Below are 124198 nucleotides of genomic sequence, written 5' to 3'. Positions count from 1 at the left end.
ACATTCTTTTCCCCTCCTCCTCTTCTTATTCTTTTTTTTTTTTTTTTTTAAGTACAGCATATGGGATGTGACTCTCATACTACCTTTTAATTTTTGGCTTCTATTGTAGTCAATCGATGTGTATGTATACTGGTTTCTGCTTACTAGACTATAGGCTCTAGGTGAGCTTAGTGCATGCCTCATTCATTTATGCATACAATATAAACAACTAAAAAAGTAAAAAAGACACTCAGACACTAAACCTTAATATCTCGGTCAGTTAAGGCTACTATAACACATTACCACAGACAGATTGGGTGACTGAAACAATAATTCAATTTCTCACAGTTCTGAAGCTTGGAAGGCTGAGATCAGGGTATCAGCATGGTTTAGGCTCTTGGTGAGGTCCTGGTTTATACACTGCTTTTTTCTAACAGAGACAGAAGGCTCATGTCTCATCATCATATAACGGCATTAATTCCATTATAGGGGCTCTGCTCACATGAACTCATCTAAAACTAATGACCTCCCCAAGACCCCATCTCCAAATACCATTATACTGGGGATAAAGACTTTAACATATGAATACTGGGCAGATACATTCAGCTCAAAGCACCTAATATCTTACATAACTAATTAAATTAAAAAGAGAGATGCCTATCTAGCATATGTTGTCTATGAGTAGAATTGGTTTTATAAAGAATTAGTGAAGAAAAATAAAACATAAGTAGAAAAAAAACAAAAGCAAAAATAAAATACTGTAAAAAATATTTTTTAACATTAAAAATCAGTGAAAATTTGGAAAAAAAAGGAGAAATTTCCATAAATTATTGACAACTTTCTAGATGGATGAAGACATTTTGGTGATAGCATCATTTCCTATCAGATCATTGTTAACATCCAAAAAGTATCTATTGAGATTTAAACCTGAATCCCTAGCCAGGTAGCTCAGTTTGTTAGAGCATTGCCCCAACACACCAAGGTTGTGGGTTCAATGGGCTGTCGGGGCACATACAAGAGGAAACCAACACATTCATAAATAAGTGGAATAATAAATTGATATTTCTCTCTCTTTCTCTCTCTCACACACACATACTTCCTTTCTTTAAAGAAAACAAACAGCCTGACCAGACAGTGGCGCAGTGGATAGAGCGTTGGACTGTGATGTGGAGGACCCAGGTTTGAGACCCTGAGGTCACCAGCTTAAGCGTGGGCTCATCTGGTTTGAGCAAAGCTCACCAGCTTGGACCCAAGGTCGCTGGCTTGAGCAAGGGGTTACTCGGTCTGCTGTAGCTCCATGGTCAAGGCACATATGAGAAAGCAATCAATGAACAACTAAAGTGCCACAATGAAAAACTGATGATTGATGCTTCTCATCTAACTCCATTCTTGTCTGTCTGTCCCTATCTATCCCTCTCTCTGACTCTCTCTCTGTCTCTAAAAAACAAACAAAAAAAAAAAAAACAAAACAAAAAGAAAACCCACCAATAAGTAAAAGAAAAATAATAAAAGATTTGAATCTGACTATAAAATTCAGTAAAGTTTATGATTGTCTAACCACTAGGCTGTATGCTGAAATTAAAACAAAGTAATATTGAATGTAAACTGTAACTGAACAATAAAATTTATAAGAAGGAAATCAACAATCACTTATCTCCAAACTCCATGACCACACATTTCACATTTCAAATATGTGCACGTCGTAGGACTCTGAGTCATGAGAGAATTAAAAATCATAATATTTAGCAAATTGAGCAAAATAAAAATGTTTATTAGAGATGTGGGAGTTGGCTAGATGAAGATATATAGATGTATAGAAAAAGAATAAATTACTAAGTAGATAAGACTATATTTGGTCTCGTAGGAAGCCATTGAGAAATGAGTATGTGGGAGTTGAGTTAGAACTTTTCACATGGTTTTACAATATGCATGAAAAGCATTTCTAAGTTTGTTCTATAAATGTCTTACTTCACTTTAAGTGTTAGTAATCTGTAAGAAAAACTTTGACCTTTTAATTATTCCCAAATTAAACATGCTGTGACAGCTATGTGATCAATTCATTCAAAATTATAGCCCCCAACTGGTAAAAGCAAGAAAAATGATATCCTTAGTATCAATTTTTGTTGTCTTATAAATTATAAATAGGTTTTATGTTCTGATAGATTACTTAGCACATTTAAAACATGAAGCTATTCAGAAGTAATCATTTTAGAGTAGTATGTTGAAAACATGAGTATAAGTAGCCCCAATTTCCATAGCAATTCAGTATCTACAGGGGAAATTATTATTGACTCATTCTTGCTGAAAAACTTATCAGGAAAGGTTATCTCTAGGTCATTAGTATGAAGGCTAATGCTAACAGAACAGGAAGAGTAACGGAAGGACTGCCTATATTCCTAATTGAAAGGCAGGAAATAGCCGGATGACTTTTCCTCTAGATTTTTATCCCAGTAATTACATGTTTACAACTTTTTACCTAAAGGAGAGAGGGTCTCTTATATCTGTACTAGAAAAGATGAAAATTAGTACTTAAAGTACTTTTTCCCCAAAATTTATCCCTGATTTATAAATTCTTGCTTAAAACATTTACTTTTTTCCATCTTGTTTTACTCTTACAAAGATTATGTGATGCATGAAGTTCAAGTTATATAAAATAATTTTCTGTTCGTAGTATTTTGTGAGGGGATGAGCATTCCCTTCTCATAGCAACAATGCATTACTTGATCCCAAGGACCTATTCACACACAAAAAACATTCATTGGTGTTTTATTTTGTCAATAAAAATTCACACAATTTCTTAAGAGATCCTATCCTAATATCTTAAGAGTCATTGAAGTATTCCTAAACTACCTTTAAAAACTGCAAACAAGGCCCTATCCAGGTGGTTCAGTGGAGAAAGCAGGTCAGGGAGTGTTGAAGAAGCAATCAATGAGTACATAACTAAATGGAACTTAGGGAAACAATGAGTTGATGCTTCTTTTTCTCTCTCTCTCTTTCTTCCCCACCCTCTCTTTCCCTACCCCCTGCCTATCCAGATCAATAGAAAAACAATTTTTTTAACTGCAAACTAGGCCTTGGTCAGGTAGCTCAGCTAGTTAGAACATCATCCTGACGTGCTGAGGTGGCAAGTGTTATCCCTGGTCAGAGCACAGAGAAAAACCAATCAATGGCGTCATAAATGAGTGTAACAACAAATCTGTCTCTTTCCCTTCTTCTCTCTACAAAAATCAATAAATTAAAAAAAATTTAAATAGCAAACTAAAATTAGGAAGACTTTCAGGTCTAACTGAAGCAAGCATTGTGTCATACCTACTGATCACCAAGAAGTTGTGGAAGAAAAGCTTTCTGGTTTTCACCATGAGAGACTGGATGGCTTGTAGATTAAAGATGGAATAGGAGGAAGGAGAAAGGGCAAGAGAGACAGAATGCAACAAAAACAAAACAGATGCAGGACCCAAAAAAAGAAATAGTACTTAGTAAATACAAAATATAATGAAAAATTCTTTTTATAGAGCATCATTGAGGTGAGTGCTTTTCCTATAAGCAGGACAGGCATCTTCACAAAGAGCACCTGTGCTAAGGCACCATCCTCCCTCACATTTGTGTTGTATATACTGGGAGATGGTATGTGGGGTGGGGAATACTGGAGCAACAATAGAAGCAGCTTACAAACTTGGGCTTAGGGTTCAAGATTCTGGCTTCTTTACTTTATGAAACTCAACAAGTTACTTAAATTCCTAAGTTTCAATTTTCTCAATAAATAATAATTTTATGAGTCAATCCTATTAAGTAAGATATAATATAAATATATCAAATATATTAAATAAAACTTAATGCACAAAGAGATTGCTACTTGGGCAGCACTGTAGTAAGGGATTTTTTTTCACCAACTCTTTATGCCATACAACACAAAGAGGTAAAAACCACATTACCTCCTTGACACATGAAAAAACTCTAACAACTTAGAGACAACATGTGTTAAGTTCTTGCCACAGTCTCTCAGACACAAGGAGAGTTCAATAAACAGAAATCATTGTTACTTAAAATATTGCCCATGTATTTTATATTGTGTGTTGGGGGCCAACCCAGTTTCTTAAATAATGAAATAATCTAATTACTAAAACTATCTAGTAAAAGAATGTTGTCAATGATAAATATATATGGATAAAAAGGAAATATCTTAACAAATAAGTAAAAACATTATATTTACCTGAGAACTCTTATTGAACTAAAAGTTGATACAAATTTGTTAAGTATTCCTTAAAAAAAATAAAATAAAGCAACTCCGTTATCAAAATGGAGTAATAATGAAAGGTAAAACTGCCTTCTTTTAAATTTAGAATGCTTTTTCCCTCTAAGGTTTAAGAATTTTATTTTTTAATTCTGATGTCAATAAAATTTAGAACCATTAATTATGAACATTATGGGAAATAAATATTTGTCTAGCTAATTCCCTGTCACACAACCAGGATGAAGCAAATATTTAATGATTTTTGGTTTTCTTTTTAGAAAAAAATATAAGAAAATTCTTAAAAATATAGATTTGAACAAGCACTTCTTTCTTCTCATCACCTCCCTTGCCTCTAGGAAACAGGAGCCATAGTTGAGAAAAATTAGTTTTTATAATTTTTAATAATTCTGTTTACTTTCCTTTTAGATTAAAATTATGTCTTGATAGTTATTCAGAAGATATTCTGTGGTCCTGGTCCCAATGCTGTTACAGCTGCAGAATGCTCTGTACACCCTAAATCTTCTTCTTATAGCTCTTCCTTCTGGGCTATATTGCAGGTGACTTGTCAAATAATTCTTTGACATCAGCTATCTCATGACAAAGTTGAGATGTAAGTCCTGTGACTATTTTGGACTAATGTTTCGCCCTTTGGCTCCATCTGAGAAACAGTTGTCCTTTACATGTTAAAAGCACCAGTCAAGTTTTCTTAGGAGTCAACCTGACTTAAAATTTGCAGTTCAAGGCAGCGGTCTGGAACCTGACTATCACTGGGGAAAGGGAAGAGATCACTCCCATTGTACAATGAAAACAAAAAGTGTTTATTTCCTCTTATGCTGATTAAATTTTAAAGGGAAAGGTTAGAATGGAGACACCATGAAAACAGAACTTTTGTCCCATATAGTCTCATTGCCTACGCCTGTAACTTTGAAAGCATTGAGAATTGGCAGCTCCTTAAGACCGCCAACAGCAGGAACTGAAACAACCTAAAATTAGATGTTAATGGGGAAAGTCTCTGGGGACATTAAAAATATGTTCTTTTGTTTGTTTGCTTTTGTGTCATTAAGTAAATGTTGTAAATCATAGGCCAAAGGTTCTGAGATGCTTCCAAATGTCAATTCCCTTTTACACTGAGCATAAACACCAAGAAAATTACAGTTAGCTAATAGGAATTCACTATGAAAGAAAGATTCATATTATAATGATAAACTAGTTATATTAAACAAACAAAAAGCACAATGACCAATTAAGATGAAGTTGAGTTCTCAAATTATGTAAGAGGTAGATAGCAGCAAACTACAGTTGAGAAATTAAAGAAAAAATTTTTATTTATGCCATGCCATGTTGAGAAAAAATAAGAATGACAGTGAGAAAAAGAAGCTAGAGAATGAGAGGAGACAAGAGAGAAAGAGGAGAGAACTAAAACTAGATCTGAGTCAGTCTTTACCTATGGAGCAAACCCCTAGCCTTCAATCACACATTCAGCACTGACTTGCCACCAATCTAGTGAAGCCTTTAAATTTACCAGCATCTTGTAAATGCTAGTGAATGGTCCTGCCACGGGGGGTTTTATTAGCTACAAGGCAAGATAGATTATAAATAAATAAACCTGTGAAGAAATGGCTTAAAAAATTCACTAATTTGACCAAGTTGGTTCAGCATTTGCGATAGAGATAGCAAAGAAGAGATACTTAAGAACACATGTGTGCCTGAGAGTGACCGGTGAAGAACGGCTGGAGAAGAGATGGTGACAGACACCATGCTGAGCGGTGAGCTGCTCCCAAGGGCCTGGGGTGCCAGGCCTAGGAGATCACACTTGATTTTCTAGCCAGAATCTCAATTAATAGATAGTCAGAAATGCATATTTTAACAAGCTCCAAGGATGATTCTAATGCTAACTTATTTAGTTTAATCAGATATATTAGCATGGCTGATTTATTATTTTTCCAACACAATAGAGCATTACTATATTTTGATGTTCTTAAAATTATACATTATTGATTTTATGTCCTTGATTTTTCAATTAAAATATAAAATTGTCATTTTTATAGGTAAAAAATATTCAAATATCAGTCTTTACATTTAATTCAAATTATCCATCAAAAATTCACTTTTTTTCTTCTTTTTTTTTTTAGTGAGAGGAGGGAGGCGGTGAGACTGACTCCACATGTGCCAGACCAGGATCCACCCAGCAAGCTCAATGCTCTGCAGTCTGGGGCCATTGCTCCACTGCTCAGCAATGGAGCCATTATTTTAGCACCTGAAGCAGAGGCCACAGAGCCAACCTCAGTGCCTGAGGCCAACTTTGCTTGAACCAATTGAGCCATAGAGGGGAAAAGAGAGAGAGAGAGAGAGAGAGAGAGAGAGAGAGAGAGAAGTGGGGTGGAGAAACAGATGGTGGCTTCTCCTACATGCCCTGACTGGGAATCAAACCCAGGACATCCACATGCTAGGCCAATGCTCTACCACTGAGCCAACTGGCCAGGGTCACAAATATTTTCTAAAATATCAAATATTTTAGGACTTTTATATATCTTGAATCTTTTGTTTGTTTGTTTTTACAGTGACAGAGAGAGAGTCAGAGAGAGGGATAGATAGATAGGGACAGACAGACAGGAATAGAAAGAGATGAGAAGCATCAATCATCAGTTTTTGTTGCAACACCTTAGTTGTTCATTGATTGCTTTCTCATATGTGCCTTGACTGGGGGCCTACAACAGAGCAAGTGACCCCTTGCTCAAGCCAGTGACCTTGGACTCAAGCCAGCGACCCTTGGGCTCAAACCAGCAACCATGGGGTCATGTCTGTGATCCCATGTTCAAGTGGATGACCCTGTGCTCAAGCCAGTGACCTTGGGGTTTTGAACCTGGGTCTCAGCATCCCAAGTTGATTCTCTATCCACTGTGCCACTGCCTGGTCACACTGGGCACTGTCTGTCTTGCCACTGAAAGCCAATTCTGTCTTGGATTGCTCTGAAGGTAAATCTACTTTGGTGGTTTTTATGGGAGTTACTTAAGGAGCTGAAGACAGTATTTGACTTCTCTGGCTTTATTTGATATCCAAAGAGTATAATAGATACAGCAGTAGTCACAGCTGCAGTTGGAAGATGCTAAATATTTAATAGCATAGTCCTGGTCCCTTTCTTTTTTTTTTCTTTTTCTTTTTTTTTTACAGAGACAGAGAGAGAGGGATAGATAGGGACAGACAGACAGGAACAGAGAGAGATGAGAAGCATCAATCATCAGTTTTTTGTTGCGAGACCTTAGTTGTTAATTGATTGCTTTCTCATATGTGTCTTGACCGTGGGCCTTCAGCAGACCAAGTGACCCCTTGCTCAAGCCAGTGACCTTGGGTCCGAGCTGGTGAGCTTTGTTCAAACCAGATGAGCCTGTGCTCAAGCTGGCAACCTCGGGGTCTTGAACCTGGGTCCTCCACATCCCAGTCTGACACTCTATTCACTGCACCACCGCCTGGTCAGGCTATCTTGAATCATATTATTTCTTTATTTTTAACATTTTTTTATTTATTCATTTTAGAGATGTGTGTGTGTGTGTGTGTGTGTGTGTGAGAGAGAGAGAGAGAGAGAGAGAGAGAGAGAGAGAGAAAGAGAAGGAAAGAGGAGCAGGAAGCATCAACTTCCATATGTCCCTTGACCAGACAAGCCCAGGGTTTCGAACCAGTGACCTGAGTGTTTCAGGTTGAGACTTTATCCACTGCGCCACCACAAGTCAGGTTTGAATCTTATTATTTATCATAGAAGCTTTGTCATAGACACGTCAAAAACTGAGTCTTAATGAATCGATGTATTCAGTGCACATGCATGTGTCATGCAAACACTTGTTGAGAGCCTGATGTGGGCAGGCATTGTTTTAAACTCTAGAGACACTAGAGTAAAGAGAGCAAAAATTTTTCTTCACAGAGAGCTTATATTAATAACTCAAACAAGCTTTTTTAAAGTCATCCTAGAACTAGGCTCAAAGGAGGAAAAACTGGATTCTTTGTCTTGGTCTTGAACTGACTGAATTACTTCAAATAGAATGTCCAGATCTCCAGTCCATGACACAAAAGTTATTATAGCATCTCTACACATCACCTAGTCATCAAACTTCAAGCTTCTGTTTATCTCCGGATATCATAAACTTTTATGTTTTTCTTTGATGTTAATGTCAATCATTCATTAATAACTTACTTATAATACACTTAGTTTGCATTTTGCTCAATCTCTTAAAAGTAGGAGTACTTGCCTGACCAGGCAGTGGCGCAGTGGATAGAGTGTCAGACTGGGATGCGGAGGACCCAGGTTTGAGATCCCGAGGTCGCCAGCTTGAGCGCGGGCTCATCTGGTTTGAGCAAAGCTCACCAGCTTGGACGACCCAAGGTCGCTGGCTTCAGCAAGGGTTACTCGGTCTGCTGTAGCCCCACAGTCAAGGCACATATGAGAAAGCAATCAATGAACAACTAAGGTGTCGCAACGAAAAACTAATGATTGATGCTTCTCATCTCTCTCCGTTCCTGTCTGTCCCTATCTATCCCTCTCTCTGACTCTCTCTGTCTCTGTAAAAAAAAAAAAAGTAGGAGTGCTATTTTGCTTATTGCTTCCTTTTTACTTTTGTTTTATTTGTACCTCTGACAGGTATATTTTACTCCTTTAATTTCTTATTTTTCATAGTCATAGAACTAGTATGAGACAGCAGGCAAAACAAAGCATTGCCCAATTATCCTCAAGGATAACAGATTCTGAATGTTACATCTTGAAAACCTTATAGAAAAAGATAACGTTCCACAAGAAAGCAGCCGGTATTCCCTCGGAGAAACACCTCCTTGACCTGAACAAACTGCTTTTTGGGGGCCCAATGTTTCCAAAATACAAAAAGAGGAAGCAAATAATAAAAAATAAAACAATGTTGACTTTAAACATTTATAAAGGCAAACAAGTTTTATATAATTATTTACTCTTAAATTTAAGGCATTTAACATAATAGTGGTAGGCTAAAAACTGAAATAATGTTAAGAATTTTTAAAAATTCCCCTGACCAGGCAGTGGCACAGTAGATAGAACACTGGACTAGAACAAGGAGGACCCTGGTTTGAAATCCCAAGGTTGCCAGCCTGAGCCCAAAGGGAGCTGGCTTGAAGCCCAAGGTTGGCCCAAGGTCAGTGGCTTGAACAAGGGTCACTTGCTCTGCTGTGGCCTTCCCCCCCACCCCCCATCAAGGCAAAAATGAGAAAGCAATCAATGAACAGCTAAGGTGCTGCAACAAAGAATTGATGCTTCTCATCTCTCTCCCCTCCTGTCTCTCTGTCCCTAAATGTTCCTCTCTCTGCTTCTCTCTCTCTCCGTCTCTGTCACAAAAATTAAAACATTTAAAAAAAAGAAAAAAGAATTTTTTTAAAAAATTTAAAATATAGTAAAAAATAAGATAATTCCATTGACTGCCCTTTTCAAATAACTTGAAAGAATAAGAAGGGGTAAGGTAGAAAAATATCTGTAATAATAACTGTGATTATTTATTTATTTATGCTTTCATTTACATGGACATTTAGTCAGTAAAGCAGTCAGAAATCAGTGTGTTTGTGTTTTCTATGCCTCAGGGACTATAGAGGAGACAAAATTAAAAATAGAAATAACACATGTTCCTCACTCAGAAGGATCTTTCAGCTAAGTTCCTAAGTTTCACAGGCCGTTCTGCAGGAAACGGAGAAGGAAGCAGCAGAGCTGTAGAGGCCCAGTGGGGAGGGAAAGGGGGTGTGGGGCGTGGGGGAGGGGTCCTAGTGAGGATTGGAGACTCCGGACCACAAAAATTCAAACCCCAACTTCTCCAAAACCCCCAATTTTACACATAAGTTTTCTAGGTGAGATATTAAACTAAAAGAAATCAAGATAACATTGTGCCAAGAAATGCTTTTCAAGGAGTAGAAAAAAACTGAATATGTCTTTTTATTTAGTCTTAACCTTGAATCCTTTTGGCTGCTTGTCAAGTTGAGTGAGTCAGTAGGCAGAAAGTCTTTGAGAAATCAGGCTATAGGCAAACTGCAGATGCAGTCAAGGAAAAAAATTATTTTAGAGACTCTTATCAGTCCAATGACACCTCAGTATCCTCCCCTACACTTAATTGCCCATAAGAGTGTAAAATGCAAGAAAGTTTATTTCACGGAATATTTAAAGGATATAAATGAACAACCTCGGATCTGTTTGCCCAACTTGCAAATCTACTTATATTACTATAAATAGCATAACATACAACTTGTGGGACATAAAAAATGAAATGCGAGTATGTCAGTTAGAAAAATAATTCCCCAGAGTAGTAACTGCTAATAACCAAATATTTCCAAGAAAATATAGTAATGAGAGGTTGGGATCTGATTAGAACTAATCTAAAAAAATAAAATGTGAAAAAATATAGTAATGTACAAACAATTCACAAACTGCCATTAAAGTCTTCTGCAAAAAAGTATTTCATATTTGCTAATTCATACATCTAAAAAGAAAACATGCTTTCATGTGTGTTTATCCTGGGATTTATTTTGATTGTTTGTTTTCTTGGGTTTGGGGGGGGGGATGAGAGGAGGGAAGAGAGTGAGACAGACTCCCAATGCATCACAAACGGGACCTACCTGGCAACCCCTGTCTGGTGCCTTTGCTAGACTCAGCTAAGCCATCAGCTCCCAGGCTGACACTTGGACTAACAGAGCCCCTGGCTGTGGGAGAAGAGGAAGAGAAGGGGGACAGGGAGGGAGAGAGAAGCAGATGGTCACTTCTCCTGTGTGCCTAACTGGGAATTGAACCCAGGATGTCCATATACCAGGCCAACGCTCTATCCACTGAGCCACCGGCCAGGGCCTATCCTGGAATGTTATTGGAAAATTTGTAAAATTTTAGAGAAAATGGTAAAATAATTCAAAATAGAGATTCAACACTTTTATATGAAAATTTAATAGTAATTAATGTCAGAGGGAGCAGTTTGGGCAAAATCCTTGGAGCTCAGAGAAGCAATGTGTTGTCTACAGGGCTAGGATGCTTAGTATGACCAGAGTGGGCTGTGGTGAGCTGACAAGAACAGTGACGGCAGAGTAAAGCAGGAGCTCAGTCATGAGGGGCCCCAGGCTCTAGAGCAGGGTAAACTGCTGCTTGTTCGAGTAAGCAGCCAAGTCTAGCAAGTTCTCTGGCTCTCTGACTGAATGAGAAAGTGAGGTTTGAGTGAGTTTGTGTGTGTGTTCTTCCCAGAAGCAGTATCTGTTGAGCATGTGCAGTTAATTTATTTCTCACTTGTGATTTTCTTGGAACAATTGCTACCCCAGGCAAAATCATGTGTGCATTGTTCTCAAAGAACTCTCAGACTGTTATAGGTAAAGGAAAAGAATGAGAAGACTAATAATGTTAATAAGGTCATTTATGTTCAGAAAAAAATGAGCTATAGGAAGGCCACTTCTCAGTAAACGGAAATGTGCTGTTCTCGTTTGTGCCTCAAGTTTATTTGTTCTATCCATTTTGTCCCATTTGGTGTCATCTTTTTCACACTCCTCTGATGCTACAATGTCCTCATGGTCTTCTACCCTAATTCCCAGCAAGATCTGGTTTAATGAAGTGATCCTCAGCTTATATACTGCAGAGAAGAAAAAAATAGTTACAACTTAAATAACTTTGGTTTATGATAATACAACATTCCTTTGAAAATCTCTCTAAAGTTATTTAAAAGTTTATATTTCTGGATGTTTCTTTTGTGGAGGAAGTACTGATCCTTTGAACAATCCAAGAATTTTCTGTTCTCAGAATCATTGCAAATCACAGGTATACTCATATGAGATCTAGAAAAATCACTGAATGTTAAAATTTCTCTATGTGAATCTATACTGTACTGATATATTTTAAATGTATTGAAGAAGAACCAGGAGAAAAACATGGCCCCAATTAGTATGCTATTACAATAAATCAGAGAAGAAATAAGTGAACAAAACAAGCAAATATGAATAAAAAAATGTTATAAGCTTGAGGAAAGTTTAGAGTTAAAAATAAAGACTCAACTTCAAATGTCTGGCTCACACCTAAGGACTTGAAAGTCACTACCACATCCTAACAACAGGTAAAAAACTGAACATATTGAAACTCCACGACTTGTTTTAGATCCCTAAGAAGGTCACAGGGGAAACACTGGTCCCAGTCGGAGTTCCATAAAGGCCAATACAGAATCACGGCTCATCAGAGCAGAAACCTCTGCAGGAGCCACAGCCAGGGTAGGAACACCTAAGCCACAATTGACAAAATTTCTGGGGACTCCATGTGGACACATCTGAGAGAGAAAAATTCCAGGGACAGCCAGTCATAGGAGGGCTCCCCTACTTTGATGAGTTTTACCTCTTAGAGCCTGGCTAGTTTCTCACAGTGGATATCAGAAAAATCCCCTCATCTCTCCAGCAAAATCATTCTGAAGCATGACAGAACACTGTTCTTTACCAGGTCTGTCCCCAGCAGAAAACATTTAACCAGAGCCTAACCTGTTGGGAGTTTATCAGAACCTAGCTAAATTAGGGGAGGGGAAAGGCAGAACTGCAGGACACTTCAGACATTCTGCCCCAGGGAGGAGAATGAGGAGAGTGAGGGAGGACTGAGAAGCACTTGTGAAGTTCACAGTTCACAGGCACAGACTCTCTAAACTGAGACCTAATCATGGAACAATAAAACACTTCTCCCCGCCCCACACCTTCCCACTCCATTACTAAAGGCCTAGTTCCAGCAGTTCACTTTAGCCAGTACAATTACAAATCTCACTAAAAGCAGAAAACATAGTTTGATGAGACAAAGCAAGCATCAGAACCCGACTCAGATATGGCAGGGATGCTAGAATGATGACAATAAGAATTCAAAACACCTATGATGAAGATGCTAAGGGAGCTAGCAAATAAAGTAGACTGCATACAGAAACAGATGGACGATGTAAGCGAGAGATAAGGTTTTAAAAAAAGAAACAAAAATAAATGATAGAGATTTTAAAAAGCATTAACAGAAATTTAAAAAAATATCTCTGATGAACATTACTAGACTGGACACAGCTTAAAAAAATCTGAGCTTGAGGATATCTTAATAGAAATCTCTAAAAACTGAAGAGGAAAAAAAAGCAGACTAGAATATGCAAGCAAGGTGAGGCAAGTGCACAGGGTATAACACACTGTTGTCCATGTGTATGTGTTTCTTTTCTTCTTCTTAATCCCTTCACCTTTCACCTAGTCCCCAACCCTCACTTCAGACAGTTCAGAGAACACCAGGCAGTAAAAATGCAAACCAAACAAATAAACAAAAAGTACAAATGCTATCTAGGCATATTATATGTAAATTATAGAAAACCAAAGACAAAGAATCAGTCCTGTAAAAAAGTCAAGGGTTGCGAGGAAACACTTTATTTACTAGAGGAGCGAAGAAAAGAATTTCATGTCTCCTCCTTAGAAACCATGTAAGCAAGAAGAGAATGGAGAGAAAAATTTAAAGTGTTGAGAGAAATAAAACACCAACCTAAAATTTTGAACTCTAATAAATTATCCTTTAAAATTGAAAGAGAAATAAGAATAAAGAGTGACATTACATAATGATAAAGGGGTAAATTCTCCAAGAAAGCTTAACAATCCTCGAGGTGTATGTGTCTATGAATAAAATGAGGCAAAAATTGATAGAAATTGAAATTGTAAGGACAAAGAGATTAATTTAGTATCATAGTCAGAGACTTTACACCCCTCTATCAGAAATGGATAGATCCAGTAGGCAAAAAGTCAACTAGGACATAGTTGACCTAACAATACCATCACTCAACTTGATATAACAGACATTAATAGACGACTTCGTCTAGCAGTAGCAGAATACACAACCTTCTTGTGCTTGCATGGAACATTCACCAAAACAGAGCACACCCTGAGCCCTCAAACACACCCTCACAAATTTAAAATGTAGAAATCACATAATTTCTGCTCTCAGATCATAATGGATATAACTAGAACTAAATAATGTAAAAGTAGTTGGAAATCTCTCCCAATACTTAGAGGTTAAACAGCATACTTTTAAATAATATGGATCAAAGAAGAAATTTCAAGTAAAATTTTAAAATATTTGAACAAAAGAAATGAAAACACAGTAACACAATTTGCAGGATCCAGCAAATGTAGTGCTTAAAGGATAATTTATAACATTGAATAAATATACAAAGATGGGCCAATGTAAGTTTACAGTTGTGAGCACATGAAACAGTTTATGTTTGTATTATTATTTATTAATTACTGTATTATTTATTTGTATTACAATTATAAACCTACTTTTGTCACCGTGTATTAGAAAAGAAATATCAAAAATCAATCATTTAAGTTTTCATCTTAGAAAACTAGAAAAAGATGAGCAAATTAATTTCAAAATAAGTAGAAAATAAATAATAAAGATTACAGCAGTAATCTGTATACCAGGACATCAATAGAGAAAATCAATGAAACCAAGGGCTGGTTCTCTGAATAGATCAATAAAATCAATAGTCTTCTTGATAGGTTAATTTAACAAAAAGAGAGAGTAGACACAAATTACTAATGTTAGAAATGAAAGAGAGGACATCATCCCAGAACCCTTGCACATTAAAATGAGAAGTTCTATGCCCACAAATTTGATAACTCAGATGAATTTGATAACTTATTTCTTACAAGAAGATATACAGATGACAACCATATGAAAGATGCTCTACATCATGTCTATGGAAATAAAAGTTAAAACAAAGATATATCCCGATACACCTATAAGACTGGTGAAAATTCAAAATACTGACACCACCAAATGCCAGCGAGGAGGTGGAGCAACAAGACCTCTCATCCATTGCTAGTGGGAATGCAAAATGATACCACCATTTTGCAAGACATTTATCATCTTCTTACAAAACCAAACATATTCTTACAATATAATTTAGAAATTACACTCACTGGTCTTACCAAAAGTTCAAAACTTACGTCCACAGAAATACCTGCACATAGATGTTTATAGCAGCTTTATTTGTAGTTGCCGAAATCAGAAAGCAACCAGAATAGCCTTCAGTGGGTGACTAAAATATAAACTATGGTGAATCTAGAAAATGGAGTATTTATTATTCAGTGATAGAAAGAAAGGAGCTCTCAAGCCATAACAATTCAAGAAGGAAATTTAAATACATGTTGCTAATTGAAAGAAGGCAATAAGAAAAGGTTACCTATGTTTTTCCAAATCCGTGGAACATACAATACCAAGAGGGAACCCTAATATAATCTATGAATGTTGAGCAATGATGTGTCAATACAGGTTCATCAACTGTAGCAAATGTACCATTCTTGTGAGGAGGCTATGCCTGTGTAGGGACAAGAGCATATGAAGAATTTTTATAACATTTTCTTATTTCACGGTAAACCTAAAACTAATCTAAAAAATAAAGTCTACTTAGAAAATAAATAGACTGAGTGTTTCTACAAAGGTGGGAATGAAGTGAGAGTGAATGATGAGGATGCCTTGGGTGATTGAGTCAAACCGCGCTGCTCAGCACAGAAGAATGGATGGGAGTTACAGGTTTGCTGGAGGGTGTGATCGTGGTGGTGCTGGTGGCACGCTGCTTTGACTGGGACATGTTATTTAGTGTGGTTCCCTGGGAAGCCAACTCTAAAACAGACTATTGGGAAGGAAGCTTATCAGAGAGTGCTCCTAGGACCAACACCTGTGGAAAAGTGAAAGTAGCAGAATTAGACAGAGGGAGAGGCTGGGCGCCAGAGCAGTAATGAAATCTCAGCCAGCACCTCAGGGAGCTCTGACTGGGATGGACCTTCAGATCTGTCCTGATTTGAAGCACCAGTCATTGCACACAGACTTGCCTCCTTGAGAGGTGTGACCTTGGGTGAGGTTGACATGTGCGGCTGAGGACACGTGTCTGGAGAGACCAGGCAGGACATTCTAGTATGTAGGCAGTAAGTCCTTCAGTTTCACAGGAGGTGTGGGTGGCTAGGCACAGCCTCTACAATAGGATATCTTTGGAAAATCCTTGTAAACATGTCCATTAGGCCACCCACAGGATAAGAATTGTGCTGGAGATGTAATTATCACTGGTAACTAGGTGAGTGCAATCAGAACATCTCTTTTTAGAACAGGATCAGGAAGTATATCTATCTTTTTTTTAGACTGCCACATGCAAGGCACTGTTGTAACATTCTCTCGTGTGTTAGTTCATTAATTTGTGACAGTAGGTAGATTTTAATATCTTCTTTTTGGAAGAAGAAATAAGTTCAGTGAGATGCGTGTGATTTTCCATTCCTCTATATTGTTCACTAAAAAGCTTTGATAGATTGCTCTTTAGAGGGTAGAACAGGTCTGAATTATGAGGCCCTGTTTAGTGGGAGGGTTTGGGGAAAGTGACCATTTGAAAATAGAAAAATCTGAGATGCCTCTGAGCTTTTAAGGAAGAATATTATCAAGAGATAAAAGAATAAACTCTCAAAAGGTGTAGGATGGTGAAAAATAATGATTTCACTCACTTTTCAGCATTATTCTCTTTAAATGGATTGGTGTCAGGCCACATAAAATTAAGCTGGTGATTATTCAGTAATGTTGCTGTCCTTTCTAGGCAAACACTATGGTGGATAGTAAAGTCTTTTCTACTTTCTGCCAATGGTTTGTTCCTGCTTATAATAAGAAATATTTGGGTCTGCATTATTTTCTAAAGCTAAAAAAGAGGAAGGACAACTTGAATCTTACTTATTTTGCAACTGACCCACATTGAATCAACACATAGCATAATATAAATCCTATACCCTGACTGCTAATCTGTGCTTATCTAAAAAAAATTTCCTAATTTACATAGTACATATTTTAAACTTTAAAATGAACATAACCCTGATTTCTTGGATGTGTATGGGATTCATTATGATGATTCATATAGAAATAACTTCAGGTCACAGAGAGAAAAAAAGGGTTTGTTTTGAGACCATTGAAGAATCCTGGAAGATTTTGCCTTGAACAGCACAGAACTGACGGAAGTGTGATAAGATTTGAGACTAAAGGGGTACATTGGAGCCATATAGCAAAGAGGTAAGCATTTCAAGACCCCAAATTCAGTGGCAGTGTCTGAACAGAGCTTAGGAAAATATATTTAGCCATATTTGGAGATTGAGAGAGAGTTGAGAGTGTCAGGCAAGGAAAACTATCACCACGATTAAGATTTCTTCATGATTTGAACACAGGGATGAAGTGATTATATTTATAAACCTCACAATTATGTATCATCCCAGGCCTGGAGTTATTCTCCAAAATTCTAAAGTATGTTCTATTTTCAAAATAAAAGAATGGTCTTTCTCTTGTGTCCCAATCATGAATTTTCAAATGCCTATTATATGTTGCCTCAAGAAGATCCTGCTCTTGTATCACATTAAACAAAACGTTAGTCTTATTATTTCTATTTCAAGTGGGTTTTTCTTCTTCCCAGCTCCTGTTATTTATAATATTATCCCTATTCAAAATAAAAAAATGATTTACTATTTCATCATATTATATTTACACAGTAAATTCCCTGGCATCACCTTTATTTTACAGACGAGATAACTGAGGTTCAGAAAGATTGGGTATATGATTCAACTCACAAAAAGAGTACAGGCAGGATTTGAGCCCAAGACTCTCTGACTCCAAAAATATGCTCCTTTTACTACTCCAAATATTCATTCCATTTCCTCTTTTCATTAAGAGTCTATTCCTAGGTATTATTGCTTGTATTTGTGTATCATTTTAAAATTTATTTCCCACAATTGTCACCCTAGTACTCATCTTTGCTTTCTGTTTTAAGGATGTGAAAGACTCCTGATTTGGTTTGCTATTTCTATTCCCTTTTCTTCTAAGCCAGTCAGCAAGTCCCTGTTGGTTTTTCTATTCTTAAAACACTGCTTCTACTTGGCTACTCCCTTACTCAGAAATATTTGTTGGTTCCCTTCCACCTTTACAATAAACTCCTTACCTTGGAATACAATGCCCTTCACAATCATTTCAATCTGTTTTTCTAACTGTACTCTCACTGCTCCCAAATACACACAGTCCTTAAGACAAATGTATCTATTCATGGTAAGTCACACACTGTCTCTTGAACTTACCAGTATACGTGGAAATTCCTGTGTCTGGTTCTCACACACGCAGTTTCCTTCATCTGGAAAAGTCATAAAAGCTCCCTGTGATGATTTCCCATGATCCTCTAGGCACTATGCTAGGAGTTTTACAGGCATGATTTCTAATCTTCAAACAAACTTTCTAAGTCTCTCATTTTACAGGGGAAAAATGTCTTTAAGTATTAAGAAATTTGTACAAGATGACACAACCACAAAGAGAATGGCGTGGCTGCCTGGTACGTCTGCCTACAAATGTCATGATCTTTTAGCTTTTTATTCTGTGTTCTGAATGCCTCTTTTTCTATTTGAGATTTTATCTATAACCTGAAGTCTAACTGAAACCCTAACTTCTTCATATATAATTTCTTATATATAAAAGAATATATTCTCCCCTTTGAATTTCTCAAATCTTGTTTGTGTTCAGATGTGTGTGTATAAAATTCATTTCACATCGGCCATAATCCTTCTGAGCCACAGTTCTCTTTTCTGTGCACTTGTATTATTGACTTAAATATATTCTGTATTCATCAAGAGTGTCATCTTCTTGTATGACCATTGTTCATAATTTTGGTAAATGTAAATAGAATTAAATAGGCACTTAAGGATTTGCTAGGGAAAAAATAACTTAATGGAGAAATGAAATTATTCTTTAGCAAACACCATAAAAAGAGAGAAAGATGCATAATTATGAAAACAGATTAATTTTTCTTCCTGCTATCATCAAGCAGGTTGTAATGTACCTGATCCATAGATGAACAGAAAATAAAAACTATGACAAAAAAAAAGTGAAAATACTGGAACACAAATTAGTGTCAGGAGAGTGATGGCTTTGTGATCACTTTTAGGCTTTGCTGTGTTTCAGATTGTGTGACGATTAAGGCAGAGGAGCAGGCAGCACGAGGCACAGAAAGGCCATAGTCGGTGCAGAGTGAGGTCCGGCCATGGTGGGCAGCCCTGACTCTTGCAGCAGCCTTCACAGCAAAGCTTTGCCTGTGATGAAATGGAGGAGTTTCCGGATGATGATCACCCAGGCAATCGATAGCATATCTAAAAGTCACTAGCTCCTTGTAGCTACTTACATTTAAATGCTAAATAATTACAATTAAATAAAATTGAAAATTTAGTTCCTTAGTTACAGTAGCCACCCTTCAAGTGTGAAGAAGCCACATGTAGCTAGTGGATACTGTATCGACCATGCAGGTGCAGAACATCATCATTGCAGAAGATTTTATTGTGTTCTGACTAAAGTACAAGTAACAGAAGCTATTTTCTTTTCCAGATTTCTCTGTCTCCAAAGCCTGCAGCTTGTCACTTAGTATGGTTAATAAACCAAATATATAAATAATTTAAATAAATTGCAGTAAGTTCACTTAGTATTATAGAAATGGTCCCAGTAAAATTTTATGTTTTTTTTCAGAGAATAGATAAATAGTCTTCAAGGTTTGGGAGGAATTGATAGTAGTAGATGCAGTGATACCTGAATTGTGCATTAATACATTTTTTGAGTTGAGAAAAGGCGTTGTGGCAACAAGCAGAGCACAAGGTTAATGAGGACAAAAATGTGTGGAAATGGCTGATGGCATGATGGCTGACAAAATGTGTGGAAAATAGTAAGTGATTCACTTTGGCTGGGATTTAGAATAAATACAGGAAAGAAATGCAAGATTCAGGAACAAGGTGGATTAAGATCAACTAGTGTGGTCTTAAAAGTTTGTTTTTAACTTTAATCAAGAACTTTTTATAAGGGACATTGCCATTTGTTCCTTGAGAAGATCAATCTCCTATCCCTATGATGTTAGATTGAATAAGAGTGTCACTGAAAGAAAAAGGAAGTGAAATTCTTTAGGAGACTGCCCGGTAATTAGGGACACAGAAAGAGAACGAGAGAACTGTGTGCTATGTAACCTATATTAATGCAGGAAGAAGGAAGAGTCAGAAATGACTGGGATTGCAAGTGTGAGAGAGGAAGATCACTACACTGCCACCCAGGGTCATAAAGTCCGTTTTAACATGTTAATTTCAAACGTTTAGCCACAAACTGAGGGGAGTCTCGCTGGAGGGAAACATTTGGGCTTCATCCTGTAAGAGTTGGACCCTAAAGAGGAAACGAGATGATGGAAACACATAAGATCCTGCTGTAGAAACAAGTAACGGGAAGAATTCAGTGAAGAAGTAAGACAAGGGGAAGGCAGAGAAGGATGGTAACAGGGCCTGAAAGTCCTGTGAGAGAGAGGCTTCAGGGGATGAGTGGTTAGCAGGCTCCACATTCGAAAGGAACTCAAAGGCAACCCCTAGGGGAAAGGATGTGGGCATTTGGAGAACATAAACGTCTGTTGAGACATCCTCAGTAGAGTTGGATAGACGGGGTTATATGACTGATGATAAAGGATTATTTGCGTAGGAGCTGGTAATGAAGTGGGTAACAATTTCGTTCTTTCCCTTTTCTTCTCATGTCTCCATCACACACTTTTACTCTTGCTTCCTATTTCAGTGAGAAAATAGAAGCAATCAGAAGACATTTAAACCATCACACTTAACGGCTATCTAAATCTATATCTATTTTTTTGTTTTGTTTTGTTACTGTAGATGAACTGTCTGGTCTTCTAATAGAAAACAACCATCCAACTTGCTCTGCGCCTCATTCCTACTCACCTACTCATCTTGATATCACTTCAACAATCAAGTTCCTTCTCCATTATGCATTATCAAATATATTTAAAAGCATTCTCTTTTGGTCAACTCTTCCTACCAGTTACCATACCAGTCCTCTTTTTTCTTTACAGGAAAGAAATTTGAAAGCAATGTTTGTTTCAGTCTGTTCTCTCTGCCCACCTCCTCCATATTTTTTCACTCAACACTGCCTTAAGATCACTATTATCAAGGTCAATATATCTAAGTTATGTGCCACTTCTAGATTCAGTCAAAAAGGGACCCTTCCCTGGTCCCCAAAACTTAGAACTTTCTGCTCTAGCTTTCACTGGCTGGCTCCTTCCGCGGAGGAAGGCATCGAGGTCAGGGAAACGCCCGCCTGGACCTCTGCTCGTAGTCTACCGCGGAGGAAGGCATCGAGGTCAGGGAAACGCTCGCCGGGACCTCTGCTCGTCGTCTAGACTCCATTCCAGGAACCTCATACTTTCCTGCTAAAATCACTTGAGTCCACTTCAGAATCTGCACTGGCCTGTTTCTGGGTCTGACAGCCTCACGAGTAGATTACACCACTGGTACACTGATCTCTGTTCCAGAAGGCTCACCAAAAAGCAGCTGTTTTTAAATAAAAGGGAAGAACTTTTTAAAAATAGTTTGTTAGCTTGATTTGTAACAAATGTCCAGATGTGTAGTATGTGCTACATATACCAAAAGTGTTAAACATAGGCCCGACTGAATTCAATGATTAAATCCTAGTATATTTTTACTTCTCCAAGCAGTAGCATTTGCTAGAGTGAATCACTTTCTTCTCTTAAAGCCCTTCTCCCCTGTGGCCTTACACATTACATCTTCTCACACTTATTTCTGTGACCTTGGACATGGTGCCTGAAACTCTTGTCTATCTTTACACATTTTCTAATTATGTCATCTGTGTTTGTAACTTTAAATGCCACCATCTCCAGATGACTCCCATAATATATTTTACTTAGAACTCTGACCTCTAGATTCCCATATGGGTGGCCTGCTTGAACACTTAATTTGGCTGTCTAATAATTATGTCAAAATAAAATATTCAAAATTGAGTTACTGATCTTTCTCCTCCAAATGCTCCTGTTCCCCGCCTTTCCTATCTCAGCACAGCATTGTCAAGATCAGGTGTACAGCTGTGCATAGGTAAACCCAATTTTAAAGAATAAACGGAGTTTATTCTTTTCTTGCTATTTATTAATTATTGTATTATTTCTCATATAAGCAGCTATAAACCTACTTTTGCCCCAACCTGGTATATATATCACTTTATTCTTACAATTACTCATGCTTCTCTCTTTCTCTTAAACCCTGTATCTCCCAGACTATGCGACTTCTACCTGTTTGATGTATCCAAAAATCTGACTTTTTGTTTCCATGGCAATAATCTAGCCTAAATTATGTTGCCTTTTACCTGGATTATTGCAAAAAAAATTTCTATTAAGTTTTTATTATAATATTCAGAATTCTCTTGATAGCATGTTAGTTATATCAATTCACTCCACTGCTCAAATCCTGCAATGTTTTACAGTCTCCCACAGAGTAAAGCCCAAGTTCTGAGCTAAACTAGGAGGCCCTCAGTGATTTGAACAACCCACTAACTCTGCTTTCTTCTTCTTCTATTGCTGTGCCTGCACTCACTCCAGCCCAGTCACCCTGGTTTCCTTACAGTCTTCAATCCAATTGGCAGGTACCTGCCTCGCTGCCTTTGCACAGAGCATTCCCTTTGCTCAGATTGGTCTTTCTCCAGTTGTCTGTGGTTTCCAATCCTCATCTCTTTGCCTCAATGTCACTGAAGTGAATATTCTGAGAGCTATCAATTCACTGAAGAAAGACAATGAAACATCAAGAATGATTAATTACCAGCTTAATGCAAAGTGTAAAAGCCAGAAGATCTCCTGTGCTGCATGAAAAGGGACTCTCCTCTCCTGCAGTGGAGACGAGATGGAAAGGTAACGATCACACACAGGACTTACTGATAAGGTTAGCTGAGTTCTGCAGAAGATAGAATTTTTAGCTTTGGTGAGACTGCTACATCAAAGTCAAGGTCCTCATTGAAAAGAAGTGGGACCCAGAGACAGAATAGTGTGATTCTGGGTTGATGCCTCAAAAACTCTTGAATCCTTAGATTCCACTTGGACCCTCTGGGCTGGCAAAAGTGGTCGTTTGCACTCCCTCTTGTGTGAAGACAATGCAAAGGCCTTTGTTTTATAAGATAGCATTCAACCTAGTGTGAATCCACACCCACTGTTCCTGGAGACCTGGTCAGTAACAATAATCTATTATTACATAATCTGCCCAGGAATTCCTGGACCTGTTGCCAAAAGAGCCCATATACTAAAAAAGCAACAGAAACTAACCAGCATGTACTTGCAGGAGTTGGAAGAGTGTGTATGTAGATAATGATTGGATTCCAATGATGCTAGATGAAAGAAAGGTGGAATATAAAGTTGAATAAAAGGAATCTTAGGAAAGCCCTTTCCTATGATTCGGCGTGCCAATATTCTGTGAGTTATTTCTAGGGTGGCTCTTGGAAGCTTGGCTCTAGAATTGTTCCATGGCAAATGGTAGATAAAGGCAAAAAAAGGCTTAGAGAAGTTGACTGAGAAATCGTGTCCTTTACAAAGTGACCACATAGTTTTCCATGTACTAACCCTTTGAATAGTGAGTTTTTCATGCTCACTGACCCCCGGAAGTAAGTTGTTTTTTTTTTTAATGAAATTAATTCCAGTTACAGTTTTATTACCTTAAAATCATGTTTGTTTGATAACCAGTTTATGGAAACAAGAAGAACATAAATTTGCCTGTTTTTAATGTTGCCTTACACATGTACGATTGTACTCTGGATGGTCAGGAGGCAAGAGGATGTACATGAATATTCATACTACTCAAAGGGTTAAAATAATAAGAAATGCAGTAGAGAAAGGAGATTTCAGCATTATTGAGACAGTTCTTTATAGGCAGGAGTTGGTGAAAGAAAATGCAATTATAGACCTAGCCTTCCTCAAAGCAATGGAAATAAGATCCCAAAATATTAGAGACCAGATGCCAGCATTTAGTTATGAGGAAAAAGTAGGTGTCATGTTGTAATGATAGAAACGATAAGAGCGGCAGCCAGGAGAGCATGATGTGCAGAGACCTATGGAAATAGTCAACAAACAGTGCTCCTATGCCAAAACAAATGAGCAGACAATATGAATACTGCTCAATTTAAACAACTGGGGAAGTTGAGGGTAATCATTAGGAGAATAGTGTCAAAAAATATCATGGACCCTGTCCTACTTCTAGACCTAAGCTATTCCTTGAGCCATTATGCAATTATTGAAATTTCTTCATGAAGAATAAATCTTTAGCACTAAGACAAATGTATAAAGTGCATATTTACTAAAAATATTGTATAAGATCTGAGTGGACCTTAATCCTTGGGGACCAGCAATAGCATCATGGCCCTCATATTAGAGTAGAGACATATGATTACCAGGTGATAAATGGTATCATGGACCATAACAAAGTTACAGTGTGCCTAGTGGATTCACAGACCCAGCCAGAAGTCATTTCCCAGGTCCCTGGGTTTATAATTAGAATGAGTATACAAGGCTGTTGGCAGAATCTCCGTAAGTGACTTTTGTGACTTGTACAGTGAGTTAGTCTAGTGAATCATATCAAATGGAAACTTCTGATCTTGCCCCATCAAGTCCCTAGCTGTTCTGATCCCTGAGGGGGATATACTGCTCCAGTTCTTCATTTCAGTGTATACGTGAAGAAATATCTCAGGTTTGGATCTCACAGGATTGGCTGAGTTCTCTGTTGCAACTGCATTGCAATCCAATTTCTCCTTCTAGCAGTATTGCTTCCTGTGCTCATTTATATGGACTGTTCCAAAGTACTTTTTGCATACATTTTTATTTTAATCTTAAACTCAGTTTCAGGGAACTTGGTTTAAAACAATGACTTCTTTAGTTTGGTCTTCCCTGGACATATTATATGAAATTCTAATCTCTCATCCTGTCTACCACCCCCATACTCTTTATGCCAATTCTGTTTTTTTTCCTTAACATATAAATTCTATGTACTTTAAACGTTGATCATGTTTATTGTCTGTGTGAACCCCCTACGTACATACATACACAACAGAATTTCAATCCTACGTGAGAAGGTATCTAACTACATTATTTACGGCTATATCTTCCATTGCCTGGTACATAACAATTTTAGAATATATTAATTGTTGAATTAATTAATTGACTGGCTGCAATTCTAGAGATAATATTTCACACTTGCAATCATTTGGGAAGCAAAATCATGAATTTCTAAGATGGAGCAAAGAGCTGTCAAACATCCTATATTTATTGATCAATCACTATTCACTACTTATTTTTTTTAAAAAACAGTATTTTCTTCTATGTACTCTGAATTTAGGGCCAGTATAAAGTAGAGAAAAACCAAAGAATATGGTTGCTGAAGTCATCCTGACTAGTTAATGAGGAAGGAGAAGGGCAGATTCACTGGGAGAAGATTCCTTTGGGGAGTCTGGAAAGTAAAGAATCACTGAACGGTGGTAGTAGATGTGAAGCACAATGGAGAATATATATATATATATATATATATATATATATATATATATATATATATGAGTCAATAAAACACTGTGTCAGACGAAGCAATGGGAAATATATCTGTATTGTGGAGTTTTACTAACTAGATCACTGAGCATGCGGCGGCAGCACTGAGATAGAGGGCAGTGAGGAATAAGGAGCTCTTTGTTTTTTTCAACAAGTATAATAATAAAACTTGGGTTTTAGAGAATTTAACCAGGCATATACAGGCTAGACTGGCATAGGGCAGAGACTAAAATCAAGAAACCTAAGTAGGAGGTGGTTGTAAAACTCAGAACTGAAATCACTGATAAAGAGATTATAGGAAAATGTACTGGAAATATTGTATTAAAGAGACATATAAAAAAGTCTTGAAAAAGACAGAGTTTGGGACAAGGAGAGGATAATGGAGAATAATTATGATTCATCTTTCTCAGGCTTATAACATCTTTTATTTCCAAAAATCACTATATATAATTATATCTAGTCCATAAAAAAAGAGTACGTGGCACAAGTAAGGTAGAAATCAACTCTGATGAGTAAAAAATACATATTTGTATTACCTCTTAAGACATAACAGCTCCTTAATGCTGGTATTATAAACTTATTACATTATCTGATTGTGCTAATTTGAAATGGCAAGATTTGTTTGCTCTCTTTCTTCAAGATCAAAAGACTTCTCTCAGAAGTCCCCAAAGACATGAACTATCTGGAGGAAATACCATGCACAGAGCTCCCAGAAGTGCACATTTGAGAACCATTAGCAAAGAAAGAGGGTTGGCCTAGAATTTCATGGGAATATGCAAGGATAAAGGTTATTGCTAAGGCAACCAGGACTTACACCACCCAGGGACCCAAAGCTTGAAGTCAACAACTCCCATAAGAAATGAAAACAAAATAAAAATAAATCAGATAGCCTGTATTGATCATTTCCAGAAGGAAATCGAGCCTTTGGAGCCACTTACTGTAATCAGCCACGTGTCACATGCTCAGGGCAAATCTGCTGACGACTGCAGAAGCCCAAGTAATACTGACAAAAGAGACATCTGCAAAAGCATAGGTCGAAATCTTACTATTAAAAGCAAGTGGGAAATAATCTCATGTTATTGTAATCTAGGCATTGAATTATGAATTTAAAATAGTGATTCCTCAAAGTTTTCAAAGGCTAATGTGTCCTTCTGAAGATTTCATAGAAACCCTGAGCCAAAATAGAAGAAAAATTACTCATGCCATGCAGGCTTGTGGTTTTTCCAGTGATCTTTAGAGCTGAGGGCTAATTCTCCGTATTTTACTTTAAGTCAATTTTTTCTTTCTTGCACAGTCTCATGCCAAAGGTGGATATTCCCAATAGTGTGATGCTGTGATACAAAACAAAACAAAACAAAAACTATCATGGTTTTTAGAAATCATTCTCAATAATTATTCTGAAATATCATGGTGCTCTGACACAATGTCTCCTGCTTTCTGTCATTGCATGGGTTGTGCATGCTTGTATGAGTGTGTGTGTGTGCGCATGTGTGTGCGCGTGCGTGTGTGTGCGTGCGCATGCATGTGTGCGTGTGTGTGTGCGCGCGCGTGTGTGTGTGTGTTGTGTGTGTGTGTGTGTGTGTTGTGTGCATAGGGCAATCTATCTCTGTTAGCTGGCCAATTTATGGAACTCCAACATTATAGTGTCTGGGATAATTGCTTGCCTTCAAGAACAAACATAATTGATGGCTACATTTTTCCCTGAATAAAAACCATCTAATTTTCCTCTTGTCATCTTCTGTCATTTTCCCTCATTATGGAACAAGATTAAAGAATAGAAAGGGAAAAGGCTGGTGTTATTTTTAAGGCTGATTAAAAATAAGTTTAACTGTTGAGCTAACAGTTCTGATTATATATATTGACATTATTTTAGACTAACATTGAATTTTTTCATTGAATTTTTGAATCACTCTAAATTTCTAGAGTATTGAGAGACACCATCTATGACTGAGAAGAAACCCTAACAATACTGGCACCTCAGCATAACACAACAAGAAAGACTCTAGACCTCTATCAGTTCCTTTCAAGAAATACATTTTTACCATTTACTATAGCTAGCACTGTGACAAATAATGTGGAGAACAGCCATGCTAATAAGATATTGTCACTACTTTAGTGAAACTTATTATTTTTTCATTAGTTTATAGTCCAAAGAGCTATAATTATATGGGAAACAACATGTACTAACAGCTCCAGTTTATTGGTGAAGCCGTGTTCCAGGCACCCACGGGAGAGAGTTGAGAAAGGGACCTTTCTCTCCTCCCTGGTTTACCCCAATCTCCTCCCCTAAATATAGATGCATCTTGGATTTTATGTCAAGAATTCTTAGTCACTGAAGAAAAAAAATCACATCATAATCTCATAAAATTGATGATTAAACATTCTGGGTTACACCAAAAAAGTAGAAGTTCATAATTTTATACAATGAAGAAAATGTATACTTCTACTCCTGAAAAAGTTGGTCAGTTTTAGTCAGTAACCCTCTTAGAAACTCTTAGTATATTGCATATCCTTTCAAAGTCAAGGAATACACCCACCAGAAAGCCATGGACTATATTTACTTGAATACCAATTGTAGAAAGTATCCAGTCAGTTCATAATTGCTGTGGAACATTCAGGAATCCTGTATATTCAGGGAACTATGTATATTCAATTTTGATATGAGAGCAATGGACAAAAAGATTTATTTTAATGTTTGTGTTCTCTTATGTTGCTATCAGAATGAACTCTTTTCATGGGTGAGCATAAATAAACTAGTCAGTGCAATTTTTTCCTTTGAGACATGCTCTCTGCATTGTGAAAGTACACTACACGATTTGCACAAACGCTTGCATACCTACGTTGCCACAGCTTTGTACTGTCACAACATGGCTTTTGGAGGGATCAAATCCAGAAAGTTTTGGCTATGCTTATGTATTTGAAGTTTAATATTATTTTTGTGAAAAAAATAAACAAAGCAGGAATATGTATTTAATTTGGCAGCTTATTTTCTTCTTGTATGAATATGCAAAAACCCACCTGTTCAAACTTTGCACGTGACCCCACAAGAAGAACTGCGCTGATATGTTGATGGGCTGACTATATGTATTCTAGCATCTTCTGGTCAAGCACATCACAGATTCCCAAAATGTACTTTGAAAGATTTGCCTGCTGTCACAAGGAGCCAACTCTTTCTAACAAAAATGTTGACTGACTACCTATCAAGAACTTTGTGTTTTATATAATCAACCAAACAAAAACTGTCCAACATAATAACCTCTGTCCCCAAGCTTGCAGAGCTCCCGAAGGACATATCTGTCGTGGTAGTTGAAAGGCATGGAACGTATTTGAATGTATTTACTGTTCTTACTTTTCAGGAAGAACCAAATTACCTACTGCTTCAAAGAACATTCCTTTTTATTCCCTTGGTACCAAATCAATAAAAGTCCTTCCAGAACAGCAGCTGTTGCTTAATGGCCCCAAAGAGTTAATGCTCTTCCTAAATTGAACACAGTTCAGTGTCTGTACCAAGTGGATCCTCAATTAAAGTTGATGGATTGACTTTTTCATGAACAGTAAAAGCTCAGTTTATAGAGATGCATCCTGTGGGGCTAACATCAATAATTTAAGAGCACTGTACATTGAATTCTATGTGACAATACAATATATAAAAGAATTACATCTGTTTCTATTTTTTTAAGTTGTTTTCTAGTTAACTGACAGATACTGAGATTCTCAATAATGTTGTCATAATCTAATCGCACTGAGACTATAAATTTGGATGATTCAATGTAAATGTTCTGATAGTAATCGTAATTATGAAGACTTTGAAGACTCAAATATTTAAAGATATGATACAAACTTGTTTAGTTAGTGGAACTTAGAATACATAGTAAAGATTGCCTATTAGTGTGAAACATTCAATACGAACTACCCATTGCATATTATCTTTAGTATATAGTTTCACAACTGTCTACATTATCATATGCCATTGTTTAAGGATGATGACCAGGTTTTTAAAGATGTACTAGAAATGGCCATTTAATTTGATCAGATGACACACCCTTTGATCAGGTGACAGCTTGGAAAGCATCTCCTTAGTCAAAGCAGAATCTCAGAGAATAATGGAATGGGCTGTTGGGTGCTTTAGCAGAGGATTGCTTTTGCATCCTACACTCAAACTAGAGCTGTGCTCCACACCTGAGAAAGTTTGAGCAAGTAAACTGACGTGATGGGAAGTGGAATTAGTTCAGAGAGTAAGGAGTCAGCCAAAAGATCAAAAGAACTGGAGAAAAAGCTTCAGGAAGATGCTGAACGAGATGCAAGAACTGTAAAGTTGCTGTTATTAGGTAATATTTTATTTTCTTTTGTTTCCCAACCCCTGACATTTTCTTCAATTGTGTCGTATTTATTTTCTCAAACTTTAAGTGTATTACTACATGGGATATTTAGTATGAAAATGTGTTTGTAAACAAATAGAATTTATGTAGGCTTTATAATATTTAATAATTTTTATTTAGTATTTTATTACATGTATTTTGTTAAGTAGAGAGACAAATTTATTAGATGACTCAATTTCTCTGTCAATAATACACTTTACTGTTATTAAGAGAAAACTCATGCACATTTATTATTTTATTGCATCCTAATCATTTCTTAATGTCAGCTTTTTAATATTGAAAACAATTCTTTAATTACAAGTTATAAAGATGCATGTTGTTTTGTTTGAACAGAAATATGTTGTTTGATATTCAAGTTAATGTTATTTAATTACTTGTGTTGTTAAAACCAATTAGTCTGAGTTATTGAAAGAGTAATAAAGTACTTTAAATTATATTAATAATATTATTCAGGCTCCTGAATACTACCTGTGATATTGTCTGTATGCTTGAAAAATATTTAAATCCTTTTAGGATATTTATATATTCATTCAGGTAAGGAATTATGTCTTTCTGTCTTTTCATTCTCTCAAAACTCAACACAATATTTTACCACAACTGTAAACTCAGTAAATTTTTTATGATTTGATAGAAAATAATCAAATGTCAAACATTTTTCTAAGCATAAAATAATTTTTACATGTTGCAGTCACTGGAAGAGAAATACTCTTTTGAAATAAAAATAAAGACCTGTGAAAAGAATACAAAGCAAGAGCCTTGATTTAAGCACAGTTGTATGTTCCTCCTGTTCCTAGTTACACACAAAAGGACTTCATTTCAGAATAGTGAAATTTCACGCAACTAAATGTCCTTTTTTCACTAAGTTTACTGGGGTACCACTGGTTAATAGGATCATACAGGTTTCACATTCATTTCTATGATACATAATCTGTACATTGCATGGTGTGCCCCCACCCAAAGTCAGACCATCTTCCATCCCAGTATATTTGCCCCTTTACCTTTTACTACCCCACCCTCCTCCCTCTGGTAACCACCACACTGTGTCGGCGTCTATGAGTTTCAGTTTTACATCCCACATACAGGGGCAGGCAAAAGTAGGTATACAGTTGTTTGTATAGAAAAATATATAATCCAAAAATAAATAATAATACAAGAATAAACTTTTTGCATACTCATGACGGTAAACCTACTTTTGCCCACCCTGTGCTGCTCACTTGCCCGCAGCATTTACAAGTAACCACTTAAGGTTGGTGACTTAAAAGATGTTGGGGTCAGTTCTTATGAAACCAGCAAATATGCTTTCCCTAACACTCCAAAGTATTCTGTGAGGCTTTGATCAAGAGTGAAAGCAATGTGGACATAGAAAAAGCAAATAAAAGGTGAGAGGGAAAGCCAACCATTCTTACAAATGCATTCTGTGACCTCTTGTACTGAGAATAGTGGTATAAAAATAGTGATAAAGTACATTGAGAATCCCTGTTTGAATAGACATATTTTCAATATACTAATTATTTTTTTATTAAAGTGGTGGGTTAGATCAGAATAAGGGAACTTTTGGTACCACATACACACTGCTCCCAAAAATTAGTGGATATTTTATTGCTTCATATTTATTTTGAAATATCCCCTAATTCTTATCACAAAAATTAGGGGATATTTTATCACTTCCTATTTGTTTTGAAATATCCCCTAATTTTTGTGAGCAGTATATAAAAGAATCATTAAAATCAAAAGAGAATTGCCATCACATCTCTTACTTTTCTAAGACAATCACAATTTTATGAATTCATATCCAGTGTATACCATACAATATGCTTAAATTTATTTGGTTCCAACAACATGTGCCCTGAACTTCTCAGTCACATTTTATTTATACAAAATGAATCAAATTCTCTTAAGCTTTTCCTGTTTCAATGATATTCTAAACACTTGACTAAGGTTTTCCTTCGGACTACATTTGAATTTTTTATGTGATTAAATTGTCAAAGCTCAAAATGAAAGAGTCATGTAACAACTCTGCTTTAATTCTCATATTTGTAATTAAACTCAAATTCTCTAATTTTATTGAATTCAAATATTCAATTTAATCTCATTAAGACATCATAAAAGTGTTTAGTGGAACTAAACTAAACCTTTCTATCCCCCTACACTCAAGTCTTCTCACCAGTGAAATCTATTTAATTTTTCCTGTCATTGAAACAATGATTTTCATTCATTAGTATGGCCTGAACAAGTTTTTAAGTTTATCAATCAGTGTGTCAGATGGTACTAAACAATTAAGTGTTTCTAGCAATTAGATCCTGAGACTGTCCAACTCTATAAAAAGTAGATATTTAAAAAAATCATTTTTGACATAATTTATTCTTTATATTGATTCTCTTATTAGCCAATGAATTTCTAGGTGCTTAAACACAGAGCACAACTTTCCAAATTTAACGTGTACTGTGAAGTAGATGTACACTTCGGTATTACTAGACACAAGATTTCCCTGAATCTGAAGAGCTATCAAAGTGCTACTTTATAAATTAAGAGTCACTTTGCAGATAGATTTTTTTTTTTATCAAACCCTTTGGACATTTAGTAAAATTAAAGAAGAGACTCCAGATCTGTTTCTTTAGCAAAAAGCATACTTCTTGAAAACACTAGAGATGATTCATATATGCCTCATTTGATAACTGCTATTAAGACAATAATGTCACGTGCTTTAAAAAGCCTGTAAAGATACCCCAGAAAGAGCACATTTTAATAAAAAAACAAATTCTAATGAATAAGATGTTCTCTTCTGTAGAAGTCTAAGTGAGGTTTTTTAAGTCTTAATTTACAAATGTTTGATTGAACTTTAGTTCTATTCACAAGAGACATCTGTCATTCAATAGTGGAGTCAGTGTGGCTCATGTTTCCATTTCTCCTGTCTCTCTCTTTTTATTTTTTATTTTAAATTTCAGTTAAAATTTATCTATTTTCCCACATTACTTTCTTCTGTATTTTTGCAAATTCCCATCACATGAGCTCATTATATTCAGAGCTTCATGGGAGACACAGGAAAAAAAAGAGATTTTTCCCTTCATACCCTTCATATTTGAAATACTGCCACATTACAGTTCTCAGTTATGATATACTAATTAGCCGTTAGTCAATGATTTCTAGCACTATCATAGACTGTTCATCATTGCTGTTTATTTCCTTCAGGCCTAAAACCTTTAATTCATTATTATTCTCTGTGCGATATTGTAAACATCACACTATAGTTTTTAACAGTGCAAGCTAAGTTTTATTGGTTTGAATAGTATTCCAATTACATATCTGGATTTTAGAAACAAACTTAGATGGAGTCTAAAGATTAAAAAATCTACTTTAAATGTGCTTATATTTACTGAGTTAATCAATTTTTCAAACTTTCTGAATGGTTTCACTTACTCAAAAATCTATATTTTGGAAAGTGTGCTAAATTTTAGTATGACAGAATTATAATGATTCTAACAATATCTAAGAGCTTGTCCTAAAATAATTGGTAACATAAAGTTTACACAGCAGAGTTAACTAAAAATAGGTTTATCTAGCTGGCAGAGTGGAGAAAATACAATTTAAAACTAGTATAGTAAAATGTGTTTTTAAGCAATTTGGGGTAAAAATGGACTTATTAATACTTTTGTCCAGTGTTATGCTTTTTCACTTTTTCTCTGAGTGAACTTGGCACTAGCCACATAAACTCAGCAAAATGATGAGTGTCAAAAGTATTTTGTAAACTGTAAAAACCCAGATGAATGTGGTTTATTTTTGTGTATTAGACTCCCAAAACTGAAATAAATTGAATGTTCATAAATAAATACAATTTTCCTACCTTGTGTCTTCCTTTTATGTATAACTTCAGAGGAAAAGGGATACAAGATGCAGCAGGTTAAGTCAAAGATTTTGTTTTTTACTCTGTTATAAAATAGGTATTTATCTTTATTTTTTAAAATGTTACCAGATATGGAGTGAGGAAGAAAGCAGAAAACAGTGGGTGTTTTGGGTCACTGGATAGAGTATACATTCATCACATGTAAGAGATTCTATTTTGGCTTGGCATTAGACCAATAAAGTCAATACCTGTCCAGGGGTGTGATCAGATAAATAAATCCCCTAGAAAAATGTCATTAACAAATCAAAGTTATTTCTGATCACCAGTGATAAGAGAAGAATCTTGTGAACATCACATAGAAAATATTTCTGAATAATGTTTAAAATTTTTTATCCAAACTAAAGCCATTTTTCTTTCCTTTAAAAATAATACATTTTTGTTTCAAATTATACATTTTTTATTTTATTTTATGTCACTAAAGATATCGATTTTGTGCATGCACAAATATTTTCAAAGCAAATGTTTAACATTGCTTTTTAGTAAAGTGGAGAGAAAACATGCAGAAAAGCTTGGAGAGTTTCAAATTATCTTCAAAGTACAATGGACTGTTTGTACCATAACAATTTGAAAGTTCCAGAGGCAAAATTGAATATTTACAAGTTTGCATTTATTTGTAAAGAATGACAGATGGCACCATCTAATAGCTTTCTATTATGTCCATTGTTCCCAAAGGGCAAAAAGCACTTAGACAAATGTTTTGCATATATTTGGTTGTTTGTTTTAGACTAATTTATCTCAAATAATCAGGATATCTTAAACATAGACTCACAATTCTTTCACATAAAAGATGCAAACCATTTATTAAAGTATTCCATATCATTTAGCCAAATGATAGTATTTGTTAATGAGATTAAATATTGTGTCTTGCTGAGAATGACTCTTGTTAACTATAATTTAACAGAACCTCTTTATCTAGTAATAGCACAAAACATTTTTATATTTACTTTTTCATTCAAACTAAGAATTATTAATTCAAGAACAATACTTTTAAAACACTTACATAAACAACATGAGGAGTTAATAAAATTTTTTTACCCTCCACACTGTGAGGACAGGAGAGGAGAGGAGTGAAATCTCTATTTAGAGACTCCACGTTCTACATAAAATAAAGTAAGCCTCTAGTTACAATTTTAGAATCAAATTCAGAATTCATCTTCTTACTTGTTTCCTCAAAATATTGATGTGTACATACATCAAATTGAATTTGAACCCAAAGAAGTAGGATTCAAGATGAAACAGTGTGAGACTCATCAAGATATGAAAATAATCATTCTATTGATTAGATCCCGATGCTAACAAAGCAGAAGTTATGGATTTAATTCCAGCCTCACTGTTTTATATTCAAATAGGATAAATTTGTTATTTAGAAGTATTCCTCTTTTAAGATATCTGGAAACGTCACTCTCTGACCATTATTTGTATTTATTATCTCTCATACTCTTCCACACTTTGTGAATTAGTTCCTTGATTATATTTCCCTTCAATCAGAGTCAGCCATGTTAGTTAGCTATGTTCTTCTGAAAAACCTGAAATACTCTGTCCTCTTAATCTTCTACCTTAATTGACATCATAACATCAACCCTGCATAATCCCTCAGGGCTCTTCATTGACCATTGTTCTAAGACACTACTCCCAGTGATTTCCTCCAAACAATGTTATTGAACATATTTCCAAGCCTTAGTGCTGATCTTATGCCTCTCCCATGTATACTCCTAATTCCCTTCATTTCCAGGTGTTGTATAATAAAATGCTAGATCATTTTCCGTTTCCTGGCTGACAGATTCCTCATTTTAACTGTAGCTGGGCCAATAATTATTTTACTGATTCCCAGTTTTTCATTAAAATACTCCAAAAGGCAGCTGGGTCTGCCCAGCTTCACTTCATCCAGAATGTCCTCTCTCCCTCCTCAGCCTAGATGACTAGCCATGTACAAGGGAGTCATCAGTTATATACTTCAACCATTTTTAAGTGGTGTATTCCATTTTCATGGAATTTCTGCCTTTGTGCTATAAATGTAGTCAACTTCCATATCTTATGAATTTCATTTTGTGAATTATTTTGTCTCTTTGCCATTTTCTTTTTTTTTATTATAATTTTATTTTTTTAATGAGGTGACATCAATAAATCAGGATACATATATTCAAAGATAACATGTCCAGGTTATCTTGTCGTTCAATTATGTTGCATACCCATCACCCAAAGTCAGATTGTCCTCTGTCACCTTCTATCTAGTTATCTTTGTGCCCCTCCCCCTCCCCCTTTCCCTCTCCCTCTCCCCCCTCCCCCTGTAACCACCACACTCTTATCAATGTCTCTTAGACTTACTTTTATGTCCCACCTACGTATGGAATAATGCAGTTCCTGGTTTTTTCTGATTTACTTATTTCACTCCGTGTAATGTTATCAAGATCCCACCATTTTGCTGTAAATGATCCGATGTCATCATTTCTTATGGCTGAGTAGTATTCCATAGTGTATATGTGCCACATCTTCTTTATCCAGTCATTTATTGATGGGCTTTTTGGTTGTTTCCATGTCCTGAATCTTTGCCATTTTCAAAATTCTTCTCTCCTGGATCTTTTCTCTTCGCACATGCGTCTCCATTAGCTAAAAAGCTTTCACTTCATAAAGCCCTAGATAGACTTCACCTTACATGGGTATCTTTTTAAATGGTTTTATATTGAAATACTTCTCACAGTAGTCAAGCTCACTTTTCTATTTTATTATCCTCTGCATTCTTCTCTTCAGTTAAATATGATTTAACTTTTATACTCTTCTCTTTACTAAAAAATTCTCTCACACAGCCCTGAAAACCCTCAATTCACAAAACTCAGACCTCAATAACTTTGAATTTCTTTTCTTTCTGAACTCCTGTTATACTGCAATACCTTCTTGTTTTCTATAGACTTCACTCCCCACTTCACTGAAGCTGCTTCTTTTCTTTATTGGTAAGTGTTTCACTCACCAAGGTTTGCCTTTGGACCTAGTAACTATCACTTCTAGAAGAATGGTTTTAACATGCTTTTTTTTGCCCAATTTCTGATCCATATTCATAAATTTCTGTTATTTATCAATGACCTGATTACACTTTGGGATACCTCAAAATAATTTTCTAAATGTATCTTGCTGCCAATTCATCCCTAAACTTTATGCTTTTATTAGTTTCACCATTATATTTTTTCCATTATATCAACTCAATATTTCAATCTTTTTTAGCTCCTTTCTTTGAGATCTTTTGCCACAAAATTTAGTTTTAGCCCTATTGCTGATAGAATGGATCTCATATTTCTATATTTTTCACTGCTTCTGGTATTGCTTTTAATCTAAAAGGAAATCCTATTAACTAGATATTATTATTATTATTTTGAGTTTTTAGAAGAGAATAAAATGAGAACTCAAGAAGGTAATTTAGTTTCTAAGATCACAAATTAGTTTACAGGAGAACAAAGCCTTCTATTTTTATCTGTGTCTGTTTTAAATTAGTACCTGAATTCTAAGTAATATGAAAACAAAGAACATGTCTGCTTTTGCTCTTCACTGAATTCTTACTTAGCACAGCATCCGTAGCCCAGGAAAGCATGCATGGTTTAGTAAAGAGGAGAGGATAAAAGAATGATAGAATTGGAATCTAAATATTTCTATATGTTGTTCATAGTGGTTGAAGCATATAAATGCATTTGGCATGTGGAAATAGAGCTAGAAAATAACCACATATGTCATCCCTTAAGCAGTTTGATTTTTAAGTCAATAGGAAGATGTTGATAGGTTCTAGGAATGTGAAAATAATGTCAGAGTTTTTTTGTTTTTGTTTTTGTCAAAGATCATCCTGGGTACACTGTAAAACAAAGATTTTATGAGGATGACTGAGGTAGGTAGGCTAATTAGAAAATTGTTAATACTATACAAATACTTGATGAAATTGTGAATTAAGGCAGAAATTACAAGTTTGGAAGATTTGAGAGACATTAGGAAACAAAATTACAGAACTGGTGGCTGACTGCATGTGGTTGTCAAGGGAGAGAAATGATTAAGGGCAGATTGGGTATAGGGATTATTTTATTTATCACTATGTGAAATAGAGGACAAAGTTTAGGTTGGGGAAGAAATGAAAGGAATAATAATAATATGGGATATTTAAATTTGTAATGTTTGCAGCACAATCAAGTAAAGGTATCTATTAAATAGATAAATCTATATGGGTCTGGAAGTCAAGAGGGATAACTCAAGTGAGAGTTATAAATCTGATATACTCAGTCCCCTGTGGTTCCTCTTCCAGGTATATTTCAGACATCCAGTGTGTATAGGCTAACCATGTAATTAGGCTTCTTTACAGTGGCATTAATTTTTACAAAAAAACTGTGTGTGTAACTGCTCCCATAATTAATGAACACTTTTACAAATACCTATCATATGTTTCTATCTAAAATAGATCTGTGTGGGGGAAAAATCACATAATTCCGTATTTTGGTTTCTTCCTTTTTTAGCTTAAAAGGTACATTAATAAGATAAGAAATATGACATATTTGTTAAAGTACTTTTTTTTTGTATTTTTCTGAAGTTGGAAACAAGGAGGCAGTCAGACAGACTCCTGCATGCGCCCGACCGGGATCCACTTGGCATACCCACCAGGGGGCGATGCTCTGCCCATCTGGGGCATTGCTCTGTTGCAACCAGAGCCATTCTAGTGCCTGAGGCAGAGGCTATGTAGCCATCCTCAGCTCCCGGGCCAACTTTGCTCCAGTGGAGCCTTGGCTGCAGGAGGGGAAGAGAGAGACAGAGAGGAAGGAAAGGGGGATGGGTGGAGAAGCAGATGGGCACTTCTCCTGTGTGCCGTGGCCGGGAATCAAACCCGGGACTCCTGCACACCAGGCCGATGCTCTACCACTGAGGCAACCGGCAGGGCTGTTAAAGTACTTTAACATCCAAGAAGAATCATATAATATTTTAAATGCAAACTGGAGCAAAAGTAGGTTTACAGTTGTATGTAAAACTGTAAACCTACTTTGCCCACCACTATATTATCAGATATTTTTAAAACAAGAAAGTGGAAGTATTCAAATAAAACTTCATTTGAAAGACAAAGAAAAAATAGTAAATAGCCACATATTCTTTCTCACAAATAACACATGCTTAGTTTGACTGATGAGGTATTTTATAAAATCATGATGCCTATTATTACTAGATCATTGAAATAGGTACAGACATCCTAATAGTATTAGAACTCTATCTGACACCACAACTTACTGATGTGATGCACTAAAAGAAACACAATATTACTCATGTGATATTTATGCTAAAATATTTACATTGACTTTACTCATCAGACAGATACAGAATATTGGGCATTATCTGAGAATTTATTTGAGCCCAAACTGATGACAATTGCCAGGAAGCAAGATCTCCAATGCTCCTGAGAATAACAGTTTTGCTGTTTATTTTATGCATTTGAGATAAAGAAGGGAGCATACTGGAGTTTACATGAAGGTGAGAAAAAGCAAGGTGGGGTTTGGATTATAGGACAGTTAACAAGATTAAGTGCTTTCTTGAGGATGGTTACTTATTTCAAAGGTGTATTAACATAAAACAATATACAAAATCACCCTGTGAGATTACTTTGCATAAACACTTTTTTCTTCCTTAATAAAATACTTTTTAAATTGCAGTGGGGGAAGTTATCTCAAGAATGCCTGGTTGAAATATTATTAGAACATTCATTAATACTATTCACCACATTATCAAATTAAAGAAGAAAAATCAACATGACTATATCAGGAGAGGTACACACACATACACAAAAACACCACATGCAATAGTTAAACTTCTTTCATCCATTCCTGATAAAAAACTCTTATCCAACTATATATAGAAGGCAATTTCCAAAACCAGATAAACGGGGATTTACAAAAACCTTCATTAACTATCATATTTAATGGGAAACATTCAGCATTATTGACTACAGATAGTGAAAAGGGACTTATGATGATTAATGAATACTACAGTTTTCTGCCTGTGACTTTCTCCTCTTGAATGCTTTTTCCAGGAATTTGGGTGAAAGTGGACAAGGCAGCATTTCACATTAGAGTAAGATTCAGAATTTGGAAGGACATAGTAACAGACAAACTCAAATTTTCAAGTGATCTCAACCTGCAGAAATATTTGCTCCAAATGAGCAAAGTGGAATTTAGCAGATATCTTTAACTGGAGTTCTAACTTAATTACACACATGTACTCTGTGGGAGAATTTGTTTGCTAAGAGGTGATATAAAAAAGAAATTAGAAAGCTTTAACTGCTACAAACTCATTAGAAGAGTTTAGTAAACAACGTGATAAATATACAAAGAAAAAAATAAAGAAGGCAAATTAATCATGATCCCTATTAAGAAAAAAGTATTCTATTTAAATATAAGTACCATGCCCCAGCTGGGTAACTCAGTTGGTTAGAGCATTGTCCTGATACACCGAAGTTGCAGGTTTGATCCCCAGTCAGGGCACATACAAGAAACAACCAATGAGTGTACAACTAAATAAAACAGTAAAGAATGTTTTTCTCTCTCTCCCCTCTTCTCTCCATCTCTCTAAAATCAATCAATAAATTAATAAAAACTTTAAATAATTACAAGGACCATAAACAAGGCAGGCCTATGTTCTATCCTTATTCTACTATATCAGAATATCAGTGCTCTTGATTGATCTGATATCTACACCAAAATTTCTGTACCAGTGTTTCAGAAGGACATTGGCTTTTGCGTGAAGTACGGTTCAGAGAGTAAGAAGTATAAAAATCATGTTTGCCCTGGCCAGTTGGCTCAGTGGCAGAGCGTTGGCCTGGCATGTAGAAGTCCCGGGTTTGATTCCTAATAGGGCACACAGGAGAAGCTCCCATCTGCTTCTCCACCTCCCCCTTCTCTCTCTCTCTCTCTCTCTCTCTCTCTCTCTCTTCTCCTCCTGCAGCTATGGCTTGAATGGTTCAAGCAAGTTGGCCCTGGCACTGAGGATGGCTCCATGACCTTGCCTCAGGCACTAAAATAGCTCAGTTGCTGAGCTACGAAGCAATGCCCTAAATGGGCAGAGCATCGCCCCATAGAGAGCTTGCCAGGTGGATCCGGTACAGGCACATGTGGAGTCTGTCTCTCTGCCTCCCTACTTCCCACTTTATAAAAAAAGTTATGTTCTACAAAAAAGGGTTAAAAGAATGGAACATTTTGTACTTGAAAAATCTCTTAGAAAAGGGAACTTGTTTCAAATATAGGAAAATGTTGAGAGCTCACTATATGTTAGAGTACATTCTAGGTATTGTATATCTGTGATTTAACCTTTCCAAACTCTAAGAAGCAGATATTAATAATCTAATTTTATAAAAAAAATACTGACCCTCAGATTAAATATGATGAAGACACCTAGTCAATACCAGAAATGAGTGCAAGTTCATAATTTAATTAAAAACATTAATATTTTCCTACTCATTTTTCTACCCTCAAGACTTTTTGAAAGGTTGTCATGTGACAGAGGCAGATAATTTTGTCATGCTCTGTGAGAAAGAGAAATAGTAAATAGAAAAAATTAAGTTGGTTAAAAAAAAGACTACCTTAAGAATCTTAAGTGCTAAAAGTCTATGATCAGATGACAAAAAGACAGTGCCTACCAATGTCTGTGAAAGTACACTGCTTTCAGATTAATTTAAAATAAGTATATTTAAAATCATTTATGTGTTGAAATCATTTTGATTTGACAGTTGGAACGCATACTTAAAAAGAAAGCAACATTACCGCAGAAATATAGGAGTCAGGTGAAATAGTTTCTTTGTCTTAAAATAGATGTGGGATTTGAGGTGAGTATGATCATCTCTGCTGGATTCATTTACTTAGGCTAGAATGAAGAGATGTGCACAGATGACAGATTTATAAGCTTTCTTTCTTCCACTGTCCCATTCTGTGATTTTTAAGACTGCCTATGAAATACTTTATGCATGATAATAAAAAGTCAATGTGTTTATTCTTGTTTTTCCTGTTTAACAAGTTGTAGCAAATGAGAACTCCAGCCTTGAGCGTGTTCAGTTAAAGGTCAGTCACAGGTATAGATACAATGAAGCTTTAAAGTTGGTTTTGATATTTATAAATAAAAATGTGGAATAAAATCCCTTATTCTTATTAAGAACAAAATAATGTATGAGTATTAAAGAATGAATCAAATATAAATTTAAATATTAATAATTGAAACATTATCTACTTCAAAGATATACATGCATATTTTGTTAAAAGTCCTTGCATACCCCTTGACCCAGAAAATATTTTTTGTGATGACTGCAGTTTAGAAAGAAGAAATTATCTCAGGATGCCTTCAGCCACTGCGAACATGTTGTTTTGATATCTATATCTGGCACTGGAACATGATCTAATCTTACAAAAATGGAATGGTTATTGTGAACTAAGACCTTGAATCATTGTGAGAATGGGACTCAATAATTTATTTCTAAAATAGCTTTGCAATAGTGTTCTGAGTAATAAATGAGATTTTGGAGAAATTGGCTTTTCTTCAGGAATTCTGCTGATAGTGCTCTAGTTAACTATATATAGTGAACTTTCATAGAGAAGACAGAAGTCACTGCAAAAGAAAAACAGCGAGGAATAATTCAGATGATTTTTGTAGAGGTTTCCAAAGGAAATATTAATGTTTGATATATACTTTCACAAAAAACACTACAAGAAATTTTAGAAATGCTTAATTATTCTGCTACCTCAGACACACCATGAATGACCAGCTAAATTATAAAGAAGCCTTCTATAATAACATATCACCTAGCCTCAGAAATACTTTTGGAAACTTGCCAGGTGTTGTCAGTATGTTTACCAATTGTCCATATTTATGAAGTTTAGAAGACCATCTGAATGTCAAAAAGTCACTTTTTCTTCCAAGTTATGATAAATTTTTTGACTAGTCAGTCATATAGAATGAATAAAATTTGTTGTGATTACTTAGAATTTTTTCATGTGTTCATAGTTTCTTTTTTAAAGATTTTATTTACTGATTTGAGAGAGAGGCAAAAAAGGTGGCAGGGAGGTGCGGGGAAGTGTGGGACGCATCAACTCAGTTTCTTCTCAGACGTGCCTTGACCAGGCAGGCCCGGGATTCTGGCCAGGGACCTCAGTGTTCCAGGTCAATGAGCCACCGTAGGTCAGACCATAGAGTTTATTAACTGATACTGTATTTGTCCATGACACACGTGCTAGCACCATTCTGGAAATTAACTTTACAAACCTTTTATTCTTATTCTCAAGGTAGATAATTAATTTGAGTAAAGATGATCTAAATTACTTTCATTTTACTCAGAAATCATTGGTATTGGAGAAAATGTATTTGATAGGCATAAATGAGACATTCTTTCTTTGTCTCAAGTTTCAACAAAGATTTTTTTCCCACTATTTCAAATCTGATTAAACAAATTACAATACTAACTACAAATGTGGGATAAGTACTGGAGTTTTTACTGGGCCTATTAGCTTTCCTCCCACATGCCTATAACTGCAATTTTCAAACAGCAAAATTCTAAAAAATATTTCTAGATTTTTTTTCTTTTCCTGGATTGTGTAAATCCTTAATATATAGATTTTTATGACAAAGAGAAATACTTTTTGACAGTTAACCACCTTTCCAATATCAAATAAACATTTAAAATAGTCTTAAGATATTTTAATTAGATTTTTTCATCTACATATAAAGCTGCTTTTTTTTTAATTCAGTGAGAGGAAGGGAGTCAGACAGACTCCCACATGCACCCCAACTAGGATCCACCTGGGAAGCCCACTAGGGGATGATGCTCTGCCCATCTGGGGCACTGCTCTGTTGCTCAGCAACTGAGCTCTTCCTAGCACCTCAGGCGGAGGCCATGGAGCCATCCTCAGTGCTCCAGGCCATCTTGCTTCAATTGAGCCATGAGCCACGGTTGTGGAAGGGGAAGAGAGAGAAGTGAGAGGGGGATAAGCAGATGGGTGCTTCTGTGTGCCCTGACTGGGAATCGAACCCGGGACATCCACATGCTGGACCGATACTCATGTAGAGCTTTCTAATCCTTATCTTTTTCAAGTTCTGGAAAACTGCTTTCTGTACTTATTCATGCTATGTAGCCTTCCATAGTATGTGATCATTTGTTTGGTCTCACTAGTGTAACTTTTAGAGATTATTTCACTTAAACATTTATAGTCTCTTTACATTTCATAGTCAGTGATACCATGTGAAAATATTAGAATTGTAAGTTGTGATTTTATTGACTTCTTGCCTACTTATCTTAGGCTTCGTAAGTTTTAATATGTTTAAGTATAAGATCCAAATAAACTAAATACTATGGTGTCTAAGCTAAAAAGAATAAAAAAATAAAATAAAATAAAAATTAAAAAAATATATAAAATAAAAGCTCCCTCATGCCACTACCCTGCTCAAGCTTGGGCAGCCTAAGCCTAGACCGTGGGCAGGAGGCGAGGGTCAGCCTGGGCGGGCAGTGGAAAGAGCTGTACCTAGTGCCTGATAGCCTACACTGGTTACCAGCCGCTAGCACCGTTGGTGGGGGAACAGTACAGCTTCTGGGTTATTCTAATGGATTAGCCTGTAGCACCATCTTGGCATCTGGGAAGAGGAGACACCAGAGCTGGAGATTGATGTGGACGAACTCCTGGACCTGGAGAGTGATGATACCTGGGCTGCCCGGGTCAAGGAGCTGCTGGGTGACTGTTACAAACCCACTGAGGCCTCCATCTCTGGCCTGCTGGACAAGATCCGGGGCATGCAGAAGCTGAGCACACCCCAGAATTAGATATTCTCCAAATATGTCACCTGTATAGGGTGATGTAACAGTTTCTAATGTCCACATCTGTTGTTAGAGAGTTTAAAATGAAAACTATCAAGAAAAGTTTTATAATCTTATTTGATAACTATTCTTTTAAAATGATGCATAGCCTGGAGCAAAACAGTGAATTATTTAAAGCCAACAAACCAATATATTGCTTGTGCAAAGCTCATTGACTTGTTCTTATTACTCTTACAAACAAGTAATGCTCAGCCATGCAAAATAATCTAGCTAGTTGTCTTATGAAAATGGGTGAGGTATTATTTTAACATGATTTTTATTTTTTCCCTAATGTTTCAGTCTTGGACATAGTGCCTCTATTAAATGAGATGGTTATGCCTAATCTGTCAGTTTGTGTTTGACCATGTTAACAAAATGTGATTAAATTAACAAATTGCTTGGTTGATTTTGTATTTGTCAACTTTGTTGTCAAACTATAAACTGTGTGGTATAGGCCACACTAGCATAAAGCCATAAAGACAAGTATGCTGTAGGTTTACTCACGAGAAAGGATCGATGTATCATCACCAGGCAATGAAATATTATTTCCCATAGCTTCACCACTCTGATTTCCTCAATATTATATAAAGTGGCAAGCTGTTTTAGGTAACTGCACAAACTAGGTGCACTTAGATATGCCCAAGACAAAACAAATTTGCTGTGAAATAGAAGAAGTTAAGTGTAGAATAAGATTCATCACAGCTTAAAAAAAAGCATTGAAAATTAAGAAGAAATCTTTCAGTGTAAAATAATGGTACATAATACCGAAGAAAAAATGCTATTTTTGAAATATTAGTTTAAAAACTTCATCTCTTTTCATTGAGATTCTACTATTAGATACACTTTTAGGCCCTTTGTAGACATCAGTGAAAAAACGACAGACTTGTGGAATTTACATGCAGTTATGAAAGACACGCAAGAAAAATTAAAAACAATATGTGAAAAATGGGTAAGTCTGTAGAATAAGAGAAGTTCAAGGAGAAAATAGAGTAGAAAAACTAGAGTGGGGAGAGAGGCCGGACTGGGCACAGCGGGCGGAGGGCTTCCTCTGCGCGGCACACACAGTGCAGCGCATAGACGATGCATCGCACAGGCAGACCCTTGAAGCCTATAGAATTTTATTAACCAATGTCACCCAAATAAATGTAATAAAAATAAAGCTTTTAAACTTAAATAGGATGCTCAGGGTCCTCTGATTTAATATATATTATGATATAATTTGAATAAAATTCTGAAATCCAGGGATATCAAAAATTGTATTAGTTTTTGCTTACATAAAATCATACTAGATTCAGTAAAACAAGGCAGTTTAATGCAGGATGGCAAGAGATATTTCTATGTTGATTAATTTTCCTGAATTTGGGTTTTTCCTGTGATAGTTTTATATTGACTTAGTTGTGTTGTTTTGAAATCTGTCCAAAATTAACAAACTGAAACTTTAAAAATGACTTGTGACCCAATTTCTGGAACTGCTAGTAATATTTAGGCTTTTGCTTCTCTAAATGCTACAGAAATTAGTATGAGAAGATTAAAAATGTACTCAGTGGTATTTTAGACCAAGACCTTAATCAATATATTTCAATATGATGTTTTTATTGATAAATGTTAGTTGTAACCTGAGGACACATTCTAAAACATATGATTTCAAATCAATTATAAGGTACTGAGTTTTACTCAATATTTTAGAGATTAGTGATTCTATCTAAAAATTTTGTAAAACAATTTGTATTATCAGACTTATCAACTCTTGTTGACTCCCTGCTTTTCTCCTCTCTATAAAACCAGAACTTTCAAACTTCAGGTTGGCTTAATTTGCTCCTCCTTACCTCATCCCTCACATGTCTAAGACTCATAGATAAGTAAAAATTAAAAATTTTTTTATACTCTATTTATACCCATATACCCTACATATTATAATAAATTTATTAATTTCTCTCATTATTTTCACTTTCAAGAGTAATATTCAGTTTTAGTCTCTTGTCATATGTCAGCCATCCTTATACTATTAATAATTTTTGTTTGTTTTTTGTTTTTCTTTTTTTGTTTTGTTAATAATTTTAAACATCCTTATGAGTCCTCTTGAGGGCCATTGCATTTATCCTACTATTTAAAATATAACTTCTCTGTCAGCTATTTAGGTTTGCCTACTGTTATTAGCAACTTTCTTTTGTTTAAACAGAAGAAAAAATGCCTATATAGCATTAAATAAGATGATGAAAACAAGAGCCCCTCCTTTAATCAGAATAAGCTTTGAATGATTCTGGAAGACAAAAGTTATTGCCTAGTTTTTTGTGTGTGTTTTGTTGTTGTTGTTGTTGTTTAATCCAATAGACTATATATAGACCCATTCTGTGAGAATGATAGTGATCTGAAGACTATAAAGTTTGGACCATTTCCTTGAGACACAAACCCAAGAGATATAATCTTTCTGAAATATGTTCAGATATAATAATAGGATGTTTTCCTGATGGCATGTTAATCCTTGCTTTAGAATATACAGTCCACCTTGAGGCCAACCTATATTTGGATCTATTGTCAATTTAGATAGATATTATTTTCTTCTGATGTCTTTTAAAGTAGACACCTAATACATTTCAAGATTGACAGAAAAATTATTCTCCTTCTTTGCATCGGAAAGCTGTCAAAGATTTACCCAGGAGATAGTAATGTCACAGGTTTTAATATCTATATAAATCTGTATTCATCAGTTGATAACACTTCCATCTTTCCTTTGCAGGAGCAGGAGAATCTGGAAAAAGTACTATTGTTAAACAAATGAAGTAAGTATATACTATTTTAAATGTCTAATATTTGATATCTGTCCATCTACTTGACCATTCTTAAATACCTCTTGGAAATGTGATTGATAATCTAAATCTGTGATTTTCAACCAGTGTACCATAAGAAATTTAAAAATATGTAATATATGACTATTTAGTCGAGGCACTGACCTCTTTTGACCCTTAGAACATCAAATAAAAAAATAACAATAGCCAAAACAATAATAGTGTCCAGTGTGAATGCCTTGTCTTGAACCATAAATATAAAGGTCATATTAGTGACTGGCATCTTATTGGTCACATTGCATAATAAGTTTACATCTGATTGGTTAATTTTTGTTAGCAGAAATTCTTTTATACAAGTATAGGCACCTGACTTTTTTGAAATTCACCTTGGAGCAAAAGGGTAGATAATTACTATTATTACTTTTTGTAAATCAATCAAAATTATACTTATTTTTTTGTCAGATAGACCAAAAATAGAATACTATATTTTTTGGTGTGCCACAGAATTTTAGTACTAGTTTATGTGTACCATGAGATGAAAAAATTTGAAAGTTGTTGATCTAAATCATATATAGTAGCAGAGCTGTCACAATTTCCAATTTCTGTACTAATAGTCCTTCTATCCTTTAGGAGAAAGCATAAAAAATGGGTGATATTATAATTTCCACTTTTCTTTTAAATTTTACCTCTTCACAAAATGGATACTAAAAGTAGTTATGTCATAATTTATTAATCTGAATATAGAGTTTTAATACTGTGGTTATATTATATGTACATAACATAGCATTATAGAGAGCAGAAAAGCAAATCCTGCATTTTTTAATAAAGGGATAATGAACACAAAAGTACTATATTCCAGAACTCAATGCCTAAATGAATAAAATGGCAGTTGATAAGTGGAAATAAATACGTGAAACCTTGTATCTCTGTCACTGCAGGAAAATTTTGAACAATTGTTGCTATAGAAGATGATAATCATATTTGAGCTCATTTTTAATTACACATTCAAGGATCTTGTTCTTTGGCCTGTATCATATGAGGGAATAATTCCAGTTGATGATGAAATTGTTTATAATCTAAATCACTGCTTTTTTCTTCTTTATAAGTAATATCATATGAGTTCTATCTATATATATCAACCAATATTTAAACCACACTTATGAATTTTCTTACTTATATCTGTAATTTTTTTACCTTTTTCCTGTCTTTTGAGGAACAGAATGACTTTATCCAGATCACTGGTCATATTGCTTTTGGGTTCTTAGCTCCATCTTTGTTTCTAAGACATCTCGTATTTCCTTATAACACTACCACTGCGTTCACCTATTCTTTTCCTGCAGCTCATAATCATGCTTGAATCCCTCTTATCTTTCTCCCTTCTCCATGCTCTATGAGGTTAAATGCACTAAGAAAAGAAATGACCATTTATTTGGCTATATAAAAATAAAAACTTTCAAATATATTAAACTATAAAGAAAATTAAACAAAATATAGAAAACTTGAAAAAATATATAAAAATATGATGGATAAATATGTAGAGATCTACGGATTGTTACAATAAGCTGCCCAGTATATAAATATAAAGAGACTATGATCAGACAGTTCACAAAAGACAAAATTCAAATATCTATTAAATATATATATTTTAGTGAACTGTTTCTCTTCTTAATAGGTTAGCAAAAAATAATAACCAATAAAGGGTGATGTTTTGAGAAATAAATATTTCTCATTACTACTTGTAAAATTATAGTATAGTAAACTTATAGAAATAATTTTGGCAATTATGCACAGTAAACTGGTAAAATAATTATTAATCTTTTAAATACATTTTTGAAAATTTATAATAAAATAATTTAAATATGAAAGGGTATGAAGATAAAGTAATATAAATACAAAAATGTATGCACAGAGAGACATATCCATTTTATATAAAATACTGAAGTACAAGATAGAATAAGATACCCTAATTTAATAAAACATAAGCAAATAGATTGTGAAATTATTGGATATTTCATACTGAACTTTCAATATGTTTGTGAGAAACAAAATACATATATGAGAAAATTTTATTGGAAGAAAACACTAACGTTAGCTGAAAAATCAAGACACAAAATTAAATAAACATCTTTATCTCAACTACGACAAAATAGGTAATGTTTCAGAAGTGGAAAAACATTTGCCAATATTTAAATTTACTCTCAATAGTGGAATTAAAAGTTACATTGCACCTTCATTTTGAATATTTCTGGGCTTTTTACTACTAAAAAAAATTAGTCTGCTGGTTCTGCTCCATTTCCCCTTCCTTTTCTCATAATCTTTTAGGAATAGTCAACACTAGCTTCATTTTCCATTTAGTCTCCCCCCCCCCCCCCCCTTTTTTTTAGCAAGTGTGAGAGAAAGACAGAAAGAAAGAGAGATGAGAAGCATCAACTCATAGTTGTGGCACTTCAGTTGTTTGTGGATTGCTCCTCATATGTGCCTTGACTGGGGGCACCAGCTAAGCCAGTGACCCCAGGGACCCCTTGCTCAAGCCAGTGACCTTGGGCTTAAGCCAGTGACCATGGGGTCATGTCTATGATCCCATGCTCAAGTCAGCAACCTTGCGTTCAAGCCAGATGAGCCCACACTTGACTTTGGGGTTTTGAACCTGGGTCCTCTGTGTCCAAGTCCGATGCTCTATCCACTGCTCCACCATCTGGTCAGGCTTCCATTTACTCTTTAACCACTTCCATCACTCTTGCCTCTGGCATGTCACAGATATTTCCTTTTCAACATCAGTTATGATCTCCTAATTGCCATTTTTTATGATGTGTTCTTAAAGTCCTTATTTTAATTCAATTGGGCTTTTTTCTCCTAATGCTTTAGTCTGGCTTCTCAGATAATCCTCTTTCCCAGTTTGCCTCCTAACTCTACTTTACTACCTAATCTTTTGGCTATGTCTTAACTGTTGGTGTTTCTAATGTACTAGGTCTTCGTCTCTGTTTACTCTATACCCTTATCAAATGAAAGCTGCTCGAGTCCAGTGGTTTTTACTACCAATGAAAGAGGTGCCCCCTTCCGGAAGTGCAGGGGGGGAGGATAAATGACCTCAGGGGGCTGTGCTAGGAATGCGGGCTGTAGTTTGGGGACACCTGCTTAGTCTATATGTTTTGGGGGAAGAGGAACTTGTATAATTTATTCATTCTCTTCAGTGCATAATGCAATATGTAACAGAAAATGCCCAGTAAAAGCTGATTAATTTGAACAGAGATAGTTATCAACTTGCATGTAGAGAGCTCTGTCTCACAGAAATATATTTATGCAACTGCTAGAGAAACAAGTTACTTAACGTCCCACTACAACTGGAGTTTTTCGGGTCTGCTTTTGTCACTTGCTTTGTGATAGATGTTTCCTTATCCAATGGTAAGAGAGTAGGGATCAAAACTTGCTCCAGGAAGAAAATCTAAATGACTCCAAGTCTATTTTTAATTGACATTTTGATTTAATAATTAAAATAATTTTCCAATTTTAGTTTTTGACAGAAAACTAGAATTTCCTGAAAGTTATTTCTGATTTATCCATAAAGACATTTTCCTGCATTTTTATAGACTTTAATTGGCTGTTTAATATATGTTATCTGATTGTTTAATGTAGCAAGATAAATATAAACATATCTACAGTATAAATACAGCAATTACTGGCAATAAAATATTAAAAATAAAGAATAGATAAAGGTACTGCCTTTACTTCTTTCATTGCAGAATCCTTGTATTTGAAGGTTTTAATATCCTGGGAAATACTGTGTTCTTTTTCAACCTAGACTAAAATCTCATTGTGTATAAATCCAACACAAATCTTTAGCAATATGACATCCAAAATGATGCCTAATGAATGCAAAGCATTTTAAAAAAATAAGAAAAAAAATGAAAAGATAAGAGTACATTATGCAATAAAGATGACAAAGTAATTAGCATATGCAAATTTTAGCTTTTAATAAGTAAATCTATTTTAATCTATTATTCTAAAACTATTAGTTAAACTTTTGGTTTTGATTGAATGAGTGGAAGGAAAAGAAGAGTTCAGCCAAATAAAATGTTTGGGCATTTCAACAGTGAGTACTCATTGTCACGTACAAAGTTCGAAAGTTATAAGGAATTTGAAGTGGTAATTACCTACATTAAAAAAAATGCCTTTGTTACTGCTATAAATAGAAAGCAGGCACTCCTATTCTCTAGTGTGTCTTAAGTGAGAGGAAAAGAGATGAATTTTATACTAAATTACTTCTCTTCCTCTAGACATCATGTTGTAAACACTACACAAAGTTTTAGAACTACATATGAAATTTTCTCCTGGAATCTGAAATGTTTTTCCTGAAAAGAATGAGCTTTCTAAGAAAAATGTTCATAAGGTACCTGCTTTAAATAGTCGTTATCTAGAGCAAATTTTAGGTCCTCTTTATATTTAGCATGCGGAGCTCAGAAAGAAAATATTGTATTAATTCTCAATGATAATAAAGATCCAAAACCATAAAATTGTTCAGATTTAGCATATGTGTATGGACAAAATTCTTCCTTTTTCAACAAATATATATTATAATTTTTTTCAAGCAAATTATTATTGATGTGTTTTAATATTATAAAATAATTATTCAACTCACAAAAGCTTTTCATGTTTAAATTATAGGATCATCCATAAGAATGGTTACAGTGAGCAAGAATGCATGGAGTTCAAAGCAGTAATTTACAGTAATACACTGCAATCCATCCTAGCTATTGTGAAAGCTATGACTACCCTTGGGATTGATTATGTAAATCCTAGAAGTACAGTAAGTATGCAAATCACCACACTTTTCAGTGCTACAATGAAGTTTGACTCGTAAAAGAACAGGGCTTAATAAATTTGTAGTTCTAATCTATACCATAAATTTAAGAATATGAAATTTGAATTTTGGAAATGTTAACTCACTTCAGTATAAGATTTCCTATTTTCCTTTAAATGAAACTTTTCTTTTTGACTGTGCTATAATCTTATTCAATGTTAACTGTTCCTAGAAGTCAAACTTAATATAAAATAATATACTATATTAGAGAAAAATATTGCTTATGTTTGCTAAATACAGAGTGTATTTCATTAATTCAAACCACAGTATGCATACATTTATTTTCTTAGTTTGTGAGTCATTTCATAGAGTCTTTCTTTTTAATAAAAACACTGCAATTATTATTGTTCAATAATGATTATAAAGACAATGTGGCACAGGAAAATGATTATTTCATGATGTTATTAAAAAAAGAATTCAAAATTATGTGATTAAATAAAATGTTTCTGTAATAAATATGCTCAAATAGTCACAGTTTTGTTAATAAAGTAACAATTAAGTAATTTCATTTTTCTTCTATTTTATATTTAGTAATATAATTGTTTTATGTTAAAATATCTTTAAAACCTACTTACCTTAAAACAGTTTATGTGCAAGCATATAAAACCATTTCTGTTGACCAATGAAACCTACAGTATTATCCAAAGAACAATAGCCACACCCCAAACAGGAGTGATTGTGTACGATTCATAGGAAGAACTCACCCACTTCCCTGGTTCCCCAGGAGCATCTGCTTGCACCCAGATGTCGATTGAACTGTGCAAAGTAATTCTTAGATATCTGTTATAAAACAATAAAAATAGAGAGGAACAATATATAAGTATAGAGAAAAAGTGACATCTGTGCTTCTCTTTCCCCCACTTTACCAGTAGTTTAGAGCAGTGGTCCCCAACCTTTTTTGGGCCACGGACTGGTTTAATGTCAGAAAATATTTTCACGGACCAGCCTTTAGGGTGGGATGGATAAAGGTATAATGTGACCGAGACAGTCATCAAGAGTGAGTCTTAGACGGATGTAACAGAGGGAATCTGGTCATTTTTTAAAAATAAAACATTGTTCAGACTTAAATATAAATAAAATGGAAATAATGTAAGTTATTTATTCTTTCTCTCTGACCAGAGAGACTGGCCCATGGACCGGTACCAGTCCACAGCCTGGAGGGTTGGGGACCACTGGTTTAGACCATCTAAATGACCATTGAATGCCATTAGGATGAAAAGAAAAGTATCACATACTGCTAAATTTTTTTCTTTTAAAGCAGTGGTTCTCAACCTTTCTAATGCCGTGACCCTGCAATACAGTTCCTCATGTTGTGGTGACCCCAAACCAAAAGATAATTTTGGTGGCTACTTCATAACTGTAATTTTGCTACAGTTATGATTCAGAATGTAAATACCTGATATGCATTATGTATTTTCCGATGGCTTTAGGCGACCCCACCGGGGTCACGACCCACAGGTTGACAACCGCTGTTAAAGCATAGTTTGTAGACAATATTGGTTATTCAACATTTATATACTTTATGAAGTGATTGTTACCGTTTAGTAACCATCTGTCACCATACAAAGTTAATTTGATACTCTAGATTATATCCCCTAGCTGTACATTACATCTCATGATTTATTTTGTAACTGGAAGCTTGTACCTTTTGTTTCCCTTCACCTTTTGCATCATCCCCATATATTATATAAGTGAAATCAAAACCTATTTGTCTTTCTTTGTCTAACTTCTTTTACGTAGTATAATATCCTCTATGTGCATTCATATTGTTGCAAATGGTAAGATTTCATTCTTTTCTATGGCCGAGTAGTATTTCATTGTACATGCATGTGTGTGCATGTACATGTGTATGTACATGTGTGTATTGGATAAAAACAAGTTTTTCATCATTCTTCTATCTATGGCACTTAGGTTGTTTCCATATCTTGGCTATTACAAATGTTGCTACAGTGAACATAGGATGCATTTAACTTTTTGAATTAGTGTTTTCGTTTTCTTCTGATAGCTACCCAGAAGTAGAATTGCTGGATCATCAGTAGTTTTATTTTTAGCTTTCTGAGGAACCTCATGCCGCTAATTTAGTTCTGCTACTTTCTGACAAAGAGCATGGAAGTGCCCTCGGGGTAAACGGTTTATAAAGCAGAGTCGGGAGTTCTGCTAGGCTCTCCTCCTGTGTTTAGCTTACCCCACAACTTGGTTCTAGTGAGTCACTTACTTCTCTAGCTTAGGGCTTTTCTCTCACATGTAGAAGGGGAACTTGAAAGGACTGAACTCCAATGTCCTTTCATTATTTATCATTCTATGAGTTAGTGATAATTTATTCAAGGGTACTTCAGTTATCACTCTGACCCTGGCTTTTCCTAGGAACCTGGGATTTTAAACTGGCTCCAAGACAATTGACTAAAACCCTCTAATTTAAAGATGTAAAAACTAAGGGCCACAGAGGATTAACAACTTGGCCTCCCTTAAACTGCTGGAGTTTAGAGCAAAACCCACTTTTTTACCTTTTATTAGAGTACTTCTTCCTATGCAAGTTATTTTATGAAAATACTTATAATTGTTTTCTTTCTTCTAAGAGGTAATAATTCTGGAGACAGATGTTGTTTCTTCACTGATTTAATGTTTTAATTAGGATGTGTAATATTCCATATATTTGCAATCACTGAAGTTGGGAATCACAACCTTGCCTATTGCTACTTATTTAAATAAGTTATGTGCTTCAGGTAGCCCAGTATTTGCCAATAAGTAATGCCAGAAATCACTAAAAATCTGAAATCTATTGGTTGAGACTCTTAATGATCTGGCAGTCAGGTGGAGTGAAGATAATAGACTCTGTACATTGCTGCCATTACACTGACTAAAAACTTAAAACAGATGTAATGTATTCAAACTGTACTTTGAATGGAATAAACAGATTATTTAAGGCAGCACTACACAATTGACACAACTTCTCAGGAGCACCTATATTCTCAAATATCAAATATCACATAGATCGTATTTCTATTTAAACTAATATAAATAATAGCAGTTTCAGTCTTTAGTATTTGATTTTAAGATTAATATATTTTCTATATCTGGCTTAATCTACATATTCAACAGATTAATTGCTAACCACTTTAAGTGTGTGTAGCATTCAGAGTTCTGATTTCCTATGTCTATTTATCTTTTGATTTGTTAACTTATACCAGGTTATATATTTTTATGTAACCATTTATATATTATAACAGATTGCCATTCAAAGAAAGAAAGAGAGTCTTGACTAAAAATTAATACGAGCTTTTTAGTAACTGGTTCTGTAAGTTTAGATAAGTTACTTAATGTCTCCAATTTCAGTTTTTTTATCCACAAAATGTTAGTGCTTTCCTCACTGAATAATAATGATTATTATAGAATAAAGGTAAAATACAAGAAATCTATTTAAATACAAAATATTACAGAATGGAAGCTCTCAGTCAATATTAGATATTACTTTTCAGTAATCACTTTGAACATAGGCAAGTTAAAATTTATGTATTGAAGTCTGCACATCTTTTGAAAAGAATATTCTTCATTGAACAATTATTGATATGGCAGACATAAGTCTGGACACTGCATAAATACTGAGAAGTCAGCAGTAAACCAGGTAGAATGAGCATTTGCCCTCAAAAGAGGAAAGACTGATACTGAAAAAGTGATGACCAAGTGTCAGCTCTCTCAGAGGGCAGCACAGCTGGCTGTGGCGCTGGTTCCTCCACATTGCTTGAAAGAATTACTGAGAAAGGGAAAATTATCCCTAGTGGGGGTGAATCAATTTGTTTTGTTTTGAAAATGCTGAGTTTGTGTAAATTCTTTGAGATCTCTACATGTGTAAGCAGTTGAAAATGCACACTTGAGGCCCTGACCGGTTGGCTCAGTGGTAGAGCGTTGGCCTGGTGTGCGGTAGTCCCGGGTTCGATTCCCGGCCAGGGCACACAGGAGAAGCGCCCATCTGCTTCTCCACCCCTCCCCCTCTCCTTCCTCTCTGTCTCTCTCTTCCCCTCCAGCAGCCAAGGCTCCATTGGAGCAAAGTTTGCCCGGGCGCTGAGGATGGTTCTGTGGCCTCTGCCTCAGGCGCTAGAGTGGCTCTGGGTGCAACAGAGCAACGCCCCAGATGGGCAGAGCATCGCCCCCTGGTGGGCGTGTCGGGTGGATCCCGGTCGGGCGCATGCGGGAGTCTGTCTGACTGCATCCCCGTTTCCAACTTCAGAAAAAGACAAAAAAAAAAGAAAAGAAAAGAAAATGCACACTTGAAGTTCAAAAGAGATAATTTGGGTAAACATCTAGATCTTGGTGTTATTGGTATACCTTTACATGGGGGTGTGTAATTTACGCAAGAAAGAGGCAGGATGGCAGAGGACAAGTGCTTAGATTGGGAAGAGCATTAAGGAAAATAGAGATGTAGGAAAAGTACTGGGAAACTCCAATATATTCTGGTCATTTTGGAGGAACAAGAAGCCTTGGAGGAGAGGATAGAAGAGTAAGAGGAAAACTAGGAGCGTGTGAAACCTCAAAGTTTAAGACAAATTTTCCAAAGAGAGGTTACAGATATTGAAAGGTCAAGAATGAAGTATACATGGCCCTGACCAGTTAGCTCAGATGGTTAAGAGCGCCCTCCAGAAACAACGAGTTTGCGGGTTCAATCCCCAGTCAGGGCACATATGGGAAACTACTAAAAAATGTACAACTGAGTGAAACAACAAATCTTTCCCTTCTCTCTCCCTTTCTCTCTCTTCTTCCTCTGTCTATCTCTCTAAAAATCAATAAAAATTAAGTCCTGGCTGATAGCTTGGTTGGTTGGAGAGTCATTCCGGAAGTTGGTGGTTCAATTCCCTGGTCAGGGCACATACAGGAGCAGCTCGATGTTCCCATCTCTCTCTGTACCTCTCTCAAAAAGCATGAAATATATGTAAAATAATCTATTGGTTTTAATAATATGTAGTTCATTGGGTACGTAATGAGAAGTTTCAGAAGAATTTTGGAAGCAGGATGCATTGAAGTGTGTTGAGAAATGAGAGGAGGATATGGAACAGTTTAAAGGCAATTTCTGGAGCTATAGCTAAAAAGTAGTGGAGAGATAGGACCTATGGTTGAAAGAGAACTTGTTCTTACTTTTTTGGTTTAATATTTAATAGACTAATTTCCTAAATATAGAGTTTGTAAGGAGTAAAGCTGAAAAAACAAGAGGAGATATAATAAAGGCATTTAGTATATTTCTATTTACCCTTTGTGAATATAAGATTGTATTTTAGAACATCTAAAATACCCATTACATTAACATAAAAGAATGCTTAAAAGTATTTAAAACACAATCTGGGTGTTTTGTGACCATCTTTGACATAGCACCCTACAAAGTGAACCCTACAATCTGAACCAAAGAACAGTGATTTTTGAGTATGCTCTATGACAAAAGAAAAAACAAAAATTCTGTGATCAAATAAGTCTGGAATACATACATACTATTACAACTTCTTGGAAATTTGCAAACAACATTAATGGTCAAAGATTAAAAATCTGTAGCAAGAAACCTGGCATTTTTAAATTGTCATTTCCCCAGATTACTAGGTCATGATACCTTATTCTTCCTTTGATAGATATTTTCTGAAGTCTTTGGAAATATGAATCTAGGGTTCAGAGTGAGTTTCATGAAATTCTAGGTCCACCTGAGGTCTCTAATATTGATGATGTAGTTCTGGGCAATCTGTGAAGAAAATATATATATTTTGCTTTTTTTTTTTTTTTTCCTGTATTTTTCTGAAGCCGGAAACGGGGAGAGACAGTCAGACAGACTCCCACATGTGCCCGACTGGGATCCACCCGGCATGCCCGCCAGGGGGCGACGCTCTGCCCACCAGGGGGCGATGCTTTGCCTCTCCGGGGCATCGCTCTGTTGCGACCAGAGCCACTCTAGCGCCTGGGGCAGAGGCCGAGGAGCCATCCCCAGCGCCCGGGCCATCCTTGCTGCAATGGAGCCTCGGCTGCGGGAGGGGAAGAGAGAGACAGAGAGGAAGGAGAGGGGGAGGGGTGGAGAAGCAGATGGGCGCTTCTCCTGTGTGCCCTGGCCGGGAATCGAACCCGGGAATTCTGTACGCCAGGCCGACGCTCCACCACTGAGCCAACCGGCCAGGGCCTATATTTTGCTTTCTAAGCAACAGTTCCAGAACAATGCAACCTTGAAAGAACCGTTGTAGAACCTCTACCATTCCCATACTTCTCTAAATAAATCATAAGGAAATATAATTTTTTCTGGATGCCACTCACGCCCCTCCCACTTGGAGTTATAGGAAAAATGTGGGAAATTACTGGAGATCTCTTAAGGTTTCTCTAGAATATGTGGTCTGAGCTAACTAGTATATTTATTTTACTGATTCATTTTTCAGCAATACTTCAGGAACCTGTACTATGTATTAAGGTTCTGTATCAATTTTAAGGATATAAAAATAAACAAAATAATAAAATCTCTGCCTTCAAGTACTTACACTCTAATATAAAAGATACAAAATAAAGAAATATACACTACATGAGTACGTACTACAAAAAAATCAAGGAGGGCAAGAGAATAAGGAAAGAGTGGAAGACAGGGTGGCATCAACGGCGTCCTTGAGGGCGTGGTGTTGGGAGGAGACCTGGACGCAGTAGAAGGCAGCAACGGGGGGACATGAAGGAGCTCTGAAATGGGGACTTGGTGAGTTCAAGAACAGTAAGGAGTCCATTGGTTCTTGAGAAATGGGGAAATGGGGAAAGGAAAAGAGGGGGGAGAGAGAGGGAGAGAGAGAAGGAGAGAAATAAGAGTGAAAAGAAAGACATGGGTCAAAACATGTAGAGCCTTGTGAGCAACAATAAGGGATTTGGGTTTTATTTTAAATTTTATGGGACGGTACAGGGATTTTCATAATATAGGAATAAGATAAGCAATTGGAGTTCAGTTTTCAATCAATTTGGCTATTATGTAGAAGACAACTTCTCATAATACCTGCTAATTTTGTTGTTATATAGTTTAAAAATTCAAATTTGTTTGGAGGGCTCTATCCCTTAAACATATGAATTTTGATTCTTTATATTACCATGTGAGTCCTCTAACTGAAGAAGAATTTTAAGAATAGAAATGCGGTATGGGCCCTGGCTGGTTGGCTCAGTGGTAGAGTGCTGGCCCAGTGTGTAGAAGTCCCAGGTTCGATTCCTGGTCAAAGCATATGGGAGAAATGATCATCTGCTTCAACACCCCTTTACCCCCTCTACCTCTCTCTCCTCCACCTGCAGCCATGGCTTGAATGTTTTGAGCAAAGTTGGCCCCGGCACTAGGATGGCTTCATGGGCCTTGATTCAGGTGCTGAAATAGCTCAGTTGCCAAGCAACAGAGCAGTGGCCCAGCTGGGCAGAGCATCACCCAGTAGGGGGCTTGCTGGGTGGATCCCAGTCAGGGCACATGTGAGAATCTATCTCTGCCTCCCCGCCTCTCACTTAGAAAAAAGAAAAGAAATGCAGGATATCCAATAACATATTATTTATGGTTTTAAAAATATACTGTATATTGCCAGAGATTCCCAACTTAGGCCACAAATTTGAGTCACTTGGGAGATTTTTTTATAGCACCTTTGCAGAAACTGACAGGGATTCTGACTCATTTTGTTTGGGTTGAGGTCTTATGGTATCAGTATTTTAAAGACATGCCCCATGGGCTTATAATATGAAGCCTGATTTGAAAATCACCACCTTCAACTTTAGCTATGAATGCAATAAAATAAAAAATAAAAATCTCAAAAGACAAAAGCCAAACTGATAGGACTGCTTGCTTCCAGAGGAGGTACTAGGATTGATGTGGTGGTCAGAGAGACTTGGTGATATATTTATTTTTATTTTTATTTTTTGTATTTTTCTGCAGTTGGAAATGTGGAGGCAGTCAGACAGACTCCCGCATGTGCCCGACTGGGATCCACCCGGCACGCCCACCAGGGGGCGATGCTCTGCTCATCTGGGGCATCACTCTGTTGCAACCAGAGCCATTCTAGCGCCTGAGGCAGAGGCCATGGAGCCATCCTCAGCGCCAGGCCAACTTTGTTCCAATGGAGCCTTGGCTGCGGGAGGGGAAGAGAGAGACAGAGAGGAAGGAGAGGGGGAGGGGTGGAGAAGCAGATGGGCGCTTCTCTTGTGTGCCCTGGTCGGGAATCAAACCCTGGACTCCTGCACGCCAGGCCGACGCTCTACCACTGAACCAACCGGCCAGGGCTGAGACTTGGTGATATTTAAATGTTCAAGGTGAGATTATGTGCATGGACTTTGGACACTGACAACCAGACTCTGAGCCCAGACTTCGTCGTGTGCCTGGTTTGTAGTAGTCAGTAATTATACTGAAACTCAAATTCTTACTCTCAAATAAATATTTTGTCACAAAACAGATTTGATAATTAGTTTATATAAGCTGTGGACTATATTATTTTTTCAGTGTACTTTTATTTCTTCCTGCTCTTATCAGATCCACAGATTCTATCAGGACTAATACAATACTTTCTCTTCTCTTTTTCTCATTAAGTCTGACCTCTGCCCTATTAATTTGTGCCACAGGCATGCAATTAACAATACTACATGGGTATTCAAAACTTTGACTGTATCAAAATGTTTACCATTATTTATTTACATGATTACAAAGAGGTAGATGATGGCAAATAATATTGTATATCAATTTTAAGTACAGTTTTAGAGTATTAAGTTTTATTTTCTATTTTTGCACTACTTATTAGTATATCTTAAAGCTCAATGGACTTATATCAAAGTATTGTTATCCCTTTTTTATCATATTTAAAAGTTAGTAATATGTACTGAAATACTCTAATTCTTTAATTATAATATTTAAACACTTTAGGTTTTGCAATGAAGAACTCTTCTGGGTATGAGCCAGTGGTTATAAGGAACTTTAGTTTTCTTAACTTTAAAATACATTGAATAGATGTTCAATGGAATTATTACCTAAAAGAAAATATAAAATCATCCAAGTGAGATATATTTTTATATTAAAAAAAAGAACAGATGATTTCAAACAACAATACATTTTAATCTTTTCATACAAACATTGCCATAGGAAGACCAACAACAACTTTGTGCGATGGCAAATTCCCTGGAAGATGGAGGGATGTCGCCTGCACTGGCCGAGGTGATTAAACGCCTGTGGAGAGATCCAGGAATTCAGGCCTGCTTTGAAAGGTCATCTGAGTATCAGCTCAACGACTCAGCAGCTTAGTAAGTGAATATTTTTTGAAGGAATTGTAGTTGAAACACTTAAAATTAAAAATTATAACTATATACTCAACATTGATATTTCACCAATGAGAAAAGTCAATGGCTTTACATTTTATTATACTAAAATGAGAAATAACTCAAGAAAAATAAAAAAGATCAAAATGATATAAATGAAATATTAAAGCATATGACCATTGAGCATTTTAAATAACTAAATTTGAAACTATTTTCCTGAGAGGATCTATATGCTTTAAATATGTTCTCTGAATGAAAAAGAATCATTTTGCATTCTCAATGTGAGCACAGAATCATTTTGCATTCTCAATGTGAGCACAGACTGGTGACATGCACGCTATGTTTGGGGTTATTCATTTCACCTCTGCTCAGGTTACTGAAGTCATGTTCTAAAGTAGTCTTATTAATGACACATGCTCTGGGGTTCCTTTGATGCGAGGAGCATGATACAGAAATCTAGAAGAAAATAATATATTGATATTTACCGTTGTACATTGTAGAATTCTTTTTGAATCTTAAGAAAGATTTTATAAGCTTCATAGCTATCATCCAATTAGCAATTACCAAACAAAAGGAAATATAAAACTGATTTTAAGTTTCCGTCTTAGTAAGTAGTTCTTATGGTCATATGCCTACAAGTGTGTGTGTACTTGTATGTAATTAGAGCATCCTCCCAACATGCTGAGGTTGTGAGTTCCATCCCCAGTTAGGGCACATTCAAGGATCAACCGATGATGGCATGAATAGGAGGAACAATAAATTAATGCTTCCCTCTCTGTCTCTGTCTCTCTCCCTTCCTCCCTCTCTAAAAATCAATCAATAAATAAACATTTTTAATGAAAAACAAACTAGTAAATATATTATCAGATCAGCACCATATCCTTGTGTATTTCATGTGCATTATATAAAGCAATGGTCTCTATTTCTTTTCCTTCCTCTCTCTTCCTCTCTTCTCTTCTCTTCTCTTCTCTTTCCTTTTCTCCTTTTTTCTTCCTTCTTACCTCCCTTTTTTCCTCCCTCCCTTTCCTTTCTTCCACTTCCTTTCTGTCACTTTTTGGTGAAAGTGGGATATTTGTTATTGTCTCAAACACAGAGACCCTTCAAGCTGAAGCTAACAGAGATGAGTCCTAAGCAGTTTAAGAAAAAGGAATGCTGTCTGTTGGCACACAGCACCTCCCGCACCATCACTACTAGCAAACTGAAGGAAAGTGTCATGACCGTAGCAAACGGGAACATTTTAATTAATACTTATTGCTCTACTCATTGAGGCTGTCTAGTGTGCTGTTGAAATTCCATATGCTTTAAGATTTAACACAGACTTTACCAGAAAAAATAGTATTTTTACATAATTAGAAAAATATTTGAATCTCTTTTAAGTAACTTGAGTTACATATATTTAGAGCCTCTGGTTTGATGTAAGTTTTGGCCACAGGCTTGAGTACCCAAATCCTATATTTGTTTATAAAAACAAATATTTTAAATGCAAATCCGAATCTGTGTCACTCTAATGCTTCTGCTTTGTTTGTAATGATTTATATATACAAATGAAACTACATTAAAATATGTGTTTACCAAAGCTTTCATTTAGCTATTATTAAATGAAATATAATATCTATCATAGCAGGCGTGGCTTTGCTTTTTCTTTTGCTCTTGCATGAACCAATTGGCCAATAATGTACCTACCACCTATGAAGACTTTATCCAAAGGGAATTCACAAAGGAACTTGATTCACAAAATAGATAAGGTAGAAAAATATTCCAATACTTTCTTCTGATATACATCTTTATTTTTCTCTTTTTTAAGAAAAATTAAACTTTATTAAAATAAAAAATACTGACATATTTTCACACTATATATATGTTTATTTCTGAAGAGTGAATGTCTATTTGTCCTTGGCCAATATCTCTTTGGGGTATTTGCCTATTCTAAGTTTATTTCAGCTTCAAAGGAGAAAGATACTTCTTTTTTTTTTTTTTTTTTAATTTTATTTTTTTAATGGGGTGACATCAATAAATCAGGATACATATATTCAAAGATAACAAGTCCAGGTTATCTTGTCGTTCAATTATGATGCATACCCATCACCCAAAGTCAGATTGTCCTCTGTCACCTTCTATCTTGTTTTCTTTGTGCCCCACCCCCTTTCCCTCTCCCATTCTCCCCTCCCCCCCATAACCACCACACTCTTATCAATGTCTCTTAGACTCACTTTTATGTCCCACCTACGTATGGAATAATGCAGTTCCTGTTTTTTTCTGATTTACTTATTTCGCTTCGTATCATGTTATCAAGATCCCACCATTTTGCTGTAAATGTTCCGATGTCATCATTTCTTATGGCTGAGTAGTATTCCATAGTGTATATGTGCCACATCTTCTTTATCCAGTCATCTATTGACGGGCTTTTTGGTTGTTTCCATGTCCTGGCCACTGTGAACAATGCTGCAATAAACATGGGGCTGCATGTGTCTTTACGTATCAATGTTTCTGAGTTTTTGGGGTATATACCCAGTAGAGGGATTGCTGGGTCATAAGGTAGTTCTATTTTCAGTTTTTTGAGGAACCACCATACTTTCTTCCATAATGGTTGTACTACTTTACATTCCCACCAACAGTGTATGAGGGTTCCTTTTTCTCCACAGCCTCTCCAACATTTGCTATTACCTGTCTTGCTAATAATAGCTAATCGAACAGGTGTGAGGTGGTATCTCATTGCCGTTTTGATTTGCATTTCTCTAATAGCTAAAGAAGATGAGCATCTTTTCATATATCTGTTGGCCATTTGTATTTCTTCCTGGGAGAAGTGTCTGTTCATATCCTCTTCCCATTTTTTTATTGGATTGTTTGTTTGTTTGTTGTTGAGTTTTATGAGTTCTTTGTATCTTTTGGATATTAGGCCCTTATCTGAGCTGTTGTTTGAAAATATCATTTCCCATTTAGTTGGCTTTCTGTTTATTTTGCTATCAGTTTCTCTTGCTGAGCAAAAACTTCTTAGTCTGATGTAGTCCCATTCATTAATTTTTGCCTTCACTTCTCTTGCCTGTGGAGTCAAATTCATAAAATGCTCTTTAAAACCCAGGTCCATGAGTTGAGTACCTATGTCTTCTTCTATGTACTTAATTGTTTCAGGTCTTATGTTTAGATCTTTGATCCATTTTGAGTTAATTTTTGTACAGGGGGAGAGACTGTAGTCCAGTTTCATTCTTTTGCATGTGGCTTTCCAGTTTTCCCAGCACCATTTATTGAAGAGGCTTTCTTTTCTCCATTGTGTGTTGTTGGCCCCTTTATCAAAAATTATTTGACTATATAAATGTGGTTTTATTTCTGGACTTTCTATTCTGTTCCATTGGTCTGAGTGTCTATTTTTCTGCCAATACCATGCTGTTTTGATTGTCGTGGCCCTATAATATAGTTTGAAGTCAGGTATTGTAATGCCCCCAGCTTCATTCTTTTTCTTTAGGATTGCTTTGGCTATTCGGGGTTTTTGATAGTTCCATATAAATCTGATGATTTTTTGCTCTATTTCTTTAAAAAACGTCATTGGAAGTTTGATGGGAATTGCATTAAATTTGTATATTGCTTTGGGTAATATAGCCATCTTGATTATATTTATTCTTCCTAGCCAAGAACAAGGTATATTCTTCCATCTCATTATATCAGAAAGATACTTCAAGAATAAATTATCTATATTGCTACTGAATTAATTAATTAATTAATTTTTAATTTTACTTTTTTTTTGGTGACAGGGACAGAGAGACAGAGAGTAAAACAGATAGGGACAGACAGACAGGAAGGGAGAGAGATAAGAAGCATCAGTTCTTTGTTGTGGAACCTTAGTTGTTTACTGATTGCTTTTTCATATGTGCTTTGACCAGGGGCGGGGGGACTACAGCAGACAGAGTGACTCCTTGCTCAAGCCAGCAACCTTGGGCTCAAGCTGGCAACCTCAGGGTTTCAACCCTCGGTCCTCTGCATCCCAGTCCGATGCTCTAGTCCCTGTGCCACCACCTAATCAGGCTGAATTTATTTTTAACAAATGATAAAATAGCTTTGCTTTTTCAAGGCACTGTGCTAAGTGTTTAAGGCATAAACAACTCTTTAACTTAGTCCTGAAAAAAGTCAACTTTTGAAAAACTAATATTCAGTTGGATTCTACCTCTCGAATTCTGTCTAGATGGATGTAAGCTCATTTTGATCTCTCTATTTAAGCTATATGTATATAGTTGGTTCAATAATATGTCTAATTTTGTCATAAGCACCTTACCAGTCTATTACTATCTCTATTTAACATTTTCCCAAAATAGTCATATTGCTAAGATACTAAAGCTTTTGTATCAAATATCTAGAAGAGTTGTTTTAAAGCAATAAAACACTTTGTTTTAGTCTAAAGACATTAGTTTCAAGGATGAAGCTAAAAGCAGTTTCTTTAATCTAACAGACTCTTCTTACAGAGCACACAGTCAGACTTATTCCTACAACTCATCACTCCTAGATCCTGTAGGCAGAGAGGACAGCACTCAGCCTGGTAACAGCAGTGTTTTTAAACATGGCCTCTGCGGATGAGTGGGGCATGGGGATGCCCTGATGGAGCAGGAGAGGAGGGAGAAGTGGATACAACGTGTAGGTACAGCTTTCTGTCCCCAGGAGTGCAGGCTCAGTGGTGGGTCAACAATGTCATGAATTAGTGCCAGTGTGAACCAGCAAGAACGTCAAAAATTTCTACTTTCATTGAACTAACTGGATGTAATCATGGCACTTAATGAAATTTGTTCAGAATCTTAAGCTAGACAATCCATGGAGAACAATACAACTTTCCAATTATGACATCAAAACCAATTACCCTTGAAATTCAAAGGGCCCAAATAAATATAAACTAAAACATTTTGAGACTAGTCTAGGAATCATTAGACTAGTAATCACTAATACATGGTAGCAGTTTTTGAATGATGTCTTATTACATCATTTCCTCTCAAATGTCTATCTACATACCAGCAAATCAATCACGTACGCCCCACAAAATACAAGCTAAGGAAGCATTGATCTGTCTACTGCTAAAAGAGGCTCCCATCCCCACGGTCAGCTGTGGACCACACTCAGTGCTCTGCAACATCCCTGCCACCAAGCTCTTGAAACTGTGATGAGCAGAGTTTGAAAATTTTCAGTCTGGGGCTTAATAATTTTGATGGACCTTGAACAACAACAACAACAAAATTTTTTCTACTGAATCCTGGTATCTTCAAATGAAAAGTTAAAAATATATATGCGCCTGACCTGTGGTGGCGCAGTGGATAAAGCGTTGACCTGGAATGCTGAGGTTGTTGGTTCAAAACCCTGGGCTTGCCCTGTCAAGGCACATATGGGAGTTGAAGCTTCCTGCTCCTCCCTCCTTCTCTCTCTCTCTCTCCTCTAAAATGAATAAATAAAAATAATTTAAAAAAAAAATAATAAAAATATATATGCTATTCACTTTGTTTTTTGCTAGCTACCTTAATGATTTGGACAGGATAACTGCTTCTGGATATGTCCCAAATGAGCAAGATGTTCTACATTCTCGAGTGAAAACAACAGGAATTATTGAAACTCAGTTCTCCTTTAAAGATCTTCATTTCAGGTATACGCAATGTCTTGTTGAACTATCAACACAAAAATGTCTCCTGCTCACTGTTTCTGCATAGAGAAAAGCACCACCTCATGTTCAGCTGCAGGGAGTCTGTGGGCTGCTCACGAGTCCCAGCTGCCTCTCAGGACCTCTGTCCTCTCACGCCCTCCTGCAGTCTCACACACGAACCCCCATCCTGAGCCCCAGCCTTCCCTCCAAGAGCAGCTGGGAGCGAGATTTTATTTTTCTCATACTTAAAACTGATACCTTACTTTAAAAAAGGAAATATATTTTAATAACGTTTAAACAACAGGTGCTTGAGATCCTATTTCCTTTGCCTTCCAACCCTCCCATTTGTTTGAAATATTATTATTAATTTGTTTCCTTAATTTAAAAATGCAAATAGTTGAGGAGAGAATTATTTGAATATAATGCTATTTTTACTGGAATGGTAAGGCCTATTTTATAAGTATGATTTGGCTATGGAAATGAACCCATTATTTTCTTCTTCTTTCTTTCTTTTCTTTCTTTTTTTTTTTTAGTGAGAGGAGGGGAGGTGTAGACAGACTCCCACATGCACCCCAATGGGGATCCACCAGGAAAGCCCACTAGGTGGCCAGGCTCTGCCCATTTGAGGCGTTATGTTGCCGGAGCTATTTATTTTTTTAGTACCTGAGGCAGAGGCCATGGATGGAGCCATCCTCAGTGCCAGGGGCCAACTCGCTCCAATTGACCCTGGCTGCAGGAGGGTAGAAGGAAAAGAGAGAGAGAGAGAAAAGTGAGAAGGAGAGGGGTGGAGAAGAAGATGGGCATTTCTCCTGTGTGCTCTGACAGGGAATCGAACCCAGGACTTCTGCATGCGGCCTAGTCAACCAGCCAGGGCGAACCCATTACTTTTGTTGCCCTTGTATTATCAAGACCCTCCTAGAAATTTTGCAAAATTATCGATTCATTATACCAAGAAATAGAAATCCATGCTGTACTGTTAGAAAGTATACCTTAGCCTGGCCTGTGGTGGCACAGTGGATCAAGCGTTGACCTGGAATGCTGAGGTCCCCGGTTCAAATCCCTGGGCTTGCCTGGTCAAGGCACATATGGGAGTTGATGCTTCCTGCTCCTCCCCCCTTCTCTCTCTCTCTCTCTCTCTTTTTCTCTCTCTCTCTCCCTCTCTGTCTCTCTTCTCTAAAATGAATAAATAAATAAAAAATAATAATAATTAAAAAAAAAAAAAGAAAGTATACCTTAACACCTAACCACCTCTCCCTATCAGATAAGATGGAATATTAAATATTAAAACCAGGTTCTGCCTGACCAGGTGGTGGCACAGTGGATAGAGTGTTGGACTGGAATGCGGAGAACCCAGGATCGAGACCCCGAGGTCACCAACTTGAGCGCGGGCTCATCTGGTTTGAGCAAAAGCTCACCAGCTTGGACCCAAGGTTGCTGGCTCTATCAAGGGGTTACTCGGTCTGCTGAAGGCCCACGGTCAAGGCACATATGAGAAAACAATCAATGAACAACTAAGGTGTTGCAATGTGCAACGAAAAACTAATGACTGATGCTTCTCATCTCTCTGTTCCTGTCTGTCTGTCCCTGTCTATCCCTCTCTCTGATTCTCTCTGTGTCTCTGTAAAAAAAAAAAAAAAAAGAAAGAAAGAAAAAGAAAAACGAAAAAACTAGGTTCTATGTGCTCTTCAGTAGTGAAAAAAGTCAGTCATGTATAATTATTAAAGTCATTTACAATGCAATAAAAATATTTTTACAAAGTAGAAAACCTAGAAAAACAGTGATATCATTTTTAGCAATTTGTGAGGAAAAATTTATTTTAGTGTAATGTTTTAAGGTTTCTTTAGGAATTAAAGTTGGTAACACACAAGACATAATTAGAATAGTCATTACATAGAGGGCCAGAATATTTTACAAGTTAATATGGAAGAAAACTCTTTAAAATGTATACCTAAATTTCAGGCCCACAAATAGTCAATTTTCTAAAAGATGCATGAAAAATCAATCCAGGATAAACAGACCGCAGAGACTGGGATCAACATCCCCCGTTGGCAATGGAAGCCAAGTTCGTCCTCAGTCTTGTCATCACTGGGCTTCATTTCATCTTTGGCAACTTCTTCGGTTTTCTGATCTTTGATCCAGTTTCTGGGGTTTTACTTTGGGAGCCCAAATATAGTTGCTCCTCTCCTCTGCCTCTACTAAGCCTATCAACGCATTTTTGGCTCACTTGCCTTTTCTTTCTTATTCTTCTTTCTCCTATCTTCCTTTCTTACCAAAACACAGACCAGAAGCTACAAGTACAGGCCCCCAGGCTAGTCCCCCCAAGTTTCCAGCCCCAGCTTCACCATTAACTAGCAGCAGTTATTGAAGCATGAAGGTACTTTTTCCTTACTTGTCTAATGAGTTTGTTGAAACAAAAAGTTACAACTTAGAATTAGCATATCTTACATAAACTGATAAAGTTTTCTAGATCTCAGAGTGTCTGCTTCATAAGCAAGTTTTCAAAATTAGTGTCACATATAATAACACCTAGCTCACAATGCTGGTCATTCTCTACAACACCGACCAATTTAGTTTCTTCTCAGAAATAGGCACTATCATAAATTATCTTTTGTTATATAACTGTTCCTTGAACTTTCAAGCCACAGAGCCTTTGCACTTGCTGTTCTCTTTGCCTAAAATGCTCTGACCTTGGATCTCTGCAAAGACTGGTTCCTTCTTATCATTAAGTCCTCAAATCATCCTACCTATTAATCATCCTTGCATGTCCCTGTCACTACTACACCCAACAGGGTGCTAACTAACGTAGAAGAACAAGCTCCCAGGAACAGGAGGACAGGGAAGGCTATTTTGTGGCCCTTGATTATTTCCTTGGAATAATTACCCTGACAATGGTCAATTCCAACCTACCAACATGATGTCACTAAGATAGAACTGGGAAAAATTACAAAGAAACAGCTCTTACTAGCTGTGCCAATGTGAGACTGGTGTTATTATATCATTAATATACTATATTATTTTTTTCTCTTTTTAAAAACTTACCAATTCATGAAATTGCTCTGTTTGTTCATCAGTTTTCTCTTTTGTTTCTGTTTTTATCTCATCTGCTCTGAAGACATGGCCCCTAGGAAGGAAGGGGCCGTGTCTGTTTACAGCTTTACTGTGATTATCACATGGCTGGCATAGAGTAGGCATACAGTCAGTTCTTGCCAGATGAATAAATAGACTATTTCAAGCACTCTATACACTGTAACATAATGAACTAGGCATTGCTATCCTTACGAATAATAAAGAATCAAAAATGGAGGCTAAAACTAGGTGAAAGATTTGCCTAAGATCACACAGAGAAGTGATAGATATGTGATTAGCATGAACACATTTTTAACTTCCGAGACCACTCTTCTTACATTGCATATTATTGATAGGCTCTGAGTAAATTGGGGTGGAAACTATTCTTTTTCTACAAAGTAGTGCTTTTTCCAGTGTTGTCAGTCATTCACAATCCCCGCCAGAGAGCAGCCGGAAGGGGAGACAAGGTGCAAGGACAGCCTGCTGAGAGAGGTCCGGCCGGCAGCCTCTGTGGGCTCCACATGTCTGTGCCTCTACAGCCAGGCTGCAGGGTGACTGCCAGGAGCAAGACATTTCAGAAATCAGGTTCATTTTCTGGAACTTCAGTTTCACTCAGTTACTAAATATAAATATTCATAAATTTATAAAACAAATATTCTGAGAATACATTTGCATTAACTTTTTAAAAAAACATATTTTAAAAATACATTTTCCTCACAATAGGCCTCTTCAAATTAGACCTCTGGATCTCCATTGGTGCAGGGTCATTTTTTGTACTTTTGTAGTTCTGTGGTTAATTTTGTAATCATAATTTTAAGTCATATAGGTGCAAGTTCTCTTGCTCTGGAGACTGGTCCTTATGAAGGAATGAGAAAGGTTTTGCTAATTTTCTTTTTTAGTGCACAAGAAAGAGGGACAGGAAGGGATAGAGATAAGAAGCATCAACTTGCAGTTGCGTGCACAACGCTTTAGTTGTTCATCGATTGTTTTCTTATATGTGCCTTGATTGGGGGGCTCCAGCTGAGCCAGTGAGTTCTTCCTCAAGCCAGAAACCCTGGGCTCAATCCAGCGACCTTTGGGCTCAAGCCAGTGACCATGGGAGCATGTCTATGAACCCACGCTCAAGCCAGTGAGCCCACACTCAAGCTGATGACCTTGGGGTTTTGATCCTGGGTCCTCAGCATCCCAGAACAATACTCTATCTACTGCACCACCACCTGGTCAGGCTGCTAACTCTTTATTACAGTATCATTGCCAAAATAAAAGGAGCTTGTGAATTGGATTATGAAGCCCAGTCAGTGCTTATTTTGACATAACATTTTCTGCACTGTGCAACTACAGCCTCTTTTGCCATCCACTAAAACCAGTTTTAAACTCTTTTTTTTAACAGGTTTTGCTTTCTCTCTAACTCAAGAGAGTAAGTTACTAAAGGCATCTTCTATGAAGAAGAGAATTCAGGGAATTTCTATACAAAATATTTAAAACAAAAAAAAATTATAAAGTATTTAAATGCACAATTATACACTTTCTTAGGGAGTTTTTTTAAAATCATTTAAATTTGTTCTTAAGTTGACTCACAGCAATTGAGATATATTGATTCCTTAATAAATTCTCACAGTCAAATCACCTTTTTTGGGGGAAATGCTGAATGAGTTTATCCAAAAGCATACAGGCTTTTGTAGTGTAAAATTCTGTAGTATTTCAAAAGAGGAAATATAAAAATAATGTATGCTCCAAATTAATTTCAGAAAGTGCCCAGGTATTAAAATATAGTTCATTAGCATTGATTTGTATTCATATAGCATAAATCATCCTATCACTATTTAAAACTAAATACTTAATTTACATATTAAATTAGAGAAATGTAGAATTTTAAATAGGAACTTCAAAATAAAAAAGTTCTCTCTGTTAATGTACTGTATCATCTTCATGTCTCACCTAATTTAGTGGAAATTTCCTTAGGCTTCTTGTCAAACCAGAACACCAACTGTCAAACTGATACATTATCTTTACAGATGCTAAAGTACTATGTAAATGGAAAATGCAATGCAAATGTGAGGCTTTTTTTGTTATAAAATAATTCCTCAGAACAAAAATTTACAGATATACCAGAATTTAATAAACAATTATGGAGACATTACTTTCTTTCTAATTGCTCAATGACTTAAAAAAAACACAACAAAATTGGAAGAACATAAAACCCTATGGAAGCCCACAAAAAGAGGTCAGCAAATGCTATAACATTGAGCTTCAGATTTTGTAACTTAACATATTTATTTTTAACAATGTTTGAATAGGTCTGATATAAAATAAATTATAATTTTCCTGAGTTTGAAGTTGAACCATGTGCACTGTGTTCGTTTCTGTGGGTGAAGAGTCAGTAGCTAAGGGCTGAGTCTGGTGTCTCCCTCACAGCTGGATCTCAGCTTAGTGTTGTTATTCCCGACAGTAGGTCTCGTGGAGCAATGACTCATGTATACTATTTGTTTCAGGTATGTTTATGGTTCATATTATCAAAATAATAAGCTATATAACATAATGTATAATCTATTCTAGTGATAGAATTTATTTTAATGGGTTTATAAATTCTATTATTCAATAATTAGGGAATTATATAGTTCTAAACCTACACACAGACATAGCAAAAAAGTATATAATGGTATTAACAATGATGAGATTATGGAGACCTGGCTCCCTCCCGCTTGTAAATCCCTTTGATTCTATTTTATAACCACAGACAACCGAGAGAGGTAGAATGACCTGTGTGCATACACTTTATGCTGGCAAGTATTCGCCCTGAGTTTTAGAACTGTCCACGAGAGGAAGACTTGACTGGGCCCCTTTGCTCTGTGCACTGATGGGTTAGACCCCCCGTTGGCCCTGTCATCTGTGTAGTCACCTGAAATTATATCAGTGGTGATATAACCAAATATCTTGAATAAATCTCATTTAACAGAATAGTTGAAAGTAAATTTCTACACAGATTCGGTCTTATTTTTCTGTGATCAAACATATCGATATCAATAATTACAATTTTTTCCAAGAAACTCACATGCTTGTAGGATGACCATAAACATCTAACAATTAAAGTAACTGCAGTAGCATTGATTTTTAGCTATCTTATGTTATGTAATAATTTTGCAAGCACTATAAAGGGCAGATTAATAATAATCTATTCTGATAAGAAGTATGAGTAATCTTATGTGGTAAATATTTAGCCAATTGTTTATCATAAACCCATAACACTCAAAGGCTTCCCAACTATTTAAAATAGACTATAAACTCAACTGTTTAGTCAATTGTTTAATAGAAAGCCATAAAACCCTGATGCGTTGACCTATATTCATGCTATGGGCAATTTAACAGATTACTGATGTTCAGCTGTCACTTAAAAGCCTGGCAAATTTGTAGCTGCATTGTACATTTCAAGCAATTAAAAACTATTTTTAAAAAATTAAGAATCCTAACTTAGGTACCTTACATAATAATATGTGTCACCAAAAACAAAAACAAAAATCTTTACCCAAAATGAGAACATTCAATGTTATTATAGCACTCGGTTACCTTAACTTTTTAGAGAGTTAGGGTATTCAAGCTATATCACATGTCTATTCACCTTGTTAATTGTCCATACACATTTGCCCAAACCAAATGTTTCTCAGCAAGTCTATGTGCTCTTTTCTGCTTTCTATTTGTTTTTCACAGAATGATCATGATGGAATATACACATATACACACACCCATATATAAAATTACTTTTTCAGTGAAATATATAAAAAGTGCTCTATTTTGGGAATTTCCAAATCGTTTCAATAGGATGTTATGCTGTACACCTCTCAAATAAGCCTCAAATTAAAATTTAGAGGAAACACTAAAGTCAAAAGTGATGTATGAAAAAAGAATTACTGCAACAGCAGAAAAGCATTGTGTAACTTTTCTTAGAGCTAACATAATAACCAGAAGAATCAATATACAAGCAAAACTCTAGTTATTGGTCTGATTTGCTAATGAGCATTTCACTCAATAATGTTTCCATTACTACGGGCTATAACATTTTTTAAAAAATTAAAAAACTTTCAAAATGAGAGAAATAAAATTATCCTCTCTGACGTGAGATATTTGGTTCCCATGCAGGAAATCTGAGCAGTTATCCAAAGTCAATTTAAGACTATTCTCAGATTTGCATGATTTGAATATATCTGATTAAAAATAAGAATGGTGATTAAAAAAAGAAATAATAAAGATAGGTTAGTTGTCCATAAAAGCAGAGAAAAAGAGGCTCAAAACAAATGCTAATAAGGCTATAAACAAGCGATGTTCAGTGGGGAAAATTTAATCAAGATGTCCTGGAATTTGGCTCCTTCAGCACTGTCACTCCTACTGTGAACTTTGAACACTGGGCATCAGTACAGATATCCCATTCGTCTAGGGATTTTCTCTAGGTTCCCCGGTTAGTTCTCCATTATAGGGTACCTACAGGGGAAGCATACCCTGTGGAAAAGATTAGAACAAAAGAGGCAGCAAGAATTACGGCGTTTCTTACATGTTAAACTCCAGTAGGTGTGGTTTGAATTTGGAAAAGCCCATCATAAGTTTAAACCTAGTAATGTACCTCCATCCTCAACTCACCAAGTTAATATATAAGTTAATGCAGTTTTGCTCAATCACAGTATCACTTTTCTTTTCTAAATATGAGCCATCATTTTCTTTTTTGAGACAGAGACAGAGAGAGGGACAGATAGGTACAGACAGACAGAAGCTAGAGAAATGAGAAGTATCAACTCTTTGTTGCAGCACTTTACTTGTTCATTGATTGCTTTCTCATATGTGCCTTGACCAGGGGGTTACAGCAGAGTGAGTGACCCCTTGCTCAAGCCAGCGACCTTGGGCTCAAGTTGGTGAGCTTTGCTCAAACCAGATGAGCCCACACACAAGCTGGTGACCTTGAGGTTTCAAACCTGGGTCCTCTGCATCCCAGTCCAATGCTCTACCCACTACACCACCGCCTGGTCAGGCTGAACCATCATTTTATATATATGTATATTAATTATATTTTTATATGAGTAATGAAGAATATATGCAATATCTAGAATTTAGACTGTCTATACTATCTCCATTAGAAAACTGAAACATCTAAATAAGGTGAGAATTTGCTGAGTGACTTGTTTGACAACACATAGAACTACTGTCTGACCTGGGGAAGAAAGGTAGACTCAGTAGGAAAGATAATAGCAATTTACTTGATGAAGGTCTGAGAGCTAACTATAGACAGTATGTTCTACTTGGGGACCTCTGGTCTAAGTAAATTGATTCAAACTTAATGAGATTCACAACAAAGCTTAACAACTTTCCCAACATAAGTACCATTCCCACAATACCTATCATGGGGCCCATACACAGCAGCTTCAACAATAGTTGAATAAATAAGCCTTGGGCTAGTTGATTAAAGAGCTCATATGATAAATAGGCATAATAATTGTACCTACCTTACATGTTTATGGTAAAGTTTAAGTGAGTTAATTGTAGAATGCTTACACCTGTCAAATAGTAAACTCTTATTTGTTGTGTTCTATTAAGATGAAAACATTACAATTGGTGATGTGGGGATTTATGGAGGAAATAAAAGTTATAATCTAAACTAATTTTATTTCTCCCACATTTTGTAATGTATTTCAATACTAATTTCAATAAAACAATTGGTAAAAACTCTATTTTCCAAAATTTGAAAAAAGACAGACTACCTTTATGAGTTAACAAAACATTTGACTAAAAATGTAAGGGTCTAAGCCTGACTGGTGGTGGCACAGTGGATAGAGCATTGACCTGGGATGCTGAGGACACAGGTTCAAACCCCCGGGATCACTGACTTGAGTGTGAGCTCATCAGGATTGAGCACAGGCTCTCCAGCTTGAATGTGGTGTAATCAACATCATGATCTCATGGTTGCAGGCTTGAACCCAAGGCTGCTGACTTGAAGCCTCAGGTCTAGGCATGTATATATAAGAACCAATCAATGAACAACTAAAAATGATGCAACTAGGAGTTCATGCCTCTCATCTCTCTCCCTTCCTGTTTGTTTCTTTCTTGCTTAACTAAATAATAAATAAAAATTTAAAGGTCAGGCCTGACCAGGCAGTGACACAGTGGATAGAGCATCAGACTGGAACATGGAGGACCCAAGTTCGAAATCCCGAGGTCGCCAGCTTGAGTGCGGGCTCACCTGGTTTAAGCAAGGCTCACCAGCTTGAGCCTAAGGTTGCTGGCTTGAACAAGGGGTCACTTGGTCTGCTGTAGCTCCCTGTCAAGGCACATATGAGAAAGCAATCAATGAATAACTAAAGTGCCACAGCAAAGAATTGATGCTTCTCATCTCTCTCCCTTCCTGTCTGTCTGTCCTTATCTGTCCTTCTCTCTGTCTCTCTCTGTCTCTAATACACACACACAGACACACACACAAACACACACACACAAATTTAATGGTCAGAGTGTATATTTATTATCCTTCATTCTATAATAATTATTGGTTAATGCTCCACATAATAGAAGCTTGAAGTTAAAACTCTGTTCTCTTCCTCCACATACTGTAAGTCTAAAACTGCAGAGGGTTTGGTAATTAGCAGTGCATTTAATAGTCTATATTCTTTATTGACACAATTTTAATTTCTAAGCCACATTACCACTAAACTCAGATGTTATCTTGAATATCATGAGCATCTTCTCTTTCAATCTACTATTGAATGGAGGGATTTTACATTGGTGCATATCTCTCTGTCTATAAGCCTATCTATCTATCCATGTATATATACACTCCTAATTTGAAGAATTATATAGTTCTATATATCTGTTCTCTACTTGGTTCCTATGCAAAACATGAAATAAGAGTACAATGTATAATACTTTCAATTATCTTCAATAAGTTAGCTAATTAATTGATTATCCCAAGTATAGTTACTATATTTAAAATTTCTGTACAGCTTGTATGTTTTCTGGTAATATCTTGTTAAACTCTTACAAAAGCCCCATAATATATTTATTTGCCTCTAGTTTCTTCCTCAAGGCTATATCTTCCAGCCTCAGATCAAAGTGACCTAACATATTAACCAAAATAATAATAATGATAATAATAATAATAATAATAATAAAAGTTAATTCCCTATGCAAAAATTTCTCATAGTCCCCATTGGCTGCAATACAAAATCTAATCTTCTCACATAATATAAAACAATCAGTAAATATATTTCTGGTCTAACATCTCAAGCTTATTTCTGCCTGCTTCAATCCTTTGCTCTTGCCTTTTCCTCTACCTAGAACATCCTTCCCCAGATACCCACTTGGCTCAATCCTTCAAACCTAATTTTCTTAGATTTTATTACACCCAAATCATCTTCTGCATTTTTAATCACTCCACTTCAAATTACAACCCACCTCCTATACTCCCTATTGTATATTGATACCCTAAATCTGTTCATATACACACAACCACTGCCGCCACCACCAGATTAGAAGCTTCTTGAGATTGAATCTCTAATGCCTGGTATGATCAATAAATACTAGTTGAATAAATGAATAATTATCATGTCAAGATACCTCAATCGTTTTACCTTAATCTTCATGTTCCCAAAATATAAATTACTTGTTTATCCCAAATACAACATGTTCTCTCATTTCTTGGTGACTTGCACATGCACTTTACAGAAAAATGCCCCCTTCATCCCATTAGTATGGACTATACTCATTTATTTAGCAAATATTTTGTTGCATGTCTGTTATGTATAAGGCACAGTGCTGGCACTGGGAATATAGCCATCACTAATATAGGCACTATATAGGTATCCCCACCTTTATGAAGCCACTGTTCTATTAGGGAGGTAATAGATATCAAACATATTTATTTTTATATCTATATAAAAAATAAATAACCAAACCAAACCATTTAACAACTGATGGTGACAATTACTGTAAAGAAAATAAAAAGAATGATGTGATAGAAAGTAAATGAAGAATGGAGAGAGCCTTCTTTGTGGAGGAGAGCATAACAATGAGACCTGTTGAGAGAAAGTGTTATAGGAGGAAAAAGAGAATCATGTCACGTGGAAAAGAGAATGACTATGAAAGCTCTGAAATAGCAAAAGTTAGGTTCGTGTTAAAGGAACTGTAAGAATGGCCTTGTGATTAAACTGTATTAAAAAGAGGAAAGTGGTATGAACTGAGCTTGGATAGGTAAGCAAGAGCCAAAATAGCTAGAGCCTCAGTGATCATTAAACCAGTTTATATTTGATTCTAAGAGGGAAAAGAAGCCACAGAAAAGCAGAACTCCTGCAGAGGACCTGGTCAAAAATGTTAATGGCTTATACAAGAGGAAAGGTGTTGGAAAAAAATGATTGCATTAGAAACTACAGTTTGGATGTGTTCTATATGGATGTTAAGGGATGAAGAGGTATTAAAAATTGAGCTGCTAGTTCCTGTATTGAATTGCTATGTCAACATGGTGTCTTACCAAAATATAAAAACAGAAGGAAAGCCAAATTTTCAAACACCTCCTTCTGAGTAAGTTTCATGACCCCTCAGTCTGACTTACATCTTTTTCTAGGCTCACATTCAAACTTATATATTACAATGTTTATTAAATAATATCATACTAACATATTTTTCTCTCTACTACACAGAGAGCGCTTTGAAGATAATGGCAATATCTTTTCGTCTTTGTGTCAGCTGGCCTAACACAATGTCTAGACTTGCAGGGGTACCCAAACGTTTTACACAGGGGGCCAATTCACTGTCCCTCAGACTGTTGGAGGGCCGCCACATACAGTGCTCCTCTCACTGACCACCAATGAAAGAGGTGCCCCTTCTGGAAGTGCAGCAGGGGCCAGATAAATGGCCTCAGGGGGCCGCATGCTGTCCGCGGAACAAAGTTTGGGGACACCTGGCTAGAGCATGGATTTATTTCTAGGCTCTCTATTCTGTTACACTGTGTCTATGTGTTTGTTTTTATGATGATACCATACTGTTTTAATTAATATAGATTTGTAATATAATTTAAAATCAGGGAGAATAATTTCAGCTTTGTTCTTCTTCTTTGGCTATTCAGGTCTTTTGTGGTTCCATACAAATCTTATAATTATTTGTTCTATTTCTTTGAAAAATACCATTGGATTTTTTGAAAGGATTGCATGGAATCTGTACTATGGCCATTTTAACAATATGAATTTTTTTAGTTCATGATCAAGGCCAATAACTATTTGAATAAATGAGTGAATGAATGAATGAATGTAGGAAGAGCTAAGAAAAGAGCCAAGAATCATAGTATCAGAACTATGACAGATTTCGAACTTCTTGTGGTTTATATTAATTTAAGATCACATATAGATTTTGATTAAAATCCTCTAAGATTAACCAATGTTTTACTAAAACTTGAAACTACTTTAAATTTCTCACGTGCTCAAAGTCAGTGCGTAAATTATTTTACTATAGTTTGTGTGAATTAAAAAAACAATAAAATTTCCTTTTTGGTTGTTAAACAGAAAATTGGCCAAATAAGACATTTTATAATCAATAAAAATAAAAAGAATATATTTTAGAGATAGAAAAGTATCCATTTATAACTCTAAATGTTAATGAGAATTTTGCAGGGTATATGTGAGATGTTATTCTTTTTATTTTAAAGAATGTTCGATGTAGGTGGGCAGAGGTCTGAGAGAAAAAAATGGATTCACTGCTTTGAAGGAGTTACATGCATTATATTCTGTGCTGCACTCAGTGCCTATGACATGGTCCTAGTGGAGGATGAAGAAGCGGTAAGTCTAAAAGGAAAATAAGGCCAGGGTAGAAAATAAGCATTTTTGATTTCTGATATTACAACCACATGTTCCATCTCAATGAAGTCCTTCCAAAGATGTTAATTCTATATCCTTGTTTATAATGCTGAACATTAACATTTTGCAAATAATAATTCTACACATTCTCATCTTTTAAACCAAACAGAACAGAATGCACGAAAGCCTTCACCTGTTCAACAGTATCTGTAATCACAAGTACTTTGCAACCACCTCCATTGTCCTCTTTCTCAATAAAAAGGATCTCTTTCAAGAAAAAATAACCAAAGTTCATCTTAGTATCTGCTTTCCAGAGTACACAGGTATGATTGTTTCCGTTTAATTACAGAGTAGTAAATTCTTGTATAGATATATACTTTCCTATCAAGATCTTAACATATAATATTTATGAGGTTGAGGCTTGTGATACTTTTTGAGTCATGTGTATGATCCAAACTAGAAAGAACCTTAAAAAGAGGAAACCTTTCTACACAGTCTGCATTAAAGCAAAGTCCTCATGAATAAATGGGAGGTGGTTAGATAGACAGATGGGGGTTGCTATTACAAATAATGCATCAAAAATTGTTGCAAACTATTATCTTAAGCATTATAATAGGATTGTAAATTTTATTTTAAATTGGAATTTTTAATATATTTCTTAATGAAAGCTTGTAATGCTATATTGGATCTCAGGGGCTCCTCAAAGTCTGAATTAAGTTTCCTGAAGAATAGCATGAATGAATTTGAGTTGTACCTTCTCTTTTTCCAATTTCCCTAGGTCCTAGAGTTTTAGTGCTGATCATATTAATCAATGACTATAAATGTCAGGTTCTAGAGAGGGTTATTTTACCTTTAGAGACTTTCTCTAGTTATATGTTCTGTTTTCAATAAAATTTGGTAAGATGGAAATATTTATGATTTAAACACAAACACAAGCCTGATTACACCACTTGATACATAGGTACCCCAGATGTTACTAGGAGTATTGCATTCTGTCAAAATAGTTGTATGTGCTAGTCCATAATTAGTGCTTATATCTTTCTTCTGTATTTATAAATATTAATTATATATTCACACATTTATTATATGATTAAATATCATGATTCTCTGTTGAATATTACAAATTAAACATAGACTCATAATAATTCTTTCTTTGAACTACTAGAGTTTACTCCTTAGAACAGTTTTTAGTTTAGAACAGAAAATACAGAGTTTCCATATACTCCTCCTGTCTGTTTAGCTCCCACAGGTTGTTACAATCAATAAACAGATATCAGTACATTATTAACTAAAGTCAGTAGTTTGCATTAGCATTAAGTCTTTGTTTTGGACAGGTCTGTTGGTTTTCCCATAGATCCACCATTACAGCGTTTTACAGAATATTTTTATGGTCCTACATATACTTGCACTTTTCCTGTCCCTACAACCCCTGGCAAAGACTGATGTTTCTACTGTTTCTTTAGTTTTGCATTTTCCAGAATGTCACATAGCTGGAATTATTCAGTATGTGGCATTTTCTAACTTCTTTCACTTTTCAATGTTCAATGCAATATGCCTTTATGTCCTCCTTATCTTTTCTTGGTTTGCTAGCTCATTTGTTTTTATTGTGGAATAATATTTCATCCCATAAACAAACCAATTTCTTTATCCATTCACCTATTAAAGGACATCTTGAGGCCCTGGTCAGTTGGCTCAGTAGTTAAGCATCAGCTGGGCATGCGGATGTCTTGGGTTCAATTCCTGATCAGGGCACACAGGAGATGCACCCATCTGCTTCTCCACTCTTCCCTCTCTCGCTTCTCTCTTTCTCTTCCCCTCCTGCAGCCATGGCTTGATTGGAGCAAGTTGGCTCCAGGCATGGAGGATGGCTCCATGGCCGTCACCTCAGATGCTAAGAAGAACTTGGTTGCTGAGCAATGGAGTAATACCCTGTATGGGCAGAGCATCACACCCTGGCCTAGTGGGTTTGTGGGGTGGATCTCGGTCAAGGTGCATGTAGGAGTCTGTCTCTGCCTCCCCTCCTCTCAAATAAGAAAAAAAAAGAGGAAATTTTGGTTGCTTCAAGGTTAGGATAATTATGGATAAAGCTGCTACAAACATCCACATGCAGGTTTTTGTGTGCACATAAGTTTTTGTGTAAATGCCTAGAAGTACAATTTCTGGATTGTATGATAAGACTATGTTTAACTTTGTCAGAAATCGTCAAACTGCCTTCCAAACTGGCTGCACCATTTTGCATTCTCACCAGCGATAAGTAAGAGTTCCTCTGCTCCACATCTTTGCCAGCATTTGGGATTATCAGTGTTTTAGGATTTAGTTATGTTACATTTTTTTAAAGATTGTCCCTAGTGGAATTTTTCTCCTGTTAACAGTAAAATGGGGAACAAAACCTTACCTCTTTGGAAAATCTTTACGCTACTGCTCTGTCCTGTGTTAGGTCCCCACTAAGCACCTTCTGTTTGTAAGCCATCAGCAGGTCTGTTTTAGGTGCTCTGTATTTGTTAACCTTTTATTTAATTTCTGCCTTTACCCAATTGACCCATTGTGTGTCCAGCTACTAGTATAAACTTTCTCAAGCACAGCCTTTATTGGCTCTTTATTTAACTACTAAAACATCAGTTAAGAATAGTTAGGTCCCAATAGGTTTCTCATTATAGCTACTTTGCTTAGTTAGAAACATAGTTCACAATCTGGCTGTTCATACTATCTATTCTACTTCTTACAATCCCTCTACAAAAATCTTTCCTTTTCATCCAACCAGATTCTCCAAAATGCACATTAACTTCTCAGCCCTACATGCAAGTCCACTGTAACAGGCTATTCTCACTCTCACTTTCGGTTTTTACTCATACAGTTTTTGTTACCTTCTAGCCATTTCTCAAGGTGTAGTTAAAATACAGCCTCACTCTGTAGTTCGCTCTAAAATTTCTATTCTTTTTTTCATTTAGTTCATATTAAGATACAGATACACACACAGATACACTCACAGCCTTTGACATACACACATATATATATGCTTTATTACTCGCTTGGTTGTGTAAATATATTAGTACTAAATCTCATACATTGACCTACTATTCTGTATTGTGAGCTTTTTGATAGAGAAGTTAAATTTTAGCCACTTGAAGACCGCTATAGGTAGTATAGTTCCCAGCAAAAAATAGGTATTTCATAAATCCCAGATAATTGACTATTGCTTTTTAAAATGTATTTATTGATTTTAGACAGAGAAGAAGAGAGAGAGATGGAGAGACAGAAACATCGATCGGTTTCTGTAGCTGCCCTGGCCTGACCAAACCCGCAACCTTTTTGTATCAGAATGACTTCTCTAGACAAGCCAGCTATCTGGCTAGGGCACCAATATTGATTTGTTAATACTGAGTACATCAAATAGAAGCACACATAGTAAAATCTAAAACTTACTGAATTTATAATTCTATTTTGTAATGCAATTAATGTTTAATTTCTTTTTATCAAGGGCCAAATACATTTGAAGATGCAGGGAACTACATCAAGAACCAGTTTCTAGACCTGAATTTAAGGAAGGAAGATAAGGAAATTTATTCCCACATGACCTGTGCTACTGATACCCAAAATGTCAAGTTCGTGTTTGATGCAGTTACAGACATAATAATCAAAGAGAATCTGAAAGACTGTGGACTTTTCTAATCAATCCCTTTTCCCCCTCTATTCTTGCTCATGTATGTTTTTCAAGATATAAAAGAAAAGGTGCTGTGTGATGTGTTTAGTTTTAATAATTATTAACTTATCTAGAAATAGGATTAGCATTATAAAGCAAAAAGTTTTCACAAAATGTTATCACACAAAGTTTTAATTTATTGTCCCCTGTATCTGAATCAGTTTTTATTTCTCTGGGACATTGAGGTTGGGGGTGTCTTTGATGTCCTCAGGTCTGATACATTTTGGAAAGTCTATATCATTATATATTACTAACATCGAATTTGCTTGAAAATTATTTTCTGCATTGTGGTCTATTTTTAATCCTAGAACAATAAAAAATGCAAGGTAATCCATATTATTTCCATTGACCAGATTTTGAAAGGCATTCATTTTTTGTTGAAAATATAACTGTATCTGTAAAGATTACTCACAGGTGATACATGTGGTATTTTATTGATCCATTATTCCTATTCAGCCAGCTGCAAATGAAATGTTTACTTGTGGATAGGAACTTATATATGCAAAAAAAATGCATGCAATTTTATCTGTTACTTATTTTCCTTAGAAAATATAATTAATGCTTGATTTACCCCTAGAAGTGAGAATTTTACTAATCAATTTCTTTACCGCAAGCTGGTTGAAAGTGGGACCATGTGTGGTCAAGTACACAGTGTACAGGTGTTCTGGTAAACAAGAGTTCTCAATGGAGCACTTGTTTCCCACACCTTATTCCAGAATAGCAAGGAACATTATTACAATCGATGGTTTGGGATAAATTCTAGATTGCAAGAGATAAAAATAATTCAATGTCTTAGCACTAGTATGTTTTGGTATTGTGAATAAGAAGTAGAAAGAGTTAATAATTAGGAAACTTTTTAAAAAGAGAAATATTGAGCTTCTCTGTTAGTACCGTATGGTTCATTCTAAATGTTACATGGTATGCTAATGGTCAAAGCCTCCTTTTTAAAAGCTAATTTGGTGCCTTACAATCCAAATCATATTATTTATAAACACAAAATATGACTTTTCTCTTTTATAGTGCGTACCATTTACAACATATACTCTTCAAGCCTGCTTCAATATTATACAATATTTCCTCTCAACATTTCTAGAAAAAGATGATACAGGTCAGAATATAGGTCAATGTGTGAGATTTAGTACTACTCTGAAAACAGAGCTAATTAGGGTTTTACATTCTAGAGAGATGAAGGAAACCTAAATCAAGCAATTTGCCCACCTGTAGCTCAGGGCTCAGGTTGATTTCGTGGCTCTGATTCATTGTCAAGAACACATTTCCTTCCTAAAAACATAAAGATGATTACTATTCAGTAAGTTACCTTGAGGAGAGTGTCTCTGGCTTTGTCCTCAAAAACACTAAAGGAGTCGGGAATGAATTTGTCAAGTAAAAAAAATGTTATAATAAGAAAAACTATTTTGAAATTACTTTGCCAAATATATATTTCTAAGATACCAAGAATCCCGCCCCCCCAAAAAAGCATAAAAAATGTTAAGTTCAGGTACTCAATAAAATCTTCTGCCTAAAACACAGTATCTATATGATAACAACACTCATTTTGTTGCAAGATATTTAATGCTTTGTGATTTTAAATTAAGATTACAAATGCTATCATTTCATTCATTGTGCTTTGTCTTTTTTTCTCTTCAGCTCTACTTTAACTTGTTTTTTCCCTTTAGTGTGAGAATTTTCCAGAAAGAAACAAGACGTTTTTTGAAATATTACTATTATTGTCATTTAGATTTTAACTCTGACTTACCATTAGACTTCCTCTCTTAGGTGACATGGGTAGAAAGGGTGGGGTACAAAATAGTTTGATTTGTCTTTTAAAAATACACAACTCATTTTAGTCTGCAAAAAAATGACAATGACAGGCGTCAATATTTATTTATGAAATATTGTTATCTGAGAATTTAAAAAATATGTTACATGATCAAACAAAAGTTAGAGCTATCTATATTATTAAACAAAATATTTTAATTTTTCTAAACCTGTGATTAAAATTTTAACACTTCTCTTTAAAATCAAAAACTTACTCTGCTAACAATAAATTTTAATTAAGTAGAGAAATGTTTAATAGAAAAAATATAAAATAGATGTTTGCATTATTTCTTTAATAATTAAAATCCTTAAATTTCAGTTTATTTTTAATTTCACTTTTAAAGTTTTTAATTAAAAAAGTTGGCATATATGTATAACATTTTGGGTTAATTTTTAAAAAGTAACAAAATTGAAAATATGGGAAGCTGTGCTTTAGCGGGAAGAAACACTCAGACCAGGAATGTCAAGTTACTTAGAACAGAAACACCTGTTTCAATGTTTTAACTGTACAGTTAGGGTTTTTGCTTTTAAAGTCTTAAAGAAGTCTTAGTCGTTATCATTTAAAGTTCAAGTGTGATTATACTAATATTTTCCTTTTCTGTGAGTTGAGGTTTTTCTTCTCGACTAAGAATGTTCTGAATCCTGCTTACCTTATATTTTTAGCCCTCCCAACTCATTTATTTCTAAGATTTGTCCAATTTTGGACACACTGCACTAACTCAGGTGCAGGCTTATATTACAATTACTCTTTCTTCTCTTTTAATTTAATGAGAATGAGAGAGAAAGAGGGACAAACAGAAAGAGTGATGAGAAGCATCAACTTGTTGTGGAACTTGAGTTGTTCATTGATTGCTTTCTCATACATGCCTTGATGGAGGAGGTAGGGACTCCAGCTGAGCCAGTGACTTCTTGCTCAAGCCAGCGACCTTGAGGTCATGTGTATGATCCCATGCTCAAGCCAGTGAACCTGTGCTGGTGAGCTCACACTCAAGCTGGATGAACCTGTGCTCAAGCTGGTGACCTCAAAGTTTTAAACCTGGGTCTTCAGTGTCTTAGGCTCACGTTCTAACCACTGCACCATTGCCTGGTCAGGGAACAACTACTCTTTGCAGAGATTTTCCACATGTGTGAATAGGTCAATAGATAAGTCTTTGCATCATGGGGCTAGTGACTAGAGAGTTAAATGAAGAAGAGTATATATATGGCCTTTTGGCTAAGATCATCTTTGAAAAAACTATTAACTAAATAATATCTTTGTATCAAAATAAAATCATTGGCAACTCTACAAAATGACAAAACGTTCTATGGAAAATGGCTTTAAAATTCTGTGAAATCTTCAATATACATTATAGATATACAATATCTTGTTAATTGACAACATTTCTTAAAAGTATCAGTTTTCATATATATATATCACACAAGTGTGCAAACTACTTTTCAGGCCATGGACCTGCCCTACTACAAAGTCTTTACTTGATTCATTACCTTATTTAATCACAAAATGTATTATAAAATACATAGAGACTCACTCAGGCTTGACTTTTAATCTAGCAATATGTGTATCAGGAAAAAGTGTTTTGTGTTGATTTATGTCTTTTACTCTTACACCACTTCAGAACCAGAGGTGGACATGTTGATTAACATATTTGGATACTAAAAATAAAATACTTGTAAGAACTATTGAGAAACTGTGACTCTCCTAACTTTGAATAACTTTAAAAATAGCAGAGTCACCCCCTGCCTGCGATGGTGTAAGTACTCAGTAGTCAACAGAACCAGTTAAAAGCTCTTTCAATTTAGGTCTTTTCTGACATTCTTACAAACTAGTCTGTAGCCACATGGGGGCGCACTTACATCCTGTGTTTCTCTACTCAAACATGCAAATGTAATAAATTCCGATTACCAATAACTTTAATAGAACATATAATTAAAATCCTATTAAGAACCATAGTTCATTTTGCGCTGCTAGCTCAGTAGCAAATGATAATCTTCTGATAATCATAATATGTACTATTTTAGTCAAATTTATGAATAACAGCTATTGAAACATCTTCATATTTGTTTGGTGTCATGAAGACACCAAATATGAGCTCTTCTCATATTTCAAATTTTTTTTTGCTATTTTGAAATTGTTGCTTTAAATATTTTACCATTAGTTGTGTAAAGTGTGTTTTTATTCATTAAACCTGTTATGTGCCTAAAATTTCGATTAGCTTCAGTGACAAGTAGAAGAAAATTTGATGCCTACTATGTTTTGTGAATAGTAATCAATTGGCTACTTATTAATATGTATCTTTTCAGTAAATCAAAGTAAAATTTTACTCTGCTGTAACATTAACCGTTCCATTATTCTGTTTATTACAACTTCTTTCTCAGTCACCACTCCAGCAAATCAAGAGGAAAGGCGTGCTCTGGAGCATTTGGCTATGACCACACAGTAGCTAGCTGCCCACACATTTTCATCTGTAATAGCAAAAATTTTATTTTAAATCACATTTATCACACTAAGAAATAAATAGTCACATGAAATAAAAAGATCCTAATTTACTTCATAGGGACAGTAATGGCCCTCTTATTATTACACCCTTCAGATAAAAAATAATATATGAGACATGCCAGCAAAGAGACTATTTTATTTGAAAGACCTTCAGATTTTCTACATTGGTCAGATTGAAACAATACCTAGCACACAAATGTGATTGAAAATATATTTTTTAATGTGCATGGCTGTGAGTTTTCTTTTCTAGAAATGAGAAATGAAATGGTCAAATATTAAATGCCATTAAACAACCAATGGTGCTTATTTCCATTTTAACATATAAAAACCTTACATTGAAGAAAATGATTTTACTTCAAGTTAGCATAAGAAAGTTTAGAATAAAAAGCACTTCATGAAGAATGCCAAAAACCGAAAAGATTATTTATACTGTAATTATCCAATCTAATGATAATTTGAATATTTTATAACACAAAAATATTGATCTCCAAGCATACATTTATAATAGCACCGCTATATAATATAATTTACCAGCAAAAGAAACACTTCCCTTGGAGTTAGAGTCAAGTTATTAATCATAATGAGTCCAAATGCTTAGTCAGTCTCTATTCAAGAAACAATCATTTGGCCCTGGCCGGTTGGCTCAGTGGTAGAGTGTCAGCCTGGCGTGCGGAAGTCCCGGGTTCGATTCCCTGCCAGGGCACACAGGAGAAGCGCCCATCTGCTTCTCCACCCCTCCCCCTCTCCTTCCTCTCTGTCTCTCTCTTCTCCTCCCGCAGCCGAGGCTCCATTGGAGCAAAAGATGGCCCAGGCGCTGGGGATGGCTCCTTGGCCTCTGCCCCAGGTGCTAGAGTGGCTCTGGTCGCGACAGAGCGACGCCCCAGAGGGGCAGAGCATCGCCCCCTGGTGGGCAGAGCATCACCCCCTGGTGGGCGTGCCGGGTGGATCCCGGTCGGGTGCATGCGGGAGTCTGTCTGACTGCCTCCCCATTTCCAGCTTCAGAAAAATACACACAAAAAAAAAAAAAAAAAAAAAAAAGAAACAATTATTTCACATTTTTATTCACGTATATGGTGGGCTTCACAATAGTCGTAGCAGGGCAGCACAATCATCTCCAGTTTCTCAAACAAGAGGTAGAGAATTTTATTATAAAAATATATAAACCATACATATTACATAAAAAAACTAGACACACTTATTCCTTTTTTCTTAATCCTGTTCTTTTGTAAATATCAGAAGAAGTAGTGCTCAGCAACATTCATGCTGTTATGCTATAACACTGTGGTGGAAACACTGGGCAGTTGTATTCCGGTCCACCCTGCTAAGAAGGCTTCAAAAACTCAGATTCCAGCAGCGTATTTACTCACCAGGTAATTCGCGGTGAGCCTGTGGAAAATGTTTCCCGGAACTACATCCCCCCCCCCCCCCCCCCCCCCCCCCCCCCCCGCCCAGTTTCAGTCTCATCAACAGGCTCACCCTGGGACATTCATTGAATGATTCTTCATTTTTCCCAAGTGACTATTTTTCTCACATATGGATTAACAAAGTAGATTAAAGTATCACCACAGACCAATAGAGGATGAGCTTCTGAGTGATTAATTTCTTTTGAAAACTGATACCAGAGTAAGCGTGTCCAAATCATGTTATTAAAAGAAAACTAACACAGGAAGAGAGATAACATGGAAAGGATTCTTAATTAAAATATTAAAATGTGACATTGTCTAAAAATTGTGATTTCCTTTTTTTTCAGTATTAAATTCAGGGTTGCCAAGTGTCATTTGTTCCTAGGAAGAAGAATCAAGCACCTATCACTGTCCCCACTGAAAGCTCCACAGGGCAACAAGTCATCCTTTACCATCCAAAGAAGGGCAAAGTCATTGATTAACATATAAAACATTTATTAAAGAAAAAAGTGTGATAACTTGATAAAGATATCAAGCATTTATTTATATACTTAAAATAAATGTATAAATTATCTCTTAAATCATCCTAATGATAAAGATTTTTTTAAAAAAGAATAATTTATCAGCCTGACCAGGCAGTTGCACAGTGGATAGAGCATCAGATTGGGATGCAGTTTGATACACTGAGGTCACCAGTTTGAGCTCGGGTTCACCAGCTTGAGCACAGGGTCATCGGCTTGAGTTTGGGATCATAGACGTGACCCTCTGGTCACTGGCTTGAGCCCAAAGGTTGCTGACTTGAAGCCCAAGGTTGCTGGCTTGAAGTCCAAGGTCACTGGTTTGAACAAGGGGTCACTCGCTCTGCTGTAGCCCCCTGGGTCAAGGCACGTATGAGAAAGCAGTCAATGAACAACTAAGGAACTGCTATGAAGAACTGATGCTTCTCAATTGTCTTCCTTCCTGTCTGTCTGTCTCTATCTGTCCCTCTCTCTGTCTCTGTCACACACAAAAAAAGAATTTGGCACTCATTTTTCCCCATAGTATCATATGTAAAATAATTAATAAATATGTAATATATATATATTAATAAACAATGCATATTTTCCACAGTTACTTCTCAGCCTGAAACAACTGTTCCAAACTCTAAGATCTCAGTCTACCTAGCACCTCCCTGCATGGTTGGTGGCCTCAAAGTAATAATTTAGTTTCACTTTTAATAAACCCTTAGAAGCTGAGATCATTCTCATGCTAAAATGAAATTTCAGGATAATTCCTAGTGTTCAGGGCATGTGGCCCTGTCCCTCACACAGTGAGTGCTTTGTGCTTCCTGGTTTCTTTTTTTGTATTTTTCCAAAGTTAGAAGTGGGGAGGCAGTCAGGCAGATTTTGGCATGTGCCCCCTGGGATCCACACAGCATGCTCACCAGGGGGTGATGCTCTGCCCATCTGGGGTATTGCTGCCTTGCAGCTGGAGTCATTCTAGCTCCTGAGGTGGAGGCCATGGAGCCATCCCCAGTGCCCGGGCCAACTTTGCTCCAATGGAGCCTTGGCTGTGGGAGAGGAAGAAAGAGATAGAGAAGAAAGAGAGGGGGAAGGGTGGAGAAGCAGATGGGTGCTTTTCCTGTGTGCCCTGGTCGGGAATTGAACCTGGGACTTCCACATGCTGGGCTGATGCTCTACTGCTGAGCCAACCGGCCAGGGCCTGTCACCTTCAAATTTTAAGTCAGAGCTCACCTCTTGAGACAGTGGTTCCCAGTCCTCACAAAAGCTAACCTGCTTCATACTGTTCTGTTTTGTTATAACAATTTTACTCTTTCTGACCTATTAAAATGTACAGTGAAATGTTTATGTGTGTGATTTTTTTATTTATATTTGTTTTCTCACATTACTGCAAGTTCCCTGAGCATAGAGCCCATATATGGGTTTTCCACAGTTATGCTTGATGCAAAGTAGGCAACTAATGAACCTTTGTGATTTAGTTAACAAAGGAACCAATGATTGTTTACCAATTCCTTCTAGATAGCTTTTTCTTGGCTTGTTTTTCTGACTGCTTTATTTCCCTGATTTTTCTTCTTTATCTCCAGCTCCTTCTCAACAAACTCCTTTAATCATCTTGTGAACATTAGTATTACTGAGATAAAAACAAAAACAAAAACCTTGTCTACGTCTCTTCTCTTATCCCTCTACGTATTCCCTACTGGAAATCGTAAGAACCTGCATGGCTTCCTTTTGTTTTTTGTTTTTTGGGGTTTTTTTGTAAGCAAGATCAGTCTTCTAAAGTCTACATATTTATCTTAATATATACTGCTCACAAATATTAGGGAATATTTTATAACTTCATATTCATTTTGAAATATCCCCTAATTTTTGTGAGCAGTATATATTTTTTTATATATCTTAACTTCCTCTTGAAACATATACAGACAAAAAAACATTTTCAAAACTAAACTTGTGATTGAATGAGTTTAATTAAATTTAAACTACTGCCTAACCAGGTGGTGGCGCAGTGGATAGAGCGTCGAACTGGGATGCGGAGGACCCAGGTTCAAGACCCCGAGGTTGCAACCTTGAGTGCGGGCTCATCTAGTTTGAGCAAGACTCACCAGCTTGGACCTGAGGTCGCTGGCTCGAGCAAGGGGTTACTCAGTCTGCTGAAGGCCCGCGGTCAAGGCACACATGAGAAAGCAATCAATGAACAGCTAAGGTGTCACAACGAAAAACTGATGATTGATGCTTCTCATCTCTCTCCATTCCTATCTGTCTGTCCCTATCTATCCCTCTCTCTGACTCTTGCTCTGTCTCTGTAAAAAATAAATAAATAAAAAAAAATAATAAAATTAAATTAAATAAAATTAAACTACCAAATCCTATGCCGTCTATCACGATCTCCCTCAGTTTTCAATGCAGTCCTTAGGCTTTGCCCTTTTTTTATCATCTGTTGCCCATCTCAAATTTCTAAACAAGTTTTATTGATTCTACATTGCTAAGTTTTGTCTTCTTGCTGTATAGAGTCAAAGGGCTAAATACAATCTCCTACATTATCTCATCCTTCATGAAGACCTAAAATACCTTTGCTAAATATAGTTTTAAGAGTGGGTTTTTTGTTTGTTTTAACTAATGAAACCTTGAACTCACAAATTTAAATCCAACCATTTGGGATTTGTACTTTTAAAAAATATATAATTCATGAGACCTCTTTAAAGAAAAATGGAATAAAAACTTGTAAGAGACAGTCTACTGTTCATAGACCCAGTCAGTGCTATCTTTCAGTTTTGTTTCAATTCCAAAATTATAACTACCATCAGTTTTAATTTTTAAAGAGATTGCAAAAGAAAAAAAATTTTTCTTCATCCATAATAATGACCAGACCAAATTACAACCAGCTTTCAGTCTATTAAATTCACACAGTGTGAATGGTGAATGTACACCGTTTGAGTTTCTGGTGATCATATAGTAGTCTACAAAGTTTGTCATAATATTTACCTACTGAAAACAGTATTTTCACTTTGAAAGCCTGCTTTCTTTTTTAAGCTAAATGAAGTCTTATTCCACGAAAGGCCTATCTTCACACTTCATCCCAGCAGAGGCCTCACAGGTGTCTGTTCGGGTTATCTTTAGAGCTATGACAACATTTGAGCCCAGGGTAGTTTCTTAGTGCTCTTATCCCAGGAGGCTAGCATATCAGACATCCACACACTAATTGTGACATCCATTTCAAACCATAGACTGAGTAAGAACGTTAGAGTTGTAGAGGAGACATGCTGCAGTTTTATATCACTTCACCAAGTTATTTATGTGGTGCCATATTTTATTACTGTTCCAACAAGGAGTGGCAAGAAGCAAGAATAGCATAGCTGACACCTAAGTTACATAAGCTGAATGTGATTAAAATGACATCTCAAAGGGCATTAGTTATTTTTGATCATCTGTCTAGATGGGTTATTTCTTACTAAAGAGAGTATTTTCAAACTAGTAGATGATTTTCTCCTTTTAAGCTCTGGTATTTTAAAACATAATAAATACTCCAACTGTATTATAGACTATTTTATCTATCAGAGGTTGAATATATTCAACAAATTTTATCCTTTCCTAATGTTCCATAATTATATGATGAACAATAATTATTATATTGTAATGCAATAATACTCATGATACTCTGGGTTTTAATTTAGGCATGTAGATTATTTTATTTTATTCATTGTCATAGGGATTCATATGTGTGACAAGCTACTATAAGTTATTATGAGGAAAAGCTCTTGCCTTTAAAGGCAAACAAACAAAATAAGCCTCCTCTCTAATGTGGAGAAAAATATAAATAGGAGAAAACAATGTCAGGTAAGGCTTGTTCAATTAGACTTCTGAGCTGGCATCTCAGCTCTCTCACTGATTAGCTGCATGGCTTTGAGCAAGGTCCTTAACTCCTCAGTATTCGCACACATAAATGAGAAAAATAATAACAGCTACAGGTTAGAGCTCAAGAATCAATTAAATTATGTGTATGGACTGCTTAGATGAGTACCTGATACAGATTAGAGATTATTGGGTATTAATAGAGGGGGCAAAAAATTAATAGGCAATTGTAATGTTGTAAAATGCAAAGAGGGTTCATAAAATAACAGAAGACATGATTGGGTAGGAGGAAGGCATTTCAGCAGGGGTCCCCAAACTACTGCATGCGGCCCCCTGAGGCCATTTATCCGCCCCCGCCACACTTCCAGAAGGAGCACTTCTTTCATTGGTGGTCAGTGAGAGGAGCATAGTTCCCATTGAAATACTGGTCAGTTTGTTGATTTAAATTTACTTGTTCTTTATTTTAAATATTGTATTTGTTCCTGTTTTGTTTTTTTACTTTAAAATAAGATATGTGCAGTGTGCATAGGGATTTGTTCATAGTTTTTTTTATAGTCCGGCCCTCCAACAGTCTGAGGGACAGTGAACTGGCCCCCTGTGTAAAAAGTTTGGGGACCCCTGCATTTCAAGAAGGTGAAGGTAAGAGAGGAAAAGATTTGGAAGAGGTATCCTCTAAAAAATGTTAATACATTGATTAAAAAGATATTAGAAGGTGTTCTATTACATATTGCAAACACTGGTAGCATCTGACTTTAACAACCCTTATTTCATCTTTACTATACTGTGTTTAATAATCATATTCATTGTATTGTTATGAAGTACCCAAACCACAATTCTGCGGGTTTTTGTAGAAATGCGTAGTCCAAATAAGTCTTTGAAAAGTTTTATTAAAAGACAAATTTATTAAATATGCCAGCCACATAAAGCTTACACGGGGTCAGTCCCAAATTGTGTGTCTTCTTAATATTCCAGGGGTTGGTTATATATTCTTAATTATGCATGGGCGGGGGAAAGACCTGACATAATGGTGTAAACCTATACCTTCTGTTTTCTCCTATACGGGTGTGGGGAAAGGATGAAGGGAGGGGATGAAACACATTCTTTTTATGAATCCTATGACAGATGTTATACGCTTGCTAATCATTAGCAAGCGTATAACATCTGTCATAGGATTCATAAAAAGACGCTTTTATATTAAAATTTACAAGGCAACATAATGGTAAAAATGTCATTTTACGTACTAAAAGGTATTCCTATAATTTCTAGTGTTCATTTGCTATTCCTTAGTCCAGAGATGCATCCATTAACTACATGTTTTCAGGAGGGGAGAGGTAGTTTCAATGGGGACAAATGCCTGTAAATGGCCCATTCATATAAAAAAGGTATAATTTAATTTTTCTCTCCCTATACCTGGCTAGCTATTTACCCATTTCCTAATAGGTATGGGAGAAGGTCAGAGAATGCAAGTCTCCTTCCCCTTTGCATTTACAACACAATGCCATTGCCCATCTTGATTTTATGCTAATTACACAAGTACAGAGATCATCTACAAAATCTCTCTGCACCATGTCTAGCCCAAATTAATAAAATGTTCTTTAAGCTTCTTAAAATATTAATATTAATTTTGTAGCCTTTGGTATTTTATAACAGTATTGGGCTTAAAGATTATTTTTAATAATTTATTTAATTGTTAATCCTTCCAACTATCTGTTCATCAATCCACTAGCCCACTCATTTATCACTCAGTTTTTCAGCAAAGAACTAGTACTGTAAATAGACACTTTGAAAGTACTATGGAATCATTACAGTTTAATATAAGGGCTCTGTCACCAAGATACTTTGAGATTAATAGAATTGTTTCCCACCTTAGGCTAATTCAGCAAAAATAAGAGTTGAGTGATTAGTTTTATTACATTTTTGACATGGAAGCTAAAAGCTAAATGTTTCTTTAATGCTGTGTATCTTTAAGGAGGATAGACAGTATAAGAACTTTTGGGAACCCTTATTTTTATAGCTAGAGATTTAGGAAATATGGTTTGGGAAATGGTACATAATAAGCGTTGACTTTGTGATAGTTTTTTGTTGTTTTTTTTTTTGTTTTTGGCAAATGCTTTTTCTACTTCCTAGTTTCCAGATCAGTATAAGGTGATGTGGCCACAAACAGAAATTCAATAAAATAAGAGATTATTTTTATTCTTTAGACCATATACATGGACATCACACTTTAGCACATTCGTGGGCTGCTTTGATGATTGACAAAATCCTGGTCTCAGGATAGGAAGCATTGCCCTGGGCCTGGTGAAGCTATTTTGTAGATAATGATTTTGTGCCAGGAGTTAGCACTGCTTTTGTTGTTCTTGTTTTAATGGAGTTTAGATACTGTTTTGTACAGCAATATTCTTTAAAAGGAAGGAAGGAAGGAAGGAAGGAAGGAAGGAAGGAAGGAAGGAAGGAAGGAAGGAAGGAAGGAAGGAAGGAAGGAAGGAAGGAAGGAAGGGAGGGAGAGAGGGAGGAAGGGAGGGAGGAAGAAAAGGAGGGAGGGAGGGAAGGAGGGAGAGAGAGAGAGAGGGAGGGACGAAGGAAGGAAAGAAGGAAGGAAGGAAGGAAGGAAGGGAGAGAGGGAGGAAGAAAAGGAGGGAGGAAGGAAGGGAGGGAGGAAGAAAAGGAGGGAGGAAGGAAGGGAGGGAGGGAGAGAGAGAGAGAGAGGAAGGAAGGGAGGGAGGGAGGGAGGGAGGGAGGGAGAGAGGGAGGAAGGAAGGAAGGAAGGAAGGAAGGAAGGAAGGAAGGAAGGAAGGAAGGAAGGAAGGAAGAACAAACTTGACCAGGCGGTGTTGCAGTGGATAGAACATTGGACTGGGACATGGAGGACCCAGGTTTGAAACCCTGAGGTCCCCAGCTTGAGCGCAGGCTCATCTGGCTTGAGTGTGGGGTCACTGGATTGAGCATGGAATCATAGACATGGCCCCCTGGTCTCTAGCTTGAGCCCAAAGGTTGCTGGCTTAAAGTCCAAGGTTGCTGGCTAGATCCCAAGGTCGCTGGTTTGAGCAAGGGGTCACTTGCTCTGCTGTAGTTCCCTGATCAAGGCACATATGTGAAAGCAATCAATGAACAATTAAGATGCTGCAACAAAGAATTGATGCTTCTCATCTCTTTCCCTTCCTGTCTGTCTGTACCTGTCTGTCCCTCTCACTGTCTCTCTCTCTGTCTCTGTCAAAAAATTAAAAAAAAAAAACACTAAAGGAAAGAAAAGAAAGAAGAAAGAAAAGAAAAACCCCTGGATGTAGAGAGGCCTTTGGAATTCTCCAGGGACTTGACTTTCATCCTGACTCTGAAGTAAATTGAGCAGCCATCGCTAAGTTATTAAATTGTAATACTTGCACCCAAATTCTACCCTAATCTTAATGGTTTAAAATAGAAACCATTAGAATGTCACTAATCTGAATTATTATCATTTTAAAATGTTGAACCAAAGGCAAGATCTTCTCTCTTTGCCTAGGAAACCACTTGCTCCTTTGTGTAAAACCCTTATGGGGTCATTCATCTGAGTACAATCTTCCTTGACATTCTAATTTTTCAATAAGTACTGTTGTAATAATCTCAACAAGGCTTTCTCAGCCAAGCTATTTTCCAGACAATTTAACCTACACAATTGAACATAGAAAAATGTTAGCATTTAGGTTGAGATTTCCCAAAAGAATATTCAGTAAATTGTATGAACATAATTGTGCCATTGTGGATTAGGATATACAACACATTATTAGGTGCAACTACATTATTAGTATCCAATCTTGACCTGTGTACCTCTGACTTCAAAATATAAGTAACTTCTTTATTATGCAGGAGGATAAACATATTTCTGCCCTTAGCAAAAAATTGGTCAGATAAAATTCAAAGCCTACTTTGTGAATCAGGAAAAAGAAAGCAAGATTCATAAGTCTATTGCAACTAATCTTGATTTGACTTGAACTAGATCAATATAGACATACAGATGGAAGAAGGAAAATAGAAAGAATAGGAAGATGAATAGAATATATTTTCCCTTAAGACATGTGTGAATGATGTCATTGGTTTTTCCTTCACTGTCTATTATAAATATAAATATATTAACTATATTACATTGATGTTTCTCAAATTTGCCTTGCTAACATCAAAGATGATTATTTAAAAATGTGGATTAATGGGTTCCTACACTGATTCTTTTGCTTTGAAGAACACCAAAGAATTTGTGATTCTTAAGATAGGCAGTAGTGAAAACATTGTTTAAAACATCAAAAACAAAACTCTGATTTGAATTGTTTAATTTCTACTTACATAATTTTTTCAGTTTAAATTTAACAAAGCACTTACTATATGACAACTTACACATTTGAGGAAAATATAAATCTATCAATTATTATCTACTTTCAAAATAGTCTATTCTAGTTAGGGACATAAGCTATATATCTCAAGAGAAATTACATAAGAAACATGATATTTTAATATGTATTTATTAAATAATTCACTTATTTATTTATTTAGTAAATATATATTCATCTATTATAGAATAGGCATTGTGCCAGATTAGGGTGCTACAATGGTATGCAAAAACAAACACAAGTTCTACCTTCTTAGAACTTCTAGTCTAGAAGGGAGAAACCCATTACACAAACTTATACCATAAGTATAAAATGTGGTATATGTTATGAAAGCAATGAATATGATTTTATTAGCATGTGCCATGCAAAATAATTTAGTCAGAGGAGCTGAGAAGTTTTTTCTGAGTAAATAAACTTGAACTGAAGATTAGGATGCAGTAACGAGAAGAAAGGAGGAAGGGAACTATTCCAGGTCACAGGAAGTACATGTGCACAGGTCCTGGGGTAAGTGAAGTCATGGTGCACAGCAAAGAACGTAGTGCTATAAGAGGAAGGGGGAGAATAGAGTGACATAGGTTGAAAAGATCAATTACTCTCTTAAGGTACATCAGATCCTTTTTAAGGGTCTCTTAAGAGACATCACACATTTCTTGTCTTTATTTTAAAAACAAGTGTTCAGCAATGGGATGGCTTGATAAGAGTTGCAATTTGTATAGATCACATCGGCAATGGTGTGGAAACATGCCTACAGGAAGGGAGACTAGATTTGTATAGATAAGTGGGAAGCTTTAAGGCATTCCAAAAGGAGATCAGGATAGCCTGAACTAAGACAACAGAGATAAAAACTAAGAGAGCAGACAGACAGAATGTGTCTAGAGGCCACAGCAACAGACCTTGGTGATTAATTCATCACTGTCAGATGTGGTAAGGGTTAGTGGGCAGGGAAATTTCAGAAATGGTAGTGATAGGTAGGGAATGGTAGATGAGGACCAGGTATGAGGCATGAAGAGGAAATACATGAAAATAGTTTTGAACATAATGAATTTGAGCTGTCTCAGTGATATTCCCGTAGAGCTGTGTAGGTAATTGGAAATTCTGACACAGAGGTCAGAGAAATCTGGAATGAAAACAGACAGTTGTGAACAATCAAGAAACAAATTGTAATAAAAACTGTGGTGCAAATGAGATTATCTAAGGATATAAAGTAGTAAAAAAAATAGATCTTGGGATACAGCCTTGAAGAACTACAACAGTTCATTGGCAAAGAGGAAGAGATAGTGAAGGAGACTGAAAAGGAAAAGAAAAAAAGTAGGATTTAAACCAGGACTGTGCAGGCAACGCACCATGGGAGAATTATTCATAAATGAGAAAAACAATCAGTAGTTTTAGATATGAAAAAAGGTCAATACAGATGAGACTTGAAAACTATCCATTAGCTTAAAGGGACACTGATGTCAACGATGACAGTTTGGCCAAGTGATGTGGATGAAAGTCAGACAGTCATGAAGGAAGGAATGAGAGGTTAATGGTGACAATATTGTCTGACTATAAAGATGAAATAGCAGTGCTGATTTCTAATGCAAATCAACATTTCAAGTACAATATTTCCCAATGAAAACATCATCTTTACTTTTCTACTTATCCTTTTAATATTTCTGTTCTATTACATACACGATGTGCCTATCACCACATTTAGTAATCTTGCTCTAGCACAGCTCTTCTACCAAAATTTCATTGGCCCCATCCCCTGAAACAGGTTGAATGGTCTCTAAAAATCTGAACCTTCTTATCCCTCTACCCAAATGAACATGTGGCTTAATTTCTTCCAAAGATCCATTCTAGTTCTGCCATTTACTTATACTTCAGGAAATAAACTTTTCTTTTACATAGTCTGCTCAACTAAAGAGGAAGAGTTCTGAATTTCCATGAAACTTGAATGATATAGTGAATCTGAAGTGATTATATTTCTTAATCACTGTAAATGTCAATAATTATCAGTTGAATTTGAATGTGACTCATTCACATGTGTGTATGATGCCTTTTATTAAAATTAAAAGCAAGACAAAAGGCCCAAAATGGAGTCACTTATGTTAAGACCCATGTTACTAAACTGGACAATTAAGATTTCAGCTTTCTCAAAAGTGGTATCTTAAACCAGTCAGTCAAAAATCTCCTGATAAATTCCTGCCATCTCCTTTTGGAAAGAAACCTTGCAATAATCAACCTGCTTTTCTGCCTAGGATAACTTCCTTGTTCCTGCTCCTATCTGACTATAAAAGTCTTTCATTTTGATTTACTCCTTAGAGTTCCTTTATATCTGCTAGATTGGATGCTTCCCAAATCACAAATAATGAATAAAGCCAATAAAATCTTTAAAATTTACTCACTTGAATTCTTTAACACCACTTTCTATTCAGTAACTTCATGTTAAGTTAAAAGAATAATAATAAGATGCTGATGAGAGAGTTAACATATAAATAGCAATTCAGATTAGGTTACATAAATCAGGAAGATATATCCTGAAAGACCTTATAATCATTATCACATTACACTAAAATAGACACATAGTATGATTTAAAAAAAAATTAAGAAAGGATTATGAACTGATGGTAGATTACGTCCAGTATTATACAACATCCCTATTATTATTTACTGAAAGATTAAGAGGTTGGCTTTAAAATAAGGTAGTTGGTAATTTAGTTTATAATCCTTTTCATTAAAGGAGAATTTCTTTATAAATATACAGAGATGTGAAAAAAAATAAAAGTTTATAATTTGCCTTCATTGCTTTTATTTTTAATATCAGGGATGGGCAAATATATTTTACACTAATATATTTTACACTTAGGAGTGGAGACAATTTCCACTCACTCTTTTGAGTTTGCAACTAAAAAGGAAAAACATTATATATATATTATATACATTATCTATAATATATAATGTGTATATATAATATGTATTATATATAATGTGTATATATAATACATAATATAGATAAAGTAAAAGAATGGCAGAAGAGAAAAATCCTAAAGCCGTTTTATAAAACAAAACAAAAAACAGTGAAAAATTCTGATGTAAATTTTAAAATGTATATATTTTGCTTTGTGTAAGTGATGTGTATATGAGATAACAAACAGAACTAAATTTGAAGCCAGTGATCTAAGAAAGTTATAAGGATTGAAACTGTTTCTCTATACTCTCATCTACTTTTTGATATAAAGTTAAAATTTTTTCTAGAATAAAAGCTATGATTCCAGAAGAATAAAATTGAAGTAGAAATAACAAAAGTAAAGAATTTAAAAATACTATTGATTAATAGAATACAACATAAATAAGAAAAGGAGAAAGGCATTTAAGTAATTGTGCTTGTGGTGAATAAATCATCACTTTCTGTAGGAGAGTCACCTACATTCAATGGAACCTCAAGAGGGAATCGTAGACACTATTAAGTGAGAGAAATCCTACTATCCAAATTTTTCTCACTCTCCCAGACTGCTGCCTTTAAAGGAAATGACCCTGTTTGATTGTAGTCAACTCAACCTAGCATTAGGAATGTAAAATCTACAGTTCAAATGTAGGTAAGATTCAGACCCCTTGAGTTCCAACACCAGCTCTCCTACTTGCCAAATGTGTGACTTCAACTCTTGAGTTTTAAATTCTTCACCCTCAATGCATATATCTGGCCTGTTTGTGCTGTTATACTGAAATAGCATATTGTGAGTTGTTTATAAACAACAGAAATTTCTCAGAGATCTGGAAGTCTAAGATCAAAGAGCCAGCAGATGCATTGTCTGATGAGAGCACACTTTCTGGGCATCAAGGGTTGTCTCCTCACTGCCTGCTCACAGGAGAGAAGGGTGTAGGGCACCAATTCCATTCATGAAATACCTCACCTCCTATTATCATCACACTCAGGATTTCAACATATAGATTTTAGGGGGACACAAACATTCAGTCTATAGCAGTGGTAAAAGTAGCAGTTTTACCTGACTGGGCAGTGGCACAGTGGATAGAGTGTCGAACTGGGATATGGAGGACCCAGGTTCGAGACCCTTAGGTCACCAGTTTGAGCACGGGCTCATCTGGTTTGAGCAAAACTCACTAACTTGGACCCAAGGTCGCTGGCTTGAGCAAGGGGTTACTTGGTCTGCTGAAGGCCCACAGTCAAGGCATATATGAGAAAGCAATCAATGAACAACCTAAGGTGTCACAACAAAAAACTGATTATTGATGATTCTCATCTCTCTTTGTTCCTGCCTGTCTGTCCCTATCTGTCTCTCTCTCTCTGACTCTGTCTCTGTTAAAAAAAAAAAGTAATCATTTCCCAGTTCAGAGAGTTGGTGTACAATGTAAGTAATGTATACAAAGCACATAGCACAATGCCTGGGGAATATTAAACATCAAATGCCATTATTATTGTGATTATAAGCTTCTAAGAAATAAAGAAGTGACAGTATATAAATCTATACTTGCTAAGCAAAAGAAAATATTCAAATTGTAGTAGAGGCTGTATCTACCTCACCTAATTTACAAGGGAAAAGTGATCGACAATATTTTCACTTGCATCAATGTAGAACCTCAAGGGACAGGACCTAGAGCAGTGTTTTTCAACTGGTCTGTCAGAAATTTTGTGCCAGTTTGCATATGTGATATTGTATGAAGATATACATGTTGTCTATAAGAGACCCACCACATAATAAAAGGTACAGACAGACTAAAAGGGATGGAAAAATATATTTCATACAAATAGAAATAAAAAAACGCTGGGGTAGCAATAAATATATCAGACAAAATAGACTGATAAACAAAGACTATAATAAGAAACAAAGAAGGACACAATGTAATGATAAAGAAAACAATTCAGCAAGAGGACACAACCCTTGTAAACATTTATGTATCCAATATAAGAATATTTAAATATATAAAGCAAATCTTGATGGGCATAAAGATAGAGATCAACAGTAATACTATCATAGAATATTTTAACACATCATTGAAATCAACAGATAGATGTTCTAGACAGAAAATCAACAAGAAAACAGCAACCTTATATGACACAATAGATCAGATGAATTTAATTGATATATTCAGAGCATTTCACCCCAAAGCAGTAGGATACACATTCTTTTCAAGTACATATGGACTAACTTCTATGTAGACCACATGTTAGGACACAAATCAGGTTTCAATTTATTTAAGAAGATTAAAAACATATCAAATGCCTGACCAGGCGGTGGCGCAGTGGATAGAGCGTCGGACTGGGATGTAGAGGACCCAGGTTCGAGACCCCGAGGTCACCAGCTTGAGCACAGGCTCATCTGGTTTGAGCAAAAGCCTACCAGCTTGAATCCAAGGTCACTGGCTCGAGCAAGGGGTTACTGGGTCTGCTGAAGGCCCGCGGTCAAGGCACATATGAGAAAGCAATCAATGAACAACTAAGGTATTGCAACGCGCAATGAAAAACTAATGGTAGATGCTTCTCATCTCTCTCCATTCCTGTATGTCTGTCCCTGTCTATCCCTCTCTCTAACTCACTCTCTGTCTCTGTAAAAAAAAACAACAACAACATATCAAACATCTTCTCTGAACATAATGGTATAAAATCAGAAATCAAACACACAAAACAATTGAAAAACAGACAAAGACATAGAGGCTGTATAACATGTTACTGAACAATGAATGGGTTAGCAATGAGATGAAGGAAGAAATCAAAAGATACCTTGAAACAAATTAAAATAAGAATACAACAACCCAAAATCTCGGGGACACAGTAAGAGCAGTCATAAAATGGAAATTTATAGCATTACAAGCCTACCTTAAGAAAGAAGAAAAAGGGAACTAGAAAAAGAACAATAAACAAAATTCAAAGAGAGAAGAAAGTAATCAAGGTTGAAGCAGAAATAAAAGATATTTAGAAAATATAAAAGATTAATAAAACCAAAAGCTGCTTTCTTTTAAAAAGATAAACAAGATTGACAAACCTTTAACCAGATTTATCAAGAGAAAAAGAGAAAGGACCCAAATATATAAAATTAGAAATGAAGGAGAAATTACAACTGACTCCACAGTAATACAAAAGAATGTAAGTAAGTATTACAAACAATTTATGGCAACAAATTGGACGAATGGGACAAAATGAATAAATACCTAGAAACACACAGTCTTCTAAACTAAATTAGTAAAAATAAAAAAAAAAGCTGAAAGAGCAGATTACAATCATTGAAAATGAAGCAGTGATAAAAAAAAAACTCTCAACAAATAAAAGTCCTGGATTGAATGGCTTCACAGGTGAATTTTATGAAACATTCAGAGAAGAACTAATACCTAACATTCTCAAAATATTCAAGAAATTGAAAAGGAGGAAAGACTGCCAAGCTGCCAAGCTCATTTTACAAGCCCAGCATTATCCTAATTTCAAAACTAACACTGCAAGAAAAAATCATAGGTCAATATGCTTGATGAACATAGTGGCTATAATTATCAATAAATATTAACAACTCGTTACCAGCAAGATATGTAAAAAATGATCAAGTGGTATTTATTACAGGAATGCAAGCTTGGTACAATATCTGCAAATCAATAAACATGATACACCACTTAAAAAATAAAGGATAAAAATCATGAAATCATATCAATAGATGAAGAAAAGTATTTGATAAAAATCAAGCACACATTTATGATAAAAATTCTCAGCAAAGAGGGCATAAAGGGAACTACTTCAACATAATCAAGGCCATATGTGACAAACCCACAGCAAACATCATATTCAATGGGCAAAACTGAATGTATTATCTTAAGATCAGGAACAAGACAGTGATGTCCCATTTCACTACTATTGTTCAATACAGTATTGGAAGTCCTAGACACAGCAGTTAGACAAGAAAAAAATAGTAAGTAAATAAAAGGTATTCAAATTGAAAAGAAGTAAAATTGTCATAATTTGCAGATAACACAGTACTATATATAGAAAACCCTAAAGACTCCAAAGTACTACTAGAAATAGCCCTGGCTGGCCGGCTCAGTGGTAGAGTGTTGGCCTGGCATGTGGATGTCCCGGGTTTGATTCTTGGTCAGGGCACACAGGAGAAGTGACCATCTGCCTCTCTACTCCCCTTTCTCTTCCACAGCCTGGCTTGATTGGTTTAAGCACATTGGCCCTACATCTGTGACGGTGAACCTTTTTATAAAACCCACCCACTTGCCTGACCAGGTGGTGGTGCAGTGGATAGAGCATCAGACTGGGATGCAGAGGACCCAGGTTCAAGACCCCGAGGCTGCCAGCTTGAGCGTGGGCTCATCTGAATTGGGCAAAAAGCTCACCAGGTTGGACCCAAGGTCACTGGCTCGAGCAAGGGGTTACTCGGTTTGCTAAAGGCCCATGGTCAGGGCACATATGAGAAAGCAATCAATGAACAACTATGGTGTTGCAACGAAAAACTAATGATTGATGCTTCTCATCTCTCTCCATTCCTGTCTGTCTATCCCTGTCTATCCCTCTCTCTCTCTGTGTCTCTAAAAAAAAAACAAAAAAAAAACCATCCACTGTTGCAGTGTTGGTCAACCTGGTCCCTCCCGCCCACTAGTGGGCGTTCCAGCTTTCATGGTGGGCCAATCATGGTGCCATTTGGTTGCTTCTGCTACTGCCCACCATGAAAGCTGGAATGCCACTAGTGGGCGGGAGGGACCAGGTTGACCAGCACTGCAAAAGTGGGTGGTTTTTATAAAAAGACTTGCCATCATGGCCTAAGGATGGCTCCATGGAGCCACCACCTCAGGTGCTAAAAATAGTTTAATTGCGAGCATGGCCCCAGATGGGTAGAGCATCGGCTGGGTGGATCTCAGTCAGGGTACATGTGGGAGTCTATCTTTCTTCCTCTCAACTTGAAAAAGAAGAAAAAATAAATAGATAAATAAATATAATTAAAAGGTATTAGAACTGATAAGCAAATTCAGTACCATAGGAGGATACAAAATACATATTCAGAAATTAGTTGTATATTGATAAATCAATAATGAACCAATATAAAGGGGAACTAAGAAAACAACCAATTGCATCAAAGAAAGAAAATACCTAGGAATAAGTTTAACCAAGGATGTAAAACACATGTACTTGGAAAATTATAAGACACTGAAGAAAGAAATTGAAGAAGTTACAAATAAATGGAAGCATATACTGTGTTCATGGATAGTAAGAATTAACAACATTAATATATCCATAGTACAAAAGTAATTTGTAGATTAAACAAAATTTGTATCAAAATACCAATGGCATAGTTTACACAACTAGAACAAATATTTCAAAAACATATAGAACCACAAAAGCCTCCAAATAGCCATAGCAATCTTGAGAAAAAACAAAGTTAGAAGAATCATGCTACCTGATATCAGGTGATACTCTAAGGTCATAGTAATCAAAATAGCATGGTACTGGACTAAATATATATTGATATATCAAATGGAGAGCTCAGAAATAAACCTATATCTTTATAGTCAACTAATATTTGTCAGAGGAGACAAGAATGTACAATGGGATAAAGACAATCTATTTAATAAATGGCATTCAGAATGTTGGACAGATACTTGCCAAAAAAAATGAACTAGACCAACTTCTTACACCATACACAAGAATAATCTCTGCATCCCAGTCCGATGCTCTATCCACTGTGCCACCGCCCAGTCAAGAATAATCTCAAAATGGATTAAAGACTAAAATATAAGATTCAAAACCGTAAAAATCCTAAAAGAAAACATAGTCAGTGAAATCTTGGACATTTTTCATAGCAATATTTTCTGCTATGTCCCCTCAGGCATGGGAAACAAAGAAAAAAATAAACAAATGAATAAGTACATCAAACACTACCACTGAGACTCATGGACATAGATAAAAGTGAAGTGGTTACCAGGGGAGAAGAATGTGGGGGAGGCCTGGGGGAAAGGGTGTAAGGAGGGACAGATATAAGGTGATGAAAATTATTTGACTTTAGGTGATAGGTATACAACAAAATCAACAGTTCAAGTGCTACAGAAATGTTTACCTGAAAGTTATGTACTATTATTGATCAAAGTCACCCTGTTAAATTTAATTTTCAAAATAAAAAAAAGTTTTTGCATAGCAAAGAAAATCATCAACAAAATGAAATGACAGTTCATCAAATGGGGCAACATATTTTGCAATGATATATCTAACAAGAGATTAATATCCAAAATTTATAAAGAACTTATAAATTTTAACATAAAAAATCCAATTAAAGAATGTGCAAAGGACCTGCATAGATATTTCTCCAAAGAGGACATACAGATGGACAACAGACATATAAAAGATGCTAAACATCAGAGAAATGCAAATTAAAACCACAATCACATGTAATCTCACGCCTACAAGAATGGCATTCATCAGTAAACCAACAAACAAGAGCTTGCAAGAATGTAGAGAAAAGGGGACTGTTGTACCCTGTAGATGGGAATGCAGAATGGTGTACACACTGTAGAAAGCAGTATGGAGTTTCCTCAAAAACTTTAAAACTAAAACTGCCTTATGACCCAGTGATTCCCCCTTTGGGAATATGTCTGAAGAAGTACGAAACACTGATTTGAAGGAATACATGCACCCCTATTTCATTGCAGCATTATCTATGATAGTTATTATTTGGAAGCAGCCCAAGGGTTTATCAGTAGATGAGTAGATAAAAAAGTTAACTGTATGTTTACACAATTGTATACTACTTGTCAGTAAAACAAAGGAAATCTTATCTTATGTGACAACATGAACGGACTTGGAGATACTATGCTAAGTGAAGTAACCTAATCAGTGAAAGACAAATGCCATATAATTTCACTTATATGTGAATGCTAATGAATAAAATGAATAAACAAACAAAATAGAAACAGACTTATAGATACAGAGAACAGATTGACAGCTGTCAGAGGGAAGGGGGTTGGGTGGAAAAGTGAAGAAATTAAGCAAAAAACAAACAAATCCTCAGCCACAGAAAACAGTATAGTTATTACCAGAAGAAAAAGGGATGGAGGGGAGGTAATAGGGTAAAGGGGAAATAAATGGTAATGGAAAGAGATTTGACTTGGGGTGAATATATAAACCATTTACAGTCAATATATCACAGAACTGTACACCTGAAATCTATATAACTTTATTAACCAATATCACCCCAATAAATTCAATAAATTATTTTTTAATCACAGTAATAAAAACTTCAGCACAATAAGAAAATGTTGTTAAAAATAAAATATAAAGTGCATATTCTGATTGCAATCATGTTCACATTACAAGCATAAGATTATGACTAAAAGGATATATATAACCATTTAGTAGATATGCTGCAGTGGTTCAGTTTTTGAACCACCTGAAATCTTATTCGTGTTATAAAGTATCACTTGTATAATAAATAATATGTTTAAAGGAAGAAGCATTTTTTTTAACCATCTGACATTTGATTCATCTCTTGAGAAAGTCTAATACTGCAGACACAGTCTGGTGGCTTTGCATTTGTTGGTATTGGACTGTTGAATTTATGAAGTTTCTAAAAACTGGATTTCTGAACTAGCTTATATTATAATCACTAAAGTAATTATTTTTGTTATCATTATAGTCAATCACATATGTATACTCTCAAAGTTGAAATAGCTATATCTGTCTTACACAGTGTGTCCATAAAGTCATGGTGCACTTTTGACCGGTCACAGGAAAGCAACAAAAGACGATAGAAATGTGAAATCTGAACCAAATAAGAGGAAAACTCTCCCAGTTTCATACCTATTCAGTGCAGTTCGATGTGGGCTCACACACAGATTTTTTAGGGCTCCTTAGGTAGCTATCCCGTATAGCCTCTACAGACTCGTCACTGACTGATGGCCTACCAGAACAAGGTTTCTACATCAAAGTGCCGGTTTCTTTCAACTGTTTATCCCACCAAGTAATGTTATTCCTATGTGGTGGCGCTTCGTTATAAATGTGCCAATATTCACATTGCACTTTGGTCACGAATTCGAATTGAGCGAGCCACAGAACACACTGAACTTTCCTCTGTACCGTCCACATTTCGACTAGCATGGCCGTGGGCTGCTCCGCTGTATACACAGTGTTACGTCATCATCTGTGCATGTGCACATGCTGCCACATCATCCTACAGAAACTGGGAGGGTTTTACTTTTATTTGGTGCAGATTTCACATTTCTATCATCTTTTATTGCTTTCCTCTGACCGGTCAAAAGTGCACCATGACTTTACAAACACACTGCATTTCTAACCAGATGTGGAAATGGAATTTTACCTTCTAGTTTGTGCATTTCCAGCAAATGGTTCTTAAACTCCCGTATCTGCTAACACCAATATGGACATTTTAATCCATGGCTATGTATCAGACCATCCCCAAATGCTCTTAGCCCTCTCTCTTACTACAGCTAGTGATTCAGCCAGCTTTATTCCCATGAACTTGACAGTGCCTTGTCCGGGCCATGCAGCATACCTTTACCTCCTCACTATGGACTCCTCCAGTACTGTGGTATGGGAAATCCTGAGGACCCCACTGGACATTCAGATAAGTGCAATCAGGACATAAGGGTAGTAGTTAACACCTATGAGGCTAGCCATTATCAAAGGAGATCAGAAGCTTATAGATAAGGCTTTCCCCTTTTATCCACTCTGGATAGACAGTTCTGCAAGGCAGTTTATCCTCAGAAATCCCAAGGGGTGGAGCGCAGCCTGCTCCATGGCACACACTTCCACTGGGTTTCTCTGTGCTGGCTCTCACTGGGCCTGTCCTGCTCTCTGCTCCCCGGGGGCCCTTCCCATATAAGTCACCTACAGGAAATCCTTTCTCTAAGGGTCTGTTATCTGGGAAACTCAGGATTTATAGAGTATTTGTGAAACATATTTAAATTCCTTAAATTTAAGAACACTTGATTTAATTACAGATATTTAAATACTTAATAATTATGTTTTTGAACTTTAAATCACAACCTTGTGATAGTATAACTTCCAACAAAAGTAAGTAATCTAAATCAGATTACAATGTTTAGCACATTGAAAATAATACAAAAATATAATTCTCTTCCTATTAGTTGTAAAGTCTACGGGGCTATTTATTTTCTCTCTACTCTCAGTAAAATGTTCACAATTACTAACATGCTTTTTAGTTTCTGAAAAATGCATTCTGATTGAGCCTTTACAAATTATCTACCTCCTTGAAATTTGGGTGAAGATTCTGGTCCTTCTATTTATCCAGCAAGTATTGCCTAATATATGTTGGTCTAGCTGATCCAAGGAGAAGATTTCTTCAAATTAATATTACGGGATCTTCTTTTGTCAGGGAGAGAATGGGAGCAATTATAGAACATCTGAAGGAAAGCAATGTAAACACTGAACATGTAGAATGCATGCAAATGTGGAAGATTGGTTTGAGGGGAAGTGACCTTGGCCTGGGTCATGTACAGGGATGTGGGATTTACGGAAAATGTACCATACTTCAGCTTGAGAAAGAAGCATATGACTTGTTTATTAGAACAAAGCAAGATGAAATTAAACAGGAAAAAGTGAAAGTATAAAAAATAAGTTCATTTTTCACAGCTCTAATTAAAAATTTAAGAGAGGAATGGGGGATTGCACTGAATGAAAATAAAAGTCACATATTCATGAGCCTGTTGTAAGCCTCTATACAGACCATACCAAATTCCATAACCAAGATTTTCTCATAAGAACAGAAAGAGCAATCAGCTGATTTGGTATGAATAACACAAAGAAAGCTTATGGCTGAATATATAATAAGAAGTTATCAAATTAAAAGAGCTGAATATATATTAAGAAGTTATCAAATTAAAAGAGCTGAATATATATTAAGAAGTTATCAAATTAAAAGAGCTGGCTTGAGCAAGGTGTCACTCACCACTCACTCTGCTGCAGCCCCCCCGTGAAGGCACATATGAGAGAGCAATCAATGAACAACTAAGGTGCTGCAACGAACTGATGCTTCTCATCTCTCTCCCTTCCTGCCTGTCTGTCCCTCTCTGTCTTTCTCTGTCAAACACACACATACGCGCACGTGCACGCGCACACACAAGAGCTTTATGAAAGGATGATAAATTATAAAAGGCTATAAGAAATTAAGAGTCTTTAAAAAAAGAAATTTAAAATCTTAAAAGAAATACAGGGTTTTGCTTCTCCCTTAAATAGCTCATATTTTGCTTTAATTCATGATGTGCTTCTTCAAAGGAGAACAAATCAAAGAAATTTTACCCAAATAAAATGGAGCTTAGCTCTCAGGATTTTGCTGAGTCTTTACTGAAGCCTCAAAGATCAAGTAGACCTATATATTCCAGGGGGTTTTCTTGTCTGTTATGCCTCCTATACCTTTTAGAGGAAAGACTTTAAAATAAAAGAGATTTCATGTTGGTAATATATAGAGTTAACTTTGAGAAGATCTGAGGCTATGTAGTTTGACAAGAGATATGCCAAGAAGGTCTAATACTTCTTTTGTGCTTGAAATTCCCCTGGAGAAACACAAACACGGAAAACAAAGAAAGGGATGGCTAACATTTTAAATTCTCTACCACCCCAAGTGATACACTACAAAGGACTACAATAAGGCCAGTTGCCCTTTTCTTATTTTTTCTGTGTTCCTCATTGACAGCGCCTTAAAGGCAAACAGCTTTAAAAATGCAAGCCCTTTGAGATTCAGCCACGTTGTTGCACATTTCAACAGTTCATTCTTTTTATTACTGAGTAAATCCCACTGTATTGATATAATTTATTTATCCATTCACATATTGATGGACATTTGAGTTGTTTCTTAAGTTTGGGGGTCTGACAAATAAAGTTGCTAAGAGTATCCATACATACATCTTGGTGTGGACTTGTGCCTTATTTCTGTTGGGTATATACCTAAAGTGGAATAACTTGATCATATGGTAGGTATAGTTTACCTTTTTAAAAAATTGTCAAACTGTTTTTCCAAAATGGTTGCACTCTTTTACATCCCTGTGCCAGCCAGTATACAAGAGTTCCAGTTGCTTTACATTTTTGTCAATACTTGTTTAGGTCAGTCTGTAATTTTACACAATTAAATAAGTATGCATCCATATTTAATTATAGTTTAAATTTATTTTCCTGATGACTAAAAATGTTTAATATCTTTTATATGTAGTGACAAATCATATATTATATCAATATACATTGCTCACAAAAATTAGGGGATCAGGGAACATGCAGATACTCCAGTACTGTCAGCCTTTTGTATAGTGCATTTCCACCAGTGAAATAAGAGTTGATTTTGCATCTCATCTGCATAATTGAACAGCTTTCTTTGACTTTTTTGCTTTTCTGATGTTGCTTCATATTATTTTTGAAATATCCCCTAATTTTTGTGAGCAGTTTAGTATATGATTCTACAAATATAAATTCAAGATTCTGTAAACAATTCTACAATCACCAAAAGCATGTGGTGTTGAATAGTTGCCTGAGAACAGAAATGGACCTGGAATGGAATAACGTGAATTGCAAGGATGTAAGAAAAACTTGTCTGTTTTTTGTCTACTCACTATTCTATTACTATTCTCAATATTTCACTTCTGATACCAGAGGTATGAAGTTTTTATGTTTTGTTTTTGTTTTTGTTTTTTTGTATTTTTCTGAAGCTGGAAACAGGGAGGCAGTCAGACAGACTCTCGCATGTGCCCGACTGGGATCCACCCGGCATGCCCACCAGGGGCCGATGCTCTGCCTATCTGGGGCGTCACTCTGTTGCAACCAGAGCCATTCTAGTGCCTGAGGCAGAGGCCATAGAGCCAACCTCAGTGCCTGGGCCAACTTTGCTCCAATGGAGCCTTGGCTGTGGGAGGGGAAGAGAGAGACAGAGAGGAAAGAGAGGGGGAGAGGTGGAGAAGCAGATGGGCACTTCTCCTGTGTTCCCTGGCCGGGAATCAAACCCAGGACTCCTGCATGCCAGACCGACACTCTACCACTGAGCCAACTGGCCAGGGCCTGTTTTGTTTTGTTTTTACCACATCAGGCAATTCCCTGATTCTCTGAACACCACAGAGTCATAATTTAACTCAATTCTGAATATATCTACCAACAGATAGCATGGTGTTGGGCCAATGAGTTTGTAAAATTTATATTTTTTGAGTTTGCTCACTTATTTTTTTTGAGAGAGAGAGAGAGAGACAAAGAGAGACAAATAGGGACAGATAGGAAGGGATAGAGATGAGAAGCATCAGTTGTTCATTGTGGCACCTTAGTGGTTCATTGATTGCTTTCTCATATGTGCCTTGACCAAGGGGCTACAGCAGAGCAAGTAGCCCCTTGTTCAAGTCAGTGACTTTGGGCTCAAGCTGGTGAGTTTTTCTCAAACCACATGAGCCTGCCCTCAAGCCAGAGACCTCAAGGTTTCAAACCTGGGCCCCCTGCATTCCAGACTGATGCTCTATCCACTGCACCACCATGTTGTCAGGCGAGTTTGCTTACTGGTATTGTTAAAAAATGGTGCTGGGCAGCCACCTGTGCACTTGCCCTCAGAGCAGGGCAGTTGATTGCAAATTGCGGATTGCATTTCTGCTTGGAAGGGCCATTGTTTTGCTAATGTTTGCTGGAGGAGGGATATTTGTGAGCCCAGGCAGTTTTGCAAGGAGAGCAGAGAGAATACACAGTCCTGAAGAAGCTAGTTTTGCAGAGAAAGGAGAAGAAGAAGGAGAGAGAAGCCATGTTGGCAGAGGGAGAGAAGGAGTGCAGATGTGGAACCAGAGCTGAGGGGCTTTGGGAGCCCTACTGAGGCTTGTGAAGACCTTTAATTCTAGGAGGAACTGGAGAAGATTCTCCTGGTTGTGGAATCAGAGAATGTGTCAGCGCTTTGGGAGCCCTGAATGAAGAGGGAAGTGTTTTCCCTGTGTGTTTGCTCATCAACCAGTGCAAGGCTTTAATAAAAGGATGGCCCACCATTTTTTGACTCCACTGTTTTGTTACTGTCTGCTCAAATTCAATGAGAACCAGCATGTGAATGACCATGATGGTGGTGGCCACTGGCCCCACACATGGGATCTGTATATTAAGGTCTCCATTCCACCGGACTACCCACAATCAAAAGTCAGGATGTCACCTTTGCTTCTCTGTACAACTTTGTGGAAATCATAAGCTCCTGATCCCCTCTCCTCCATTTCCATCACTTGCTAGAATAGCTTGCAGAACTCAGTGAAATAGTTTACATGTTAAATTATCAGCTTACTATAAAAGGACACAACACAGGAAATCCCAATGGAAGAGATGTGGGAAAAGAATACAGAGCTCAGACTCTCCCAAGTATGCCACTCTTCCCACACTCCGCATGCGCACCACCTGCAAGGTCTTGGAACAGATCCTTAGGGTTCATAGGAAGGCCTCATTACACGGGCACGATTGATTAAATTATTAGTTATTGTGATTAATTTGACCTCCAGTCCCTCTGGACAGTCAGGAATAGGATAAAAATTTCAACCCTCTAATTCCATGTTAGGTTTCTTTCTTTGGTAACTAGGTCCAATTCTGTGGTTATTTAGGGACTTTAAATGGAATTATTATGAACAACAAAAGACATCTTTATTGCTGTTATCACTTAGGAAGTTCCCAGAGTTTTCGGAGATCGGTGCTAGGAATAGTGACAAAGATCAAATGTAGACTTATTATAAATCACCATATCACAAAGGGGCGCAAGGAAACTTTTGGGATTATGGAAGTACTTACTATCCGCATTAATGTGATGATGTTACAGGTATATACAAATGTCAAAACTAACCAAGTCATATACTTTAAATATGTAAAGTTAATTTATTTCAATTATGCCTCAATTAAGTTGTAAAAAATACAAAATTTTATTACAAGGTGCAGCCACTACTAAAGGCACTTCACAGATAGGTTACTATTCCCCATGGCAGAGCCTTGTATTGTGATGGTACACAAATTCTCCAAAAGGCTAGGAATAGACTCCAAGTCAGAGAAGGAGGCCCAGCACAGCACATCAGAGGAACAGTCCAGGACTAGATGATGGAAGGAAACTGGCTACCTGAGAAGGCAGAGAATGTTCCAGAGAAGAGAGACACAGGATTCAGAGGAGGACATGTTATTTCAGGACATGGCTCTTTTTATAGTAAACATAAAAAAATAAGTTGTGGAAATATTAATAGAAAGATTTGTAAGTAGTTGAAATGAATACAAAGTGAAACTAAAAATATTTATTTGTGGGGTGTAAAGCCAGAAGCCAGGGCCACCATCACAGCAGCCCGGCCATGAAGGTTCGCATTGGATTCGGACAGTCGATAAAGAAACAACGGAGCCAAAAACTGATGGGCCATCTTCTTTAATTCTAGCTTGCACCCGGCGAGCAAGTAAAAACACACACTGGGCTCCAAAACCCACTCACATTCAGTGCTCACAAAGCTACTGACTTATCCGAGTTTCCTAGAATCAAAGGTTTCTAGCTCACCAGACTTATTCACCTCTGTTCCCCATCTCCTTCCTTCTCCCTGCACAAATTGCACAAACTGGCTTCTCACTCAACACTCTGCCATCTTGGCTGCTTCTCCTGGCCTCCTCCATGTGGCCTTTCTCTACTCTCCTCTCTGCTCTCTCCTCTAATGATAATCTCAGGAACCAAGAGAGCAAGCTCCCGTTCTGCCCCCATTTTATAGTGTATATTCAAAACCTTTAATCCAATATACAAAATAGGGAAGTCTCTGATACAAAGTCACTTCTCTGAGGCATGATGGGATCGCACCACCCTACATCAAAAAGGGTGGGAAAGGCTTAATCCCAAAACCAAGCCCCAGGCTATAACGATCCTGCCTGCCCACAGCCTGCCCCCAACACACATTAATATCACCTGGGCGATGGCCTTCACGTGGGCAGCGACATCTTTAACAAAGTGAGCATAATACATTTTATTTGCCCAACATGGGGTAAACAGCCAAGCAAGGAGTGCAAAGAAGTGATAAAGGTGAGCCCTGGCAATAGCCAGATGTTTATGTGATTTCTGATAACCATATGGCGAGAGGTGTGGCATGTGAAGGTTTTTAAGAAGAGGTTCCTGAACCTCAGTCAGTAATCTTGACTTCTATGCAGAGTGGACACATCTCCACATTGGTCTGGGTTCTGACCCAGGTGCCACTGAGAGGAGCATCACTGATGCGGCTGCTTCTTAAGTGAGTACCTAGGCAGGATCTCCCCATCTAGCTGTGAGTGAATAAATACTGCCTATGCTTTAAACTTCAACTTGTTGTCGGTGCATATCTATAAGGTTGCTGGCCATGGCCATGAAGATTCATATTGGATTTATGCAGACAGTGAAAAAACTGGAGCCAGAAAATGGTGGGCCATTCTGTCTATTAGAGTCTCCTAAGGCAGATGAGCGAACAGTCAGGGGAAACCACTTCCCTCTCTCTGGACTCACAAGTCAGAAACAGGCCCTGGGCAGGCTTTAATATTCTAGACTGTAAAATAAAGGAGATGGGGGGGGGGGGGGGACCCTTCCCTGGAAAATAATAGCAAACAGTGGCCCCGCCCAAGCAGTCAGGCAATCTGCAATTTGCAACTTGCTGCCCTGAGGGCAAGCACCCACAACCTTACATAAACTATATAAACACGGTGCTGCCCGGTGCTCATGCACCAATCAGGCAAAGTATAAGTAAGCAAACCTAACACACTTATAACACTGGTTTGCCGAACATTCCATCCCTTTAAGGTTGCTAACTTCACAATCTACATGACAGGTATCTTCTACAATGGTTCCTGCGCAAGGAGTGAGGCACATTACATAAACAGACTACAGCAACAGCACAATTTATACAATTACCATAATTACAAAGGCGCCCTTCACAGTGTCTCTCTGAGCACTCTGCCCAAGGTGTTAACTGGAGGTCTTTCTCTAGCCCCCACCTGACTCCTGGAAACTGTAAAGAGTCCTTGGTGTGTGTATGGCCAGGGCCACCGTCATGGCTATTACATGCATGTTCTCATTGAATTCAGGCAGATAGTAAAGAAATGGTGAAGTCGGAGGCTGCTGGCCATGGCCATGAAGATTCATATTGGATTTATGCATACGGTAAAAAAACTGGAGCCAGAAAATGGTGGGCCATTCTGTTTATTAGAGTCTCATAAGGGCAGATGAGCGAACAGTCAGGGGAAACTACTTCCCTCTCTCTGGACTCTGTTGAGTGGTGTCTCACCAAAACAGGCAAACCACAAGAAAAGGGATCAGGGAGGTTTCTACATTGCTGATGACAGGAACCGAGACGAGAGCCCCTGGTCTCCTTTATTTTACAGTCTAGAATATTAAAGCCTTTAAGCCAATATACAAATAAGGAAGTCTCTGATACAAAGCCACTTATCTGAGGCATAAATGGGATTCCTCATAAGAGTGCACCTCCCCCTATCATGCAACAGTCAAGGGTGTGGGGAAAAGCTCCAGCTGTCTGTGCAAATCACCAAGGTAAATGTCCATTATAGGCAACTAGCCTTTATTAATGGATCTCAGTGTGTTGGGCAGATAAAATGTATTATGCTCACTTTGTTAAAGATGGCACTGCCCACGTGGAGGCCGTTGCCCAGGTGATATTAATGTGTGTTGGGGGCAGGCTGTGGGCAGGCAGGATCGTTGTAGCCTGGGGCTTGGTTGTGGGATTAAGCCTTTCCCACCCTTTTTGATGTGGGGTGGTGCGATCCCATCATGCCTCAGAGAAGTGACTTTGTATCAGAGACTTCCCTATTTTGTATATTGGATTAAAGGTTTTGAATCTACACTATAAAATGGGGCAGAAAGGGAGATTGCGCTCTTGGTTCCTGAGATTAGTATGAGAGAGCAGAGAGCAGAGAAAGGCCATGTGGAAGAGGCCAGGAGAAGCAGCCAAGATGGCAGAGTGTTGAGTGAGAAGCCAATTTGTGCAGAGTTTGTGCAGAGAGAAGGAAGGAGATGGGGAACAGAGGTGAATAAGTCTGGTGAGCTAGAAACCTTTGATTCTAGGAAACTCGGATAAGTCAGTAGCTTTGTGAGCACTGATTGTGACTGGGTTTTGGAGCCCAGTGTGTGTTTTTTACTTGCCCGCTGGGTGCAAGCTAGAATTAAGGACTATGGCCCACCAGTTTTTGGCTCCGTTGTTTCTTTACCGACTGTCTGAATCCAATGCGAACCTGCATGGGCCAGGCTGCTGTGATGGTACCCGTGGCTTCTGGCTTTACATTTGGCGTAGTCTGTGGCAGGATTCGATACAGTTCGGTATGGAGCAACCACCAGCTTTGAGCGGTGGAGTAGAGAACTGGCTGTTGTTATGGTTCCCCATGGCTGTCCTTTTGGGGACCGTAGTCTGGCTGACTTTTACAGCCATGCGTGAGGAAACGGAGAGCTCTGCGGAAAAGGCTAACTGGGACCTGCAAACCAAGCAGTGGAAGGAGTGGAGCAAACGTGGGAGAAAGATGCTGACCCTGGAGCTGGAGGAAGCGCTGGAGGAGGAGGCTGACCAGGTTTGCGAGGTTCGCCTGGAAATGGAGCAGCTGCTGGAGGAGGATTCACAGGTTCATGAGTTGCAGATTGCCCTGGATATTGTGGAGAGCCAGCAGCAGCAGGAGGCCGGAGCTGAGGCTGAGGCTGAGGCTGAAGCTGAGGCCTGGGCTGAGGCCAGGCCTGGGGCTGCAAGCCAGGTAGTGGGAGCTGGTATTTTCAGTCCCTCTTTGGAGGATGAGGAGAATCAGGATGGAGTTGCAATCGCAGTCTCCAGAAGATGGGAGCCCAGCTGCAAGGAGCACCTACTACAGCCCTGGTGGGTCTGCAATCTTGGGACATAGGGCTGGACAAGCTTGCCGGAGCAGAGATGGAAATGCTGACTGCCATTGCCACGTGCTCCTCTTTGGGACAGTGTAAGACCTGCCAGGATGGCAGGGATGAGGGGTGTGGCTGACACCCCATGTGCATGGACTGATTTCCTGGACTACGACCAGAGTGGGCATTGGCTCCTTTGTTGAATGGACTTATGGATTTTGGACAATGTAAAATACCCTGATGGGGGTGGGTGGTGGCTTTGCTGGAAGCACTCGCCTGGCTAGAAAGAAGGCTGAGGACATTTTGCGCTTTGGGCAAAGTGCTCAGATATTGGTGAAATGTACCTTGCAATTGTTGAAATTGTATGATTTACCATGCTGTTGTAATTTGTGTAATGTGCTAATTTTCTTGCACAGGGAGGCCAGTGATGTAGAATGTGGGTAGTAAAGTGAGCATAGGGGTGCATTGTTGGGCAGATAAAATGTATTATGCTCACTTTGTTAAAGATGGCACTGCCCACGTGGAGGCTGTTGCCCAGGTGATATTAATGTGTGTTGGGGGCAGGCTGTGAACAGGCAGGATCATTGTAGCCTGGGGCTTGGTTTTGGGATTAAGCCTTTCCCACCCTTTTTGATGTGGGGTGGTGCGATCCCATCATGCCTCAGAGAAGTGACTTTGTATTAGAGACTTCCCTATTTTGTATATTGATTAAAGGTTTTGAATATACACTATAAAATGGGGGCAGAACGGGAGCTTGCGCTCTTGGTTCCTGAGATTAGCAGGAGAGAGCAGAGAACAGAGAAAGGCCACGTGGAAGAGGCCAGGAGAAGCAGCCAAGATGGCGGAGTGTTGAATGAGAAGCCAGTTTGTGCAGAGTTTGTGCAGAGAGAAGGAAGGAGATGGGGAACAGAGGTGAATAAGTCTGGTGAGTTAGAAACCTTTGATTCTAGGAAACTCGGATAAGTCAGTAGCTTTGTGAGCACTGAATGTGAGTGGGTTTTGGAGCCCAGTGTGTGTTTTTACTTGCCTGCCGGGTGCAAGCTAGAATTAAGGACTATGGCCTACCAGTTTTTGGCTCCGTTGTTTCTTTACCGACTCTCCGAATCCAATGCGAACCTGCATGGGCCAGGCTGCTGTGATGGTACCCATGGCTTCTGGCTTTACACTATGCCTTTCCACAAGTGCTCTGTTTGTTACTGCAAGCCCCATCCAAACCCCTCAGCAAGCTTACAGGGCCTGTGTGGGTAAAATAAGTTTGTAAATATGATGCATATGTTTGCTCGCTTATAATTTGCATTGGGTGTGAGAGACAGGCTCTAAACTGGCAAGGTCCTTATAGCCTAAGGCTTAGTTTGAAGACTAAGCCTCTCCCACCCTTTTAATACTAAGATCTTTTCAACATCCTTCTAATACTAAGCTCTTCTCAAAAGTAACCTTTTCCCCACACTCTTGACTGTTGCATGATGTGGGGTGGTGCACTTTTATGAGGAATCCCACTTATGGCTCAGATAAGTGGCTTTGTGTCAGATATTTCCTTATTTATATATTGGCTTAAAGGCTTTAATTTCTACACTATAAATTAAGGCAGACCGGGCGCTCTCTCCTGCGGTTCCTGCCATCAGCATTGCAGAGGAAAGGAAGCCAAGATGGTGGAGTGCTGAAGGAGAATCCAGTTCATGCAAAGAGAAGGAGATGGGGAACAGAGGTGAATAAGGCTGGTGGGGCCTTTGATTCTAGGAATAGTCAGATAAGTCAGTGGCTTTGGGAGCCCTGAATGGAAAGGGAAGTGTTTTCCCACTGTGTGTATTTCTCACTCACTGGGTATGAGCTAGGGTTAAAGGTAATGGCCCACCAGTTCTTGGCTCCATTGTTTCATTACCATCTGTTCATATCAAATGTGAACCTGCATGGGCCAGGTGGCTGTGATGGTGGCCATGGCTACTGGCTTAACAGTCTGGCAGGGTCAAACATATTCAAGGCCTGTGCCACCTTGACAATTCTCTTAGCTGCTGCAAAAAAGCACCTATTACTTTATAATGCCAACACCGGCTGCATATTGGAAGGTGATCAATGGATTGCCAATTTCACATGGGGCCTCAGGCCTCTCCCCTCATCTGTTGTCATGGCAATTCTGAAGACACTGCGTTAAGGAGGAGTGTGTGGTAATTGTGGCCAATTTATCTCTCTCTGTTCTGGAGAGCATGATTGTGAGGTCGGTTGGCAATGGGAGAAGGTCACATGAGGATCCAGGTCCGGGGACTTTGGCTGAAACTGCTCACACCCATGACCACCAAAAGAAATGGCCCAGGAGCATTTTGAAAAAATCTGTCAGCCAATGAAATTTCGCCGTGACATATCAACCTGCCACCACCCTACCAACGCTATAAATTACCCCTGGGCAAGGGAAGCTACATGACTTCCCTGGCCCCTGTCTTGCGGACCAGTGAATCTTGCCTGGGATGCACTCTAAATAAAGCTTTTGCTAGTTCACACTTGGTGGCTACATCCTTCTTTTTTCCTCAGCATAAAATACCTTACATTTGGTGCCAAAACCCAGGAGGAGCTTGAAGCCCACAAGGACCGCTCCTCTCCCCTTCTCTTCTGAGGAAGAACAGGGACCTCCCACCTCCCACCCACTTCGGCACATAGTGCTGTAAGTCCCCTGCCTCCAGCTTCCCCTAGTTGTTTCTGACTCTGAGACTCCCTGTCCGTAATTGCAGCTGCGTCAGGGACCTCCTACCTGTTCCGAGTGCGTGTGTGCCTGTGGAGACGTCTTGGACACTCCCACTTTACCTGACTGTCCGGTGGCCAGAGATTGAGTTACAGAAAGTCAATTCTCATCTCTGATCACTTGGAGGCTGAGGGCGGCCATGAGGGGCACAGGAATCTAAACCTGGCTCAAAAACACTCCTGGGGTGCTTTATCCAGAATCTCTCAAACATTGATTCCTCCATAAAGAAGAAGAAACTGAGCTTCTTCTCCACTGTGGCTGGGCCACAGAACCCATTAGACAATCAAACCAGGTGGCCTCCTGAAGTGACTTTCGACTTTAACATCCTCACCAATTTACAGAACTATTGCCAGAAAACTGGGAAATGGTCAGAGATCCCTTACATTCAAGGCTTCTAGTATTTGTGCTCCCACCCTAATCTCTGTGCTGCCTGCTCTATGGTGCAGGCTCTTTTAGCCAGAAAAACCTCAGCTAAACCCTCCATTCCTGATCTTTGCTCCTTTGCCGACCCCCCTGAGGAACTCTCTTCTTTTCCTTCTTTTTCTTCCCCTTGCGTGGTGCTATTACTGCATGATTTGGGTCAGCTATACCCCATGTTAGTCATATGCAGCCAGCTTAATTAATAAAACCCTTAAAAATTCATTTGGACTTGATGTCTCTATGTAAACCCGTGGAATGCTACTTTACAACATTTGGGGACTCATCCGGAATCAGGTGTTCCACGTCACCAGGTAGAGACACCCAGGTTGGCTGATCTCTCCAGAGGGTTGCCTGACCCCACTTGAATCTCAAGAAGAGGCACCACCTGAGATGTTCAAGGGCTCCCATTTTCCTGTGGGGTTTGGACAACTCTTCAGCAGACACCCCCAGTCCCCAAATTGAACAATTTGGCAGAGAAATCTAGGAGGTAAGTAAAACAAATCTTTTGCTTTGCTGAATTCTGTTTGGGACTAGTCAATTTGAAACTATTAAGTGGGTACATTTGGTAGTGCTCTCAGGAGGAGACCTGTGTAGGGACTGAGTTAATCAGGCCTGCCTTGGACTTCCAGGGACACCTATGTGTTTGTTGAGATCTCATTATTTGCTTTTAATGTTTCTGTCTAAAACTCCTGAGTGATTGGTATATGAATGAGGATCTCTGGTGCCTGAGCCTAAGTTCTGAAGGGCCACAGCTAGGCAAGCACCTGAGAGGCCCCTGATGGGGAACCGCTTCCTTTGACTGTTGAGCTATGTGCCTAAAAGTCAAGTGTAAATGTAAAATAGTAAATTGTCTGTTTTGTAAGTTCTCTTTGTCAGGAAAATCTCTGGTGTAATTTTAATTGGAATAAGTAAAGCATGCTCATTTAAATTTCTTGATTTATGATTTGTGTATGTGAAGTATTTATTTAATGTCTAAATGTGTCTGTTCTTAAGGCCTGAATTAAGTTCTTGCATGCAAAAATTGAAAATTTCTGGCTTAAAACCAGTGGGCAAAAGCCAAGGGAAGTTCTAAGGTCCGAACCTTGATGACTGACAGGGCCAAGTCGTGTGTTGGGTCCCCTCCAAGTTTCCCCTACCCTCCCCCAGTTCCTTTGTGAGGCATGGTTGTTGTCTGATGTTGGGAGGCATAGGATTCACAGGGGAGACCCACTGCTTTAGCCATAATTGTGGGAAATCGGAAAAGAGGGTTCTCAGGAAATTGCGGGGTTGCTGTGTCCCCAGAGAAATGGAAGGGGCTCCTCTCACATCCCCCAGCGCCTGCTCCTCTCTGGCACCTGAAACCCCAGGCACCCTGAACGATTCCCTTCTATTGACTTCATAGTGTAAAGCACTGAGGGCCAAGAAGAGGGTTAGCATCTCTTTGCCAGCTGGGTAGTTATGAAACAGTAAGTGCATTTTTACCATTCCTTATTTTTCTCAGTAAATCAGTGGTTCATTGAGAATAGTAGTTTACAATCCTCTTATTATAAATTGTACTAAAATTGTACTAATGATAAGGCATATAGAATTGTATAGTCTGCCAAATCCAAAGACTTTCTTTTTGTACCAAGGATCCCTTGTTGTGTAAAAAGTATTTTCCATGTTAGAAATGTATTTGTTATTTCAAGAGCCTTTTGTTAATTCTTTTTATTTGCTATTTCATAGCCCTGTGATGTTGAAATCTTGGTTTAAATAATAGGAAATAATTTAAATACTTTTTTTCCCAAGTAACCTATAGAATTAGAAAACTCAGAATCCCCTTTATCAGAAAATACCTTACAATGATACTGTTGGGCAGATAAAATATATTATGCTCACTTTGCTAAAGATAGTGCTGCCCACATGGAAGCCTGTCACCCAGGTGATATTAATGTGTGTTGGGGGCAGGCTGTGGGCAGGCAGGATCCTTATAGCCTGGGGCTTGGTTTTAGGATGAAGCCTTTCCTACCCTTTTTGATGT

The 124198-nt window shown here is 36.8% G+C and overlaps 1 protein-coding gene across 1 annotated transcript; it reads left to right on the top strand.

Annotated features, from left to right (window-relative positions):
• The first annotated feature begins 29836 nt into the window (after positions 1 to 29836).
• GNAT3 (G protein subunit alpha transducin 3) lies at positions 29837 to 83856 on the top strand. The gene is made up of 8 exons (XM_066354273.1): positions 29837 to 29954; positions 47481 to 47523; positions 52192 to 52333; positions 61479 to 61636; positions 67134 to 67262; positions 79993 to 80122; positions 80310 to 80463; positions 83619 to 83856. Exons 1-8 carry the CDS (start codon positions 29837 to 29839, stop codon positions 83807 to 83809), a joined length of 1065 nt encoding a protein of 354 aa, XP_066210370.1. The 3' UTR covers positions 83810 to 83856.
• Positions 83857 to 124198: the final 40342 nt, after the last annotated feature.

This window comes from Saccopteryx leptura, chromosome 12 (genome assembly GCF_036850995.1).
Source record: "Saccopteryx leptura isolate mSacLep1 chromosome 12, mSacLep1_pri_phased_curated, whole genome shotgun sequence".
NCBI lineage: Eukaryota > Metazoa > Chordata > Mammalia > Chiroptera > Emballonuridae > Saccopteryx > Saccopteryx leptura.
This window is presented reverse-complemented; position numbering and strand designations above follow the sequence as displayed.

Excerpts from the sequence above, each read along its gene's own strand:
- GNAT3 (XM_066354273.1), top strand. The coding sequence starts at position 29,837 with ATGGGAAGTGGAATTAGTTCAGAGAGTAAGGAGTCAGCCAAAAGATCA. Across the intron at positions 29,955-47,480 it reads TGTAAAGTTGCTGTTATTAG|GAGCAGGAGAATCTGGAAAA; the intron begins GTAATATTTTAT and ends TTTCCTTTGCAG. Across the intron at positions 80,464-83,618 it reads CTGCTTTCCAGAGTACACAG|GGCCAAATACATTTGAAGAT; the intron begins GTATGATTGTTT and ends CTTTTTATCAAG.